The sequence below is a fragment of the Theropithecus gelada genome, chromosome 8 (genome assembly GCF_003255815.1).
Source record: "Theropithecus gelada isolate Dixy chromosome 8, Tgel_1.0, whole genome shotgun sequence".
NCBI lineage: Eukaryota > Metazoa > Chordata > Mammalia > Primates > Cercopithecidae > Theropithecus > Theropithecus gelada.
In genome coordinates this window covers 4,062,019-4,206,197 of record NC_037676.1, presented here as the reverse complement: position 1 = coordinate 4,206,197, position 144,179 = coordinate 4,062,019, and the positions used below count along the sequence as shown (strand labels likewise).

At 43.5% G+C, this 144,179-nt stretch overlaps 1 protein-coding gene across 1 annotated transcript; it reads right to left on the bottom strand.

Moving 5' to 3' along the window:
- Window positions 1-25,643: 25,643 nt before the first annotated feature.
- PRAG1 (PEAK1 related, kinase-activating pseudokinase 1) lies at window positions 25,644-91,198 on the bottom strand. Its single transcript, XM_025394269.1, has 6 exons — window positions 91,021-91,198; window positions 85,789-86,205; window positions 81,081-82,912; window positions 48,327-48,484; window positions 35,629-36,380; window positions 25,644-27,189 (listed from the first exon to the last, which is right to left on the bottom strand). The coding sequence occupies exons 2-6, from the start codon at window positions 86,116-86,118 to the stop codon at window positions 26,065-26,067; spliced, it is 4,197 nt and encodes a 1,398-aa protein (XP_025250054.1). The 5' UTR covers window positions 86,119-86,205; window positions 91,021-91,198; the 3' UTR covers window positions 25,644-26,064.
- Window positions 91,199-144,179: the final 52,981 nt, after the last annotated feature.

The window sequence follows — 144,179 nt, the reverse complement described above, 5'->3', positions numbered from 1 at the left end:
TATAATTATTTATGAACACATTTTTTTTTTGTTAAAACACAGATTTAGCCTAAAGTCTAAGTCAAAAGAAAAACAGCTTAAATATTCCTCCATAAGGCTAGTAGTTGGTAATTTTTTTTTGAAATGGGATCTCACTCTGTCACCCAGGCTGGAGTGCAGTAGTGAAATCTCAGCTCACTGCAAACTCTGCCGCCCGGATTCAGGCGATTTTCCTGTCTCAGCCTCCTGAGTAGCTGGGATTACAGATGTACACCAGCACACCTGGCTAACTTTTGTATTTTTAGTAGAGATGGGGGTTTCACCATGTTGACCAGGCTGGTCTCGAACTCCTGACCTCAAATGATCCGCTCACCTCAGCCTCCCAAAGTCCTTGGATTACAGGCATGGGCCACCATGCTTGGCTAATTGATAATCTTTTAAGGTGAGGTTGCATTTATAGTAATCAGTTGCGTTTACTGCCCTTGACCCACATTTTGTTTTCAGGGATTTGGTGGAATTTGTTCTTATATTTATTTGTGAATAAGATTAGATATTTCACTGTTTTCCCTTTCTTCTCTTTGGCTGTTGCTGTGCTGCATGCTTTAGTAATTATTACCAAGCCCCACCCTCGCTTCTAGATACCCAGGTGGCTTGTATTTGGTTCCGCAGCTCTGGTAGGGATGCGCTGTCTCTCCCAGATGCTACACAGGGTGCATTGGCTATGCGCGGGCTGAGCACCGACTGACTGCTGGTGCTGCAGCCCCTGCCACCCTCTCTGGCCTTGCTGGACATCACTGCCTTCAACTAGCTGCTTTCACTGCAGACACGCTAGAGCCCATATAGCAGATGCTGAGATACTGGAACCTCAGGGTTGGGGAGGAGATGCTGAGCTGCATAATATTCCTTGGAAAAGTGGGAGAGAATTCTTGCCTCCCTTTGAGGGCTGTGCTCCATTAAACTGGTCTAGAAGTTTGGGTATAAAGTTTATACTCAGGTGATCCGCCCGCCTCGGCCTCCCAAAGTGCTGGAATTACAGGTATGAGCCACTGTGCCCAGCTTTTTAAAATTATTTTTTGTGTAGATAGGGTCCACCTGTGTTACCCAGGCTGGTCTCGAACTCCTGGGCTCAGGTGATCCTCTGGCCTTCACCTCCCAAAGTGCTGGGATTACAGGCATAAGCCACCACATCTGGCCAGATTACTGATTCTAATCCATTGCATATAGCTATAGGTTCTCTCCTCTGTGCCTCAGTCTCCCCATCTGGAAAGCAGGGATAATAATAGTATTCAACCCATAGGACTTTTGTGAGGTGTAAATGAGTTAACAAATGTTTTATGCTTAGAAATATATTTATAAAGCGACTATGTAATTATTAGCTATTATTATTTTCCCAGCTTTTTCTAATTCATGCTGTCATATCCTGGATTTCATTAGACAACTTAGTAGTTTCCACAGGTGACCTAAATTTGTTTTTATCTTTCTAATTTTTGCCTCCCTACTTCCTGTGTGAGGATTTTTTTTTTTTTTCATCCTTCCTGCTTTTGTTGAGCACTTTTGCAAGGATTCCTGACATGGTTGGTTTCTCCATTCACATAGCTGCTGATCTCATTCAGTTTTTCCTCCCTGCTCTGGGCAAATGGGAGGGTAGGTGGTGCTTCAGGGTCAAATCAAGGACGAGCAGGAGTGAGTCAGGATCCAGGTGAGAGGATGTAGAAATAAATGATCCTGGAAGAGAAGAAGAGGAGGCGGCTGAAAAGAGAGTTCTCGATGCTCTCCACAGCCTCCTCCAGATTCACGGATGGCATGAGGCTTTCAGGACCCCTTGGAGAGCCCGGAAAGGGAAGTCCAGCACTGCGCCCAGCTCACGCAGATTCGGCTTCAGTGCGCTCTGGGCACCCTCAGCTGCTGTTGCTCTCCAAACGCCGCATGCTTCTCAAATTCTGGGCCTTTGTGCAATTGTTTCTTCTTCCTGGATTGAGCCTCACTTGTCTCTTTGGGAAAACCATACTCCACCTTTCAAGACTCAGCTCAAAGCTTGGGCTTAATCATCCCCTAAGAAGTACCCCCTCCTTCCCGGTGTCCCCCTCTGGTCCCTGTTTCTTGGCCCTCTGTGCTCCCCTCTCATCAGGACCACAGAACTTACCTTGGGCTCTTGTGATGATGCGGGGATATTTCCCTAATGCCACTGGGAACGCATGCAGGCTGGGACTTGGCACCCCTGTCCTAATAAAGGGTTTGGGACATGGTACTTGCTCAGCGGTAATTACATGCTGGATTCAATGAAAGAAGAAGAAAGATAAAGAGATACTGGACAAGAGGAGAGATTGCCAATGTGAAAAGAAAGGGCAATGGGACGCTGGTGAATTCCAGCGTAGTGAGTGGCTCGATGTTGTAAGAGGTGAGAGTGGGAGGAGGCAATGGGAATGCGGAATTCAGTGGCTTTCCTCCTGTGAATGAGAGGAAAGGGCCTTTCACTGAGAACTGGGCCATTCGACTGGGCCTTACACTGAGAACCTATTTCTGCCTGGCTGGCGCCGTCCTCCATCTAACCCCCCATGGCTTGACCACGGTTGCGGCCAAGTCCACCACTCTCCATTCACCCCTCCTGACTGACCCTGCCTCTCCCAGTAGAATGAGGGGTGCTGAGAATGGTGTGGACCCAAGTATGTAAAAGCATGCCTGGCACAGTAGATCATGCCTGTTATCCTAGCACTTTGGGAGGCCAAGGCAGGAGAATCGATTAAACCCAGGAGTTTCAGACCAGCCTGGGCAACATAACGAGACCGTAACTCTACTAAAAATAAAAAATAAAAACTTAACCACATACGGTGGCACACAACTGTAGTTGCAGCCACTTGGGAGGCCGAGATGGAGGGATCTCTCGAGCTTAGGAGTTCGAGGCTGCAGTGAACTAAGATTGTGCCACTACACTCCAGCCTGGGCAACAAAGACATATCCTGTCCCTAAAAAAATAAAAATAAAAATAAAATAACATTTGAACAAAAAGCAGTACTGTGAGAATCAAAGGCCAGCAAGCCCAGCTGATGTCCGCGCCTGCTGCAGGCCTGTTTCCCCACCTTTGGGCACTCTGCTGGATGATCTGTCCTGCTCATAGCAGTGGCTTTAGAACCCTGGGCACCGTGCCAGGGCTCCAGGTAGCCTCACTGTTCAGCCGCAGTGTGGGACCCCCACAGCCTCACCCTGGCCTGCGGCCTCAGGTCCATGGCCGTGGAGCCCACTTAGGAAGGGCTGTGCCACCTCTGTGGAAACTACTCTTTTTTGGGTCACAAACCATATTCCACCATCAGGGTCACCATCATCTTCTCTCAGCTGCCAGAGTCTTCTTTTTGGAAGTACCTCAAAGGAAAGATGAGGTCAAAGAAAAAAAAAAAAAAAAAAAAAAAAAAAAAAAAAAAGGAGTTGTGAGGTAGGGGTGGCATTTCTGCGCCAGCCTTTTTTTTTTTTTTTTTTTTTTTTATTTCTAACCTATTCTGTTGAGAAAATGTGACTTTGCAAAGACTGGAGAGCGAGATCTCTGGAAAGTGCTTCCAGTGCAAAGCTCCCATTTTTCATGTCCCTGAATCAATATTTGTAGATTGACCCCATGTGCCAGGGGCAGGACGCTGCCTCCCATTGTCCACCTCTGATCGGATGCTCCCTTCCTTATGGAGGCTGCCGGTGCAGGTAAGGGTTTCCTCTCACTTGCTCCCAAGGAGCCCAGAAAGAGTGAACCCATCACAGAGCAGCAGAAAGTTTCCATTTGTTTGCAGAGGAGAATGTTGGACTCGCTGGATGAAGCCTTGCGCCAAGAGGCCTGCCCTATGCCCTAGAGTGGAGCTGAGTGACTCACCCCCTGTTCTCTGCTGGGAGCGGAGGACCCATGAGGCTTTCCTCCCTTTCTTTCACCTGGTGTGCAGTTTTGCTCACGGCTTCTCTCCTATCCTCTGACTCATCGACCTTGACAGGGAGGGAGGGTTACCCGGAGGCATTCCATGAGGCTGACTTCAGTAGTCACCTCCGCCCTGGGCCACAGGGGCACTGGGGACACCAGTGCATGACCACTCCCGGCTTGCTGCTTTCCTTCTCACACCTACTTTCTAAGGGTAGGCTGTTTTCCCAGGAACTCAGCAAGTCATACCTTTCTCAGAGACTTCTGCAGAGCAGTAAGACAAAGCTTACTCAGAGGCACCCACAGACCAGGAAGGGTGGGTCCCTGGAGCAAGGCTATGGGGATCCTGCTGCACTGTTTGTGTCGTCTGTAGAGCAACAGGACATTTTCTCGCTCCCAGGCCCCTATGTGGTGAAAACAGGCTGCCGAGGGAGCCTCTGCCTTCAGCCAGGCTTGGAAGAACACCAGGAAAGCAAAAGGTGGTGGTGGGGACCTTCTCCATGTTCATGAGTCCACGCTGAAAATCCCAGTATAGATATGAAAAAAGAGCCTTCTTACGGGCAACGGAAAGGTTAGATTGATTCAAAGAACACAGTGAAGCCTACTGATTTAAGATGATGCTTTGAATAGAACACTTAAAACTTAGGTCTTTCCTTAGCCTCTGAGTTGTGTAAACCAGATGATGTGGGGACTTTGATGTCCTCCAGTTTCTTTCTGATTTGAAATGGAGCTAATGGTGTCTCCTGCCACCTCCCAGAAGGAAACAGGAAATATAAACACTGAAGTGGTGGTGGCATCATAGTAAAAAAAAGTCACGAGGGTTCAGTTTGCTAAAGCAAGACTTGGAGTGACCTGATAAATGGCCAGGAAAGACCAGCTGTGGGAAATAAATTCCTCTCCAGACTTTAGCTGTTGGAGTTAGGATTTCCGGTTCGAAGCTTTACTTAGGAAGGTGAGTAGGCTCAGAAAATGCACAGCCACCTTTGAGAGCTGGCCACCCAAACAGGGCGGCGGGCTCAGCTAGATAAAATTCCTCTGGATTAGGGGAACTCTGGGGGAGGGATTTGAATAGTGGAAATGTCTCCCCACTCATGGAATAATGGATTCAAACAAAGAGCAGGTGGAAATCAAGAGAAGGCCAAAGAGGGTGAGAGAGAAAGATAATGTGAGAAGAGGAAAGATGAAAGGACCACTATCTACAGCAGAGGGCTCATTGTCAGGGAAAACTCATGCTAAAATTCAAGAAAACCTCCTAAAGTAAGCTGTTTGGCCATCTTGAGAAAGGCTTAGCCTCTGGAAGCAAAGTATTAGCTAAATACAAAGACTTGGTATAGTCTAGATGTGTGTCCAAGCCTCAAGTTGAAATTTGAACTCCAATGTTGGGCATGGGGCCCAACGGGAGGTGCTGAGTGCCGGGGGCAGATCCCTCATGAAGAGATTGATAACCTCCCTGCAGGGGGTTGTGAGTGAGTTCTCTATTAGTTCCTGCAAGAACTGGTTGTTAAAAAGAGCCTGGCACTTCCTCTCTCTCTCTCTCTCCTTCCCTTTCCGCATGATTTCTGCGCCCGCTGGCTCCCCTCTAACTTCCACCAGGAGTGGAAGCAGCCTGAGACCCTGACCGATGCAGGTGCCCAGACTTGGACTTTTTCAGACACCAGCATTGTGAGCCAAATAAACAATTTTTCTCTATAAATTACCCAGCCTTAGGCCTTCCTTCATAGCTACACTAAATAGACTAAGATAACCCTGTAGATATTTCAGAAGGATGGTGGTAAGGAGAACATGACAGAGACTCTTCAGGAATCTTGATTGCTAGTGGTGACTATTGAAGATCTTACTCATTCATCTATTTGGTCATAGGATCTCTTGAGGCCAGAAGTTCAAGACCAGTCCAGGCAACATAGTGAGATCCTATCCCTACAAAAAATTTTAAAAATTAGCCGGGTGCAGCGGCAGATGCCTGTAGTCCCAGCTACTCAGGAGGCTGAGGTGGGAGGATCACTTGAGCACAGGGGTCTGAGGCTGCAGTTAGCCATGATTGAACCACTGCATTCCAGCCTGGGCAATAGAGGGAGACCAACATTTCTATAAATAAATACATAAATAAATAAATAACTTTAATCGTAAGTTAAAAGAACAGTTGCATCCAGTCATTAATAGTTCATCCTGTATCTTCCCATATTTCCCCAAGTCAAGGCCCTCACATCTCCTACAAAGCACAGAAAAAGCCAACTTAGATGCCACCCTGTAACCATCAAAACAAGGGGGCATGTCAGACTCCACCTGCCTAGATCCCAGTGTGAGCTAGCCAGGCTGGGAAGGGATCAACCTTGGTGCAGGCCCTTGGCTAGGTCTGGCTGGGGTTTGAAAAGAGTCATCCCATCCAGTCCCTTAGAGGTTGGGCTGAGCCAGTTGTCCAAGCAGATAAACTTCCACATTCTGCCAAACTGCTCATATGAAGAATGCTAATGGGCTAAAACTTGACAGGAAAAATAAATCTGTGGATCCCCAAGCTCAGTGCTCAGGTAAGATGATGGGGCTGCAGCCATGATAAAGTTCTCTAACATCTGTGCAAGGGCAGAAACCTTCACTGCTAAAGAGACAGATGCAGTAGTCATTGATTTTTTTTTAAGGGAAAATAGCCTTAGGAGAATCATAAAACTGGAAATGACATGAAAGATGACCTTCTAATGTAACCCCTGGGCTGAATTTTTCCAAAAAGATATTATAGTAGAGCAATTATTTTTAAAAAGTGTATTCATAAGTGATTACAAATACTGAAGTGGTGCTCGAGAAACAAAAAACTAAAAGCTGCAGTTTTAATCAGGCTTTTAGGAACTCCAATTAAATCCTACTCTTGGGCAAAAGCCAGCTCATGGTCTGGAAATCAGCCTTGGATGCTCATAACAATACGTTCCCATTCCCACCACAGTCTGCGTTTCCTCGATCTCTACCTCATCAACTCCATCCTACCTTATGCTTTGAAATCTTTACCCCTGAAAAGATTCGAGGAAGAGCTGGGGACCACAGTGGAGGCCAACCATAATATCAAGAAACCCCCAAAACCTTTCTTCTCCACACACGCTACCCCAACTGAAGGATGGTACATGGGGCCTTGCAGTATAGGAATTTAGAGGGAAATGAAGGGGATTTTAGATGCGAAGGCCAATAAGATGAAATATTTGGTGGGAAGGTAAACAGAAAGCAGAATTTTGTAAAAAAACAATTTATGACATGAAACAAAATATTTAAAATATTTCATATCACCTCAGTGACTCTCTCCCAAAGGAATTACAAGAAATCCTTCCCCCAAACCCACAGACAAAATACACACAAATGTGTAAAATTAAAATGATAAAGACTGGTCATGCCGAGTCACATGGAAGAACTGGAACTCTCATAGGCAGCAAGCAAGTATATATAATGGCACAACCACTTCGGAAAACTATTTGGCAGGTTCTAAAAAGTTAAGCTCACACCTACTTTATGACCCAGTCATTCTACTCCTATGTGTTTACCCAAGAGAAAAGAAAGCATGTCTACACAGAGATACCACAGAAATATTGTGGGTTCAGTTCCAGACCACTTCAATAAAGCAAATACCTCAATAAAGCAAGTCAAAAGTTTTTTTGGTTTCCCAGTGCATATAAAAGTTATGTTCACACTATGCTGTACTCTCTTAAGGGTGTAATAGCATTATGTCTGAAAAAAATATGCACACCTTAATTTTAAAATATTTTATTGCTAAAAAGTGCTAACGATCATCTGAGTCTTCAGGGAGTTGTAATCTTTTTCTGGTGGGGGGTCTTGCTTTGATGTTGGTGGCTGCTGACTGATCAGGATGGTGGTTGCTGAAGGTGAGTGTGGCTATGGCAATTTCTTTAAATAAGACAACACCGCAGTTTGTACCATTGATTGACTCTTCTTTTTATGAAATATTTATCTGTAGCCTGTAAGAATGTTGTGTAGCATTTTGTCTACAGTAGCACTTTCAAAATTGTAGTCAGCTCTCTCAAATCCTGCCCCTGCTTTATCAACCAAGTTTATGTAATATTTGAAATATTTTGTTGACATTTCAACAATGTTCACAGCGTCTTCACTAGCAGTAGATTCCACCTCAAGAAACCACTTTCTTTGGTCATCTATAAGAAGCAACTTTTCATCTGTTCAAGTTTTATTTTGAGATTGCAGCAATTCAGTCACATCTTCAGGCTCATTTCTAATTCTGGTTCTCTTATTGCTTCTACCACCTCTGCAGCTACTTCCCCACTGTAGACTTAAGCCCCTCAAAGTCATCTATGAGGGTTGGAATCAACTTCTTCAAAAACCCCTGTTAATGTTGATATTTTGACCTGTTCCCATGAATAAGAATGTTCTTAATGGCATCTAGAATGGTAAATCCTTTTCATAAGGTTTTCAACTGACTTTGCCTAGGTCCATCAGAGGAATCACTATCCATGGCAGTTACAGTCTTTTGAAATGTATTTCTTAAATAATAAAACTTTAAAGTCAAAATTACTTCTTGATCCATGGGCTACAGATGGATGTTGGGTTAGAAGGCATGAAAACAACATTTATCTCCTTGGATATCTCCATCAGAGCTCTTGGGTAACCAGCTGCATTGTCAATGAACAGTAATATTTTGAAAGGAATCTTTTTCTGAGCAGTAGATATCAACAGTGAACTTAAAATACTCAATACACCATGCTGTAAACAGATGTGTTGTTACCAGGCTTTGCTGTTCCATTTGTAGAGCACAGGCAGAGAAGATTTAGCATAATTTCTCAGGATCCTAGGATTTTTGCAATGGTAAATAAGCATTAGTTTCAACTTGAAGACTCCAGCTGCATTAGCCCCTAACAAGAGAGCCAGCCTGTCCTTTGAAGCTTTAAAGCCAGGCATCAGCTTTTTCTCTCTAGCTATAGAAGTCCTACATGACATCTTCTTCCAAGAGAAGGTTGTTTCATCTACATTAAAAATCTGTTGTTAGTGAAGCCACCTTCATCAATGATCTTAGCTAGATTGTCTGGATAACTTGTTGTAGCTTCTATATCAGCCCTTGCTGCTTTCATTTTGGACTTAGATGTTATGGAGATGTTTTCGTTCCTTAAACCTTATGAAGCAGCCTCTGCTTTCAACTTTTCTTCTGCAGATTGCTCATCTGTTTCAGCCTCCATAGAACTGAAGAGAGGGAGGGCCTTCCTTTGAATTAGGCTTTGGCTTAAGGAAATGTTGTGGCCAGTTAGATCTTCCACCCAGACCACTAAACTTTCTCCATCTCAGCAATAAGGTTGTTTCACTTCTTATCATTTGTGTGTTCACAGGAATAGCACTTTTAATTTTCTTCAGGAACATTTTCTTTGCATTCACAGCTTGGATGTTTGGTACAAGAGGCACAGTTTTGGCCTATCTTGGCTTTCAGCATACCTTCTTCTACCTATGGCAGTATAGCCTTATTAAATGTATTTCTTTTTTTTTTTTTTTTGAGACGGAGTCTCGCTCTGTCGCCCAGGCTGGAGTGCAGTGGCCGGATCTCAGCTCACTGCAAGCTCCGCCTCCCGGGTTTACGCCATTCTCCTGCCTCAGCCTCCCGAGTAGCTGGGACTACAGGCGCCGGCCACCGCGCCCGGCTAGTTTTTTGTATTTTTTAGTAGAGACGGGGTTTCACCGCGTTAGCCAGGATGGTCTCGATCTCCTGACCTCGTGATCCGCCCATCTCGGCCTCCCAAAGTGCTGGGATTACAGGCTTGAGCCACCGCGCCCGGCCTAAATGTATTTCTTAAATAAAAAGGCTTGAAAGTTCTTATTATGAAACTAAGCTTCATCATTTCTAGCGTCTGATTTAAAGTGAGAGACATGTGACTGTTCCTTTCACTTGAACACTTAGAGGTCATTGTAGGATTATTAATTGGCTTAATTTTAATATTGTTGCATCCTTGAGAATAGGGAGGCCTGAGGATAGGGAGAGAGATGGGGGAACAGCTGGTCAGTGGCGCTCTCAGAACACACACAGCATTTATCCACTAATAATATAATATGAGCATGATTTGTTATGCTGCAAAACGATTACAACTGAAAGCATCAAAGATCACAGTGATTACATATCAGTGTAACAGATGTGAAAGTTGATCGTAAGAATTGGGTCATTCTTGTCATACCCAACTAAAACAGAGCCCAGAAGCCAGGGAGGAAAAGGCACTCAGGGTACAAAAGATTGTTCCAAGAATGCAGTTCTCTGCAAGCCTGACTGCTGTAACTGTTTGTGGTAACCTGAAACCAGTATTATCTATACCTCTGGCGATAACTTGCTGCAACTCTAGGACTAATTTCACCCACTGCCATTGCTCACAAATCAGAGTTTGCAATCTCCCCAAACACATACTAGCACCAATAAACTTTGTGAAAAAGCAATATGCAGCATTTCTTCTTTTTAATAAAACTTCTAACCTTCTCTTTGTTTTGTGGACATCCTGGAGACCACCTAGTCTGTGTGTGTGCCCTAAACTGTAATATTTTTCTTCCCCAATACAACTTTAAATTTAGAGAGTTGTCTCTACATTTTTATTGTGACCTCAATGCAGACGTAATAATAATGAAAAAGTTTGCAATATTGTGAGAACTACCAAAACGTGACACCAAGACGCGAGGGTAGCATGTGCTGTTGGAAGAATGGCATCAACAGGCTTGCTCAATGCAAGGTCGCCACAAATCTTAAATATGTGAAGAGCAATAAAGCAGAAGGCAATAAAACAAGGCATGCCTATACAGAGACTTGTACGGAAGTGTCCCTAGTGGTTTTATTTATAGTAGCCCCAAACTGACAGCATTCAAATATACACCAAGAAATGATAAATACAGTAAACTATGGTATATTCATACAGTGGAATACCATTCAACAATAAAAAGGAATAAACTTCAGATATACATGACAACACAGGTCAGTTTCAAAATGTTTAATGCCAAATGAAAGAAGTCAGACAAAAAGGATATATATTATATGATTCTAATGATATCAAATTCTAGAGAAATACAAATTAATGTATAGGGAAAGTAAACATATCAGTGGATTTCTGAGGATGGGTTGGCAACAAGGCAAGAGGGAGGAATTATAGAGAACTACAGGAAACCTTTGTGGATGATGAAAATTAGCCAGGCATGGTGGCAGGCGCCTGTAATCCCAGCTACTTGGGAGGCTGAGGCAGGAGAATCGCTTGAATTGGGAGGTAGGGAGGTGGAGGTTGCAGTGAGCTGAGATCACGCCACAGCACTCCAGTCTGGGTGTCAAGAATGAGACTCCATCTCGAAGAAAGAAGAAGAAGAAGAGGAAGAGGAGGAGGAGGAAGAGGAAGAAGAGGAGGAAGAAGAAGAAGAAGAAAATGAAAATGTTCATCATCTTGATTATGGCAAAGATTTTATGGGTGTATATGTATGTCCAAACTTATCAACTTTTTATGTATCAAGTTTATTTACACTTATACATATGCTCTTTATTATGCAAAATAGCTGTTAAAAATAAAAAGTCCCTCCCAATCTTGTCCATCTTGTAGACTTCGAATTATCCTTCAAAATTCACCTTCAAGGCTGGGTGCGGTAGCTCATGGCTATAATTCAGCACTCTGGGAGGCCAAGGTGGGTGGATTGCTTGAGCTCACGAGTTTGAGACCAGCTTGGGCAATATGACAAAACTCTGTCTCTACAAAAAAAGAAAAAAAAAAATTAGCCAGGCATGATGGTGAGTGCCTGCAGTCCCAGTTACTCATGAGGGAGGCTGAGGTGTGAGGATGGCTTGAGCCCAGGAGGTGGAGGTTACAGTGAGCAGAGATTGTGTCACTGCATTCCAGCCTGGGCAATAGAGCCAGACCTTGTCTCAAAAACACCACCACCAACAAACAACAAAATTCACCTTCAATACAACTCCCTCTGTGACCTTTCCAGTTCCTCTTCTTATCTACCTCATGAGCCAAAATTTGCTTTTTCTTCCTGTGTACTCTCCTTGCACCTTAGATCGCATTTCCATCATAGCACATATTTAAGTCACTAATACTTTTTGTGTTGCCTTTTCTTTTTAGTTACACTGGAACCATTCCTGTTGATGTTCCCATCAGCATTAAGATGCTTAGAAAAGTTTATGATAAAAATAACATCCTAAAGATTATATGACAAGCACCTTAAGCTTTTAAGCAGAAAGGTACAATAGAAATCTCATAAATAAGTCCTAAAGAAATGCTTAAAGCTAATGTTTCACTAAAGATAAGGCAACCGTCAAGACATCCTTGTAATGCCTGGCAGAAAGCAGAGGGAATCATGCAGTTTAATTAGCAAAACAGCAAAAGGAATAAAGAGACTTTGTCTTGTTCTTGTTTTTTTTTTTTTTTGTGATTATCTTTAAAAGTGGCTCCCCTTCAGACTGTCTTGTACACTTCAAACATTGATTAGAAATTGAAAGCTATGAAATACTTCATTTTCTGACTTATGTTCAGTCTAAAAGCCAAAGAACTCTATGAGGCTTCCACTTATACTCTAGGACTGGGAGAAAGAATATTGTAAATCCGAGATCATTTTTTTCTTCATTAATCTAAATCTTTGAGGTGATCTTGGAAAGACCAACTAACTTATTCTATTTCAATTTTTCCATCTACCAGTCTAATGAATTAAAAGTCAAAAGACAGGACTAGACCATCACCCCTTATACAGGTAAATCAACCCCTTGAACTTCAGTTTCCTCATCTTTTAAATGTGGACAGCAGAACTTGCTGCCTGGATTACAAGGTGAAAATACTTTAAAAACCTAAGGCATGCCCCAGTAATTCCTCTCCTAGGTATATACCAAAAAGAGATGAAAATAGATGTTTTTTTGTTGTGTTTTTGAGACAGAGTTTCACTCTGTCACTCAGGCTGGAGCACAGTGGTGTGATCTCAGCTCACTGCAAACTCTGCCTCCCGGGTTCAAGCGATTCTTGTGCCTCAGCCTCCTGAGTAGCTGGGACTATAGGCACCTACCACCAAGCCCAGCTAATTTTTGTATTTTTTGTAGCGATGGGGTTTCACCATTTTGGGCAGGCGGGTCTCAAATTCCTAGCCTTAAGCAATCTGCCCACCTTGGCCTCCCAAAGTGCTGGAATTACAGGTATAGCCACCATGCCCGGCCGAAAATAGATGTTCATACAAACACTTGTATGTAAATGTTCAAAGCAATTTTATTCATGACAGCCAAAGAGTGGACAACCCAGATGTCCATCAACTGATGAATGGACTAACAGGCTACCCTGTTCCTTTTTAAGGAGACTGGACAGGTGGTACACAAACTGAGACTGAGAGTCTTACCTGGCTGTAAAAAGTGATTTGGGAAATCTTTCTGAGGTTATCATAGCTCTTAATAGCTGCACAAGGTTACAAATTTCTATCAACGAAAAAAGCAATGACTGAGGACGTTGTTTATAGTTGGGGACATTAAACAGTGATCACATTATAGCTCAGTAATTGACAAAGAGAAAGCATGACTTCTCACTCCAGGATTCTGACTTGTCGTGTTTCACTTACTTTTGAATGCAGACCAATTTCCTGAGGAGGATTATGGATATGAGAACAAGTCAAATAGTAAGACTTACATATTTCTACCTCTTATGTGCTACTTTTAAAAAATCGAATTTTAGCCGACCTCAAGATCCCAGATTTTACACAGAACTAGATATTACCAACTTAGCCAGAGGCCTAATAAGAGGTTCTATGGCCTTTTGCCATACCCAGTAGCCTCAGCCCATTCTCAGAGATTTTCAGTTCTTGTTGATGGCCCTTGGAGAGATGGTTGGATTTCTTGTCTTAACTCCCTCTGATCTTTCTGGATAATGGGAGCCAGGGAAAAGGCATGGCAACCACAAATCTGCCCTGTTGCTGCCAGAAAGAGTCCATTGCAGGCAGCCCCCAGCTCTGGACATAGAAAATATTGTCAGTCACAGCCAAAATAAACAGTTCTCCATCTGGGAGCCCCACTGAACGACAAGTAGCTTTTGATGTCGACATCACTCCCCCAGAGAGCTATTTGTTTGGAGGCTGAGGAGACAGGGAAAAGCTTCTCTGCCAAGATGCTGTGCTATCATGTTTTTACTTCCTGCAATGCAAGCTTCATGAGTCTGGGCAGAAGCGATTACCCTGGCACTTTAACAGGAAAGTTGCTTCAGAAACCAGATTCTTCCTGGCAGAACTCAGACATGCCTTTATTGGAGCTGATGAAATAATCAGCCCAGGGTTTAGTTCACTCTGATAGACCCTTCCGACCAGAATTAAGAAAGAAACTAGGTTAAAGTCTGGGCCCTGCCAACTGTAGCTGTCAGGAATACTGGAGTAGGTTCCATAAGTTCTCAAGAATTATTTTGGAAAACCGAATTCCTGCTATAAAAACATAACATTAGGAAACATCTCAAAAAGAAGGCATCCATGATCCGTGGCCAAGAAATAGAAGTGTGTCTTTTAAAGCCGATCCAAATTTGGGGAAACCTAGAGAGTGTTTAACCCTACATACATGGAATATTTTGCCCATGGACTTGTGTCACTATTCCCTAAGAATCACTGACAAACTTTTAAGTTATCTGTGTGTGTCTAGCATGCCTGTGTTCATTTTCACACTGTTGTAAAGATACTTCTTGAAACTGGATAATTGATAATGGAAAGACGTTTAATTGACTCACAGTTCCACATGGCTGGGGAGGCCTCAGGAAACTTACAATCATGGCAGAAGGCGAAGGGGAAGTAAGGACTTTCTTCACATGGCAGCAAGAGAGAGAAGTGTAAGTAGGGGAAATGCCTGATGCTTATAAAACCGTCAGATCTCATGAGCATTCACTCACTATCATGAGAACAGTATGGGGGGAACCGCCCCCATGATCCAATCTCCTCCCACCAGGTCTCTCCCTCAACACCTGGAGATTACAAGTCAAGATGAGATTTGGGCGGGGGGACACAAAGCCTAACCATATCAATGCCTTTCAGCACCAAATCTTGCTAACCTGAGACCCCTGTAAGAGGTTCAGTTCCTAGTAGTGTAGGGACAGCCTCAGCATAAACCTGAGGTGGCTCACCAGGCTGGCGTTTCATTAACACTCAGCATCAGTTTTTGTTTTTTTTGAGATGGAGTCTCACTCTGTTGCCCAGGCTAGTGTGCAATGGTGCAATCTCAGCTCACTGCAACCTCTGCCTCCTGGGTTCAAGCAATTGCCCTGCCTCAGTCTCTTGAGTAGCTGGGGCTACAGGCACATGCCACCATGCCTGGCTAATTTTTGTATTTTTAGTAGAGATAGGTTTTCGCCATGTTGGCCAGGCTGGTCTCCAACTCCTGACTCAGGTGATCTGTCCACCTCGGCCTCCCAAAGTGCTGGGATTACAGGTGTGAGCCACTGCACTCGGCCCAGCCTCAGTTTTAAGGAGAAAAATCTTTTAATACAGATGGAAAAATAAGCAGCTTGGGAGGTTTGAGGACTCGCTCCCTTTCTGTCCTGGTAGTTTAGTGTAGAAAATGGAATGTGATGTTTTGTAGCAGTCTGGCAGCGGAATGGTACTATGCCTTTTGTCCACATGTCCTGCTAGAAATTGGACACCATACTGACAAGCCTGAGGTGGGGGTCACTTGGGAAGGTGACTGTGGAGGCACAGCCACCTGCCTGCAGGTTTGCTGCCTGGGAGGATTGGGGGTGCAGCAGGTGGGCAGAAGCAGAGACTGCGGCAGGGCCTGGCAGGGGCTAAACTGGGTAAGCACCTCGGAATCCCCCACATGCCCACCTGACTAGCCCCACAAGACCTCTAAGCAGTGGGGCAGCTTGGCATAGTCCAGGCTTGGATGGAGCAGATCATCCATATTCTCCCTCCAGGATACTGGAAGGGCTTCATCACGCTGGGACTGCCTTTAAGGTATTGCAACTGAAAATGGTTTTAACAAAGTTTGTGTGCATCTGTGACACACCTCATTGCTACATATTGCAGAGAGGTAGATAGTGTTTGGATGACATGCCCAAGAAAATAGAAAATGTCTCCGTGAACCTAAGTTTTAATGTCACCAGTAGAGCACTCACTACATAGTCACTCTTGCAGTGGAAGCCACTCAATATAGGAAAACTAAATACCAACTTTAGTGCAAAAGACAGAGGCTGTGTGGATCCTGGGGTGATGACCAGGGCACCATTCATCAGAAACAGAGGTGAGGCTGTGCTGGGGTGGACAGGACATTGGGTTTGAATACAAAAGACCTTGGTTGCAGTCTGAGTCCTGTCGCTAGCCAGTCATAAGGACTCTCTGGCAAGATGCTTTGTCTCTCAGAAGCTCCCTGTCATGCTGTACAGGTGAGGATGTTGTATGACTTTAGAGGGTTGTTGGGCAATAAGGAACATGAAAGCGTTTTGCCAACTGTAAAGTTCTGTATCATTTGTGGAACATCGTTCTTCTTAAGCGGTTGACACAGTCATTAACTAAAAACCAGGCATCATCATAAATGTCCTCAACACACTTATTAAGCACCTACTGCATACAATGCAGGGGACTAGGGAATGAGGAAGCAAGTGGTGTAGGACATTGTCACTGCTCTCGATCGTCCTACAGTCTACTCAGTGAGAAAGAATATACTTACGTTCAGATGTTTAAAAATCCGCCTGCCTCCCAGGTTCAGAGGCATGCAGTAGTGGACGATGGCAGAGGAGAAAGGGACACTAGCTTTCTTAAGCAGGGGAGGACTTTTTTATTTTTATTTTTAGTAGTTTTTCTTTTTTATTATTTTTAATTTGGGGGACCACATAGCGTATATATTTATGGCGTACATGAGATAAATATTATGTGCAGCGTGAAATAAGCATGAGCACATCATGGGAAATGAGGTGTCCATCCCCTCAAGCATTTATCTTTAAAGTTACAAACAATCCAGTGACACTCCCTATTTAAAAATGTACAATTAAGTTATTATTGACTATAGTCACCTGTTGTACTATCAAATAGTAGATTTTATTCTTTCTGACTTTTTTTTTTTGTCCCCTTTAACCATCTTCACCTCCCTGCTGCATTAAGCCCCCTGTGACCCTTCCCAGCCTCTGGTAACCATCCTTCTACTCTCTATATTCTTGAGTTAGGTGTGGCTTGAGTCAAACATTGAAGGACTGGCTGGGTGTGATGAGTCATGCCTGTAATCTCAGCACTTTGGGAAGCCAAGGTGGGCGGATCACCTAAGGTCAGGAGTTCGAGACCAGCCTGGCCAACATGGCAAAACCCCATCTCTACTAAAAATACAAAATTAACCAGCCGTGGTGGTGGGCACCTATAATTCCAGCTACTTGGGAGGCTGAAGCAGGAGAATTGCTTGAAGCTGGGAGGTGGAGGTTGCAGCAAGTCGAGATCATGACACTGCACTCCAGCCTGGGTGGCAGAGTGAGACTCCATCTCAAAAAAAAATAAAAATAAAAATAAAAATTGGAGGGCAGGCAAGATGCTGATGGGTACCCGGTAAACACTGGGGTATACACATAGAGGTACAGTGTACTTAGTAGAGAATGGAAGACATACAGCCTAGACTCTAGTCCTGAATTTACACTTCACTTATCAATTCACTTTTCTACACCTTAATTTCTCTTAAAATAGAGATTATCTGTTTAGATTTCTCCATATATCAGAGGAATGTTTTAAGAAGGTAAAATAATATTTCAAACAACAAGAGTTTGAATCTTGGAGCAGAGAAGTCAGGTAAACAAAGACACTCTTATTCTGTCATTCATAGTTTTCCAACATTGTCATCAGACACCAAACTAAAATCTTCTGTTCAAGCAACCCAGGGAGTCTTTGAATGACAGGTCAGTGGCATTAATGAATTCCTTTCTCAGTGTTCAGACCACAAGGATCTGTGAATGAAAATGAGACAGAGGACCCAGATGTAATGCCAGTCTCTGTTTGCTAAACTGAGTAGTGTCCATTTACAGAAACACAGATAACACACAGAGCCAAGCTGTGGCCATTATCAGGGCTTGTATTATGCTCTTAACATCACTGCAGGAATATTCACTGTCTGTCTCCTGCATTATTTCTTTCCCTTCCAGATAACCTTAGAGTTACCACAAAGGAAACACTCCAGACCTCACTGGGCCTGTCCTACTGAAGGTCATGATTCCAACCCTCCATCAAACTGCTACCAGAAGCCTGTGCCCCAGTGAAAAGCCATTTTATGGGAGCACCTGTGACAGGTGTTATTTAGAAATGGTTATCTTGGGCTGGATGCTCACACCTCCAATCCCAGCACTTTGGGAGATGGAGGTGGGAGGATGACTTGAAACCAGGAGTTCGAGACCAGCCTGGGCAACATAGTGAGACCCCCCAGCTCTACAAAAAATTAGTCTGGTATGGTGGCATGAACCTGTAGCCCCAGCTACTTGGGAGGCTGAAGTCGGAGGATCACTTGAACCCAGGAAGTCGAGGCTGCAGTGAGCTATGATCATATCATTGCACTCCATCTGGGCAGTGGAGCAAGGCTTTATCTCTGAATTAAAAAAAAAAAATGATTATCCTACCAAAAGAATAAATGGCTGCCATTGCCATTTCACGTTGCCCTTGGTTTTCTTCATTTTGACTTTTTCTCCAATGAACTGTTGACTTTTCAGAGATAAAACAAAGCGTTGCTGGGTAATAAGGCAGGGCCCAGCAGCTGGCTCCAGCGAGGCCTGTCTGCAGGATGAAGGCTGCGATCAAATGTGTGACTCATAGTTGGGAGGCGGCTGCCAATCCCGGCTGCAGGGCACAGTCGGCACTGGCCGGGAAGGCACGCTGATCTGCACCCTTGTCTGCTTCCTGTGCTAGGATCACAGCCCCCACCCCACCTCATTCCCCCAACCCTATCTCCACATGGGATTGTTCCACTGGCTGTCACCCAGGGAGCCCCTTCTTTCTACCCGTGTTCAGATGGGTACTCGAAACAGCACATGACTCATGTTGTACTCAGCCAAGACTAACAGCATCAGGCTTTTATTGTTCAAGAGCTGACTCCAAGTTCCATGAACAATTTCAATGAGTGGAGTCCTTGTTGCTTACATTGCCGCTCTCTAAAGTCATGGAAAGAAATGACCACACTGGAGCCACAGAAAAGCCAAGGCACAGAGTAGCACAACCTTGCTCTTCCTTAAACACTATCTCTGGAAGCTCATTCTGAAGCCTTTTCCTTGGAGAACCGGCCATAGCCACCAGGTTGGGTTTGCTGCAAGGGACCAATACAGAGCTTGTCAAAGAAGTGTTGAGTTGCAAACACCAAGACTAGCAGAGTCACTCCAGGGACTAGTAAGGGCCTAAGGGTGAATTTTATCATTAACTCAGGGCTCTGCTGCGAATGCTAACTGCATTTTAGAGCAAGCCTCAGGATTTCCACCTGGGAAGAAAAACAGTCTGTATCTCTCAACGAAAATTAAATGAGTTGTCCTAAGACCAATAAACAAGGACCAAAAATAAGGGATCATTAAAATGTTGATGAATTAATGCTCTCCAAGCAGTGTAAATGATATTTTAACACCTGGGTAAAAGGTGATGAAACCTGTCAATTCTCTGACTTGGGGGAGAAATCAAGTCACTTCTTCTCTTTAAGAAAGTTCCAGCTAGGTGCCATGGCTCACACCTGTAATCCCAGCACTTTGGGAGGCTGAGGCAGACGGATTAGCTGAGGTTGGGAGTTCGAGACCAGCCTGATCAAAATGGAGAAACCCATTTCTGCTAAAAATACAAAATAAGCCGGGTGTGGTGGCACATGCCTGTAATCCCAGCTACTCGGGAGGCTGAGGCAGGACAATTCCTTGAACCCTGGAGATGGAGGTTGCGGTGAACCGAGATTGCACCATTGCACTCCAGTCTGGGCAACAAGAGTAAAACTCCATAAAAAGAAAGAGAGAAAGAGAGAAAGAAGAAAAGAAAGAAAAGAAAGAAAGAAAATTCCTCTTGACATACTGCTAAGTGAGGAAAGCAAACTGCTCTCCCATCTCAGGCATGGTAACTTCTGTGTAAGAAAGAAGGATACACTTGTATCTGCTCATCTGTGCACAAACACAGGAAGGATCAAGCAGAAATTGGTGAGTCCGATGACCATGGTGGGTGGCTGCTCATGGGGGAAAGGAAGGGAGAATGGCATGGAGTAGAAAGCATGGAGGATTGATACCTGCTCTGAGTATCCTTTTTTTCTTTTTCTTTTTCTTTTTTTTTTTGAGACAGGCTCTCTCTGTCTCTCTGTTGCCCAAGCTGGAGTGCAGTAGCATCACTGCAGCTTTGATCATTCAGGATCCAGTGATCCTCTCACCTCAGCCTCCTGAGTAGCTAGGACTATAGGTTTGTGCCACCATGCCTGGCTAATTTTTTTGTAGAGACAGAGCCTCTCAATGTTGCCCCAGGCTGGTCTCCAACTCCTGGCCTCAAGCAATTCTTGGCCACCCAAAGTGTTGGGATTATAGCTTTGGCCTTCAAAAATGCTGTTACAGGCATGAGCCACTGTGCCCAGCCCAGAGTATACCTGTTGGAGAGTTTTATCTCTGAGTGCCATGTTAGGGTTTGCCTACTCAAATAAATAAAACCAACAAAGCTGAGGGGTAGGAAAAAGAAAATCTGTTTCTCTTTTAGGAAAACCAGAACTTGCTTATGTCATCGTGGTGATGGGAATGGCCAGTAAATAAAGGATTTAAATAAAAGCCTCAATTGTTAAAGTCTTTCTGACTTTTTTAAGGAATCTGCTATAAGTTCTGAAATTGAACTCTACACAATCTAGAAAAGAGGAAATGGTTATAGCTTCCTCATTCCTGGAAATCTTTGAGAAGAGAGTAGACATACACATGTCTTTGTAATCCTAGTAAAGGAAGGAAGGCAAGATTATCCTTTAAGGATTGTGGGAAGTCATCAGGGCTGAATCCATGCATATGATATTAAATTGGTGCAAAAGCTATTGCTGTTTTTGCCATTAAAATTAATTAAAAAGTAATGGCAAAAGCCACAGTAACTTTTGCACGAACCTAATAGAGCAGGTGGTTTGTCTCCGAATCTTGTGTTCTCAATTCCTGCCTTGTCTTCTCTCCTTAGACCTCCACATTCAATTCTCTCAACCTGTCTCCAGGTCTGCTCTGCCCTGATAAGGTAGCAAAGCAGAAGTCTGCAGACTAAGCTTGAAGTTCATTACAGTGCACGAACATCTTAACAATCTAAGCCCATCTGGTGTCTAGGGCAGTATTTTTTTAGGGAATAGCTGTAATCACCTCTGGTATAGGAGCTGGAAATATTCGAATCTAACATTTAGAATATGTGACCAATGTCTATGTTCAAACCCCACTGGGATAATCCAATACAAAGTCAGCCTGTTGACACGCAGAAAAATCTCGAGTAAACGTGACTTTCCTTCCCCAGTTCCATAAGCTTGGCATGGATATAGTCAAGTTCTGGGAGAAAAGATCCAGATCAGACAAGACTGAGTATCCTGGATCTGGTAAGGATCCAGATTGGTCACAGATGTTCTGGCCCAACCCCAGAGTCCCCTAAACCAACAATATCACTTTTGAGTGAATTTGGACTCTTTTTCTGAAACCCAAGAATCCATCGGGCTACCTCCTGACCATTTCCCGGGGTGCAATTCCTCCCCCAAGGACGTCTTTTATAGGGAAGTTGCCCCATTGCCTGCATCAATCAGCATTGGAAAAAAGAAAGGGTAATTTGTCAAGACAATCATCCCACGGTACTTGTTCCAACCATTTTATTCTTGCCTTTAATTTTTTTTTTTTTTTTAAATTTTCAGCAATGATACCAGCTGGGTTAAACTTTGATTTCTAATAAATAAATTCCATTCACATCGCCCTCTCTTAAAAATGGCAAGTTGGTTTTATGTTACAAATCTACTACTTTTAGTGAGATTTGGTAAGCTAATCTTTAGATCTCCAAAGATTTTCAGATATTCAACAGAGCAGAAAAGGGCTGCCTCATTTATTGGCTGTGTATTTTAAGAGCAAATTTAGAACCCACTAAAGTAACATGTCTTCTCTTTAAAAAATCTTTATAATTATTTTGTGTACATGCGTACATCTCAAAAGAGTTTTTTCAGCCCTAAGCTCTTGGAAACCATGAAGTGTTATATAAAGTGGTAACTACAGCTCCCCAGAACCAGTCTTTTCAGATCTGAGCCATATGTTATGATAAATAAATAATCCCTAAAGCGCTTATCTGGCTTCTGGCAAGGATGTAACTATTTAGATATGAGGCTTTATAATGCCTACATTTAAAAAAATTAGAAGAAAAATGATTCCACATCTTGGCATGAAAATGAGAATGGCTTACAAACAACAAAAATTACATATGTGGAAAGCATAATGGGGGCGACTTCACTCAGAGTGGGAGAGAAGAAAAACTGGAGATTTAAATACCAGTAGTTGGGTTTAGAGCCAAGAAAAATGGGAGATGAACTCACTGATAACAGGAGTATTAAATTGCCAGATGCCCTGCAACTGCCCTTGTACAAAAGTCCCTGATTATTTCTGAACCTCAGTCCTGCAGAACAAGCTATTGTTTCTGGGCATAATGGATTTCATGCTAGAGCCTTCTGTGAGATAAAGCCATGCAGCCTAGGTGTATTTTGAAGTAACAAAAAACCAGTTATATTGAACCTCTGAATTTAGTGTGACTGAAGTTGTTTGCTAAACCTAGTATTTATAGCCACATGACTAATCGTTTATGGAAAAGGCCAATCCATGGAGAGGAATGGGTGGCAATCATTTCCAGAGAATTTGAGGAAACTAGGTTTTAACACTCCATATTTAAATTTCACCAATGGTAGAGATTTAAAAATGCCCTATTGTATAGAGTACCCTTGACATAACTAACTCCATCTTTGAATAAGTCTCCATTTTATGTTTCACAGGGCACTCTGCCAACAAGGATGTTTTGTTTAATAAAAAGATAAAGACTGCATCCAATCAGACAAAGACACAAACAAGCACACTCGTCCACGATCAGTTCTCACCAGAGGACTCTGTGACTTTAAAATGTCAGACTTTCAGCAGCTCAAAACGCAGCTGTCTTAACTGACACTGTCTTGCAGTCACTCACGATACGAACTTAGCATCTGCTTCTGCCACCTCAAACACTCTTCCTTGCAAGACCGACCTGCTTCCGCTGGACTGGTTCCTTAACACTTTCTCCTATCTCCTTCTCCTCTTGATGTTCAATGCTACTTTGTTTATTGTGGAATGTTTAATCTGTAACATGTGTATATTGATTAAGCATACTATTATGTGTAATTTGCCATATTGACTGGCTTGTGGAGTGGCTCAAGCCTGTGTGCCTGCGGCTCTGACTACCAAGAGAACAGGAGGTACTAAAGAGAATTGCCTCCTTGGGAATTCCATGTAACTCCTGGCTTTTGTGACTGAATTAGCATCAACAAAAGTCTGACATTGTGGAAAGACACAAGCATGTGTGGACCTCGTTATTTTTAACCTGGCATCGCTCATGACACCTATCTTCAAAAAACGCTTTTTTTTTTTTTCTTTTTAAAACTGCTATTGGGGCATTATTCAATGTCTTCAAACAAAAAATCCTTGACAAATTTCCTTCAGAACCAAGCACTGGGCAAAAATTTCTTCCTCCTGACGAACTCTTTCCTAAAATTACACACAAAAAAGAATTCTGCAGCCAGTTTTCTTTTTCTAGGTTGGTGGGCAGCTCAGAAGTAAGTTTCATATTTAATTGCTCTTATTCCTCTCATTCAGAATTTATTGCTAATGTTTCTTCTTTATCCTTTACTTTTCGGTTCATGTTGGTTCTTAAAACTGTTTTTAAAACCTCGTTTTTTTTTTTTTCTCCAGTGGGTGGCATAAAAAAAAGTTGCAATTAATTCAGGAATTAAAAATGTGGCTCCTAAGACTTTCTTTCTTTCTTCTCCTTCTTTCTTTCTTTCTTCTCCTTCTTTCTTTCTTTCTTCCTCTTTCTTTCTTTCCTTCTTCCTTCCTTCCTTCTTCCTTCTTTCTTTCTCTCTCCTTCCTTCCTTCCTTCCTTCATCTTTCTTTTTTTTTTTGATAGCATCTCACTCTGTCACCCAGACTGGAGTGCAGTGGTATGATCTTGGCTCACTGCAACCTCCACCTCCTGGGTTCAAGCAATTCTCCTGCCTCATCCTCCCGAGTAGCTGGGATTACAGGCATGTACCACGACACCCGGCTAATTTTTGCATTTTTAGTAGAGACAGAGGTTTCTCCATGTTGGCCAGGCTGGTCTCGAGCTCCTGACCTTAGGTGATCCACCTGTCTTAGCCTCCCAAAGTACTGGGATTACAGGTGTGAGCCACCACACCGGGCCTTATTTTCTAGTGGCACTGCATTCCCCTGGCAGAATATTTGCTCCTCCCTCTCCATTGTTTATTTACTTGAAGTGAAAAAGGACAAAAAAGCAAAAGACAGCAAATTGAGGGCAGAAGGTTTGCCTGGAAATTTACGAGGAACAAAGAAAGACCTGGCAAATAATGCCCCCTGAAACAGGTCCTAGGGAGAAATATGATTTCCACGTTTGCAGACTCTCTTTCTCTTGTACAAATGGGTTGGGAGCTGGTTTTGGTTCAGTTCTTTCCTCAATACTCAGGAAACAATTGAAATTACAAATGTGCCCCAGGTGCTGTCTTCACCACCGATGCATGGCAATATGAATGTGTTTACATGTAGTCAGGGGCTGGAAGGTGGAACTCACAAAAGGATTGAAATTAATATGCAGAAGAGGACCTGGGAGAGTTCCCTATCCTTCCTGCTAAGTGCATCCCCAGGTTTCTAAAACATCCATTCAGATCTTTCTATTTGTTTTAATTTGTCCAGAGTTATTAACAAGATTTTAGAAATTAATTAGTTATCTAGTTGGAAGATTACCCATTAGGTAGAAATACAAGAGTCTTGGGGCTATTTCTCTTCAAATAGGTAATTTTTGGCTTTTGTGCATGTGTCTAGTTCTGAGGAGGAAAGATCTGATGTCTCCTAATTTTCTTTGTGTGTTTTTAAAGGCATAGTAACAAATATTAACTATAGTAAGTAGTAGGTGCCAATAGATGTGTTAAATGAGGTTTTAGAAAAGGAGACTTGAAGGAGGCCTGAACAGCAGAGGGAGTACTGGCCTGGGAGTTGAAACACCTGAATTCTATTCTTGCCCTGCCAGTATCCAGTACAGTAGGAACAGTGGGCTGTTTGCCACCTGGCATCCCATGCATTCTCTACTTCCTCCCTGCCCCTGGAGGCTGATCCTTCAGACTGCATCACCCAAGGTCCCTTGCTGTCTGGCATCCTATTAGGTTGGAGATGACAGATGGGAAACAGAGACTCCATCTCTGGCTGTAGAGATCTCAGTGCAAATACCTCCTGTATGTTTCCCTGTCCCGCTGTTCTGGCTCTTGCTTTTGTCCTTGTCACTCTTTGTTCTCATAACCCTGATCACACCTAGCTAAGTGGTCCCTTTAAGGTCTTTTCATCTGAGCCATCTGGGGTGGACTCTGTTTTCAGGCACGTCTCTGAATGATACAAACGGCAACCAGCTTTAGCAAACTGGAAATGGGTTTGAATTCCAAACCACTGGGATCACAGCGACTGTGTCTGGATTCTTTCCAGGAGGCTTTCAGGTGGGAAGAGAAACAGGGAAGATTAATTGGTACCCACTTGCCTGGTCCTTTGTAGACTGCTGCCCTATCTCCTGAAAAGCATAAGACCAAAGACAGGTCTGTTTTACCCACCAAGCATATTAATGCACTCAGGCACTTAAGGATAAAGGGCTTTGCTCATGACTCAACCAAAAAATTTTTTAATGGAGTTTTCTTCTTTTTTCTTTTTTTTCTTTAAATAACAATTTGACAAAAGGGTGAAGAAATCCTAAACAAGGTGTCGAGGCCAGTGTCCAGGCTGCACTCTGTTCACAGAACTGTCCCCAGGACGTTGCATGGAGCTAGAAATGTACATAATTACGGAAGAAAACAGGGAGGACTTGGTGCAGAGAGGAGACCAGTGTGGACGGGCAACAGCATCCTTAGTCTTTCATGTTTATATATGGTATATGTATTTTCTATATATATATTTATATATTTTACATCCAGGTATACCAGTCATCTGTACCATTTCCCAGGGAGACATGGGCGCTTCCAAGGCAAGACAGGAAAGGGTTAGGCAGGGAAGGGGCAGCGACAGTGCAGGCTGGGGCTTGGGTCACAAAAGCTGCAGGAGCTTCAGCGACTGTAAAAGGGCGCCGGGCTCCGCGGACGCCAGGTACTGGCAGCAAAGCCAGTCCTCCAGCTCCACGCCCCGCCTGCGATCCACCGCCTTCTCCGCAAACTTCATCATCATCAGGGCCCGCTTCATGTCGATCCAGTTGTGCAGCGTGCCGCACAGCGCCTCCTCCGAGGTGCCCGGCTGCTGCACCAGCTCGCGCCGGGGCCCCCACAGCAGGCACTGCAACACACGCTTGGCCTCGCCGATGCGGATACGCTTGATGGGGTCGGCCTCCAGCAGCAGATGTGCCAGCTGCTGCAGACCGGGTGAGTAGAGGGACAGCGCAGGCAGCGGCGGCAGGTCCTCCTGCCGGTAGTCCCGCTCCCGCAGCTGGGCGCGCACCTCGAACGGGTTGGGCTGGTGCAGCAGCTCGTAGATGAGGATGCCTGTCTGGAACTCATCGAACTTGCGGTACTGGGAGGCAGACACGATCTCGGGGGCCAGCCGGGCCTGGCTCTTCTTCTGCTGCAGGTTTGGAGTGCCGCCTGGCTTCTGCTTGGCCTTCAAAAAGTTGCTGATGATGAGTCTGGGCAGCTGCTTCTCCCGGGGCCCTTCTGGGGAGGCGGGGCCGGCTGCAGGGCTGAGAGTGCCACCAGCGGGCAGGGCGGCAGAGGAGCAGGGAGGCGCGGCGGTGGCGGGGGTGGGCCCAGGGGCGGCCTGGGGGGTGCAGTGCACCAGCAGCAGGTTCTCCAGGCACAGGTCCCGGTGGATGATGCCGTGCTCCTTCAGGTGCTCCAGCCCGTTGCAGAGTTGCAGAAGCAGGAAGCACACGCGCCGCTCGTACGCCTCGGGTTCCGCCTGGTGGCTGGCCGCCGAATCCCGCACGAAGTCGGAGGCGGTCTGATGCGGCACCTCTCGGGTGATGACGACCACGCAATCCTGCTCCTGGGCAGGGGGCTGTGCGGGCAGGGTAGGCACGGGGTCCTTGGGCGCGTCGGGGGAGGTGAGCATGCTGGAGGGCACCGAGGCGACGAAGTGGCCGCAGTCCTGCTGGATGTTAAAGTGCACGGGCACGGACGGGCTGCAGTAGGAGACTGTTTTGGGCTCAGGGGTTTTGCAGATCTGTGGGGAGAAGGAGAAGTGAAATCAAGAGTGGGGCCCATGGTTCTGCCCAACAAAGAGTGTGGAACATTTGAGTATCTATGTGCAATAAACCTATCCACATATGCTAGCAATCCATACACATGCTAGAAGAAAACATGGGACAGAAATTTTGGGGCCTTGGGTTGGGCAAATATTTCTTAAATACCACACCAATAGCGTCGTTCACAAAAGAAAAAAAATCACAAACTTAACCTCAAAGTTCTAAACTTTTGTGCTTCAAAAGGCACCATTAAGAAAGTGGAAAGACAAGTAACCAGACTGGGAGAAAATATCTGCCAAAATGTATCTGATAAAGGACTTGTTTCCGGAATTTGTATATAAAAAAACCACTCTTTTACAACTCAATAATACAAACAAAAAAGGATACAGAATCATGGCATAGAGAAAAAAGAAAAAAAAATGGGCAAGAGACATGAATAGGCAATTCACCAAAAAAATTTGTAAATGGCCACAAGCATGTGAAAAGATATTGGACATCATTAGTCATCAGGGAACTGCAAATCAAAACCACAATGAGATATCAGTCCATGCCCACTAGAATGAGTTCTAATAAAAGACAGTTCCTAGCGTCTATGAGGATGAGCAGAAATGGGAATCCTCACACATTGCTGGTGGGAATGTAAAATGGTGCAGACCCTTTGGAGCAGTTTGTCAATTTCTTAAAAAGTTAAACATAAAATGACCATACGACCCAGTGAGTGGGGTCCCTGCTGAGCAACACACAGTGTGGTAGGGAGCTATTGGTAGGAAACATCCCTTTGTGCACAGTGTGGACAAATTCTCACAAAGCCGAATAACGTTTATAAGAAAGCAGCCTCACTTCCCACACACTTTTCCTCCAAGGTGAGTCACAGCAGCTGAAAGAAACCAGAAAGTTCTCCAGGGAAGAGGGGACCAGAAGGAACCCTCAGAGGAACCTCAGGGCACCCTCTGAGATGAAGGTAGGAAAAACAAGATGGAAGATCTCAAGCTCCTCTGTGGAAAGGGCAGCTGGGGATCCACACCACTGTGTCTTTCTCGCCTCCTCCATCTCTTCTTACACAAATGACAGTGCCAGCCGCCTGGGGACCTCTAGCAATCCTAGTCCACATCTGGCTGCCACTCAACTAGAGAGTCTTGAACCAGCCATAATGGCCCTCTGTCAGGCCTCAATCTCCCTGTCATTACCCTGAAAGGGATTCAAGTCTCCCCTCTCAAATGAATATTATGATGCAACCTCACCCAGGCTTTGTAGAAAAACAAAGATCAGATGTGAGAAGAAAGGCATCTCACATCTACCCATAAAATATTATCCTGCAAACACTCCCAAAATAACCCTGCCTTCAGCCTGCAGTGTTGGAATGATGATGAAGCAGTGTTTTTGAAGTGCCTCAGTGCTTACAGGCGATACTTTTAGAAGTTCTATTGCAAGCACCTTTTTCACGGAGATTTATTTATATTGCAGCTGTACAAACCTTCTCAGCATGAAACCTGGCATACAAGAGCTCAGCCTCCAAGAGATGTTTTTAAAGCTAATTGTGGGGAATGGTGGGTAACACATTAATTTAGTAATCTATTATAAAAGCAGAATGGTAATAAAAGGGAAAGACATTTACCCCAGACATTGCTTCCTATTACACTAACAAAAACGATTTTGAAATACATGTCTAAAAGGCATTGTTCAGGCTCTTTCTTATTCTGGCCTACTCAACAGTACTCGGTTTTTATTTATTTTTTACTTTTTGAGACCGGCGGGAGTTCAGTGGTGCAATCACAGCTCACTGCAGTTTTGACCTCCCAGTTTTAAGCAATTCTCCTGCCTCAGCCTCCTGAGTAGCTGGGATTAGAGGTGTGCACCACCATGTCCAACTAATTTTTGGAATTTTTGTACAGACAAGGTTATCCCGTGTTGCCCAGGCTTGTCTTGAACTCCTGGGCTCAAGTGATCTTCCCACCTTGGCCTCCCAAAGTGCTGGGATTACAAGCGTGAGCCACGGTGCCTGGCGTGCACTTGGTTTTTAAATGGCAGGCTTCTGGAGCACTATTAAACTAAAGGAAATTTGCGGCAGTGGAGGGGGTCCTCAAAGAAAGCGTCTTGCATGTATTCAGCTGTGTTGTCAATGGAGATGTGGGAAGGACATCACTGTTATTGTCTCACCCCTAACACATACAGATCGGGCTCTTGCATGTGCAAGGACTGTGCCAATGGTGAGGGCTCCATGCAGCATCCCATTCAATCTTATTAAATCCAAGGAGGAAGATGCTATTACAGAGGAGGAAACTGGGGCTTCCAGCGGTTAAATTATTTGCTCCAGACTATACAACGTAGAAGTGTTCCAGAGGTCAAAAGCACGGGCTCTGCAGTGAAAAAAGGCCTAGGTTGAAGTATTAGCTCTGTAACTGTTGGCAAGTTACAGGGAATTTTCATTATTTGCAGAAGTTATGTTCTATGAAGAAGCCATAAACACTGAATTAGTGAATAGAGAACCATTGCTTAGGGGAAATACAAGGTAAGTTTCCTGGGAACTTCTGGTCACAATATTTTCATTAACTCACCAGTGTTCAACCTTGTTTCACATGTGCTTCTGTTTAGAGATACCTTGTTTAATATACATTACATGTTTAAAATACATTAACACGTTACATGTACATTAACATACATTAACATGTTAATATTCATTAACATGAATTCACAGGCAACAGCACTAGAGCTCATCCCCGAACAAAGCTTATTTAACACACATGTTTTTATCTGTGAGGCACATCCCAGCCTTGTGGTGGCTGGGTACACTAGACAGCACTTCAGCCCTATGCTGGGATCATTTTATTTTATTTTATTTTATTTTTTATATATATATTTTTGGAGATGGAGTCTCTCTGTCACCCAGGCTGGAGTGCAGTGGCACGATCTTGGCTCACTGCAACCTCTGCCTCCCGGGTTCAAGCGATTCTCCTGCCTCAGCCTCCTGAGTAGCTGGGAGTACAGGTGCCTGCCACCACACTCGACTAATTTTTTGTATTTTTAGTTGAGACAGGGTTTCACCATGTTGGCCAGGCTGGTCTCGAACTCCTGACCTCAGATGATCCAGCTTCAGCCATTTTAAACAGCAAAATCAACAACATGTAAACCCAAAAATAAAATTCTGAGGCCTTCCAACGATCTGAAATGGACCCTTCCTCTCAGCCAAGGGCATTCCAAAGTTAATCTAAAAAAATGAGTTCAGGCCATGATGGGAAGGGGGAGCTGGGCATGCCTCATGCTACCCTCCTCCCTGTTAGAACTACTGATAGAGCAGACTCTTCAAGTCTGATAAAAATATTTACAATTTGTTCTCACTGAAGCCTGCTACCTGGAGGCTTCATCTGTATGATAAAGCCTTGATCTCCATAACCCCTTCTCATAACCCAGACATTCCTTTCTAAGGATAATAACTCAACCAAGTGCCAATCAGAAAATCTTTGAATCCACCTATGACTTGAAAGCTTCCCCTGGCCCCCTCAACTTCCATGTACATCACACATGTATTGATTGATACCTATGTCTCCCTAAAATGTACAAAACCAAGTTGTGGCCCGACCACTTTGGGCACATAGTCTCAGGATCTCCTGAGGGCTGTGTCATGGGCCACAGGTGACTTATATTTGGCTCAGAATAAATCTCTTCAAATGTTTTACAGAGTTGGACTCTTTTCATTGACAAACGAAAAGCACATAAATGTGAAAAACAAGACGCTAAATAGACTGCAAAAAATCACCGTTGCTTCCAGGATGAGGGCTGAAACAAGATGGGAGACTGTCGCCTCATTCCCCTTCAGCTGGAAACATGCACGTTGGGTGATACAATTTGGCCATGTCCCCACACGAATCTCATCTTGAATTGTAGTTCTCATAATCCCCACGTGTGGTGGGAGGAACCTGGTGCTGTTCTCATGACAGTGAGTGAGTTCTCATGAGATCTAATGGCTTTATAAGGTGCTTTCTCCGCTACACCCCCACTTTTTTTTTTTTTTTTTTTTGGAGACGGAGTCTTGCTCTCTTGCCCAGGCTGGAGTGCAGTGGCACATCTTGGCTCACTGCAACCTCCTCCTCCTGGTTTCATGTGATTCTCCTGCCTCAGCTTCCCAAGTAGCTGGGATTACAGGTGCCTGCCACCACACCTGGCTAATTTTTGTATGTTAGTTTTTAGTAGAGATGGGGTTTCACCATGTTGGTCAAGCTGGTCTTGAACTCCTGACCTCATGATCCACTTGCCTCAGCCTCCCAAAGTGCTGGGATTACAGGTATGAGCCACCACACCTGGCTGCTTCTCCGCCTTTTGCTTGGCTCTCCTTGCTGTCACCATGTGAAGAAGGACGTGTTTGCTTCCCCTTCCACCATGATTGTAAGTTTCCTGAGGCTTCCCCAGCCATGCTGAACTGTGAGTCAATTAAACCTCTTTCCTTTGTAAATTACCCAGTCTCAGGTATGTCTTTATTAGCAGCGTGAGAACAAACTAAAACATCAGGTGACTCACATTTTTCTTTGCCTTACACATATCCAGAAATCACTGGAAAGTGCTTCGAGTATTGATTTTGGAATTACAAATAAATTTGAGCGGGTAGATGATTTTGCAAACACAGAATCCATAAATAATGAAGATGGACGGTATTTATCTCAAAGCATGTTTTCTCCTCTGAATGACAGGGGCAGGGATAGTACTTCCTCGTGGGGCCATTGTGAGGATCAGATGAAATGATGCAGGCATGGCTCTCAGTGCCAGGCCCGGCCCAGGGCCAGGCCCAGCCCAGGGCCAGCACAATGGGAAGGGTTGCTATGGTGACTGCTCTTGCCATCTCGGCTGTAGCCCTCTGGTGGTGTGGAGGCATCCAGAGCTGGCTTGCAGGTATTGTGCAAACCCGAAGAGCACAGCTGCCCAGGGGCCTGGGAAGAGTTTCCATGGCCCCTTTTTCTCAGGGGTATGAAAGGCCCGGGCCCAGCAAACACTTGAGACCTGGAGCTCCAGTCAAGCTGCTGACATTTTGCACAGAGATGTAAATGAAGGAGCAGAGTAAATGGCAACTGGGTTGGATGCATTTCAAAATCAGTGCAGTGGGCCTTTGGCAAGACCCGCAGCTTCCTCAAAGCCCAGCAACGGAGAGGGCTGCGTAGGGCGCATGCTAACCAGCCCTGTGAGTGAGCTCTGGGCCCTCGCCGGAGATCATTCTACAGTACTGGATGGGGGAAAAGGCGGTGGCGGGGGAGTGGCTTCTTCTCCATCTCCGTCTCCCCACTCCCCGCCCCCACCCTCATTTCATTTTCAGGGGGCCCTGCACTCGGATTCTTAGCTCTAGAACTCTACATAGACCCTTGGTTCAGCTCAAGTTTCAAACGTTTTGCTGAGCCAGGACTCATTTAAACTTTGGAGTCAGGGCCTTATTCACAGGCGAAAGTCTGGGCTAAATCATGTCTGTGAAATAAAAAAGGCCCAGCAGCTTAAAACGGGTCCCTAATCACCAAACTAGAATTACTGTCTAGATGGCTGAGAAATGAAACTGCTTCGAAAACGCACACACAGCTAATGGTTTTTTTTTTTGTTTTTTTTTTTTTCCCTGTCACTTATTCATGCGGTGGAGCTACAAGAACCAGTTTTATCTCCTCACTGCTGCAGGGCGCTGAGCCCAAGGTAGTAGGTTCCAGCATCAGCAAGGAGCAGGTGTGAGCCTGCTATTGTTAACTGGAACTCCGCAATCGCAAATGAGGCTCCGTCTGCCTTCAGTGCCGGCTCCCTGCTTAACATGCGCAGATGAAATGCGCTCAGTCTCAGACAGGCAGCAGCTCGCTGGCTGGGAAGGGAGACCCACTCCCCCTCTTGCGGATCCCCAGATGACTGTATTTCGTCTAGACTGGAGAGCTAATGAAGTGGAACAGCTGCCCGTGCGAGATGATGCTCCAGGGCCCCCACGGCCCACCCCCCAGTGACCAGGCCAGGCACATTTGCAAATTGATACTGTTCCTGGTAACCTCGTTCCAAGAATTACCATCCTCTGCATATTGGATGCTAGTCTCCAAATTTCCTTTTTCACGTGGCACAGAGATGGTCCTTGAGCTACCAGTCTCCAGCAAATTCAAATAGGAAACCCCTGCAGCTCTTGCTTAGAGGGCTAAGGCTTATCTTTTGGTTTCTGTGTGGCTTCTATTGCTAATGAAATAAGGAGCAACACTGGTTTTTAACATTCTTAACGAAAATTAAATTTCTTTTGTGTTGTTTATTAGAGAATGCGGCTAATTCTGCACGAATATATGGGGCCCTAGAATCCAAGCTGCACGGCACAATTATTTACGGATGTGAAAAACAAAACTGTGGCGGGGCACGGTGGCTCACACCTGTAATCCCAGCACTTTGGGAGGCCGAGGCAGGCAGATCACAAGGTCAGGAGTTCAAGACCAATCAGGCCAATATGGTGAAACCCCCATCTCTACTGAAAGTGCAAAAATTAGCCAGACGTGGTGGGGGGCGCGTGTAGTCCCAGTTACTCAGGAGTCTGAGGCAGGAAAATCGCTTGAACCCGAGTGGTGGAGGTTGCAGTGAGCCAAGATCACACCACACACTCCAGCCTGGGCACAGAGCGAGACTCTGTCTCTAAATAAATAAATAAATAATAAAAAAGTAAAAACAAAACCGTTTGTCCCAAGGGCTCCTTCTTGCAGAAGGATCACCTCATTTTCTATCCCATGAGCAAGAGAGATTCAATCCCTTCCACCAGGCTTTTTCCTCTTCCAAATAGAAAGGCCAGCTGTCTCTTGATACTGAATAATATTATTCAGTACATATTATTTATAATAATACTATTACTACTACTATTGATAATATTCAGTACATATAAATAATAATTATAAATAATATATAATGAACATTAGTATTATTACTACTATTATAATTACTATATATTATTTATATATACTGAATAATATTATTAATAGTAGCAATATTATTACTTAAATATTATTGAATGTTATTTTTTAAATGTTAGCAATATTATTTTAGAAAATTGTTGGTAAGCAAGCTGCCCCACCAAGGCCATTTCAAATTAGCTTATTCTTTGCACTTTTCTAACTGGAAGAAAAAGGATGTCTTAGGACAGGGGATGAGAGAAGACAGCTCAGGGTCTCCTTCCTGACTCCCAATAAAAGCCTACATTTATAGAAGGGCCAGGGTCTCAATAGGTAATCAAGGAACAGCAAAAGAAGATGAGAAATAAGGCCACAGGAAGGACTGGAGTTCATGGTAGAGACCCCAGTGGCCCACATGGGTGCAAATGGCTCAACTAGCTCACACAGAGCTGCACTCTGACAGGGCAATGCGGTGCGGGTAGCAAGAGGCCTGAACCAGCATCAAAGGTTAAAGAGCTGTGCTGCCCTCAGCTAGTCACTTAATGTCTCTGAGCTTCATTTATCTTCACTGGTAGGGACATAACTTAGGCTTTGGAGACAGACACACCAGAGCTCAAATCCTTTCAATCACCAACTAGCTATGGGCAAATTACGTAACCACTTTGAGCCTCAGATCCCCCGTCTGTAAAACCTACCTAACCTGTAGGATTACTGTTAGGATTAGAGGTAAGAGTCTAGTTGTAGAGTGAAGGCTCACACAAATGATATTATTACTATTATTGTTCAGGATGATTCCTAGGTCGAATGCTCCTTCTGGATCTAACATTAGAAGAATGACCTCATTATTCATCTCCCTCACTACATCATAGCTCTATAAGGAAGCTTATATTCACCCCTACATACTCAGATTATGGCAAAGTACCTGGCATATAGTAGACACTCAATAAAAACCTGGTCAATACATGAATAAACTCTCTGTTGCACTAAAAGGCAACTGTTTTCTTAATTCAGCTAAAGGACAGAATGTGTCTTATATTGATACTACACATCTCATTGCACCATGTCCTGGGGCAGAGAGAGAGTGACATTGTTGAGCACTAAGTGTTAAAAGAATGCTTAGGGGTCAGGGGCGGTGGCTCACACCTGGAATCCCAGCATTTTGGGAGGCCGAGATGGGTGGATCATCTGAGGTCAGGAGTTCGAGACCAGCCTGGCCAACATGACGAAACCCCATTTCTACTAAATATACAAAAATTAGCTGGGCATGGTGGTGCACACAGATAATCCCAGCTACTCGGGAGGCTGAGGCAGGAGAATCGCTTTAACGTGGGAGGCGGAGGCTGCAGTCAGCCAAGATTGTGCCACTGCACTCCAGCCTGGGCAACAAAGTGAGACTCCATCTTAAAAAAAAAAAAGAAAAAAGAATGCTTAGGAATCAACTCCCCTCCTAATGCCCAGACAGGAGAAATGACTTGCTCAAGCCACAGTTCTGCCCAAGCCAGCACCAGCCAGTGGCACAGCAGAATGGAAAGAGCGAGTGGTACCTACTTTCACAGCATAGGTGCTGCCGGGGTCCTCAGAGCAGGTGGCACAGTAATAAATGGCATCCCCCGAGTCACAGCAGGGTTTGTTACAAGTCAGCTTGAAGAGTGACCAGTTATTCTCATTGAAGTGGAGCTCCTTTTTCTGGCCGCCCATGAAGAGGTCCTCACATTTGGCTACAAGGCGGGCCAGGGACTGGGTGTAGAGTCCCCCCAGCTTGGCGTAGGTGCCCTCCTTGCTGCTGATGTTGCTTAGGAGACCGTGCAGCTGAAACTGGGTGCTCCCGGTGGAGGCTTGACTGGACACACTCAGCTGGGAGGACGAGGCGGATGGGGTCCCTTTGCACTGGAGGCCAGGGCTCCCACAGCCACCTCTGTTGCCCGCCAGCCCTGCTGCTGGAACCCAGTGGCCACTGCCTTTGAAAGCTTTCTCCAGAGGATCAGAAGAGGAGAAGACAGCATGGTGGCGGTTCCCGGGGCTCAACGAAGAGCTAAAGTGAGACTCGTCGTGGACGTTGGTTTCTGAGTGGCTTAGATTCAGTTTGGGGCTTGCTGTTTGGGGCTTGGGGGAGCCTTGGGTCCAGAAGAAGCCATCCGGCGAAGAGGCTGCCCGGCTCACTATCTTTTTCTGGGGGAGTGGAGGGGGTTGCCGGGGTCCACTGGGGGACACATCCTCAGTGGAGCCTGAAGGAAATGGAACGGGAGCAAAGAGCTTCTTCCCGCTGTTGGTGGGCGAGTGAGCCAGCTCAGACGAGGGACCTGAAGAGGAGAGACAGAAACCATCAGGCCAAGCAATGCCACTCAATTCCAGGATCCTGCAGACTTTTTTTCCTGTATTCATTTATTTGGTCAAAGCAATTGATTTTATTTTGCTTCTTTTCTATTTCTCGAATAGACAATAGATGCACAGTGGAAAAAGCGAAAATGCAAAAAAGGTATAGATTGACAATTAAGTCTTCCTCCTAGCATGTCCCTCAGCACCCAGCCTCTCTTATCAGAGGAAACCACTGCCAGTAGTGTTTCATGCATCCCTCCAACAACCCAAACAAATGTGCACAGGCACACACACACACACACACACACACACAAAATTACATAGAAAAGAGCAAACAGCGGCTACTGTTTGGAATAATGCTTTTCTTTCACATCTTGGAGAGACTTTTTAATCAAATATGCAGATCTATTTAATTATTTTAAACAGTCTTACCATAATATATCATCATATGTAAGTATCATAATTTATTTAACCATCCCTTTTTGATGGACACTTAAATTGTTTCCAATATTTTGCAAACAATGCTGCAACAGCAATAACAAACTTGAACATGTGTGGTTTCAGTGGAATTTTTTAACAGTCAGGTTTATAGAGGGTGTAATTGACCAATGGTAAAATTCTCCCTTTTGGCTGGGCATGGTGGCTCATGCTTGCAATCCCAGGAGGCCGAGGTGGGCAGATCACCTGAGGTCAGGAGTTCGAGACCAGCCTGGGCAACATGGCGAAACCCCCATCTCTATTAAAAATACAAAAACTAGCCAGGCGTGGTGGCAGATGCCTGTAATCCCAGCTACTCAGGAGGCTGAGGCAGGAGAATCACTTGAACCCGGGAGGAGGAAGTTGCTGTGAGCTGAGATCGCATCACTGCAATCTAGCCTGGGAAACAAGAGCGAGACTCCATCTCAAAAAAAAAAAATAAATAAAAAATAAAAAAATAAAAAAAAAATTCTCCCTTTTTAGTATGCAGTCGCTGGAGATTTCACGCATACCCTGCTGGCTTAGTGAGTAAGGCAGGCCCACAGAGATTTTAGAAAGCAGGAAGGTCATGATTTTAGAAAAAGGAAATGGATCTTAAAGAAAAGTGAGTCTTTTCAAGGCCCCACAGTTTCCGGAGTGGTGCATATGGATAAAGAGTCTGCCTGGGCAAAGGCTCACTCAGGGCCACAGGTGTCTGCAGGGCATGGGGACAATCAGAAAACCTTTCTAGGTAGCGCACAGAATGGTGAGATGAAGGTCCAGTCTCTACAAAGGTGAGGGCTGACCTCACTCTTGGCATCAAGATATAAAATAGTGGCTTCACAATGAAAGAAGAGTTTAAGTTTATATATATATATATATATAAGATATACACTATTTTATATATATATGTGTGTGTATATATATATGAGATATACACTATTAGAGCCAAGGGCAAACTGAAATAATACTCATTTCCTATATTCTCAGGACAGCTCTAAGGTGTTATCTGCTATTTTAATAACAGCTTTTAGGGGGATAAAAGAAATAATAAATCATATTCATAGTCTGTAAAATGCATCCTATTATCTTGAGGGTTAAAATATGAAAGAAATATGGCTTGCAGACTGGGTGTGGTGGCTCACACCTGTAATCCCAGCACTTTGGGAGGCTGAGGTGGATGGATCACTTGAGGTCAGGAGTTTGAGACCAGCCTGGCCAACATGGTGAAATCCCATATCTACTAAAAATACAAAAATTAGCTGGGCGTGGTGGTGCGTGCCTGTAATCCCAGCTACTAAGAAGTCTGAGGCAGGAGAATCGCTTGAGCCTGGGAGACGGAGGTTGCAGTGAGCCAAGATTGCGCCACTACACTTCAGCCTGGGTGACAGAGTGAAACTTCATCTAAAAATAATAATGATAATAATGGGTTGCAGCCCTAAGAAAATACGTACTTAGGATGTGTACCCCTCATTGAGTTCTCCGTGCCACATCACCCTAATGGCAGAGCATGGAGTGTCTGTATGCCTTTCCACACCTTGGCAGTGGGGCCAGAAAACAAACAAAAAGGCAGAACAAATGTATAGGAGCAGACAAGGGGTAGGAGGCCCCAAAGGAAGCAAATTATGAGTCTTGTGTCACCGCACTCAGGTGCACAGGACATTTCCAGGGCTTCTCCTGAACAGTTAATAACCTTCTAGCTCACACTGAGCCCTTCTCTGCTTTCTCCAACCCAAGAGGGAGCAGAATAGACCCCTGAGGCTCAAACACCAGTTGCAAGCCGCTCAGATGAAGATTGGGTCTCCCTATTTCTGCTGCTGCACAGGGAGGAGGGTCTCTCTAGGGAGCAAGATGGATGGCCATGGGCTGACATTCATGCCCCGGCCTCAGTGACCAAGGCTGCATTAGTGAGCGACGGCAGGGCAAAACCTTGAATGCAACGCTCACAGGAGGACAAACTCAGCACATGCAACCTATTGAACACAGGAGCTGAGAACCAATGGGTTCAGGCAAAGAAAAGCGCTGGGCAGCTGAACAAGACTGTGGGGTCTCTGCACCAATATCCTCCTGGGCTCTATCATCTATCATAAACTCAAGAGGAACTGGGCACGGTGGCTTATGCCTGTAATCTCAGCACTTTGGGAGGCCAAGGCGGGAGGACCACTTAAGCTCAGGAGTTCCAGACCAGCCTGGGCAACATGGCGAACCCCCAACTCTACAAAAGATACAAAAATTAGCTGGGCGTGGTGGTGCACACCTATAATCCCAGCTACTCAGGAGGCTGAGGGGAGAGGATCGCTTGAACCCAGGAGGCAGAAATTGCAGTGAGCCGAGATTGTGCCACCACACTCCCACCTGGGCTACAAAGTGAGACTGTCGCAAGTGAAAAAGAAATTCAAGAGGGGAGCGCCGTGTTTCTTAAGCTCCTCTTGCCCACTTTCCCATCTGCAGTAAGCAATCTTTGTTTCCCTGTGGTTCATCAAGATCATAGGGAGTTGTCCTTCCCATTTGCTAATGACAGGCGGGGCCCCTGGCAGCAAGGCTGAGTGAATGATTTACACCTCTTCCAGGAGGGCTAAAGTTAATAATAAATCAAGCAGTGATGGTGCAGTCTGGACCAGTCACTTTTATATGCCCACGAATTTTCCCCTCAATAGTCAGGATGGAGGATGCACAAGAAATAGCAAGCCAGAGGAAGGAAGATCCAGATGGCAGTGATTTCAGCAGGTGCTGAAACCCTGCAGTCCACAGGTCTCCCCATCCCACGCTCCCCAGGAAAGCAACGGGGACAAACGGAGGCTAGGGCAGATGATTCACTTCCTCTCCCTCCTCCCTCTAGCAGAAGAGGCTGAGAGGAGGAGGAGGATCACTTGCCATCTCCTAGATAAAAAAGGGAGGGCAAGACCACCTACTTATGGGGCTCTCAAAGGACTGTAAGCCTCAACCACCAAACTCCCAGCCTGATGAGCAGGAGAAAAGGGAGTCGTGAGCACACATCCACTTCCTGACCTTTCTGCATTCTGGGCAGCAGAAACCGTCACCAGCGAGGCGTTTGATTCTCAATTTATCATCAACACGACAGAAACTGAGGCTGGGGGATGGGAGGGGGGTGTGATCAGAGCCCTGGTCAATGCTTTCATCAGTACCCTCAGAGGCAAGGACAACCTGCCTACGTTCAGGATTCCTTCCCATCCCCAGTCCAGTTGGTCAGGGAGGTTCATAACAGACTGGTTTCCTGGCTGGTCTCTTCTTTAAACCTTAGGCTTATCTCCCCATGTCTATTGGTTTTGTCTTCCTCGTCTTTACTACAAGGCTCTCCTGATACCACCAGTATGCCCCTTTTTGCTTCTGCCCCAATTTGAGGATGAGCAGTGGAGTGAACACTTCCCCAGCTGTCAGCCTGCCCCGCCTGAGTTTCCTCCTTTAGAAAATGGCCAATGACATCATTGTGAAGGCCCCTTGCAGCGCTAATAGTCTATAATTTCAGCTACTCTCTCCATTTTCAACCTCTCTAAACATGCATTTTATCTCAAAGCTGCCCCTGAAATCAAATAGCTCTAGGCAGATCGTTATCTTGCTTCAATTGTTCTTCCTTCTATCTCTAGTTCCCACAAATTGCCACTGGTATATTTTTCTAATCTGTGAGGAGACCAGGGATCTTTTAGCAACATAATCAGTAACACTTCTAATTCCCTAGATGACCAAAGAGAATCAAGAGGTTCTGCTTTAGACTGTATGGTAGGTCTCAGCACAAAAAACACTTCGTGTGTTCAGGCAGCTGGAAGGAAGCGATTTTCTCCTTCCTTCTGTTTTCTCTTGCTTTCCTGTGGGAGCTGTTAGTCAGTGACTTTGATCAGATCTATACCCTTTCACTACTTACCTATCATTTACTGGGTAAATCTGACAAGGGATACTATGTATTAGGAGGGAAGCTTGACTTCAAGGATTAGCACACGCGCTGATTAATTTTTCTTTATTTCTTAGATGGCTATGAGTTTGGGGCACCAAACTCAGTACTTGCTGCATTATGCACATACTCATCAGGGGCTAGCACTGCATACCCAAACATTCCCTACCCACGCCCTTGCCCAGCAGAAGTAAAGGCATGTAGCTACACAAACCTCATCAGGTGAAATACAGCTCCCTGAAATGTAGACTTTACAGGGATAACTGGGCATTATCTACACATATTACGATTTTTTTTTTTTTTTTTTTTTTGACGAAGTGTTGCTCTTGTTGCCCAGGCTGGAGTGCAATGGTGGGATCTTAGCTCACTGCAAACTCCACCTCCCGGGTTCAAGTGATTCTCCTACATCAGCCTCCCAAGTAGCTGGGATTACAAGCACCCACCATCATGCCCAGCTAATTTTTTATATTTTTAGTGGAAACAGGGTTTCAATATGTTGGCCAGGCTGGTCTTGAGCTCCTGAACTTCAGGTGATCCACCCACCTTGGCCTCCTGAAGTGCCGGGATTCCAGGCGTGAGCCACTGTGCCCGGCCTACTATGATTTTTGTATTCAGAAAAGATGGGCCTGGTTCTATGACAAGCATACTACATTCCAACCTAATGCATCCTTCCTCTGAGCTTACAGATCCTTAAAGCTCTCCAGGTGTGGAATTACAGCTGATGAGAGGTCAGAATTCACTCTTGGAACCCCCACCCCTGCCTCACCACCTCCAGGCCACTCCAGGCCTCTGAGGATCCTATAGCTTCTCAGGTATTAATATTCTTGGGGATCCTTTGAAATAGATGCCAACATGCAGCCCTTGCAGATGAAACTGATTTCTCCACTACATGGCAAATGGTAGCTGTCTTCTGTGGAATCTGAAGGCACTCCTAAAGACCTCCTCTGGCTAATTATCTTGACTCGTACCTGGGGAACTATCTCTCCATAAACACGGCCTTAGGCAACACAGCAGCTATGTTCTTACTGTCTGCAGCAGCTGCCATATTCTGGATTAGGAAAGCCGGAAAGAACACGGAACAAATACACCCTGACACCTAAAGTAGTTCCAAATTCACAGGCAAACCACTGGTTCAGAAAAGTCTGCCTAAAACATCCATCCACAACTTTAGCCAACAGCGCATATTCTTGGATGTCCCATGGGACATGAGACTAATTCAAACACATCCTGGTTTGATGCTGGTGTTGGACTGCTGTTTCCAAATTCTGCCTTACAATTAAGAGTGTAAAATGGGTAAGAGGGGAGAACATTTTTCTGGGAACTTGGCCTATGTCTCAGTTGCCTCGTTTGTAGGTTTTTACTAATTTTGCATGCTAATTGGGCCAGAGGGCTCCGAACCCCAGGTCCTAAGTTTTCCTTCCAATTTCCAATTCTACATATAAAGGAAGTTCCTGGCTATACAGTACAGCACGCTCCATGCCTTTAGTGAATGTGCTTCAGGGAAGAGAAAGCGTTTCTAGTGGGAAACTACATATCACGTATGCTGCACTGGATGGGATCTTAAAAAGACCAAGGGAAGGTACACTAGTTTGGTGTCATTATATTTAGAAAGCAGGGACAAGAAATCAGGATTTCAGTGGTTGAGAAGGACAGCTTAACCTCTCTGCAGAAATGCAGGCCAGAAGTTCAAACATGGTACTCTGAGGTTTTCCTTATTATAGAGTCCTCTCTTCTCGCTGGGTTTTAATAGGCACTTTCATTATTCTCTGCAGCCAAAATGAGAGCTGAGTTGACAGAGGAAGTGGTCAGTCCTGTTTTGGCTCTTTCTGTGCACAGCTCTGCTGTCTGATAGCAGCTGCGTCAGAACAAATGCAGAGGCAAAGAGCAGTGTCCCAACTAAGTTTCCCCAAACCTTTAGCTTTTGTGTTTGACCATTCTCCAACTTTAAGTAAGGTAAAGCAAGTGGAATATGGATGGAGAAAACCTCACCCATACCCTGTGCCCTGTGGCCCTAGTGCAATTCCCTCACGTGAGAGGTGAGAAAACTAAAGCCATCTGCACGGGCACCTTCCAATATCACCCAGGAAGTGGCTGTCATGCAGGTTTCTGCCAACCCCAGTTAACTATTCCCGCATCAGAGAGTATGAAGGGTGGGGCCGAGGGATGCTTTGACTTTACATGGACTTGTTCCTCTGAAGGCAAGTGTTGCAACCTCTTATTTGGTTCCACAATCAGAGCAGGCTCAACATTAAATATAGAAAAAAACAAACAAAAAGCAAAGCAGGCCAGGCTCGGTGACTCATGCCTGCAATCCCGGTATTTTGGGGAGCTGAGGCAGGCAGATCACCTGAGGTCAGGAGTTTGAGAACAGCCTGGCCAACATGGTGAAACCCCATCTCTACTAAAAATACAAAAATTAGCTGGGTATAGTGGTGTGTGCGCCTGTAATCCCAGCTACTCAGGAGGCTGAGGCAAAGAATCACTTGAGCTTGGAAGTGGAGGTTGCAGTGAGCTGAGATTGCACCACTGCACTCCAGCCTTGGTGACTGAGTGAGACTCTATCTCACACACACACACACACACAAGCATTTCTTTAAAAGAAACCTTTGCTTTTTTCAAGAAACTAAACGTGTTCTGAAACTGGAAGCAGGTTATTAGCATTTTACAACTGGATGGAAAATGTGGCATTTGTGAGGAGTCTCTCCAGACCACTTAATCATCCCAGGAAACAATAATCAAGATGTGAATGTGATTTACATGCGAAAGAAGAGAAAGCTCTGCCTCACTTTGGAAAACAGGCTCTAGGTACCTCGAATGCCCTGCCTACAGCTCACATGTGGTCCTGGAATTGTGATCTTTCAATCTCCTGTTATAACATAATTATTAAGGGTTTTCTTCCGAGTTAGTAAAATTAAAAGTTAATTCAAAGCACTTTCCATGCCGGGCGCAGTGGCTCATGCCTGTAATCCCAGCACTTTGGGAGGCCGAGGTGAGCGGATCACTTGAGGTCAGGAGTTTGAGACCAACCTGGCCAACATGACGAAATTCCGTCTCTACTAAAAATACAAAAATTAGCCAGGCATGCTGGCATGCCTGCAGTCCTAGCTGCTGAGGCAGGAGAATTGTTTGAACCCTGAAGGTGGGGCTTGCAGTGAGCAGAGATTGTGCCACTCCAGCCTGGGCAACACAGCAAGATTCTGTCAGAAAAAAAAAAAAAAAAAAAGCACTTTTCAGATGCTGTGATGGAAAGTAAATTGACATTTTTAGAGGATACTTTGGTAATATCTATTTAAAATACACATACAGTTTGATATGCCAGTTCCATTTCTTCTAAGGATTTATCTTATAGATTTGCTCACCAAATCATGCGAATGTATGACACAGAGTCTTACTGTAAGTCTTGCAAAAATCAGCCTAGACATGCATCAGCAAGAGAGGGATTTATAGCCAATTCATACAATGAAAAAATAAGCAGCAATTTTGAAAAACGAGGCAGTTCTAGGGGTTCTGATTTGAAAGGCCTCAAGATATGTGAAGTGCAAACATGTGTAGAACTGAATTTTATATTTGACATATGGATACACATTTTTGGGATGATACAGAAAACAATCTTAAAAGTGATGGTAGGAGCTGGGATGGGGTGTCAGAAAACTGACTTTTCATTTTAACCTTTCTCCATTGTTTGAATTTTTATAAGAAATGTATTAACTTTATTGGAGCAATAATATATGATTTAAAATTCAGTTTAATGAGGAAGGTTTAAGTTAGGTTGAAGCTTCACTTCAGTGATATTATGGCTTAGGCCACAGAAAATTTTTTTAAAAATAAATGTTTTTTTCCTTTGGGGCACTCCTATCCCTCCCCACCCTGTTCCTGGCTTGATTTTTCTCCCAGCACTGCCCCTCTGACCAGCAGCTACTTTACATCTTATCTTTCTTATTGTCTATCTCTCCCTACCAGAATGTAAGCCCCTTGAAGGGACTGGGAATTATTTCCATTACTGAAACTTCAGCATCTAAAATTGTACCCAGCACAGAGTTTACACTCAACAGTATCTGTCAAATGAATGACTGAATTAATATACATTTTTAAAAATTTTGCCAGTAGTAGTCAGCTTATTGAGAAAAACCAGCTGACTACCGTCAATATATTTAATTAGTGTTCTGTATCTCTGGTTTGCCAGCTATAAAAATAAGAATGATGTCACTGCCCTGGTTCATGTATTCATGCAAGTGAGAATATCTATATGAACTGTATTTTCAGACCTCTTATCTATTGCTGGTGCCAATGGTTTCAGTTCAACAGAGAACTCTCTAATCTCCTCTAATCTCCTGGCATTCAGAAATGTTTGCTGAACTGTTGAACTGAATTTTAATGTTATCCTACATCAAAGAGGGAAATTATCTCAATGAGACATTAGGTTTGCATATTTACAAGTAACCACTTAAAGCAGAAGGGTCTCCTGATGACCATTTCTGATCATCATTTCCCTCACACATCCAACCATCTATTCCCTACAAAAACCTTCCCCTTGGCAGCCTTCATGGATCTGTCCTGACACATGCAGTCTGTCCCTCCTAAACCAAGCATAAACCAAACAACTGCTTCGACAAATTTTCCTTGCACTGAGTTGACTGGCTGTTCAATTGACTTGGACAAATGGGATAACAGATGCACTGGAGGAATATGAAATCTGATACAAGTATAAAGAGGTGAAATTAACATTGATACAAAAGTGGCATTTTGCCACTGTAACATTTAGAACGAACACCTGTTTTAAAAATGTAACAAAGTTAGAGATTTTGATTAGGTTTTCCTTACACAACTAAAACCATCCCCCCCATAAAACTTGAATCACTAACTTTAGCCATTAACCCTGATACAAGTATAAAGAGGCAAAATTAACATTGATACAAAAGTGGCATTTTGCCACTGAAACATTTAGAATAAACACCTGTTTTAAAAATGTAACAAAGATAGAGATTTTGATTAGGTTTTCCTTATACAACTAAAACCTTCCCCACCCTGCCACCACCCCCAGCCTCCACTCCTTTGCCCCTCCCGCCATAAAACCTGAATCACTAACTTTAGCCATTAACGCTATTACATTTCCAAGAAGTTTACACAAACCACTATCATGATATGCCCTGGAATGACTTTTTCCTCCACTCATTCAGGCCAGCCTATACTGTGGATGGAAAAAGTCAATGAAATGCAAAGTTTTCACTAGTGGATTCTTACTGACAAAATAAATGTAGAGTCTAATGGTATCTTTTGGCTTAATGTATAATATTAGAAAGGCAGACACTACATGCAAGTTTCAAAGAACTTCAGTGTGAACTGCTTCTGCTTCTATTTGGATCTAATCTCTTAGCTTAGGTGCTACATGCCAAATAGTAACTAAAGTTGCAATGGATAAATATTTCAGTTACAAGATAAAAGTGAGTTAAGGACCCATGGGACTGGAAGATAATTGTGCAATAACAGATCTAAGCTGCCTTGGTAAGCGGTGAGAAGTGAATGAAGGATTTCTCATATTACATGACCAGTAGTTCTGTATATTCTCCAGATTAATGATTAATGTTTAAAAGACATCAAAAAGAAAAGAGAGAGAGAGAGAGAATGTCATGCCTTTGGTCTTTTGCCATTTCAAAACATGGTTCCGGGTACAGAGCCATGCCCAGGGGCAGAAGATAGAAAAGTTGGCTCTCAGGGGCCGGAGTTCAGTGACAAGGTACATATCTTCTTGTTGACCTGGGAGTCCAAGTTTTGAAGTGCATTTCCACTGAACAACTAGCTTGTGATAAAGGAATACCATGGCAATGCATTCATTTTAATTCATGTTATTCAGAAATGAACATGAGAAAATGTCTGAAGAGGTTTCCCCATTGAACTCACAAACCTCCAGCATTGAAGTCACAAACCTCCAGCAGCTCTCTGTCTCCCATCTGCACAGATTGCTGTGAGAGTCATGTACAATTCAGCCCCTGCTTCCCACCAAGCTCATGTCCCATTTCCCCTTGCCGGTGTCTATTGAAGCGCATCAGGCTGGTCTCATCCTTCTCCCACGTGCACTGCCATCCCTGCGGCTTTGTTTCTCTTTTATTGTTTTCTGAACCTGGAAAGCCCTCTCCTCCTCACCCGCTATCTCCCCAGTTCTGGCCACATTTCAGATATGATCTCTAAGTCCCATGTTCTCATAAAGTCTTCCCTAAACCCTCCATCAGCCTTCATCGATTTCTCTCTCTTCTGGAAGCCTTTACAAGAAGCACTCATGTTCTGGGCTGCCCAATTTCCTACCGCATCCCATCCACCCATGTGCCATGTGTTTTAACCTTATCTTTCCTAGTTAGTTCTTAGGAACCCTGCGAGCAGACATCATGATTTACTGGTTCTGAGAAACAAAGTGGTGAAGCCATGAAGACCAGTTCGCCTGACACCCGTTGGCTGGTGGCTGATGGTTCATTGTAGATCACGCCCCAGAAGTGGTTACAATCCCCGAGAGAGTGGATCAGAGCTGACCAGCACATGGGCTCATGGTCGAGATGCCGTGCGCTCTATGGAATAATCTGCCTGTTGAATTTGTTGGACAATGGGCTGGGAAAAGGAAGAAGATAAGAGCCTAGAAAAATCTACAGAAAAAGAATATCTGTTGTTGCTACATTCCTCCCAAATCAAGACTAAGATATTTCCTGTTTTTAAGTAAGAACTGTCAGAGGTTTCTCCTCAGAACACACCACAGACTGCTTATAACACACACTTTTGTCTCAGGCAGTACCTATCGTTTAGGCGGAAAAATGTTGCTGACAGTAAATTTGCAATAGAACCCTCCACTGTGTCACTGCCTACTGAGAAGAAATACTTTCATAGAAGTGAAAAAGGAAGCCATGTGAGTACAAGTCTAAATCCAACATGCTAACGCATGCCTGAGAGAAACACAGGAGAGGACACATACACAAAGAATGCTGAAAGGGTGAGAGGGTTTAAATATGACCCATCCAGGCCACAACTATGGAATAGCAAGAGTTCTTTTTTAGGGATATGCCTGATGGAGGACAGACCTACCCATAGGCTTTAGAGCTTAATCCAAAAAGCAGGCTAGATGGTAGCCTAATGAAGTCTTCATGCTTAATTCAGCAAACATTATGCAAACATCTGCGTGCATGCACATGTAGATGCAAAAGAGAGAGAGAGAGAGAGAGAGAGAGAGAGAAATGTGTGGTTTAGGACTAATCCTGAGGACAGAAGTAGAAAGCAGGCCTGTACATAGATGGCTCATTATGGCTCATTACCCAAGCGAACAGGAGCCTTTCAACCTCATCTTCCTCCCGCCATGTTGCCATGTCCACACACTTATAATTTGGAGAGGGCAATATGGATGGGTTGGCTTGCCATATATTCAGTAGATAATTTACTTCAACAGCTCCCTGGAAGAGTCTGCTTCATTGAGAAAGCAGGACCAAGACAGTAGTCCTTGCTCAGTCCTTCCAAATCCTGCAAGTAACCCACGACTGGTCTGGAAGGTCCAGGAGAATCTAAGCCTCTCCGTCAAGGTCAAGTTTGTTACCTCCATCGCTGCAGGTCCTGGAGTCTGAGGCCAGGCTGTCCGTGGAGCCGGTGGTGAAGCTGACGTGGACACCCCTGAAGGATGGACTGAGGCTCTCTGCAGAGCCCTGGCTCACTTTTTCCAAATCAGAGCTGCTGTTGTTCATTTTTAAAAGGTGCCTGGAAAAGGTAGGAACAAACAATACAAGTAACTCATTCGGTTTCCATTCAGAAACCAGGCTGATGGATCATGAATCTACCATGCTCTTGAAACTGGCCAATGTCAGCAAGTTTATTAAAAAAAAAAAAAAAAGGTTTTGGGGAGACAGTAGAGGTTCTCTTCTGAGTCCTTATGTGCATGAATGGCAGGAGACTTCCTGAGACTCCTGAGAGGTTAGGAGAAGCAAGTCTATTAAATTTAAACAAGCACCAAAATTCTTATATGGACGGAATTGCCTTCACATTCTGACCCCATCTGCCAAAACATTTCTGTCACCTATTATATCCTGTGTAAAATCTCTACAAATAAAAATAAAGATATTATCATACACACCAATGTATAGAGATATACAGAGATTGGGTTGTTTTTGCAAGATGCCAGGACAAATGAATTGCAAACTAGGCCTTTACAAGTGGGATTTCCTTTTTTACCTGGTACTCTTTTGCTAAAGCTTCAAAGGGTCTAGATTGTTTCTTGGAATTAAGGAAAACTTTAAATGTGAACCAGACTTCCAGTGACATGCTTAGATAGAACCAAGTTGACATAACCCTTGTTCCAGAACAATGGAACCAACCTTTGCTTTTCTATGAAATCTTTTGTTGCATCTCTAAATAGCATCACCGACAGATCAAGGACAGAAATACCAACTTCAAGAGAAAAACACTCGCATTGGAGAAAACAGTTCTATTATTAGGTTGGACGTTTAGCTTATTGATTTCTCCCTCTCACTTTCCAAGGGCCACATGAATATTAATTTCTGATCTGACACTTTCATCAAGAAGGGAGACAGATCACACCAGGTCCAGCTCTTTCCCTGTTGGTGGAAACCCACATTTGTCTGAACTGATATTTCCTGATGACATTCCTGTTCCTACTACAGCAGATCCATATCTCAACATCTGCTATGGGAAATACACAATACAGTATTGATTTGACACCAGAATGGCCTTATTTCATGCACATGACCTTACAGTCAAGAATTGATTGGCTGTTCTTTGTGTTCAACATTGCCAGGCCTTGTTTTAATTTTCATAGGCACAGGAATCCCTTGTTTACTAACAGGAGGGTCTAAAGTTTGTTTGTTACCACAAAAAGTGCTCCTTAGAAAACACGTCCTTCTCCCCACTCCCAATCCTTAGAATTGCATTTTAAAAATGTGTTAAAGCTGTCAAATAAAGTGTGACAGTGACGGCAACGTTACGATGGCAACGTTACAACTAATCTTCACCTTTGTATCTCAGTGTCACTGTGGGAATCTTGGAAATACCAGTTCCTTAGGAAATGCTATGGCAGTAGCTGATCTTTATCTAACCTGCTGGCAAAATAAAATCAAAGACAGTTTCATACAATATTCTTATATCCACATCAGATCCACCACTAATAGTTTTCTCCAAGGGAAGCCAGGATATGAAGTCATGCATAACAACTCCTCAGTCTAGGAGAGAAGTCAGCTCTGTGGTTATCCCACTACGTTGCCCCCTCCAAAGTGGTCTCTAGAGTTTCTTGGTCTTCAGGCCCAGAAAATCACTAAGGGAGAAACTCCAGCACCATGGCTACGGAGCTGGCCCAGCTTCCCACTCCACAAACTTCATGAAATGGATGTAAATAGACAAAACGAAAAAATACATAGATATGTGTATGTATGAGCATATATATTCATATACATATGCACACACACAAACACACATACACACACACACACTTATTTAAAGTAACAGCCAAGATTAAAAGAAAGAACACTTCTCGGGTGCCAGATACAGAGGGAACGCCACACACAGGCAGTACAAGGGATACTTCAATACTAAGTGTATGTTTACTGTAGGTTTCAGTAGACGCTCTTTATCAGGCTAAGGATGTTTATGTCTATTTCAAGTTTTCTAAGGTTTTGTATTTCAAAATCATTTTTGGCTATTAGGGTTTATGAAATGCCTTTTCTACATCTATGGGAAAAAATTGTATCATGTTTCTCCTTTACTCTGTGAATGTGATGAGTTATGTTAATAGCTTTTCTTAATTAAGCCATGCTTGCACATGTTGTATGAACTTATTTTACTACACATTGCTGGATTCAGTTTTATTAATATTTAGTTTAGGATTTTTACATTTACATTCAAATAGAGGCTAGCCCATAATTTTTCTTTCTTGTCCTGTCCTTGTCCAATTTGGATATAAAGGTTAAATTAGAATTATAAAATGACGGCTGGGTGCGGGGGCTTCCTCCTGTAATCGCAGCACTTTGGGAGGCCAAGGCGGGCAGATCATTTGAGGTCAGGAATTCAAGACCAGCCTGGTCAACAGGCCAACCCCATCTCTACTAAAAATACAAAAACTTAGCTGGGCATAGTGGCGTGTGCCTGTAATCCCAGCTACTCAGGAGACTGAGGCAGTAGAATCGCTTGAACCCAGGAGGCGGAGGTTGCAGTGAGCCAAGATGGAGCCACTGCACTCCAGCCTGGGCGACAGAGTGAAACTGTGTCTAAAAAAAAAAAACGAATTATAAAATGAATTGAGTAACTTTCACTTTTTCAATTACCTCATGTAGTTTTTTGTTTTTTTTTGTTTTGTTTTTGAGACGGAGTCTCACTCTGTTGCCCAGGCTGGAGTGCAGTGGCCCGATCTCAGCTCACTGCAAGCTCCGCCTCCTGGGTTCACACCATTCTCCTGCCTCAGCCTCCCGAGTAGCTGGGACTACAGGCGACCGCTACCACGCCTGGCTAATTTTTTGTATTTTCAGTAGAGATGGGGTTTCACTATGTTAGGCAGGATGGTCTTGATCTCCTGACCTTGTGATCTGCCAGCTTACGCCTCCTAAAGCGCTGGGATTACAGGCGTGAGCCACCGCACCCGGCCTTATCTCACGTAATTTTTATAAGATAAGCATTATGTGTTCTCTGGAAGATTGCGAAAACTTGCCTATAAAACCATCAAGGACCAGTTGCTGTATAAGTGAGATCAGTAAAGATCTGGTTCTGATAAACCTAGGACCAACATTTTCAAGACAGAGACCCAAGAAACAGACTGGAGGATTAACAAGTCAATTCATGGTACTCACACCAGCTATTTATGATGTGAAGAAAGGAAGAAAGTAGAGCCATATCTCATACCATAGAGAAACATGAATTTTCAACAGAAAAGAAACACCCATTAAATTTTAAATTCATCAGAAAAAATAACAGAGAAAACTTTATGAACTTGGGGTAGGAAATAACTTTTAAAATAAGGGCCAAAAACAGCAATATAAAGAAAAAGATAAATCTGATTACTTTAAAACTTAAAACTTCTGCCTGATAACATAAAAGGCACCATTAAAAAGTGAAAAAACAAACAAACAAACAAACAAACAAGAAAAACAAACCTTGGAGTGGCCAACTCACATCTTTGCAACCCACATAACTAATAAAGTATTGGTATGCAGAATAGAAAGAGTGCCTATAAATCTAAGAAACAGACAAATGACCCCATTTTTAAAGTGGAAATGAACAGGCAACTCACAAATGAAACATGAAAGGCCACTCAACACATGAAAAGATGATTAAATTTATGAATGATCAGATTATAAATAAAACAGGATTTCATTTCATACCCATCAGATCGGACTGGCAACATCAGATTTTGTTAAAGATCTAGGGAACTAGGAACTCTCTCACACTGTTTGTGAGACGGTAGATTGGTAAGCTCCCACACAGGATGACAATGTGATGAATCTTGTGAAGTTAAATACACACATTCCCATAATCCAATCACTCCATTTTTGGGTATATATATTCTTGAGCAATGTCACTTAAATAACTAGGAATGAATGAATGGCTAAGTCACTTGAGTGGGTCACTAGCAGTTTATTGACCAGCAGTTTATTTTAACAAAATAGAACAGAACAGAAAATATGAAAATATATAGAAAGGATTTGTGAAACTTCATTTTGTAAAACTTTTGTTTCAGATGTGTGTGTTTGTTGGGTCATGATATTAAATATATTTCTTACTGTTGGTCACGGTTTTTAAAAAAAGTTAAAAATTACTGCTCTAGAATATGAGTCAACAACCTTTTCCTTAAAGGGCCAGATGGTAAATATTTTAGGCTCGTGAATCATAAGGACTCTGTTGCAACTACAGAACTCTGCTGTTGTAGCTGGAAAGCCATCATAGAAATTAGTGGCATGTTTTCTAATAAAGCTTTATTTACAAAAACAGATGGCTGGCATGTGGGCAATCAGTTACTGGTTGGTCTTGACCAGCCTTGTCCAGTAGAATTATAATGCAAGCCATATATGTAATTTAAGATTTTCTAGTAGCCACATTTAAAAAATATAAAATAAATGGGAAAAAATAGTTTTAGTAATATATTTTAACATAATGTATTCAAAATATTGTCATTTTAACCTATAATCAGTATAACCTACATCAATTATTAATGAGATATTCCATATTTTTTTTTCATTCTAAGTCTTTAAAATGTGGCATGCATTTTATATTTACACACATTGCAATTCTGACTAATCACATTTTAAACTAGTGGCTACCACACTGTGCAGTACAGAGCAAGAGAAACTCTTATAAGTGGAGAAAGGTGTTCACAACGTTACAAATAGCAAATAACCTTGTAAACTGTTAAACTGTGCTTCAACAAAAGAATGAAAACATTGTGGTATAGTCTTTTAGTGGGATGCTTTATAGCAGTCAAAAAAAATGAACTAGATTTTAGGGTAGCAATATGAAAGAATATCTTAAAATGCTGAGTGTTAAAAGTAATTTACTTTTAAAAGGCTCAAGTAAAGTGTGATGCCATTTGTATACAGATTAAAAACATGTAAGGATATATACAGATTTTATGGAGCATGTAATAAAATGTAAATAGTACTCATCAACTTCAAGACAGTGATTGCTCTGGGTAGCAATGGGAGGTTGAAATGGGAATTGGATAGGGAGCGGTCTTCCACAGTAGCAGTAATAGTTTATTTTTAAAAATTCTGAAGCAAATGGCAAAATGTTAATATTTGAAAAATCTCAGGGAACACCTGCAGGTCAGTTAAATTATTATCTGAACTTCATTGCATGCTTGGAATATTTGATACACTAAAAATGAAAATTTCTAGTGAGAAAGCAAATCACAGGGCCTGAATGAGGGCAGGGGGTGACTGCTCCTGTTGATCTGTTGTTGTGCCTCTGGGAGGCAAGGAACACACAAAATAACACAGTGGGATTTCCATCAGACCCCTGAGTGGGAACAGGTAGTCTCAACGAGGGTTGGTTTCACTACAGAGCACCGCTGTGGCTGGAAACAGTTGCATCATAGACCTAACTACTCTTTTAAGACTTGGGAGTTAACGCTTCTGTCTATAGTTACCATGAGGCAGAAGTCACCGCTGTCAAAACTCTCATCAAGTGAATGCAGACAAAATTAGTCTATCCCTGTAATTACAGGATAAATTATCCGCAGGGTGTGTGTGTGTGTGTGTGTGTGTGTGTGTGTGTGTGTGTATTAGGGAGGAAGGGAGCCTCCCAAAGTGGACTTTGGGAAATCTTATTTTCTAAGCCACAAGTGGAATTTTCATGACTTTTGGGATCTAACCGCTGCTTCTTTACTGGAAAAGCTCGAGAAATCCAGGTATCCTGCCAGGCCACTAAAACCCAATAGGTGACCAGGCATGGTGGCCCAAGCCTGTAATCCCAGCACGTTAGGAGGCTGAGGTGGGAGGATCACTTGAGCCTGGAAGTTTGAGACCAGCCTAAGTAACATAGTGAGACCCTGTCTCTATAAAAAAAAGGAAAAAAAGAAAGAAAGAAAGAGAAAGAAAATCAGATATCAGTAGGCATTTGGAATGTTCTGTTGTAAATGGGGACATAACATGTCTTCTAATACACATGTAGGTGACCCTTTTGCTTAATAGCAAAATCTTAAGGCTGGACACAATGGCTCACACCTGTAATCCCAGCATTTTGGGAGGCAGAGGCAGGTGGATCACTTGAGGCCAGGAGTTCGAGACCACCCTGGCCAACATGGTAAAACCCCATCTCCACTAAAAACAAACCAAAAACTTAGCTGGGCATGGTGGTGCATGTCTGTAGTCCCAGCTACTCAGGAGACTAAGGCAGGAGAATCACTCGAATCCAGGAGGTGGAGGTTGCAGTGAGCTGAGATGATGCCACTGCACTCCAGCCTGGGTGACAGAGTGAGACGCTGTCTCAAAAATAAAATAAAATAAAACCTTACAACGGATGACTCTTTCCTATGAACTGCATTAAAAAGCATCTGCCCTGGAAACCTGTACAATCTGTACTTTTTGAGAACTGCCACTTTAATGAGGGCATGAGCAAAACCACATCAAATTTAAAAATGAAAAGGAAGCTTGCCATCAAAGCACAGACTTACAATCAAGTTGTTTTTGTGTCTTTACACTGTGTGTAAAATAGACTTCTTAAGAATCCCTGGAAAAGGCTTACTATTGCAAAGGTGACTTCTCTGAACCCTAATGGATTGTTCTATCAGATGTGAAGCCAAATGACAATGAGTGTAGTCAACACGGTATAGCAAGGCTACTTCGTTTTTTTAAAGGCACTTTTCCCTCATTAATAATACTTTGATCTGTCTTTCACAAAACTGGTGCAAACCATCTGCAAAATACTTCCACGGACAAAAACCTCATACTCCAGTCTTTTGTCTCTGGTTGGTGAATAACATTCTTATCAGCTACAGTGAGAGTACAGTCTCCACAGATGTCTTCACTCACGTAGTGTGATAAAAGACGTTTTGTGCTTAACCTCAAACTTCCTTTCTGCCTCCCACTGTTGATTACATACAGTCCAGGCGGGCAGGGTGAAATGTACAGGCCAGTGGCACAGCGTCCTCGGAGCCCCAGCCCTGCAGCTGCTGCCCAGTATTTTGAGAATAGCTTTTCCCTCCATTGTCCTTAGAGAGAGAGGTCTTGCCAGAGTGGTCTCCATACTATGTTGGTAGAAAGCTGGAAAAAAAAGACTCCAGCCGGAAGAGCCATCTGCTAGACTTCCTCATTTGTAGGAACAAGCCTCATCTAAAAATACCCCTGAAGCTTTCAGAATGAGAGCTTTCAGAATGCCCACAATCCTTAACGGATGCCGGGCCCCAGTGTGCAGCAGAGAGTGAATCTCAGACTTTCCATGGCTGCTAGAATCCTCACATGACAGCAATATTCAAAGTGTGATTGAGGCCAATTTTCATTCTCACTGCCCCTGACTTTTGTTCGGTGCACATACATTTGGCCGAGAGCTTTCTGCCACTGGAGCGGAACCTTTGAAAACCCACATAGTGCCAGCGTGCAGTTTCAGACGGGCTCTCTAAATCCCAGCATGCATTCACACCACTGGCTCTTGGGATTGGTCAAATGTACTAGTAAGTTTAGCCAAAGGATCTGGAGAAGATCTAAAGGAAAGTTTTAGAGAATCAAATGAATGCTCTGAAAGCACGAACAAGCTTTTAAAAAGTCTATACATGCTTTTTCAATTAAGAAGAAGAAAGGAAAAGACTGGTTTTAAACTCAAACAACCAATAATTGTCTTAATCAAAGACTTGAGAACCTCTTACCATTCTAGACTCGGGCCCGTGGTGCCGTCCTCATCAGTGAGGCCTCCCCGGCCTTGTGACCAGCTGGGACAGTGACTTCAGGGTCCCAAGGGGCAGCCCTTGGGTGTGAAGAGCCAGCTTCAGAGGCAGCTGGAATGCTTCTCCAGGCTGCTGTGAATTCACCAGCTCAGAGCTCTCTGTTTCCCTTCAGTTCCTCTCTGACTTTTCTATAAAATGCACTTCCTGCAAAAGCACAGGAAAACAGGGACGGCTCTGCCTCTCTGACCTGCAGCTTTCAATCTCCAATTGTCTTATTTGGCTCCATGATTCAAAGCAATTCAAATATGCTCTAGAATACGTTAAGTTTCTCTCCATTTATTCTCTACTATTTAGCCACTCACTAAAGTCAAAATCATTAAGCAAATAAAGTTTTCTTGGTGGATAAGAACACCCTGTTTTTAACTTATCGTATGCCTGTATTACCTGCGGTGGATCTTCCTCCTTGTCTATCCTCAATACCTTTCCCAGGCTTTTCAGCATTAAGTCTACTTTGTGCCAAGTACTGTTAGGTGTTGGGGATACAATGGTTAACAGAACTGACAAGATCCCTGTGCTTGAACAAACCTACAGACCTAGAAGAGAAATATTTATCAAGCTCCTCTAGTGACAGACCAATTAACATCTTCTTTTTAAATTTTTTTTTTTTTATTTTTTGAGGCAGTCTCACTCTGTCACCCAGGGTGGAGTGCAGTGGCATGATCTCAGCTCACTACAACCTCTGTCACCCAGGCTGGAGTGCAGTGGCATGATCTTGGCTCACTACAACTTCTGCCTCCCAGGTTCAAGAGATTCTCATGCTTCAGCCTCCCGTGTGGCTGGGACTACAGGTGCACGCCACCACACCCGGCTAAGTTTTGTATTTTTAATAGAGACAGGGTTTCTTCATGTTGGCTAGGCTGGTCTCGAACTCCTGAGCCGAAGTAATCTACCTGCCTCGGGTTTTCAAAGTGCTGGGATTACAGGCATGAGCCACCGCGCCCGGCAAGCCACATCTTCAGAGAATATTTGCAACCTTGGTAAAAGCACCCTGACTTAAAATCTTTGTAAAATACTGTTCTCATAATGATGGACGATCCTGTAAGAGTCATAGCTGGCACTCCTATAAGGATTCTCTCTAGCTTGGCCACCATGTTGGATTGACTCAGGTCCTCTGTAGTGGCAGAAACACACATCTCCGATTTTCTTTGACAATCTCAATTTCAAATATTCCCCCTATAGTCTATTCATTCACTTGTATGCATTCCAACACATTCCTAGATTTCTGGTTTAGAAAACAAAGTATCACCATTTTGGTTAACATACTGCTACTTCCCCTCCTAAATCCTCTGTTCCAAGCAGCCTCATCTTTGTCTTCTGATTGTCTCCAAAGCACCAAAGTGCGCCTTCTTTTTTAGAGAATCCTAAACGTGGCTCAGAGGAAATGCTCCTCTCTCCCTTTCAAACCATCTCCATCCTCAAGAGCCAGCATCAGTTTCACTTACCTACAAATTCCTTCTCAACTATTTCAGTCTTCTCTGACCCTTCTCATCCTTCTGGAACTCACACTGCACTGAGTCTGAATCACATCACTGAGCATTTGGTTATAATCCTGGTTAAATTATTCTAATTGCTTGATGTGAAATAGACTTGTAACCATCCCAAAATTATAAATGGTTTGAGGAGCTGTGTCACAGTCGAGACGTGCTGGAACACAGAGTCATTATTAAATAGTTCTCGATTAAGTTTATCTGCCTCTGTTTTGAGGCCGCGGTTACATCTGGGAGAATAAATGTTTCCTTTAAGAAAGAATTACACTTGCCCAGCAAAACTTGCAAAAGGCAGGAACACAGAGCAACTGATAACCATCAAGAATACTGGATTCAACAGCTGAAACTTTCTCATATCTACTTGGTTGGTGCAAAAGTAATTGTGTTTTTTGCCATTACTACAAAAACACCCGTTCTAACATATTCTGAATTTTCACAAAGCTTGTAGTTTTTAAATGCTTTTTTATCCAGAAGAGAGGATGAGAAAGGCAGATAATTAAGCTGGGGAGGTTGCTATTATTATTATTATATTTTTTTTTTTTTTGAGACGGAGTCTTGCTCTGTCACCCAGGCTGGAGTGCAGTGGCGCGATCTCGGCTCCACCTCCCGGGTTCACACCATTCTCATCCTCAGCCTCATGAGTAGCTGGTACTACAGGCACCTGTCACCACGCCCGGCTATATTTTTGTATTTTTAGTAGAGACGGGGTTTCACCGTGTTAGCCAGGATGGTCTCGATCTCCTGACCTCGTGATCCACCTACCTCAGCCTCCCAAAGTGCTGAGATTACAGATGTCAGCCACTGCGCCTGGCCAGTTTCTATTATTTTTACCATTGGAGATTTTTGATGAAGATGCTAAGGGAGCTATTTTGCAAATGCCTAAACGCCACCTGCAAAAACTGATAGGGCCAATCTGCTCTGGGGGGATGTTTTCTCCCCGCTGATTTATTAGCATGCATAAACATAGGAAATCAGTTTCATCTTTGGTCAGATGACCTCTGTGGTCCCCATGGTGCAGGCCTGTTCATTTGTATTTTCAGTTAACGCACTAGTGACTCTTCTGGAGCTCTGCAAGTTTAAAAGCCCTTTGTTTCAACTTCACATTCAGTAGAAACCATTTAACACAGGAATAAAGTCATAGTTACATTAAAAGATAGGAAAATACACACACACAAACACATACCACACAAACACACATACATGCACACACACACATTTGGGTTACTAGTTGGTTTCAGTCAAGGATAAAAATTCTTAAATTGGTCAGATGGAAGTCTGCCCTGACTATATACAGATATACTTTAGGATGAGAGACAAACATTTGTTAAAGATGACCATTCAGATTTCAGAAAAGCAAGTCTTTTATTTGTGACCCCAGCCTACACAGTTGTGGACTTTTCCAGAGAAGCGCTGGGCTGCCTGGTGCAGGAGTGAGGATGGCAGACGTTTAGGGGTATACAGGTGCGGAGGTTTCAGCTGAGGCTGCAGACAGGGAGATGGAGCTGCTGACGAGCAGGTAAGAGAGTGATGAAGAACTCATAGCTTGGCTCCATCACCCTTGTGCAGTACACTTTCATCTCTAAAATGATCACCTAAGAACAACGTGTTCCAACTCATGGCCTGGAAAGTCAAGGAGGAAACTCACATCTGTTCACACAAGAGGAGCAGATGGGAAGAGAAGGAGATGAAAAGAGAAAAAGTGGGAACTAAAGACAGAGTAACTGCAATCCACAAAAGGGCCTCTCCTACCAGCTGCCTTGCCTATAGGCAAGCACAGTGTCCCAGGGCCCTCAGGAGCTACTGGGAAGAACAATGATGCTAGCGGTTGAATAACTTCCTAGACGGATTTCAAAGTCACCAAGGATGGCCAGTGGTGTGCTGGTTAAGAGCACGAACACTGCTGCTTCACTGCCTGGGTTCGGGTCCTGACTCACTACTTACTGGCTGTATGTTTTGGAAAAGGCCCTTAATCTCTCTCTGTTTCAGCTTCCCATCTATAAAATGTGGATAATGACAATACATACCTCATGCAGTTATGAGAAAGATTCAATGAGTTAATATTTATAAACTGCTAAAAACAGCACCATGTATATAGAAAGTGCTGGTTAAATGGATGGATGGATGGATGGATGGATGGATGGATGGATGGATGGATGAATAGATCAATGGATGGATAAATAGGCAGACAGAGGACTTCTGCAGTCTCCAGTAAACTGAGTGTATTAGTGTGTTCTCATATTGCTATAAAAAAATACCTGGGACCGGGTAATGTATAAAGAAAATAGGTTAATTGGCTCATGGTTCCACAGGCTGTACAGGAAGCATGATGCTGGCATATGGTGGGCTTCTGGGGAGGCCTCATGAAACTTACAAACATGGCAGAAGGCAAATGGGGAGTGAGCACTTCACATGGCAAGAGTAGGAGGAAGAGAGTAAGGGAGGTGTCACACACTCTTTTGAACAACTGGATCTCATGAGAACCCTACCATGAGAACAGCACTAAAGGGGGAAATCTGCTCACATGATCAAATCACCTCCCGCCAGACCCCCACCTCCAATACTGGGGATGATAATTCAACATGAGATTTAGGTGGGGACACAGATATAAACCATATGACTGAATAATCTTTTTGCTATCGACAGAAGCAGAAATCTTCAGATAGTCTAGAGGTTCACCCTACCTTGATGTCTCTACTTTTACTACAACATTTAAAAGATCTGCAAGGAAAGATAAATAGAGTGATGCTTTGAGGACATGTATTATTCTAAAATCACAAGAAAGAGTTGATTTGTCCATTGACCAGACCTCATTTTGAATTTGTGTGTTCAAGAACTAGATAATTTATAGTATAGCTCTAGATCCAGGAGTTGACATATTCCTCAGCTAATCAGGTTGTTTAGCTCTATCACTTCCCTTTCAGTACATGAAAATCTAGAAAGAGAACAACCTATTTAATTACATCAGCTTGCCTTCCCCTTGCAAAAAAGAATCTCCCATGAGTATCCTTAGCCTCCTAGAATTTTCCTTTCTCCCTTCACACCATCTCCTCATCCCCCAGCACACACCTACCTCTGGTGTTTAGTTAAACAAAAACACTAGTGAGTTGTTACCCACTTGTGAGTCATTGCAGTCCTGGGCCTGATCGATTCCTATTGAAATCCCACAAAGATCTGCTGTGCTTGACCAGAATCTTTGTGTTTCTAGACTAATGGTTTTGGTGACCTTGCTTTCAGAATTCTCAGACCCCACTTTTCTTGATTTGGTGAATATTTCAAATTCACTTTGTTGACCCAGCTTCAGTGTATTTTATAATAGACTTCATTTCTACCCATCTAACTTGGGAGGTTATTTGGACCAAAGCTCTTAGGATGAGCTACTTTGCCATTCTTCATGCTGGGGCAGACTTTTGCCCAATAAGGACCAGACACCATCACAGGTTCTCTCCACACTCCCTGATCAATTCTTCACTCTCTTATCTGTATCTCAACAGGTCCAGCTCCCAGACTCAGTTGACCTCCCCATTCTGGATATCCCCAAGCATTTTCCATCCTCATTCCTGTACCAGGAAGCCCAGTGCTTCTTCAGGAAAGTCCACAACTATGCAGATTGGGGCCACAATTAATTCATACTAGCTCTCAGGGCTCCCTGGTAATGCTTGTACTTGACCCAAATCAGCTGTTCCAAGCATTCGTCACTTTTATTCATCTTCTTAGTCACCATACTCACCTCTCAGGTAAGTCCTCTCTCTATCTCTCCATGACTCATAGTTTCTTTTCCTGTTAGTTCTTAAGTGCAGAGAAGTGAGATGATCATATGTCTAATTAATGATACATTTTTACATTGGTCTGCATTATTTTAGTTTTTCCCTTCATCTCTAGCCCTACTCTAATTACCCACTTTCCCAATATCTCACTTTTAGGTAGACACACTATATTTGGTATATCTGTTTATTTGTTGTATATCTTGAGTTTTTCTTTGAATAAAGATTTTATACCTGCTTACAAAAAATCCATTTTAGCTTTAAGGGCATGCATAAGCTGAAGGTGAAGGAATGGAAGAAGATATTCCATGTAAATAATAACCAAAAGAGAGCAGAGATGGCAATATTTGTATGAGATAAAATAGACTCCAAGTCAAAAATGGTTACAAGAGACAAAGAAGGGGATCATTTAATAATAAAGGGGGTAATTTATCAAGAGGACATAACACTTGTAAATACATATTTACAAACATTATAGTATCTAAATATAAAAGGCAAATATTAATGAACATAAAAGAAGAAATAGATAGAAATACAATTATAGGAGACTTCAACACCTCATTTTCAACAATGTGATTGATCAACCAGACAGAAAATTAATAAAGAAATACTGAACTGGAATTAAACTTTAGACCACATGGAACTAAAAGGCATATATTGAACTTTGCATATAACAGCAGCATTCTTCTCTAACACACAGGGAACATTTTCTAGGATAGACCATATGTTGGGCCATAAAACAAGTCTTATCAAATTCAGGAAAATTGAAATCATATCTAGTATTGTTTCCAACCACAACAGTGTGAAATTAGAACACAATAACATGAGGAATTTTGCAAAAATCACAGATATGTGAGAATAAAACAACATGCTCCCACAATAACCAGTAGTTAAAGAAAAAAATCACAGAAATTAAAAAATTATCTTGAGAAAAATTACAATAGAAACACAATATATCAAAATGTGTAAGATGCAGAAAAAGTAGTTCTAAGAGGAAATTTTATAGCAATAAATGCCTTTGTTAAAAAAGAGAGAAAAAGCTGGGCGCTGTGGCTCACATCTGTAATCCCAGCACTTTGGGAGGCTGAGGCAGGTGGATCACGAGGTCAGAAGATCGAGACCATCCTGGCTAACATGGTCAAACCCCGTCTCTACTAAAAATACAACAAATTAGCCAGGCGTGGTGACAGGCGCCTGTAGTCCCAGCTACTCGGGAGGCTGAGGCAGGAGAATGGCATGAACCCGGGAGGTGGAGCTTACAGTGAGCCGAGATTGCACCACTGTACTCCAGCCTGGGCGACAGAGCAAGATTCTTTCTCAAAAAAAAAAAAAAAAAAAAAGGAGAGAGAAAGATCCCAAATAAATAGTGTAACATTATATAACTCAAGGAAGTAGAAAAGGACAGAACCAGTGTTGTGGCTTATGCCCGTAATTCCAGAACTTTGGGAGGCCAAAGCTGAAAGACTGTTTGAGCCTAGGAGTTTGAGTCTGCAGTAAGCTATGATCGATCCACTGCAGTCTAGCCTGAGTGACAGAGTGAGGCCCTGTTTCAAAAGAGAAGAAGGGGAAGAAGAGAAGGAGGAGGAGGAGGAGGAGGAGGAGAAGAAGAAGAACAACAACAACAACAATAACTACTAGTAGTGGAAGAGGAAGAAGACCATCATTAGAACAAAAATAAATAAAATAACAGAAAAGCCACATAAGGAAGAAAAAGTCAATAGAACTGAGAATTGCTTCTTTGAAAAAAACAGGCAAAATCAACAAACCCCTAGATAGACTAAGAAAATAAGGAGCGAAGACTCAAATAAATAAAATCAGAAAAGAAAGTGGGGACATTGTAACAGATGTCTCAGAAATAAAAAAGATCATAAGGGACTATTATGAACAATTATATGCCAACAAATTGGATGACAGAGAGAAAATGGATAAATTCCTAGATTCAATATTGAATCAGGAAGAAATAAAAAGGTTGAACAGACCAATAACAAATAAAGAGATTGAAGAAGTAATTAAAAACCTTCCAACAAAGAAAACCCCAGGACCAGATGGCTTCACAGTTGAATTCTGCCAAACATTCAAAGAACAATTATTACCAATACTTCTTAAATTCTTCCAAAAAAGTAAAATAAATAAAGCTAGAGGGAATACTTCTAAATACATTTTATGAGGCCAGCATCACCTTGATACTGAAGCTTGACAAGGATACCACAAGAAAAGAAATAAGTACAGGCCAATATTGCTGATGAATAGTAATTCAATTCTCAATAAAGTATTGCAGACTGAATTCAACAATACATTCAAAAGATTATGCAATGTGACCAAGTAGGATTTATCCCTGGCATCCAAGGCTGGTTTGGCATATACAAATAAATCATTGTGATATGTCACATTAACAGAATGAAGGATAAAAACCACATCTAAATTGACACAGAAAAAGCATTTGACAAAGTCCAGCATCTTTTCTTGAAAAAAACTCTTAACAGCTTGTGTATAAAAGAAAAGTTCCTCAACATAATAAAGGCCATTTATGAAAAACTCACAGCTAATATAATAAGCAATGGGGAACAACTAAACGTTTTTCCATTAAGATCCAGTAGTAGGCAAATACACCCACTTCTACCACTTCATATTCATCATTGTATTGGAGGTACTAGCAAGAGTAATCAGACAAGGAAAAGAAATAAAAGGCATCCAAATAAAAAAGGAAGAAGTAAAATTATCTCTATTTACAGATGACATAATCTTGTTTGTAGAAAATCCCAAGCATTCCACCAAAAAAAAGAACTAAAATGAATTCAGTAAAATTGCAGGATAGAAGATCTACATACAAAAACCAGTAGCATTTCTACACACAAATAACAATCTAGGTGAAAATAAAAAATCAAGAAAACAATCCAACTTACAATGGCATAAAAAATTAGGAATAAACTTAACCAATGAGGTGAAAGATTTGTACACTGAAAACTATAAAACATTAAATGCAAGAAATTGAAGAGGACATAATTAAATGCAAAGATATACCATGTTCATGGATCAGAAGAATTAATATTGTTGAAATGTCCACACTACCAAAAGTGATATACAGATTTAATGCAATCTCTATCAAAATTCCAATGGCATTATTCACAGAAATAGAAAAAACAATCCTAAAATTCATATGGAACCACAAAAAAACCCTTCAAATAGTCAAAGCAGTACTGAAAAAGAAAAAAGAAAAGATGAATTTGGAGCCTTCATACTTCCTGATTTTAAATTATATTACAAGGCTATAGTAATCAAAAAGAGTATGGTAGTGGCATAAAACCAGAATCACAGAGCAATGAAACAGAATAGAGAGATCAGAAATTGATCCAGACATATATGGTCAACTAGTTTTTGACAAGAATATCAAAGGGGCACAATGGAAAAAGGATAGTCTCTTTAATAAATGGGTCTGAGAAAACTGTATTTCCACATGAAAAAGAATGAAACTGAACCCTTACCTTATATCATACACAAAAATGAACTCAAAATGGATAAAAGGCCTAAATTTAGGACTTGAAATCATAAAACTATGAGAAAAAAATAGGGGAAAATCTCTTTGACATTGGCCTTGACAATGATTTTTTGAATATCACACCAAAAGCTCAGACTACAAAAGCAAAAATAAATAAATGGGACTACATCAAACTGAAAACCTTCTGCACAGCAAAGGAAACAGTCAACAAAGTGAAAAGGCAACTTAGGAACTGGGAAAAAACGTTTGAAAACCACATATCTGATAAGGGGTTAATGTCCAAAACTTATGAAGAATTCTTACAACTCAATAGCAGAGCAATAAGTAGTCACAAGTGGGAGAGCTTCCTCTGCTTTTTCCAATTCAGGACATTCCCTCTTAAAATGACTTGGTCTCCCACATCTGTAACATCTGTCTTGCCACTCCTCTCTTCCAAGCCCAGGGCACTTTTTCTTCTCCTCTTTATTTTCACATCCACAGCCCCTATGGCACTTACCTTTACCTTCTCCTCTAAAATACTGACCTTGCCTTCTTTCTCTCTGCATTCCTGAATTACCAAACTTTCTCCTCTTGCCTCCTCTAGAAAATCTTACAGGCGCAGGTCTAGACTTAGCCCCCTACATCATCTGTCCTGGTGAATTCTGTCAAAAGATTTTCGCTTTCTGCCTTTGCCTTTCCTCATCTCTCCTCACATATACCTTCTGAGCTTCTCCTAACAGTTCCTCTATTGACTTATTCTTCCCATTCTCTAATTTTTGTAACTTCTTAGCAATGTCTGGCCAACTCTTAGTAACAAAGTGCAGTTTTAACATTCCTTGCCCAAAGGGGCTTTCTGGGTCTAAATCTGCATATTTTCTCATTTGTTCTCTTAGTCTATCTAAGAATCTCATAGGTCCTTCATCCTTTTCTTGTTGTATGTTAAATGCCTTGGAAAGATTTTGGGTTCGGGGTGCTGATTCCCAAATCTCCCTAATTATTATTTCCCTTAAATCTTTCATATTATCTCAGTGGGCGGCATTGTTGTTATCCCACTGCGCATCCTAAGCGGGGAATTTGTAATCTGCTGCCAGAATATTTTGGCCTGGAGGATGTTCACATTCCCAAATTGCCACAGCAGCTCTGTGGATTATATTTCTTTCTTCCCCTGAAAAGAGGATACCCAGAATGGACATTGAGCATTTACAAAGTCAATGTCCCCCTCACTGAGGAACTTTCCTCAAAGGAAAGAACGCTGAAGTTGACTCCTTAGTGGGGGAGGAAAGTGAAGATTCTGAATATCCTTTTTACATTGCTCTATCTCCCACTGAAGTCCTTTCTTTAAAGAAGGATATTTAGAATGCCCAGATTCCTGGAATTCCCAAGAATCTGGGTTATATGGTAGGGGGGAAATAACATGGAAGGGCCTGGAGTGGCAGTCAGGTCTGGGATCAGGTCCGGAAGGGAGTCCAGGGCAGCAGCAGCTGCCTGGGGAGGTGGCGGTGGGTTACTAAGAAACGGGGTAAGGTAGTCTAGAGGGTCCTATTTCTTATCGGATGAAGCAATCTCTGACTCTTTCTTGCTCTCCTGTCCCCCTTCACCTGTTTTCAGAGGGTAAAGAACAGGTTCTTGTCACCAGCATAGAGCATAATCAATTTCTTCTTGTGATACAGGACTCTTGTCATTAACATACATTATTAAAAGTTGACAGACCCAATCTTCATCTGACCCAAATTTTGGCCAAAAAACTGCTGGCTTGAGGATTGGCTCTTTAGTCCAAATGAAGCAACAATACGTAATCATCTACTGCTTCTTTTTGAATTTAGTTATTTCATTATCTTTCCAATCTTTAACGTAAGCCCTCAAGAACAACCGGGGGGAATCTGATCACTTGCATCTTTCTTCACTCCCGATTTACTAGAAACATTTCCCATATTGAATGCTGGGTAGACTCAACTTCTTAATTCTGGAGACTTCTTGTCTATCCTGTTTTTCCCTGGCTTGTTTAAATTCTTAACCTCACACACTAGAGGTTTCATTTTCCCTGGGAAGGATCTTAACTCCTCTTCCCCCACCCCCGGAGGTTTCTTACACTCTTCACTCACTTTGTCCTACGTGACTGCTTCCCTCACGGGAATTTAGGCTCCTCTTAGCATTGGCATGCCAATATAAACCCCACGGTGGGATCCACCCTAAACTTATGAGGCGGCCATGGAACCACAGGTAGGACCCACCCACTCCATCCAGCAGGACTTGCCACCATCCACACAAGCAACACCACATGGCTTGCAACAATTCACACACACTTTCAACTTCCAGAATATCTGGACCACCAAGGAAGTACTTTATCATGCCCTTGTGACATTTCTTACCTTGTTCTGTGCACAGAGTTTACCTGGTTGCCACAGCAGTGCAAGCCTGTCCATCCTTTCCTGGGTTGCTGAGAGTCTAGGTTTATTCATTACAACAGATGAGTTCTGATTCCCAACCCCTGAGGCCACCTCAGCAAGGCACTGGGGCACCTCCCCTGGGGGAAAGATCAGAGACCCTGCCCCAGAGGAGAATGGGTGACCCTGGATGAGCCCCCAAACTGTTGGAAATAAATGCTTACTCCTCAGTGCCACAAAGAAGAATCGGCATTCAGACAAAAAGTTTTCTCAGTACTTTCTGCAGAAAGGGTGCTGCCCATCAGCAATCCTGCCACGAGAGCACACTGAACAAAGAGACACAAGAATATTTACCTCTTACATGTAAAGTCCCTATTGCTGTGTCCTATCTCCATTGGCTGGAGTTGGACCTCACAGTCTAAGCTTAGTCTGACTGACTAACAATCTAAAACTTTCCTAAATAGGTAAAGACAATGTGGAACAAAGGAAAAGAGGAAGTTGCTTATGTAAAGGCTTATAGAAGCAATAACATTTCCAAATAAGGAAGGGACATAAGCTGTGAGCTGGGACATGCCTGAGCAAGCCAAAACTAATATTGTAGTTAAAGTATAAAGATATATATGTGCTTATATATATATATATATACACACACACATATAATATGCTTATCCTTTTATACCTAATGACTATATAAGGTTTAACGAAGAGTTATTGCAAAAAGCTAGTCTTTAAGAGAAACTATTAGTTCTAACACTTAGGATTTATTCCTTAATAAAAAGGAAACTTTGAAGAGGAACTTTTTACTTTTCACAACTTTGGAGATTCCAAAAATTTTAGGAGTCGTTTGCCAGGACAGTGGAAGAAGACAAAATATGTATTTCAGAGTAATACAATGGTATATACACACAATGGAATAACACTCAACTTTTAAAAGCAAGGAAATTCTGACACATGCTACAAGATGGATGAACCTTGAGAACATTATGCTAAGTGAAACAAGCAAGGACAAAAAGACAAGTACTGCATGATTCCATTTATATGAGGTACCTAGAGTAGTCAAATTTAGAGACAGAAAGTAATGGTGGTTCCCAGAGGCAAAGGGAAGGAAGAAATAGGAAGTTGTTTAAAGGTGGAGAGTTTCAGTTTTGCAAAATGAAAAGATATATGGAGACTGATTTAATATACAACAAATGGAAAATACTACTAAACTTTATACTTTAAAATGGTTGTGATGGTGAATTTTATGTTATATGTAACATACATACATATTTTATGTGTATGTTTACTTTTAAAAACTACATAAAAGGTTAAGAATGCAGCTTTCCTTAAAAAGAGACATAGCGTTATTTTATGAATCTGTTTATATTTAATTTATATTAACTATATTGTGCTATAGATTTCATTCTCGCAGTTATTTCAGTCAATACCAGTATGAGGTTCACCCATGTTTCTGGACATATTTCTAGTTCATTGCTTCTGACTGCTATTAAATAGTTTATTTCATAATCATAACATTTTACTTACCTATTTCTCTAGAGATGAATACCTGGACTTGCTCTAACTCCCCGCTACTATAATGTTGTGACGAACTTCCTTGTTTGTGTCCCCTTACTGACCTGTGTGAATATATACTCAGGAATGAAGGTTGTGGGGACATGATGTAGTCTCATACTTAATTTAATAGCTGTTTAATAGCCATTTTCCTGTATTTTTGCTGATATTTGGTATTATCCCACTTCGTAATTTTCATCAATCTGATTAACATAATGTGCTATTTTACTGTTAACTTTATGCTTCTTTGATTATTAATGAAGTTAAGTAGCTCTTCAAATTCTTGCCCTGCATTTAGCTTTTCTCTCCTGTTAACCGCCTATCCATGTTTTTTGCCTGTTTTGCTACTGGTTTCCGCATATTGTTCTGCTTGAATTACGAGAGCACCTTACATGTTAATCCCGTCTCAGTATTTGATACACTGCTTTAATTTCTCACCCATCTATTAGCTGCCGATGGCATCCTCCGTTTAACAGAAATCCTTAATTTGATGAAGTCAAAGCCATCATTTTATGGCTTACTCTTCTAGGGTCTTAAAAATGCTGTGAATGTTTTTGTTTTGTTTTTGTTTTTGAGATGGAGTCTCGCTCTGTCGCCCAGGCTGGAGTGCAGTGGCCGGATCTCAGCTCACTGCAAGCTCCACCTCCCGGGTTCCCGCCATTCTCCTGCCTCAGCCTCCCAAGTAGCTGGGACTACAGGCGCCCGCCACGTCGCCCGGCTAGTTTTTTGTATTTTTTAGTAGAGACGGGGTTTCACCGTGTTAGCCAGGATGGTCTCGATCTCCTGACCTCGTGATCCGCCCGTCTCGGCCTCCCAGAGTGCTGGGATTACAGGCTTGAGCCACCGCGCCCAGCACTGTGAATGTTTTTAAATTTGCTCTTTGGTCTTATTTTTCTCATTTGGATCATTATTCCATCTGCAGTCCACTTTTACTACACTATATGACAATGTATGGTAGGATTTCAATTTTGTTTTTTTTTTGTTTTGTTTCGTTTTCCCCATATGGTCAACCAGTGTTTCAAAATCATCTCATAAGCAGTCTGTACTTTTCCTACCAATATATGGTCACGGCTCCACCTGCAACAAGTCTTCAATATTTAGCGATCAAATGAATGTCAAGATGGAATCTCAGACCCTGAACTGTAAGGATCTTGTCTATTCTGCATGCAAAGTCCTCCTTATCTTTCTCAGGTTTCTGCTTTTTGTAGGAAACACAGACAAGCATCGAGAGTGTTTGAGATCTTCACGTCTTGAAGATGACATGAATATAGAGAAGATATTTTGAAAGATTTGAAGAAAGGATACCAAGGAAATATGATAGATCAACAAATATCTCTGTCCTGGTTTTCTTCTATTTTCTCCTAGGGAGACATGATCTGTTTTCAATCAAGCATCTCTATAAAAACGATGGTCTATCTTTTCACCAGTGGAGAAGATTCAGAAAAACTATAAGTAGCATATGTTATGAAAACAATAGTTTTGTTTTCATTTTCCCAATTTAAATTTATGTTACATCACTGAATTTTTATTGTTAAACTATCCCTCCCAAAGATTCTGACACAGCTCCCGCATCTGCCACCTCACTCCCCAATCCTGGACACTGAAAATCAATACAAATCAATGAAAATCAATACACTGGGCACGGTGGCTCACACCTGTAATCCCAACACTTTCGGAGGCCGAAGCAGATGGATCACCTGAGGTCAGGAGTTCGAGACCGCCTGACCAACATGGAGAAACCCGGTCTCTACTGAAAATACAAAAAATTAGCCCGGCATGGTGGCAGGTGCCTGTAATCCCAGCTACTCAGGAGGCTGAGGCAGAAGAATCACTTGAACCCAGGAGTTTGAGGTTGTGGTGAGCTGAGATCATGCCATTGCACTCCAGCCTGGGCAACAACAGTGAAACTCCATCTCAAAAATAAATAAATAAATAAATAAATAAATAAATAAAGCAACAAGCCAAAGAGAATAAGGCTAAGCAGGCCGGGTGCAGTGGCTCACAGCTGTAATCCCAGCACTTTGGGAGGCCAAGGAGGGCGGATCACCTGAGGTCAGGAGTTTGAGACCAGCCTGGTCAATGTGGTGAAACCATACATATATATACAAAAATTAGCTGGACATGGCATGCCCCTGTAATCCCAGTTACCTGGGAGGCTGAGGCAGGAGAATCTCTTGAACCCAAGAGGCAGAGGTTGCAGTGAGCTGAGATCATGCCACTGCACTCCAGCCTGGGGACAGAGTGAGACCCTGTCTCAAAATAAACAAACAAACAAACAAAATAAGGCTAAGTGAAAACACATTGCTTAATAAGATTTAAGGATAGAAACAGCAAATTGAAAGTCTATAAAGGAAAATAATCCTTTAAATAACTGGTAATAAACTTAATAGTAACTGTTACTAACTAAAATGCAGAGTTCCAAAAATGGTTAAAATTCATGGGACGATCATAATCACTCACTAAGAGGAAACAAGACATTTTGGCATTTCAGTCTAAAATCAGAGTCTGTATTCAAAGAGAATGGCCATCATCTGCCAAACAGGAGTGGCACAGTGTCCCCCCACCACCCAAAGGTATGGGAATTCTTTTTTTTTTTTGAGACGGAGTTTTGCTCTTGTTGCCCAGGCTGGAGTGCAACTGGCATGATCTCGGCTCACTGCAACCTCCGACTCCCGGGTTCAAGTGATTCTCCTGCCTCAGCCTCCTGAGTAGCTGAGATTACAGGCGCCTGGCACAATGTCCAGCTAATTTTTGTATTTTTAGTAGAGACAGGGTTTCACCATGTTGGCCAGGCTGGTCTTGAACTCCTGACCTCAGATGATCCTCCTGCCTTGGTCTTCTAAAGTGCTGGGATTACAGACGAAAGCCACTGAGCCCGGCCGGGAATTCTTAAACTCTTGAATTACTAACGAAAATGGCTATCAACCACTGGAGATTTTGCATTTTATTTTTATCTTTTTTTTTTTTCTTGAGACAAGATCTGATCTTGTCACCCAGGATGGAGTGCAGTGGTGTGATCATGGCTGACTGCAGCCTTGACCTCCTGACTCAAGCAATCCTCCCACCTCAGCCTTCTAAGTAGCTGTGACCACAGGTATGTGCCACCGTGCCCTACTCATTTTTGTATTTTGTTTTAGAGGTAGTGTCTCACTATGTTGCCCAGGATGGTCTTGATCTCCTGGGTGCAAGTGATTCTCCTGCTTCCCTAAACGGCTAGGATTATAGGTATGAGCCACCGTGCCTAGCCACATTATGCATTTTAGAAGATAAATTTTAAGTTTTATGGCGGAATCAGCAAATACCCAGCACATGACATGTATCTGTAGCCCCACCTCCCTACAACCTGCAGACACCACGAATAGATCATGGCCAGCTTTCCCGATGCATGGGCTCTAAATGATCAGAATTGGCATGGAGGATGCAATCAAGTGTCCTCATGGTTCAAGAATATGCAGTCGTAAAATCTTACCATCCTTTTGATCTGTACGTATTACAAGAATTACAGGTGGATCACCTGAGGTCAGGAGTTCAAGACCAGTCTGGCCAACACGGTGAACCCCATCTCTACTAATAATACAAAAATCAACCAGGCGTGGTGGCAGGCCCCTGTAACCCCAGCTACTCGGGAGGCCGAGGCAGGGGAATTACTCGAACGTGGGAGGCAGAGGTTGCAGTGAGCTGAGGTTGTGCCACTGCGCTCCAGCCTAGGTGAAAGGAGCAAGATTCATCTCAAAAAAAAAAAAAAAAAGAATTATGTTAAGTGATGCCACCACTCTGACTGCTTTTAAAATTGGACTCTGCCTCCTTTTCTTCTTGACCTTCAAGGTCATAAGGTCATATTACTTACTACTATGTCAATTTATCTCAACTGTTCTTGTATGTATCTAGTGGGGTTTTTTTGTTTGTTTGTTTTGAGACGGAGTCTCGCTCTGTCGCCCAGGCTGGAGTGCAGTGGCGCCATCTCAGCTCACTGCAACCTCCGCCTCCTGAGTTCAACCGATTCTCCTGCCTCAGCCTCCCGAGTAGCTGGGACTACAAGTACCCGCCACCATGCCCAGCTAATTTTTTGTATTTTTAGTAGAGACGGGGTCTCACCATGTTAGCCAGGATGGTCTCGATCTGACCTCGTGATCCACCTGCCTCAGCCTCCCAAAATGCTGGGATTACAGGCTTGCGCCATCGCGCCTGGCTATATCTAGTGTTTTTTAATTTCATTAATTTTGACTGCCATGTGGAGCTCACAAAGAGCAGAAGCTATTCTGAAGAGCTTTCTACAACTCAGGAACATCAAGTAATATCACCACCAGCTATGTGTTTAGGTTTTAGACTTTAGAAAACTTTTCACAGCACATGTATAAATTGCTATGAAATGGCTAAAAGCCAAACTACTGGGAAGTCGGGGGGAACATTTAACCGTGATAGGACTACTGGAGAGAAAATATCTGAGAATAAAAATTTTTAAAGTAGCCTTTGGCCTGGAAGCTCCCCTCTTCATCCAACAAAGAACAGCTGTTTATATAAGTCTGCCTGTCACAGAAGCGCAGACAAGAAGCCGTCCAGTGCATCGGACTGAAGCTAATTAAAGCAGGGAATTTTACAGAGTTGTATGGGAACAGTATAAACACTCCTAACGCCCAACATTTTCAGGGCTCTGCCCAAAAGTCAATAGAAAGAAATAATGAGCAATGCAAGCACACAGGATGCAGACCCTGATCTTTAAACTCTGAAACTTATTACTGCAGAAAGGCACACAGGGTATTCTTTGTAGTTGGTCTATCAACCCTGATAGAAGGAAATGTAAGATCTTCAATGAGGACATTAACAATCCCAAAACAACAACAAAAAGTTCCTTGTGCCACTAACAGAGTAAATTTCCTACCAATTGGTGAGTTTCACAACCAATTATGCAGATCAAATGTAGGCTGGCCATTCTGGGAACAAAGTCCCTCTGACAACGTGAGGGACAGAGGGGGACGGACCACACTGCCTAAGCTTGTATTTTGCAATGCACCTGAGAAAGCACGGAAAATCTATTCTCAGAGAAGCAAAACCACACCCTAAAATTCCTTGTAACTCTCTGGTGGAAAAAAAGGTGTTTAGATGATTACTACCTGAGAATATTATTTTGGCAAGAGAATGCTGGCTCTACACACCTGCTCAGGTTGGAAAAAAAAAAAAGCAGGGTAACAGAGACCAGTAGCAAGAGTGAAAGGTATAATCATTGGAGAGTAATTAATCCATGAAAGGATGCATTGTGCCCACATGGTGTTTGCCCACCTTGAATCATTAATAATGATTAACCTTAGCCTCTTAGCTTCTTTAACTCAAGGTGGTAATGTTCTATTGAGTGAGAATAGTTGCAGAATTACGATAGGTCCCCAGTGAAATATCAGGCCAGGAACTATTACATTTGTAGTTCACTCTGGCTTGCTTTTTTTTTTTTAGAAAAATCAGTAATTCGCCATTGAATATCTACTACATATCCAACTCTGTGCTAAGGTATGCTATGGAGAAGTCAAGGAAGAATGTATGAGACACATCCCTGCACTCCCACGAGTTTGTAATTTCTTGAGGAGATGCAAACGTGGACCCACTTTAAAGTAATAAAAGATACACTGTGTTAACAGCCAAACTAGAGGCCTGAACAGAGTACACGGGCAACCTGGAAATCTGGTTTTAGGATACACTGCATTCAAAGCAATTTGCTTTTTTCTTCAACATTTCTTGAGCACCTGTTATGTGCAAAGCAAGGAGTCAGGTGCCTTTCTGGAAAATGAAATAAACATGGCATTGTCTCTGTCTACAACTGTCCATTTAACAAACATTTCTTGAGCATCTACTGCATGTGATGCTTTGAGTTCCACCTTAGGAGTTGCAGATGGTTAAGCAAGCTCTTTACCTTCAAAGTGTATCTGGCCTATTTTGTAAAAAATAAAAGTGTTTTTTTTTTTTTTTTTTTGGTTTGTTTGTTTGTTTTTTACAAGCTTGTACTAATCCTGATCTTGGATCAAGTTGAAACAAACACAGTTAAGGGAGAGGTCTATAAGGCACTCCTGGACACAGAGCTGAGCTTACCTTTGTGTTCCCTAAACAGAACAGAGGATGTGGTGAGAATCCAGGTCCTATAGGAACCTGTCTCAACAAAGGGAATCAAAGCAGGGGTTGAGCTTTGACAGTCATATTGCACAGCTGCTGATTTAATTCTTACCAACTCAATCCTGAGGATCGTTAAGGAACAGAACCCCAGTAACTGGCTTTTTAGCGCCTTGCACAGAGCCTAATCAAAAGTAGACAATTAATAGATAGCTAATAAATTAAATAAAGAATCGCTCCTTGCCAGCCTTAGTCAAGAATGTATGCTCAAAATTAGAAAGTCTTATATGTTGAAAACATATCGCTGTCAAATCAGTAATTTTTAAAGAAATTGTAGAACAAGACTCTAGGAATCAATTTCAATGGTCCCTGCTAACAGTATCATTAGATGCCCTGTGTTTCAAAGTTCCATCCCCATACTTATGGGAACCGATCAACTATGAATTTGCCCCTGGCATGGGACAAAATATAAACATGCATTGTTGGTACATATGCTTTGTTCTGTTTGCCATACTCTGTGTATCTGTGGGGGCTACTGAAATACGGCCAGTATTTATTCTCCCCTGACCAACTTGACCTCCAGCCTACTTATTTAAGTTTTGTCAAAAAGGCTAAACACAGTCCATGATGATTCTCTAAATATAGTGCTTCCTAATACAAACTGTGATTTTCAAAATGCCACCCAGAAAAGGCAGTTATGCCTCAAGAGTATGGGATTTCCTAGTAAAACATTGCCACCCAACTATCATCCATTATAGTAGAAAGGGTCTGTAGAAGAAAACATTGGAAGCTCTAATCAGATTGGATGTGGAGACTGGAGACAAACACCCGTCTCACTCATGCTACGCCCATCCTCCTGGTTCATGCCCAGAGACCATGTTTCAAGAGACCACACAGTGAAGTCATGTCAGTTCCTCTGGTTAGTGATGTGGCCATCTCTGTGGATAGAAACAAACTCCACTCATGACACTGTCACTACCTGTCTACTGAGAAGCAGCTCAGGAGGAGAATTAAGAGTGAGCACAAGACCAGGCGCACAAGACCAGGCACAGTGGCTCACACCTGTAATGCCAGCACTTTGGGAGGCCAAGGCAGGTGGATCACTTGAAGTCAGGAGTTCGAGATCAGCCTGGGCAACATGGCGAAACCCCATATCTACTAAAATACAAAAATTAGCCATGAGTGGTGGCGTGCCTATAATCCCAGCTACTTGGGAGGCTGAGGCAGGCAAATAACTTGAACCCAGGAGGTGGAGGTTGCACTAAGGCAAGGTACCACCACTGCCCTCTAGCCTGAGCAACAGAGATTCTGTCTTAAAAAAAAAATAAAAAAGAGGGAAGTGAGCAAAAGCCCAAGAATAGATTTAACCTCTGCTCCCCAGCAGCCCCACAGAAGAAGGGGTGAATTTAGCAAGTAGTGGGTTAAAATTCAAATTGGCATGAGTGATAACTTTAAAACAAAGACATCAGCTGGGCGTGGTCGCTTATGCCTGTAATCCTAACACTTTGGGAGGCTGAGGCAGGTGGATTATTTGAGCCCAGGAGTTTAAGACCGGCCTGGGAAACATGGTGAAAACCCGTCTCTACAAAAATATAAAAATTAGCAGGGCATGGTGGCATGCACCGGTAGTCCCAGCTACTCAGGAGGCTCTGGTGAGAGGATCACCTGAGTCTGGCAAGAGGAGTCTGCAGTGAGATGGCACCACTGCACTCCAGCCTTGGCAGCAGAGTGAGACTCTGTCTCAAAACAAAACAACACACAAAAAACAAAGACATGGCCCACTTTCTTGGGAAAACTTTTCTTTTGATTAGTCTCACCTGGGGCCAGACCATTTAGACACTGAAACCACATAAATCTGTCTTATTTCTTAGTCGCCTGTCACGCTCAATTCCACCTAGGCTCAGGCCTCTTCTCCTAATTTGAGGTTTCTTTGTGAAACGCTTGTCTGCACTAACCAGATGATTCTCTTTCAACTGACCTGGTCACCCAAAAGTCGTTAAGTCATTTAAAACTGGGTTTGCATCTATGAAAAAGCAAAAGGCAGAAAGCAAGTTGGTTCTTTCTCATCTTAATTGTTTCCCCAGCTCTGCTGTTCTTGTTAATGTTGGCCAGGCTGGTCTCGAACTCCTTACCCCAAGTGATCCACCTGCCTTGGCCTCCCTAAGTGCTGGGATTATAGGCGTGAGCCACCGTGCCTGACCAAATAGCCATTAAGTCTTAAGTATGACATTTAAACTAAAAGTCCACCTTTCTTTCCTGAAGTATTTTGGTTTCCTAAACAGCAGTACTTGTTGATCCTCATCTTATAATTCTGCCTTATACTGGGACAGGGGTGACCCAGAGACTCTGTGAGATCCATCATTCTCAGTAAGTGTGACTTTGCGGGTATAAAATCTTGCCTTGACAACAACAGGAAGGAAGTATCCAGGCCTTGCCATACCTGCCTGGGGAGGAGGGTTGGGCATCCACTTAAACTCCTCCAAAGAAGAACTATTCTGTGCATAAAATGAGCATGGAGAGCCTTCCTGCAGGACACTCCAGCAAGAGGTTTCTCAGGAACACGAATGGGAGTTTACAGAGGTCAGTATCTCAAAAGGACAGATGAGCTACTGCCAAACATTCAGCACAGGACTCCAGGAAGCCAAGTCATTCTTAACATCTATTTTTTTTCCTCCAGGTCAGAATCAGTTTTGCAAAATAGGGCGATAAACAGAACAACAGGCAAAAGAGAAAATCATTCCCTGTTCTTCCATAATGGCCTAAGGAAGCCGACAATCTGTCTCTCTCACACCACGTAAGTGGAAAGGAACAGAGTCCCATATGAAGCAACCCCTTTTTCTAGAGGTTTAAGCATAGGTAACGCACAGAATGAAGCTGATCATTAGAAATAGGATCTATTTCACAAAGGGACCCATGTGAAGAAATCAAGTTGACCTTGTATGTTGCCTGAAGACCTTCCACGTTTTTCTATTTTGGAAAACTGACATCAGCCTGCCATAATTACCAGTGTGTACTGGAATTGGTGCCGGATCAACTGTTGGCTGCGTTCTCACTGACACTCTGATTTGCCAACACCCTGACCTACTAGGTTGGAAGACTCTGGGGTTCCTGGCACTATCCCCAGGGGAGGTACGGAGTTCCAGAAGTAAAAGTCAGCATATGTTCTCCAGCCTGCCCTCTTATCTTCTCACAGGGAGATTCCAAAGATAATGTCAGTAATGCTTGAGAAATGAAAATGCTTCCCCAAATGAAAATATATTCTAGCTTATTTTAAATAATATAAGATGCTGTTCTTTTTCTGTGTTCTCTTAAGATAATTTTATTTTCTAGATTTTTTTTTTTTTTTTTTTTTTTTGAGACAGGGCCTTTCTCTGCTGCTCAGGCTGGAGTACAGTGGCACAGTCACAGCTCACTGCAAGCTCCGCTTCCTGGGCTCAAGCCATCCTCCCACCTCAGCCCCCAGAGAAGCTGGGATGACAGGTGTGTGCCACCATGCCTGGCTAATTTTCGTATTTTTTTTGGTGGAGACTGGGTTTCACCATGTTGCCCAGGTTGGTCTCGAACTCCTGGGCTCAAGCGGTCCGCCCGCCTTGGCCTCCCAAAGTGCTATGATTACAGGCAAGAGCCACTAACTCCAGCCCTTCTTTTTAATTCTTGTTTCTCCTCTAACTTGTTTATTTTTTAAGAGCTGAAATCTTGAACCTCCGATTCCCGCCAAGCTTGAGTTATATGTAATCTAAGGGTTTTATCATAACAAACTGGGCCGAAAAAACTCTGATCTCAACCCAGATGCTAATTAAAACCCTACCTGAGTCATGTTGCTACGGTTACTGGGATTTCTCCAAGCCCTGAGATTCTTAAAGGAGTACATTTTAGTTACTTCTCCAAGGCTTAGGGTGGAGTTCCTGGGATTGAGCCATGCTAGTTCCTATAGGGTGTGGGTGTCATTGTGCAATCAACAGCCCGGGTGGCTTTTGCCTACATCATAACTAACCTTTGCATTGGATTCCATTGTTTGTCTCATTAGAGGCTTTCAATAGCAGGGTGTTATCGAAGTACTATTATCATCTCATTTTAGAGAAGAGACTCCAGACTCTCAGTTTAAAGACGGACTGACTCTTCTAGAGTAGAGACTGGAGACTCAGTCACAGTGAGTAGCTTATGCAAGGTCACTCTATTTGTAAGTGAGAGAGAGGGAATAGGAACTTGGTCTAGTGCCAATATCTGTGCTTTCCACTAATTTACCCAGGACTGAGGCAGGCAGATACAATTTAGATGTTTTACTCTCATGCTCTGCTCAATTTCCATGCTCCTTGATGTCCTATAGGTTCAAGAGGAGCATAGACTTAGGATTCTTGCGGGTATGGCAGGAACCTTAGGCTGGTTACTCTAGCTCTCCATCTCTGCTTTGTCATCTGTAAATTGGGGCTGGCAATTCCTACCTCTTAGGGCTGTTCTGAGGATGAAATGAGTTGTTATGTCTAACTCTTTTAAATCCATGCCTGGCCCATAGTGAGTGCCGTATAAACGGAAGCTCATCTTAGCTGCGGAATCCCTCATTCATTCGGGGAGTTCACGCGGCTGCCAAAGAGTCTGCAATCACCTCAGGATCTGGAAGACGTCTGTTCTGCATGGTGGGCGGCCAATGCAATTCCAGAACAAAGTAGTGGTCATGAGAAAAAAAACCCACGTTAGATCACATCAGTGCCTGAGACGCCTTGATGTTCAAAGTCAAGTGTCCTAACTGCTTCTCTCTGTGGTCAATTTCCTTGTTTCTGACATCAGCCCAGAGGCACATCAGCTGAAACAGAACCACTGGAAATGACATGACTCAAGCGAGTCTGTTCAGAAAGGCTGTAATTTTTTGAAAAACAGTAGGTTTCTCCTTTTCCTAACAGGAATCAGTTTTGTTCTAATCGAAAGAAATTTTTTTTCCCCAGCATTTAAGTCCCATCCACAGCTCAATAGCTTAAAAAAAAAAAAGACCATTGATTTTTCTTGAGCCTTTAAAAGGCACTTTAAACTGGTAGGAGATAGCAGGGAAGCAATAGAGAAAACTGAGTTTCAGCATGCTAACACGAAACTACATTTTTTTTCTTTAAAAACCCATGTCTGAGGGTTCCTAACCATGTGTAAAGCTTCCTATTTTCTGCTTTTGGCCCCAAGACCTAATCACCATTGTGGTAACAGTTTATTGGACACACATTTATTTGGCATTAACTGTTTGCTTCCCCAAATCTTTTTTTTTTTTTTTTTTGAGAAGGAGTCTCGCTCTGTCTCCCAGGCTGGAGTGTAGTGGTGGGATCTCTGCTCACTGCAAGCTCTGCCTCCCAGGTTCACACCATTCTCCTGCCTCAGCCTCCTGAGTAGCTGGGACTATAGGCACCTGCCACCGCGCAAGGCTAATTTTCTTTGTATTTTAAGTAGAGACAGGGTTTCACCGTATTAGCCAGGATGGTCTCGATCTCCTGACCTTGTGATTCGCCCGCCTTGGCCTCCCAAAGTGCTGGGATTACAGGCGTGAGCCACTGTGCCCGGCCTTCCCTCCCCAAATCTTTAAAAAATATTTTTTTTAACTTTAACTTTAAAATATTTATTATTTAAAGAAAATAGAGACGGGATCTCACTATGTTACCTAGGCTGGTCTCAAACTCCTGGGCTCAAGTAATCCTCCCACTTCGGCCTCCCAAAGTGTTAGGATTACAGACGTGAGCCATCATACCCAGCCCTCCCTAAATCTTATAGCATAACCTCCTTTTGCCCTCTTTTGCATGTTTAAATTAAATGAAAATATTCAGGACTTCCTGGAAAAAAAGCCTACTGAAGACACTTCAGAGAACTGGGCAATAAAAAGAGGACCAGACTATAAAAATGCAGGCACCAAACAAATGGCAACAGCTTGGTGGCGCTTCTTGGAAAGATTGATTTCAAATCACCAATCCCAAGCAGGGCCCCACATGTAGGTTTGTTTGCTGGATACAAAGAGGCCACAACTCCTGCTCTCCTGCTCTCCGAGGGCTGCATTGGGACCCTGGGGGAAATTTACATAAAGGCACAAGGGCCTTTGGGCAGATTCTGGGGCCCGGGTCTGAAAGCTTTCATGAGGGCAAAGGTTTCTGGAAGAGCCCTTTGCCCTGCAGAGAGAGTCCCAGGCAGACAATGGTACTCACCTCGACTTTGGAGGCGGAGGAGGAGGTGAGAATGTCTCAATCCCACTTCTGTCCTTGGGGAACTCAAAAGCAAAAGAGGCCGATTTGCTCATCCCAGTCCCAACTTTGCTGTTCTGCCCAGAGGAGCCATCTGTGGGGTGGAGACGGTGCCAGGTCGTGGAGTTTGAATGGTCCGTGGGGCCATTTTTGGTCTCTCTTCCCCAGCTGTGACTCAGCAATTCCTGCTCCACCTCCTCTTCTTCCTCTATCCGGCACTGACGACTCCAGGTGCCTGCCTGGAACCTGGGCCGCCTCTGGTCCAAGGCTGATGTCACAGGCTGGGGACACCTGGATGGGTCACTGAGAGTGACACCGTTGGTCCGGCAGGGAGGAACGGGGTCAGCAGGGCCTCGGGATGGAGGCTGGGGCCCAATGCCGCTGCTGCCAGAGCTCCCGTCACTGAGGTCAGCCAGCGGTGACACCGGGGGCCCTCCGGCAGATGGTGACACCGGGGACCCTCCAGGGCTACTCTTGGACAACTTGGGGGGAATGGCAGGCCTCTCCTTGGGCTTGCTCTCCTTGGCACTGTGAGCATGGCTTTCCCTGGAGCTCAGCCCCTGCCTAGCCAAAGTCTCCTCTTCACCCACCTCGGAGTTCTGGCTCACAGGCCCTCGAGGCCACTGCACCCCCACGGCAGAGTCAGGGCTGCTCAGGTAGATCGTCCGATGGTCCTCTTCCGGGTGGGCCGCCATGACGGTGATGGTGGCTGCCACCTGGGGAGTTGGGTCTGGGCTGTCCTGGCCCCAGCCAGATGCTGTTTTCTGGGCCCAGGCATTACCTGTCCATACCTGGCCCTGGCCTTGACCCTGGCCTTGGCCCTGCGCAGCTGCTGCGTGTTCTGTCTTGGCCTGTGGCTTGGAAGGCACCGGAGCTGCCTTCTTCCTCTTGGTACTCTCAGCATAGATGGGTTCAGGCTGTGTAGCCTCCCTGGGGTGGGCCGGGGGCTGGGGCTCCCCCGTCAGCCCAAGGCTTCTGCTAGAGGCCACCCCTGGGCAGCCAAGGTCCTGCTGCTTCTCTGGGGCAGGTTCCTTCATGAGGGAGCAGTAATCACTCTCGAGATGGGGGACGAAGGGGTTGCTGGCGCCGCTGCCACAGGCGAGGCCGTCAGAAGAAGTGGCAGCCTCTGAGGTGAAGGACGCTTTCTTGGGGCCCAGGCAGGATGGGTGGGCAGTGGGGCCCTGGCTACAGCACTCCTTGGGGAAGCTCGGGCCCCGCTTCTCCTGCTCTGTGGGCCCTGCACACTTCCCCTGCTCCCAGCACGTGGGTGAGCCGTCCCTGCCACTATGCCTGCCCCGGGAGCCTGCAGCCTGGGAGGCAGCCTTGGCAACAGGGCTCCCAGGGCAGCAATCCAGGATGGAGCAGTACTCTCCGCCCTCGCTGTCCCCGGAGGGCGAGCACCTTTGATCACCGTCATCCTCCGAGGGCAGGGATTCCCGCAGGGGCCCAGGACCCTGGTGACAGCCAGATGTGGTCCCAGCAAAGGCAGCCAGTTTCTGGCGGAAGCTCCCCTGGGTGGAGGGCCGGTCTTGGTAAGGAAATGAGGGTTTTTCTTTGTGCCCAGCCTTCTCGTCAGGGAAGCTCACTGGGTGGAAAGCAATGTTCCTCTCGCCACGGGGCTCAAGGTTGTGCAGGCCAACCATGGTGTAAGCTGGGGGACAGCGAGGGGAGTTGCCGTCGGGGGAGGTAGAGGGACCAGCAGGCTTCTGTACACCTCGGAAGCTGCCCAGGTAGACAACGGGGGCATCCTCCTGCTTCGGGAGGGGAAGCTTGCCGGGCGCTCGTCTCCAGATGACCTACACACAAGCCCAATGCAAAAAGACTTATATTAGAACTTGTCATAGAAAAAAGAGAGAGAGGAAAAGTGAGAGGGAAGGGCAATGATACTGTAGATTGTCTTCTGTAGTGCAGTGCAGAGGCGCTGGGGCCGGGGACTCAGTGCACGCCCACCTTCTGATCTCCCCACAGCCCTGTGATCATTGCTGGGGCACCCGCTGAGCCATTTGTCTTCCCAGACACTGAGCTGTGCTTCCCACCCATGGATTGTAATGCTTTTGGCTTAAGTCTGTGAAGTAGGAAAAGAAAAATATAACTCTGAAAAAGAACACTTTGCCTTCTTCCTCCCTTGCAACTTCTCTCACTGGGTGACAGAAGTTGTTCCACAGGACTGGAAAATGGACCTTGGGGTTTTGTTTAATTTTTGCTTTGAGTTTGTGAGTTTTTTGATAACCCAATCACAGCGCATGCCTGAAGAAATCGAAGTCGTTAAGTGTTTTGAAAACACACGGGACACACTGGAGCCAGGCGCCGTGGCTCACACCTGTAATCCCAGCACTATGGGAGGCTGAGGAGGGCAGATTGCTTGAGCCCAGGAGTTCAAGACGAGCCTGGGCAACATGGCAAAATCCCATCTCTACAAAAAAAATACAAAACCTTGCTGGGCGTGGTGGTGTGTGCCTGTAATCCCAGCTACTTTGGAGGCTGAGGCGGAAGGATGGCTTGAGCCCAGGAGGCGGAGGTTGCAGTGACCCAAATCACCCCACCACATTCCAGCCTGGGCGACTGAGCCAGACTCTGTCTCAAAAAAAAAAAAAAGAAAAAGAAACACATTGGGTGGGTGGGTGTGGGCAGAACAGGAGAGTGATGGGTGGTTTCTGAACCGGATCAGGGTGAGGGGTGGCTTCTGAATTGGATCTGGGCTTCCTCGCTTCTTTCTGTGCTTTGCTTCCAACTATGCCAGAGGTCCTCTTTCTCCCACCTATAGCAGTGACCTCAGTCTGAGCCTGTGCGAGTGGTTGGACTTGTTGGGCTATGAGACAAAGATGTGGACTGGTCAATACCACTCCTGAAGTCACCGTTTCCTCCTCCTTCTGATCTAAACTCCTCCCTTACCCCCACTTTTAGAAGCAGCCTCAAAGCAGGGCCTGCCTCTGGCTTCTTTCCCAGGTGGTTCTGAGCTTAAAGAGTCCCTGGCTCAGGTTGGTGAAGGCTGAAGGTATTGAGAATGGCCTGGAGAATGGGTGTAATCAGTTTAGGAAAAAACAGAGCAGCCCGGAAGGGGACATCAAGTTCATCGCAACCAAAGGAAATGCCTTTCCTTAATGAAGCCTCCCCTGATTTAGAATTGACGTTAGCTTTCATATATACTCACAACCTGCCTGACCTACTCACCATATTGGTCAAGAAAACTAGAACAGGCAGAGAGGTCAAACAGGTAGCAAGCAGTTCCTAGAACATGTCTTAGCCACATAGCTTCCTAAATGTGTCTAAAGACAGCAGATGCCAGCAGCCCTGGGTTATGTGCCCTCTGACTTTGTAAAGGTTACCTGTGGAATGAGCAGAATGGTCTGGCCTCTAGGGTGTAACTGTTTTTAGTGACCCTAGAAAAAAAACTGGTAAAATCCAAGCTTCAAAATTGGAAACAGGAGTACTGGCTGGGTATTAGATAATATTAAGGAATTACTGCTAATATTTCGAAGTGTGGGGCCAGGTATGGTGGCTTACGCCTATAATCCCAGCACTATGGGAGGCTGAGGCAGATGGATTACTTGAGCCTAGGAGTTCGAGACCAGGAATTTAAGACCAGCCTGGGCAACATAGTAAGATCCGATCTCCACCAAAAAAAAAAAAAAAAAAAAGTAACCAAGCACGGTGGCATGCACCTCTAGTCTCAGCTTCCTAGGAGGCTGAGGCAGGAGAATCACTTGAGCCTGGGAGGCGGAGGTTGCAGTGAGCCAAGATCTCAATGCTGCACTTCAGCCTGAGCAACAGTGAGACTGTCTCAACAAAATAATAATAATAAAATAAAAATTAAAAACTAAAAAAACAGGCCAGGTGTGGCAGCTCACACCTGTAATCTCAACACTTTGGGAGTCCAAGGTGGGTGGATCACTTGAGGTCAGGAGTTAGACATCAGTCTAACCAACTAAGCAACATGGTGAAACCTTGTCTCTACTAAAAATACAAAAATTAGTTGGGCATGGAGGTATGCGCCTATAGCCCCAGTTGCTTGGGAGGGTGAGGCAGGAGAATCGCTTGAACTAGGGAGTCGGAAGTTGCAGTGAGCAGAGATCGTGCCACTACACTCCAGCCTGGGTGACAGAGCAAGACTCCATCTCAAAAAAAAAAAAAAAAAAAAAAATTAAGTGTGATGATGGTATTGTGGTTCTGTTTTTCATAAAGACTTTATCTTTGAAAGGTATGTATTGAAATGATGTGATATCTGGGGTTTGCTTTAAAATCATAAGGAAGAGGGATCAGTGCGAGGGGGAGGTGAAATGAGATTGGTCATGAGTTGATGGTTGCTGAAGTTCATATTGAAGGGTATTGGGCGCATGCGATTCACTTTGCAATCACTGCTACTTGTGTATATATTTAAAAGGATCAATTAAGAAAATTTAAAACTTTTTTTAAAAAGCTTCATTTTTTGTCTGCTCTACACAGTCTGCAAATCACAGGAGGAAATTCTGGGGGACTAGATTAGCCTAAAGGGACAGAGAGAAAGGAGAGCAGCTACAGCGAATCCCAGGCAAAAGCCATCTCAGGGCAAGCTGACAGGAAGCCATCCTGCAGGTTTCTTGCTGGAACAGCCCTCCCTGGCTGCCAGCCAGTCACCAAGCGTTCAAACAGGAGCAGCCCCTGTAAAAATACCACGAGTGTTAGTCAGCCTCACCTGCGAGACTTCGGCACTCAGGCTGGCCTCTGTCCACACATCAGAGGCCTCGGAGCTCATCATGGTGGGCTTCACGGCAATTGTGGGCTTGGAGTAAGGTGAGCTGTTCACACCTTCATCTTCCAGGCGGCAGTTCTCAGGCCTGGGAGGCAGGCGCGGTGGAGGGGGCAGGCTGCCCACTCTGGGCTGGGGAGGGCCGGCCACCAGCTGGTGGTCGCTCCGCAGGCAGAAGCAGTTCTTGCAGGACCCGGGCTTCCAGATGTGCTCCACAAAGTCACTGCACGCAGACATTTTCAGGCTCTCGGGTTTCAGGCGGAGGGTCTGGTGCATCTTGAGCCGACAGGGTGCTGGTTCATCTTGCGTCCGGCTCTCTGGTGTGGTCTTGCGGGATTCAGAGGTGGGTCACAGAGTGGCTTCCTAGAAAGGCAGGACACTTTCCTGATTAGAGATTTGCCATGCCAGACAATGGGTGCACTATCGATTACAATCTCATTATTTGATCAGGGAGGAGAAGGAGGAGAAAAAGGTAAAGATTAGGATCCCGTTTATTTTGTGGCCCTTACCCATCTGTCACAAGGCTCTTAGACATTCTCTGGTGGTGTGGCCTTATCAGAAACTAAAAACTAAACACAGCCTTGTTGCTTTAAAAGAGTACATAAAAGACATTTCAGTCCCCTAAAATCCTGGGTGAGGAGTCCCCTAACATCCTTGGAGGTTTGGGGCAGTTATGGGAAGAAATCACATAGGGTTTAAGATGAGAAGCCGGTACCTCATCCATGTATTCCCTGCCACCGGGGGCCTAGAGTCTGGGACGCTGACCCAGAGAAACAAGAACTATCAAGTAGTACAACAAATTAAAAAAAATGGCTTTTGGAAAATAACCCACAATTTTTGAACAAGAACTGTGTGAGAGGGGAGGCAGGTCTAGGCCCTGAAATGTGCATTGTATTCCAGACTTCCAACCAGGTGGAGATAGGAAAGGTTGGGAAAGGGGAGAAGTGGGGTGCTGCCCTGTCCTCCAGACCTTGTGGAGAGGTCTGGCATCTTGAGAAATATCCCTTGCTTAATATATATTACTTGACCCTGTGCTGCTGAGGTCCACAATGCTGGGTGCTATAGGCCAAAGGAGCAAACCAATAGCAAGACAAACTAATGGTCAAAGGTGACTGGATAGATGATAAGAGAGAGAAGAGATTAACGAAGAGCTATTTCCCAGTGATGGCTCTGGAGAGAAGGCAATTGGCTTGCTCAAACAGTTCATTGCTTCTGAGAGTAAAACTGCAAGTGACAGTTTACACCATGGTCCCTTGTAAATCCACCATTGAGAAGGAGCTCAAAGGGTTGCAGTCATTAACCGATTACCTTGAAATCATTCCATCAGGTAGCTGTTGTCCCCATTTTACAGGTGGGGAAACTATGACAAAAACAAGAACTTGCACCAGCCCATAGACACAGAGTTTGCCTGTTCTGGAAACAGAAGCCAACTTTGCAGGCGACTCCTCACTGCAGTGGTGATCTGCGCGTTGCTCCTGGCTCTTCTTAGCCTATTTAAAATGAACTGACTTCCCATAAGGAGAATGTTCAAGAGAAAAATCTTCCTTAAGAACATAAGTTAAACAGGTTCTCATTATATAGGGAGCATTTTGCCTTAGGGTTTGCTCTCCACTTTCCTCCCATAAGGATCTGCCTGAAGTTTGATAATCTCTAAACTGTCAACAGGACTAACCAAGTGGAATGAGCCTGGTAACCCCAAAATCATTCCAGAGTGTTTGCGGGAAGTGCTCTCTCTTATCTCCACGCTCACAGACAGGGGAGTTCATTCAACAAGTGCTGAAGCTATATGTGCCTCTTTCCCCTCCAAAGTGAAAAATGGGTTGGGGCCGGGCGTGGCGGCTCACGCCTGTAATCCCAGCACTTTGGGAGGCCAAGGTGGGTGGATCACCTGAGGTCAGGGGTTCGAGACCAGCCTGACCTACATGGAGAAACCCCATCTCTACTAAAAATGCTGGGCATGGTTGTGCATGCCTGTAATCTCAGCTACTCGGGAGGTTGAGGCAGGAGAGTCGAGGCAGGAGAATCGCTTGAACTCAGGAGGCAGAGGTCGCGGTGAGCCAAGATTGCGCCACTGCACTCCAACCTGGACAACAAGAGTGAAATCTCTTTCTCAAAAAAAAAAAAAAAAATGGGTTGGACGTGGTGGCTCACACCTATAATCCCACCACTTTGGGAGGCCGAGGCAGGAGGATAGGAGGATCGCTTGAGCCCAGGAGTTTGAGACCAGCCTGGGCAACACAGAGATACCCTGTCTTTACAAAAATAATAATTATTAAAAAAATTATCCAGGTGTTGGAGTGCATGCCTATGGTCCCAGTTACTTGGGAGACTGAAGTAGGAGGATTGCCTGAGCCCAGAAGGTCAAGGCTGCAGTGAGCCCTGATCACAGCACTGTACTCTGGCCTGGGTGACAAGAGTGAGACCCTGTCTAAAAAACAAAACAAAACAAAAGTTAACAATAAAGCCCATTGCATCTTTACACTAAATAAATCATCTGAAATAAAAGAAAAGTATCTTTTAGCAATCATTGTTAGGGTCTCACAGGTCCTTTTCTTTAAGAAGACTGTTAGCTAGGTTCTTCTCCTCCTCCAAGTACGCCCAAGTAGCAGGTTCCTTCTTTGCCAAGTTCTCCAGAAGAGGTCACTGGGCTTCAACACGCTGAGGAAACAGCCAGGTTTTATAATCTCAGGCCACAGAGAACTATAGGCTGGTTGCTAAGTTTTGGGAGGGGGAAAAAGCAGAGGAAATATTCTGGCCTTCAGGAACAGGCAGTAGGTTCCTTCCTGGGAAGCTGATGGGTGAAGACTGCCTACACCTTCTAGGCCACAGAAAGGACACTGTCCAGCCCACCTCCACTGCAGGCAGAGGCTCCCATGCCTGCTCCATGAGATGGAGGAAGACAGCTTGGAAACCAGCCCTGTGTGGGCTCTGCAAGTTCCCACAGCTCTTCCTGACACGGGGCTATCTGAGGAGGTGGGGGCCCAACCACTTCCTCAGGGGCTACCACAGATTCACAAAGCAGCAGTTTTGCTTGGCGACATGTTGCCTTCTCAACAGGCAAGTAAGAACACAAACTTGTTATTGGGGAAGGGGCGACATTGGTACCACAGGCCCTACTTTCTAAGATTCCCCAACCTTTGCACAGCCCTGGGAGTGTGGAAGGATCTGGATTGCTAGCATGGGGGAAGTTTCCTTGAGAATGTCTCACCAGTTTACGAGCACTCTTCGCTCTGAAATTTCAGAGCATCCTCAGCTCTGAAATTCTTGGATGTTTAGACACGCAACTTTCATCACACGACTGCCGGGGATGGACGCAAAGATTTTTAAAGGGAAGTCATTGAATAAGAAGAGAACAAACGAAGCCCTGGGCTTCTCACTGTCTTTGACTCACTGCATCCTGTTAAAACTGGTTTCTCAGTCACAGCAAACAGAATTTACCACTGCATGCAGCCAAAAAAAAAAAAAAAAAAAAAAAAAAAAAGGCTGTTTTCCCGTTGCACTTCTGTGCTTGCTTGGAATTATCTCCTATTTGTTTTAAGTAAAAGATGGTGAGAAACACAAGTGGCACGAAGCCTTGTCTCGCCTTGCCTGGTGCAGCAGTGCCAGCTCTCCACAGCATGGGGAAGGCACTTCCCAGCCCACATTCCTTACCTCTGAGGGGAGGCGGCCCCCAGAATTATGCAAATCCCCCCATTTCAGTAGGAGGCTGCAGTGTCAGATTAGAAAAAAGAGCTCAGCATTCTTTCTGATCCAAGTCATGAAAAAAATGTCTTTGCCTCTGCAAACTTCTGCACTAGATTTGTGGCTACAGTTTGCAAGACTGAAGCTGTCAGATACACTCCCACCCCATTTCAAAAAAGAATCTGAAGAATCAAGGTGGCCAGATCTGTAAGATTAAATATTTTGGCCCAAAATACCCCTTCAGACTTACATCAGAAGTTGCTTATGCCTTATCCTGAAGTGACAGAATTCCAGAAAACATTCACCTAAATTTTTTTTTCTACATTTACAGTGAAATGAACGCAACACCAGAAACAGGAAAGAAATGTGTGTGGAAAGTGTCTGAACTTCAGCACACTCCACTGGCCAGGGTTGACCAGGCAGAAAGGAGAAAGTGACAACTTTACCACCCTCTAGCTCCCTGCCTCCCCACTCACACAGAGTGTAAATGATGATATTCACCCAACTTTTCCTTTTCTTTTTTCTTCCTCCAGTGCTGTGGAATCTAATCTCAGAGGGAGGAATGCGGTTTTGCACCCACTACAGTCGAAACCAACCAGACCTCAGGAGAGCAAAATAACTGCGGAATTCCCTAGGGCTTCCTGTCAAATTTCCTTCTCAGAAAGGGAAAGGGGAGAGAAGTTGTTCAGGATAGTTCAGGCCAGTGATCAGGAAAGCCTTCTGAACCTGACTCCGGACTGAATGCACGGCAAAACTCCTCGTCCCTAGACCATTGGGTTTTGCTGTCGGCTCTGCAAAACCATGTGCAGGGTGAGCTTACTTGAGAAAAACGCACACACCGTGAGCTGGCGCTCTCCGCTGCGAATGCCCGGCCGCCTCCATGCCCAGCAGAGGATTCTGCGTTCTAAGTGTGTGTGTCCCCGGATACCAGCAAAGGTTAAGAACGTGCTCACAGCATGCGTTTCAGAGGGCTCAGCCAGGGTTTGGGGGAAAGGGCATCATCTCGTTGCCTCTGGAGCCCCGCTGCTGCATACCTGGGAGCTACCCTGGACCCCCAAACCATCCCCCCGGGTCCTGGTCCCAGCAGCCAGGCGGCCTTCCGTCTCCGCCCCTTGACAATACTCTATCGGTGGAAAGCAGTCCTCAAAGCGCTTCAGTCTCCCGCCGCAAACAGAGCAGCGAGACCAGAGAAACCATCCTAACAGTCGGTCCTCCCTCCTGGAACTCGTAGGAAAGTTTCCCCGTTTTAAAGAGCGCGATTCTCGAATGGATCGAAAACACCCTCCAGCTCCTCGGTCCTCCCGGCCGGGCGCCTCCCTGCACCTCGGGCACCACCCCGGGCTCACGCGGCCCCGGCGCTACCCACTCCCCGAGCGGCCGCCTGTCACCCCAGGGGTCGCCTGCTCGGCGATCGCAGCGCCCCTCCAAAGCTCCCCTCTGCGACCACGCTCGCCAGACAAAAAGAGGCCGAATTTGGAGAGCGCGTCGCGGGCTCACCTCGGGGCGGCGCTTCCTCTGCCCCTCCGTCGGTCTCCAAGCCGCCCGCCGCCCGGCCGGAGCATTGTTCGCTGAAGGTCTGCGCGCGGTGCGTGCCCGGCCGCTGGCGGGTGGCGTCTGCCTGGGCCCGGCGGCCGGGTGGCAGCTGCGAGCTCGGCTCCGCCCCCTCCGCCTCCGGTGACGCCGCCCGCCCCGGCTCTCGCCGCACCTCCGCAGTCCCTGCCGCCGCCCGGCCCCGCCTGGACCGCGCGCCCCGCTGCCCGGCTCGCGCCTGCCGCTTCCACCCGGCGGGCTCCTACCCCCAGGGCCCCGACTCCTTCAAAGTCTCCACGCCCGGGGCCTCCCTCTCTTGCCCACCCTCCCGCCCCCGACCGCCAGGCTCCGCCCCGAGCCCGAGACTTGGTGCTGGCTGACCCCCGAGCTCAGCACCCGTTTGCACCCGCTCCTCAGTGGGGACCCTGCACAGCCCTGCAGAGGCGAGCTCTAGCGTTCCAATCCTCCTTTGGCCACCATGCATGTATAGGTGCCCGGCATCGCTTCATTCAGCCGGCCCTGCGGGACCCTGGGAAGAGAGGGAGAAGGAAGGGGAAACGAGGAAGTGAGGGGTCGGGAGTGGAATACCAGGTCAGGGTCCGAGGCGGGCTCTGAAAGCCACGTGAGCACAGCGAGCCTCAGCTCCCCCTACCCCTGGGAAGAGGGTGGCGCTGGAGGGAGCAGGGCTGGGAGGCCTGGTGGCGGGTTCCAGGTTCCGCTCAGTCCCTGGACTGCAGGCCTCTGCCAAATTGTTTGACCTCTTTGAACTTTAGTTTTCTGGATGTAGAATGCAAGCGTTGCACTGCAGGGAGCTGGCCTTCTACCATGCCGGGACATCCAAGTCTTCCGCAGCCCAGTAATACACCTGTGTTTACACCGTTTCAGTAAGTGAGTCATTCACTGAGATAGAACGAGTTCGAGATAGTCCTTGAGCTAAAAAATCTTTTAACTGGGAGTATAATAGCTTAAGACCCAGTCAGTCCTGTAGCTTGACCTGGATGTTTACTCGGGGAGCCAGGGCTACGGTCACCTCCTAGGGCCATGCCAGGTGGGTAGAATTCAGTGAAATGGAACAGGAAGAGGACCCTACCTCCCCCAAAAAATGCAACACCAGCGGCTTCTCTCGCCCTTTCCCCCCTCCCCAGAAAGGCAGTTTATTGTGACTCTAATGAAGGTCCTCTGCCGGTCAGCCCGCGAGCCCCTACCTGCTGAGAGGAGGAAGATGGGCCCCCACCCCCACCCCTAGATCCCTGGCTCTCCTCTTTGCTGCTGTGGGTGTGGACAGAGAGGGAAGATGTGTATTTGAGGTTTGGCTTCTGCGTGAGGAAAGGGAAAAAAGGATCCAGGGAATGCTTCCTCATGTTCCAGTGACACCCATTCCTCCTAAGAGGATAGAATCTGGGGGAAGCTGTAGAGGGATGGAAATGCAATAGACATTCCTTAAGGACCTACCCAGCGCTAAGCAACCCTATGAGGAGAGCATCATTATCCCCATTCTACAGATAGGAAAACTGAGGCTCAGGAGGCCGCACAATTTGCCAGGGTTCCTCAGTTGAAAAGTAGTAGTACTAAGATAGGAACCAAAGGCTGTCTGGCTTTGCTGGTAGGCAAGTCTACTCTGCCACTCCGCCCTCGCCAAGTGCAGGTAGTCCAGCCCTATTCTTCTCTCTTCCTAAGTGAAGAGAAATCATTTGAACAAATACTGGCCGGGCGCGGTGGCTCACACTTGTAATCCCAGCACTTTGGGAGGCCAAGGCGGGCAGATCACCTGAGGTCAGGAGTTCAAGACTAGCCTGGGCAACATGGTGAAACCCCATCTCTACTAAAAATACAAAAATTAGTCTAGTGTGGTGATGGGTGCCTGTAATCCTGGCTATTCGGGAGGCTGAGCCAGGAGACTCGCTTGAACCCAGGAGGTGGAGGTTGCAATGAGCCGAGATCACGCCACTACACTCCAGCTTGGGTGACAGAACAAGATCCTGTCTTTGGTTACACTTCATCAGCATCCGATAGAGCTGAAGGATCCAGACCCTACCAAGACTCAAGAGGGGAAGGTGTTGATAAACAGGTAGGTACAAAGTGGTCTGCACTGGAGAAATACAAAAGTGGCTTCAGAAAGTGTGCAATTCATTTACACTGGGAGAGGGTAAGTGAATATTTGAGATGTTTGAGAAGTTCCTGGTTCTCGGGATTCAGGCTAAATGTTTCACTTCTTTCTCTGTAAGAGAGACACTGACCTCACAGAATAAAGGCCATGCTGAATACGTAAAAGAGGCACTTACTTTTGCACTTTATTTTCTTCTCTTTACCCAATTTATTCTTTTTTTTTTTTTTTTTTTTTTGAGATGGAGTTTCACTCTTTCGATCATGCTGGAGTGAAGTGGCAAGATCTTGGCTCACTGCAGCCTCCACTCCCCGGGTTCAAGCCATTCTCCCGCCTCAACCTCCTGAGTAGCTGGGATTACAGGCGCTCACCACCATGCCTTGCTAATTTTTCTGTTTTTAGTACAGACAGGGTTTCACCATGTTGGTCGGGCTGGTCTTGAACTCCTGACCTCAAGTGATCTGCCTGCCTCAGCCTCCCAAAGTGCTAGGATTACAAGTGTGAGCCACCGTGCCCGGCCTCGGATTTATTCTTAATATGTGAACAGGCTAGAGAGGATAATTATAAGAAGAGAAAGCCATACTGTGGCAAGACTTGTAGTTCTGTGGAATGGGGCAGTACTTGAAGGGTTAATTCACTGTGTCTACAAAATAAACTCTGTTCTCAAGTGGTTTGCTGTGCTCACACAAAACAAATGCATTATACTGTAGTTGCTGACATATAATGTGCATCTTCTTAAAAGCCAGCAACATGGCCATAGAGACGGCTTCATCTTGCCTAATGAAAAGAATCAAAAAACACTTCAAAGGAGCCACTAAGATGTACATAAAATACCCATACTCTTACGCAGTGCTCTACCAGTGAGTGTTAAGTATATGATATCCTCAGTCAAGCTACGGTAAGCTCATGCATTTTCATAAACAATTCTTGCTTGAACTTCCAAACTGTAGCCTGCAATGCCGTGTAATTTGTGTAGACACAGCATTCTGCTTCTAGCTACTTATCAGCCCATTTTTATGACACTTTTAACTGCATGGCGTGGGCTCCTTGATACAGACCAGACCTTGAAGAAGAGCAATTCCCTGTCAGCATTTTAGTCCAGCAGCACCATTCTGTACAAGAGCAGTTGTATTTTAGGAAATTGGGACAAGAGGTTAAGGGTGGGAGTGCTTTGGGGCAAGTACAGTAAGGTAGTTTGGAATTAGGCAAAATGGCAGGATTAGGAAGGGCATGCCATTACATTATACTGCAAAAATACAAGCTGGGGTTTTCGAGAGGGGTCAGGGAGTATGAAGATCGAGCCGAAGAAATCCCACACATGTTATCTCCCCAGCCAGAGAATACGTCTCAAATAATAGAGACGTGCATCTTACCTAAAAGTGAGAAAGATGTTCGGTTTTCTAAATGAATATGTATTGAGTACCTTCTACTTATAAGCACTGCATGAGGTCCTATTGGGAAAAGAAAGACAAGTAAGAGCCAAAAAAAAATAAGCTCTATGAGAGGAAGATAAGCCGGGGCAGTGGGGGTTCAAGGGAGAAACAGACAGAAGAAACACAGAAACTGACTTTACAGAGGAGGGGAGCTTTAGAAGATGAGAACGATTTCAATCTGTGGACGATGGGGACTTTCCAGACTGAGACAATGGTATCTGCAAAGGAATGGACGTGGGAGAGGCGGAAGACTTTTCAGAGGTTTTGCATTCTAGCCTGGCTGGATCATGGTTATTGGAGACAGGCCTGGAAACGGAGTGTGGCACTAGAAGAGAAGAACTTGGTTTCCAGGTGAGCCATCAAGAAAGTGTTGACATTTCCGAGCAGGAGAATGACATCACGGAGGCAGTTTTTCATTAGCTTTCTCTGGATCTTGTATCCCAGATGGATTAGGAAGTGGGAGAAGAGATTGGAGACAAGGAGTCTGGCTTAGCATTCCTATCCCTGGTCCAGATGGCAGTTGATGTGTTTTGATAAGGAACATGGCAAGGGAAACAGAAAGAATGGATCGTGTATGTGCTTTTGAGAGACATGAAGAGGGAGAAATGGGGATTGGTTACTTCACAGATTCACTATGAGCAATAATCTATTAACGAACAATGGCTTACATTATGGAGCACTTACTCAGCATCAGGCCCTGTGTGCTCAATGATGTACCTGGCTTTTCTCATGTAAGCCTCGCAGAAACACTGGGGTAGGTGCTATTACTGAGGGAGAGGAAGGAATCAAAGGTGACCAGTAGAATTTTAACCCCTAGAGACCAGTGGCACAATGGTATCATTCTTACAAACAGGAAAGTCACAGAATTCAGTTTGTGGTCTCTCGGGTTGGAAGTGTGTAGCCACCATTTGGTGAATGAAGTCGTCCTGCCAGAGTGGTGTTTGGAGCCCCCAGAACAAATGAAGGAGTTGGAGGAGTATTGTGAAGAAGGAGCAAAAGCGATAGGAAGAGGCGAAGAATTGGGGGACCCAGGAATGTAGAAGAATATAGAATATAGGAATATAAAAGAGGCCATGAGAAAAAAAACAAAAAGAAGCATGGCCCCTTCGCTTCCAGACTTTTAAAATGCAGAGCAGTCTAAAGAGAGATCTCTTGGGGAGGACAAAAAGGAAAGAGATGCTATTGCAGGAATTCCACCTTCCAGTTAATTGCATGAGCCAGGGAGTGTCTGAGACAAGCTTAAGCTCTTAGTGACTTTGTTTATAGCAGCAGGAGGTTCCAAAGGACCCCACGGAAGAAAAGAATTAGATGGGAGGACAAATAGAATGGATAAGGTAAGCTTGATAGGGATGCCGATACAAAAAAGTATTTTGGCCAGGTGCCGTGGTTCATGTCTGGAATCCCAGCACTTTGGGAGGCCAAGGTGGGAGGGTTGCTTGAGCTCAGGAGTTCAAGACCAGCCTGGCCAACAAGGTGAGACCCTGTCTCTATTAAATTAAAAAATTAGCCAGGCATGGTGGCGTGTGCCTGTAGTCCCAGCTATTCAGGAGGCTGAGGCAGGAGAGTTGCTTAAGCCTGGGAGGTTGAGGCTGCAGTGAGCTATGATTGCGCCTCTGCACTGCAACCTGGGCAAGGGTGAGACCGTGACTCCAAAAAACAAAGCAAAACAAAAGGGAGTATTTCACAAGGGGAGGAGGGCAACTGCAGATGGGAGAGGTTGGTGCCCTGGAAGTCCTGGGCATCTGCTCCCTGAAAACCAGGCTTGAAGCTGAACCTGCCGTCGTGTGGGTCCCAAAACCACCATGGAGAGGACTGGGTAGGAAAGGAAGGAAAAAGATCTTTCAAAAACTTGCTATGATGAGTCCTTCTGGCTTCCTTCTGTCCTGCTAGAAGATAACATTCTCAGAAAGCCAGTTAGAGCTTGGTCTAGCAAACGCGCACAGCCCCACTCCTCTCTTTCCTCTCAGAGTGATAATTGGCTCTTTCATTTGCCACCCCAAAGCTATCTCTTTCTTCTCTGAGGTGTGGAAATTCACATATCTTATCAGTTAATCCCTGTTCTGTGATTACGGGATCACATCCTCGTGTCCCACCTTTTCTAAGAAAAACATATCCAACATCCCATTCTTCTCAGACGTTCATTCTAGGCAGCACTACACAAGATAAAACATTCTAAATAATTTAGAGTATCATCTTCTAAGCACTGAATAGATTATTTTTTTGCCCAAACTGAAAGCTATTCTTTAAATAATAACTGCAGATGTCAGAATCTCAAACCACACAGGACTGAGAGCGAAAGGTTCAAGGTTGTTATGATCTTTCTTTTGTGCTCAAGCACAACAGAGCACAGATGTCAGTGCTGAAGAAGGAAAACACTTCTTTCCCCTTTGATATATGTATCAGTCTGTTCTCACACTGCTAATAAAGACATGCCTGAGACTGGGTGATTTATAAAGGAGAGGTTTCATGGACTCACAGTTCCGCATGGGGCTGGGGAGCCCTCACAATCATGGCAGAAGGCAAATGAGGAGGAAAGTCATGTCTTACATGGCAGCAGACAAAGAGAGCTCATGTAGGAAGCTCCCCTTTATAAAACCATCAGGGCCAGGCCCGGTGGCTCACGCCTGTAATTCCAGCACTTTGGGAGGCCGAGGCGGTGGATCACCTGAGGCCGGGAGTTCGAGACTAGCCGGGCCAACGTGATGAAACTTTGTCTCTACTAAAACACCAGGCATTGTGGTGGGCGCCTATAATCCCAGCTACTCAGGAGGCTGAGACAGGAGAATCGCTTGAACCTGGGAGGCAGAGGTTGCAGTGAGCTGAGATCGCGCCACTGCATTCCAGCCTGGGTGACAGAGCAAGACTCCTCCGTCTGAAAAAAAAAAAAAAAAAAAGTCATCGGATCTCATAAGACTTATTCACTATCAGGAGAACAGCATGAGAAAGACCCACCCCCATGATTCGATTACCTCCCACTAGGTCCCTCCCACGACATGTGGGAATTATGGGAGAAACAATTCAGGATGAGATTTGGATGGGAACACAGCCAAGTCATATCGATATATAGCTATAGGTAGGTGTGCATTCAGTGACAGATACATTGTTAAATTTTTGCAAACCTCATTTTTTCAAAATGTTACTGTTATGGGCTAAATTGTGTGGCTCCCCCTGTGTAATCCCCCAGAAAATATATCTTGAAGTCCTAACCCCTAATGCTACAGAACGTGACCTCTTAGAAGTAGGATCTTTACAGATGTAATCAAGTTGAAATCAGGTCATTAGGATGGGCCCTAATCCAATGACTGGTGTCCATCTGTAGAGAGAGATGAAGACAGACATGTGAGGGGAGTGATGCAGCTACAAGCCAAGGAGCACCAAGGACTGCCAGCAAACACCAAAAGCTAGGAGAGGCAAGGAAGGCTTCTCCTCTAGGGTCGGCAAAGGGAGCCTGGCCCTGCTGACACGTTGATCTGGGACTTCTAATCCGCAGAACTCTAAGACAATTTATCTTGTTTTAAGCCACGCAGTTTTTGGTACATTGTTATGGTAGCCCTAAAAAACTAATAAAGAGGTCTGGGCATAGTGGCTCATGCCTATAATTTCAGTGCTTTGGGAGGCTGAAGCAGGTGGATTGCTTGAGTCCAGGAGTTTGAGACTAGCCTGGGCAACATGGTGGAACCCCATCTCTACCAAAAATCCAAAAAAAGCCAGCCAGGCGTGGTGGCACTGCCTGTGGTCCCAGCTACTTGGTAGGCTGAGGTAGGAGGATCACTTGAGCCAGGGAGGTGGAGGTTGCAGGGAGTTGAGAAGGTGGAGGTTGCAGGGAGCTGAGATCACACCACTACACTCCAGCCTGGACAATAGAGTGAGACCTTGTTTAAGAAAAAACAAAAAAAAACCTAGTAAAGCAGTAAAGGTACCAAAACTAAAGTATGCCAGCCAGGCGCGGTGGCTCACACCTGTAATCCCAGCACTTTGGGAGGCTGAGGCGGGCAGATCACGAGGTCAGGAGATCGAGACCATCCTGCCTAACACGGCAAACTCTGTCCCTACTAAAAAATACAAAAAAATTAGCCAGGCATGGTGGCGGGTACCTGTAGTCCCAGCTACTCTGGAGGCTGAGGCAGGAGAATGGTGTGAACCTGGGAGGCAGAGTTTGCAGTGAGCCTAGATTGCACCACTGCACTCCACCCTAGGTGACAGAGCGAGACTCCGTCTAAAAAAAAAAAAATTAAAGTATGCCAATGATTGATATACACTAATGCTCTTAGTTAGAAAGTTAGTATTTTTCCAAAAATCAACTCATAAGAAAGTACATACAGGAGACATGTTAGTGACTGCTATGGATGCAATGCCAGGCAGTTCACTACAGTAGGAAGGTGGGATGTCCCTTCATTCTCTCTGTGGGGGCTTTGATCTGGCCTACAATGAGAAAGGTCATCCTTTTATCTACAACTCCTTCCTACTCAAATTTTAGGGTCTATGGTCAGGAGAAAGGGCAGGTTCCTTAGTTGAATGGACATGTGCATGATTAGAAACTCTACCTCTACATTCAGAGAGTATGGAGTGAGACACAGCTCAAAGCCCATCAAGACACTACTCTCGGTTCACAAACACTTCTAGAGACACTACTAGAGATGCATTAATGGATGGTGGGAACATTAGGGATCATCCAGGTCTGATCCTTCACTTTTTTATTTTTTAATTTAAATTTAAATGTGTTTTTGAGATGGAGTCTCGCTCTGTCACCCAGGCTGGAGTGCAGTGGCGTGATCTTGGCTCACTGCAACCTTTGCCTCCTAGGTTCAAGTGATTCTCCTGCCTCAGCCTCCTGAATAGCTGGGATTACAGGTTCCCACCACCACTCCCAGCTAATTTTTGTATTTTCTTTTTAGTGGAGACAGGGATTTCGCCATGCTGGCCAGGCTGGTCTTGAACTCCTGACCTCAGGTGATCTCCCTGCCTTGGCCTCCCAAAGTGCTGGGATTACAGGCATAAGCCACGGTGCCCGGCCCTGATCCTCCACCTTCACAACACTGTTCTTCAGACTTTTCAAGGTTGTTTGGTTTTAATATGAACTCAGCAATGAGTTAAGAACATGAAAATAAGAAATATTTGAGGAATTAATTCATGACTCCCACTGCTTGGCTTTCTGACTGAGCTGAGGTCAGAATCTAAAAGAAGCAAAGTATTTCACCTTAGGAAGGGTCCCAAAGGGAAAAACTAATCCATCTGAAGAATCTGTTCAGTTACCCCAAAGAAAACCTGTCCATGGTACAGCCATTTTGGAAAGGCAGTTGGCCAGTTTCGTAAAGGTTAAACAGAAATTTGTGGTCTGACCCAGCAACCCCACTCCTGGGTATCTACCTAAGAGAAATGAAAACATGTCCACACTGAGACTTGCACACAAATATTCATGCCACATTATTTATAACAGCCAAAGAATGGAAGCAACCCAAATGTCCATCGATTGGTGTGAATGAATAAACAATTTGTGATGTACCCACACAATGGAATGCTATTCAGCAATAGCAAATAATGAAATACTGATCCATGCTACAGCATAGATAAACCTCAAAAGCCTTATGCTAAGTGAAAGAAGCCAGACACAGCCAGGCACGGTGGCTCACGCCTGTAATCCCAGCACTTTGGGAGGCTGAGGCGGGCAGACCTCCCAAAGACTACTTATGGTATTATTCCATTATATGAAATATCCAGAAAAGACAAATCTAGAAAGTAGAGTAGTGGTTTCCTAGGGCTGGCAGTGGTAAAGGGATATGGGGCTGGAGATGAACACAAGGAATCCTACTAGAGAATAAAAATGTCCTAAAACTGGATTGTGACAATGATTACAGAACTTGGCAAACTTACTAAAAAGTATTGAAGTATACACTTAAAATGGTTGGACTTAGTTTATATGTAAATTATATTTCAATAACACTGTTTATAAAAAGAGAGAGAATGGGGCCAGGCACAGTGGCTCATGCCTGTAATCCCAGCACTTTGGGAATCCAAGGTGGGAGGATCGCTTGCACCCATCCTGGGCAACGTGACGAAACGCCGTCTCTACAAAAAATGCAAAAGTTAGCCTAGAGTGATGGTGCTCACCTATAGTCTCAGCTACTTAGGAGGCTGAGGTGGGAGGATCGCTTGAGCCCAGCTGCAGTGAGCCCTGATCATAACACTGTACTCCAGCCTGTAAACAGGGGCATGGAGAGGAGAGGAGAGGAGAGGGGAGGGGAGGGGAGGGGAGGGGAGGGGAGGGGAGAAGGGAGGGGAGGGGAGAAGCGAGGAAGGAAAGAAGGAAAGAAGGAAGGAAGGAAGGAAGGAAAAGGAATATTATTCATGCTTAATATGCTACAACATGGATGAACCTTAAGAATATGCCAAGTGAAATAAGTCAGTCACAAAAGAACACATACTGTATAATTCCACCTAAAGGAAGGACCTAGAGTTGACAAATGTATAGAAATAGAATGTTGGTAGCCAGAGGCTGGAGGAGAGGTGAATGGTGAGTGGGGAGTTCATGTTTAGTGGGTACAGAATTGCAGTTTGGGAAAATGATAAGTGTTCTGGTGATGGTTGCATGTACTAATGAATGCACCAATGTACTGTGCACTTAAATGGTTAAAATGATGAATTTTATTATATTATATACACATGCATGCACACATAATTACAATTAGTTGTAATTGTAGTTAATACAATTAAACTATAATTGTAGAGAGAGAGGCCACATATGTTTCTGTCAGTGAACTTTTTAAAGTTCAGACCTATGGCTGCTTGATAAACTATGGATGAAAAATTGTCACATGTTTTCTTGTGGCTCAATAGTCCCATCCCTGCATGTTGCTTTTCCCTCTGTCCCTCCGGAGGCAGCTGTGTATTTTTGGTTTTACTAGGTCAGTAGGCTTCAGTCCGTCCTGACCTCTGGGTGGTTTTTGTTGACTTCTACCGGAAGGCTTCTGTGTGATGTTACCTCTGAGACCTACATGTGCCAAAATCCAGCTGTGAAAATGTCATGACATGGGCCATCTCTTAGGGCGTTTTACTTGCAAAGGTAAACCGATGCTCTAAATCAAGTTTTCCTGAGGCCTGTTCAGTGGCAGGAAAAGGAAAGTTTCTATTTATCTAAAAAGAATGTGTCATTTGCCATTTTTAATAGTTTTATAAACCTGTTGAAAAATGGTGTTTCTTTGACCTATTCATCCTTGAAATGGAGTGGCCTTCTCTCTTTCCCTTTTTTTCCCCCTTATGGTTCTTGTAAAAAATAGAGCCATAAAACAAGTTTTTTTTTTTTTTTATTTTTATTTTTTTATTTTTTTTTTAGATAGAGTCTCACTCTGTAGCCCAAGCTGGAGTGCAGTGGTGCAATCTCAGCTCACTGCAACCTCCACCTCCGGGACTCAAGCGATTCTTGTGCCTCAGCCTCCTGAGTAGCGGGAACTACAGGCACACGCCACCACACCCAGCTAATTTTTTGTATTTTAGTTGAGACAGGGTTTCACTGTGTTGCCCAGGGTGGTCTCAAACTCCTGAGCTCAGATGATCCACCCACTTCACCTCCCAAAGTGCTGGGATTACAGGCCATGAAAGGATTTTAAGACAATCTTTTGGACTCTTGGAGCATTTTGCTAATAAAAAGCATTGAGGAAATCCCATTTTGATACAGCACAAGTAACTCTGGGAAAACTTATTTCTCTGCATAGTACACCACACGGTAAAACCCCCCAAAAGACATAATTTGCTTCCTCTTTTTGAGTTTCTGAGAGCACTAATTCGGTCATGAGATAGATGTCTGATCCACATGGGGTGGAGTGGGATGAGGTGATAGAGGTGAAAAAATAAACCTCCCCTTTAGGGCTTGTGGATATATTCAGTCTTCCTTCAATTTCAGATCCATAGTACCTAATTGACATAGATTAGTTATGACCTACCTATGCCAACGCCAGAGCCTTCTACAAACACTGGCTCTTGTTAGCAAATTACTTCTTCCCCAGTCACGGTGCATAGAACTAACATTCTCATTTTGCATCTCAGGAAATTGAGGCGGGAGGACTAATAGAGTCAAACCAGTCAGTGATCAAACATAGAAGATTGGAAGAAAGTGACTTATTTGTCTTCCAGATCTCCTATTGAAACTCTAAAGGCACTGCAAAGTGTCACCACTGTTGGGCTTTGTTTAGTCAAAGGATGATCTTATGGATTTACATTCCTAACTGGTTCTGCTGGGGAAGCCATACAATAATGGCCATGCATGATCGTATGGCCACACCATACAATAATGGTGGCTGAGAGGCTTCCGGAAGGAGACTTGGTAGCATGTCCAGTGGTCACAGAACGTAGCAGGGTCAACAAGTTTTGCAGCCACCAATGAATGGGAGTAGGGAGCACTGTGTCGAGGAAGGAGGAGGGGAGCAAAACTTGGACTAATTTACTGGAAAGCCACAGGCCTTGTTAAGGAGTCTTTAGGATAATAGCCCTTTTGACGGGCTGTTTGGTTTTTTTTCTCTTTTAGAAGTAGTAGTCGTGGTTGGCTGGGAGAGAGAGATGGAGAAAGCTGGGTAGGAAGGCGGTCAAAAGACACGTGATGGGACTGATTGACAAACAGGCTTTGTAAGCTGGGCTGCAGGGACACCTGCAGCTCGAGGACAGGCTTGCCCAGCAGGGGTTGTCTGAATGAGAAAACAGCTTCCAAAAAGATGTAGCACAAGAGCATAAAAGGAAAAGAAAAATGCGCATTTGGTTTTATCTCGGGATTCTCCTTTAAATGACTCTTTCATTATCTAATATTCTCAACCCTAGGTCAGCATCACAAGATGCATGAAAGAGGGCTCATTGCCAGGACGTGGAGCTGGTGTTTTGATCAAAATGGAATTTGCTTTCAAACAGACATGTATTCACTAATCTCCTTTCTTTTTAAAATAAATAAATAAATAAATAAATAAAACAAACACAAAATCTCTTCCAGCTCAGCTGATTAGGCCCTAGTGGGGATGACAGCAACATTCACTTGCCAGATCCCACAGAGCTAGTGTCCGAAAATGAAAATAAATGTGACTTTTCATATCAACGCATAGTGTTGCTTTGTTTGCAATTCAGTTAAAGAACAGGCATTACAATGCTATTGTACTACAAGAGATGCACATCTCTGGGGCTCTAACACGGTGAAATCTGTGCTCAACAGATTGGCATCAGTATCTTAAGAGAGCCAGAAGGGCACAGTTCTTGGTTCCAAGGAGCTATGTTTGGGTGGGGTGGAAGTGAGGGAGCAAAGAAAATAAATCTCCATACCTCCCATGGTCAATCAGCTTAGACCAGATCCATTCCAGATGGCTATGTCTCATATTCATTGATATTTCCCACAGTGAACAGAGCCTTGGTAAATAGCAGTTGTGTGATCAATTTGTATATATTAAATTCCCACTGAGATAGCTTCGTTACCAGATAAGGTGAACACTTGAATTTTATTTCAGCAGGACTTGGAAGGAATTAGGCAAGGGTGTCATCACTGTCACCTCCTTTGAAACGCCTTCCTGACTCTGGAAACTGAGTTGGATGTTTTTCCTTTTCTTTTCTTTTTTCTTTTCTTTTCTTTTCTTTCTTTCTTTCTCCTTCCTTCCTTCCTTCCTTCCTTCCTTCCTTCCTTCCTTCCTTCCTTCCTTCCTTTCTCTTTCTTTCTTTCTTTCTTTCTTTCTTTCTTTCTTTCTTTCTTTCTTTCTTTCTTTCTTTCTTTCTTTCTTTCTTTCTTTTCTTTCTTTTCTTTCTTTCCTTTCTCTCTCTCCTTCTCCCCTTCTCCCTTTCTCTCTCTCTCTCATCTTTCTCTGTTGCCCAGGTTGAAGTGCAGTGGTACAATCATGGATCACTGTAACCCCAACCTCCTGGGCTCCGTGAACCTCCCACCTCAGCCTCCCAAGGAGCTAGGACTACAGGCATGGAACGCCACATTTGGATAATTTTAAAAAAATTTTGGAAGAGACGAGATTTCATTATGTTGCAGAGGCTGGCCTTGAACTCCTGGGCTCAAGTGATCTGCTAGCCTTGGCCTCCCAAAGTGCTGGGATTACAGGTGCAAGTCATCGCACCTGGCCACCCATGCATATCTGATGACACACTGTGACAGGTGCTCTGAAAGGCCAGTGCACTATAAGGTCATAGACCAGGGGGCTTTGTAATTCTAGGAAGTCAAGGCAGTTTTCCCTATCAATGGACATTGGAGCTGAGATTCCAAAAATCAGGGTTGACCCCTTGGAGGATGAGACATGGGAAAGAGGCAGAAAATGGGCAAAGGTGTCTGGTCTGTTAATTTCACACTCTTAGAGGATCAAAATATTGATACCTGTGAACTTGGAAGAACTGAATTCCAGTGCTTTTTCTAGTATGTGAGGAGTAGATATCCTCTGGCATCACAGGGATGGGTTTGGAGAGGACACAGACAGTGCCAGGGAGAACGTTAGGGGTCTGCGGGGAGGACACGTGGCTGGAGGACTATGGAGGTAAGTAGGAAGATGCCAGTGGAATACTGGAGCAAAGTGGCCAAGGAGCACTGGGCTGAGAGTCAGGAGAACAGAATTCTGTCCCTGGTTAGCATTCCTATTTTACAGACGAAACAAACAAACAAACAAAAATGGGTTCACAAAGGTTGTGTATTTACCCAAGATATACACCTAGTAGGCGGTGACACTTAGACTAAAATCTAGGCCTGTTTATTCTAGGTCTCTTGACTATACCACACGGCTGGTCTGTAAAACGGAAAGCTTTAAGAAAACAACTGCTGGCCGGGCACAGTGGCTCACGCCTGTAATCCCAGCACTTTGGGAGGCCGAGGTGGGTGGATCACCTGAGGTCGGGAGTTCAAGACCAGCCTGACCAACATAGAGAAACCCCATCTCTAGCTAAAATACAAAATTCACCGGGTGTGGTGGCGCATGCCTGTAATCCCACCTACTCAGGAGGCTGAGGCAGGAGAATCGCTTGAACCCGGGAGGCGGAGGTTGAGGTGAGCTGAGATCGGGCCACTGCACTCCAGCCTGGGTAACAAGAGTGAAACTCTGTCTCAGGTCTAAATAAAGTATAACGTTATGGAATAGTACCTCCTCAACAGAAGAAAAGAAAAAAGAAGAGAAAGAGAGAAAGAAAGATAAGGTAAGAGAGGAAGGAAAGAAAGAAACATAAAGGATAAAATAAGAGAAAAAATTCTTAATTTTCTCCATAGTCTTTTGCCTTTGGAATATGTCCAATTTAATCATTTCTAGAACATTAAAATCCATGTCGGAGTCACCACCAGTAGAGCATGCTGTCACCATCCTGCTGTAAGGGCAATCGCTAGGAGAGACATGGGACTTCTCCGCCCTATCATTATAATGCTTATTTCAGCCAATGTTTCATTATCTGTGCCAAGCGCAGGCCAAGCCATGGAGACAGGAACCCCTCCGAGAGTTCAGAACCGTTCTGAGTCATTAGCTCTAATATCCTTGCAGCTCCAAAAGCAGCCGCGATGAAGGTGCCCTGCTCAGCGCCATTCCCTTAAGCATTTCCATGTTACTGTTTTGAGCCTATAGGTAAGAGCTTAGAAAAAACACAAAGCAAATAAACCATTCGCTTTGCACCAAGGCCATACAGCAAGTTCAGTCACCTGGCTGAAATTAGGGTCTCCAGGATACCGGACAATGTCTTGCCCTTTTCTGACTTGTGCCAAATCTTCTTCTGGCTGCTCCAGACACAAAACAAATATACTTTTCCCAAAGGCCTTTTTGGCATTTCCTTAATCCCTAAGCCATAGCGACCAAAGACACCGTTCTTCATGCCAGCGTGTGCTTTCCTGCCAGCCTCTGCCACCCGCACACAAGTTTTCTGTGAACGCTTTCGTAAAGAGTTTAAATGTGTTGCCAGTTAAATGAGGTATTAAGGGCCCCGGGGTTTTTAATCTCCGGTTTTCTATTAAAAGAAAGGAATCATGGTAAAAATTGTGCTTTGAAGTTCTATTGGAATTTAAATATTTTCTGCATAAATGTTGGTATCCTCAACATCAAAAAGTCCAAACATCAACATCAACATAAAACCCCTCATTTTATAAAACAAAAGTTTTAAAAAGTGGAATCCACTTTTTCAGTGGAATAGAGGCTCAGGAGTCACATTGAATCCTCTTATTAGTGATAAATAGTGACAGCCCTTGGGCTCTTTTTTTTTTTTTTTTTTTTTTTTGAGACAGAGTCTTGCTCTGTCGCCCAGGCTGGAGTGCAGTGGCCGGATCTCAGCTCACTGCAAGCTCCGCCTCCCGGGTTCACGCCATTCTCCTGCCTCAGCCTCCCGAGTAGCTGGGACTACAGGCGTCCGCCACATCGCCCGGCTAGGTTTTTTTTTGTTATTTTTTAGTAGAGACGGGGTTTCACCATGTTAGCCAGGATGGTCTCGATCTCCTGACCTCATGATCCACCCGTCTCGGCCTCCCAAAGTGCTGGGATTACAGGCTTGAGCCACCGCGCCCGGCCAGCCCTTGGGCTCTTGTTGTTGAAAGCGAAAGTTAGTGGAGAAGAAATGGAAAGCAAGTAACCAAAATTAAGATACTCTGATGTGCTACTACATAGAAGAATAAATCATCTAAAAGGACAGCATATTAATAGTACACTTATTTTTAGCCAAATCTACAGTAAAACAATCTTTTCAACACTTATTCCAAATTCTATTGTTTAAGACTTTTCTAAGCCTGGCACGGTGGCTCACACCTGTAATCCCAGCACTTTGGGAGGCCGAAGCTTCACGATTACCTGAGGTCAGGAGTTCGAGACCAGCCTGGCTAACATTGTGAAACCCTGTCTCTACTAAAAATACAAAATTAGCCGAGTATGGTGATTCACACCTGTAATCCCAGCTACTCGGGAGGCTGAGGCAGGAGAATTGCTTGAACCTGAGAGGCAGAGGTTGCAGTGAGCTAAGATCGTGCCACTGCACTCCAGCCTGGGCGACAGAGCGAGGTTCTGTCTCACTATTGTAGAAATGTACAGATTAGAAAGTGAGATTTACAAGGCAATCAAGAGAGACAACAAGGGGGCTTGGTGCGGTGGCTCATTCCTGTAATCCCAGCACTTTGGGATGCTGAAGCGGACAGATCACGAGGTCAGGAGATCCAGACCATCCTGGCTAACACAGTGAAACCCCATCTCTACTAAAAATACAAAAAATTAGCCAGGCATGGTGGCGTGCGCCTGTAGTCCCAGCTACTCGGGAGGCTGAGGCAGGAGAATGGCATGAACCCAGGAGGCGGAGCTTGCAGTGGGCGACAGAGTGAGATGCCGTATCAAAAAAATATATATATATGTGTGTGTGTGTGTGTGTATATATATATATATATAAAAAGATAGACGATACGGTCAGTTTGCATTGGTACACAAATTACTTCAAAGAAAACTGGACACTTCTGAAGGATCAAGTGACCCTTTTTGGGTACTAGGCCATTAGAAAACCTTTCTTTTCAGAAATGCAATCTATGTTCCTTGGAATCTCTAGTTTAAGACGTAACTCAAGAATGACTCCATGGGGTCTTCTCAATGGGGTTAGTAACCTCCAGGGGTAATTTAAGAAAAGGCGTTGCTAATCTTTGTGATGCTTACATGAGTCAGGGTATAGACATATTCCTGGTTTCTCTTAATAACCTACCAGGTGTGTATGAACCATGAGTTTAAATTTATACTTTTTGGAAAAATAAATATATAGTCTGTATCTTTTAAGGTTAAGAAGGTTTTAGAATTTACAGCCTAATAAAAAAGACAGAAAGGCCATAAACGGTGGCTCACACCTGCAATCCCAGCACTTTAGGAGGCCGAGGCGGGTGGATCACGAGGTCAGGAGCTTGAGACCAGTCTTACCAACATGGAGAAACCCCGTCTCTACTAAAAATACAAAAATTTGCTGGGCGTGGTGGTGTGTGCCTGTAGTCACAGCTACTCGGGAGGCTGAGACAGGAGAACTGCTTGAACCCGGGAGGTGGAGGTTGCAGTGAGCCAAGATTGTGCCACTGCACTCCAGCCTGGGCGATGGAGGAAAAAAACAAAAAACAAAAACAAAAAGAAAAGAAAAGAAAAAGAAAAAGAATCATAGTAATAAAAAGAAAATAAATAGGTTAAGAAGTACTATAAGGTTTCCACCTACTTTGCAAAGTATTACTGAATTTTATTTAATCCAAATGCTGTCTTTTTCAACCTTCAAAGGGTAATCCTGCTTCCCCTTTGGGGTCCAGGGAAGCAACTCATATTCTCTAATCGCTTCTGTAAGATTTCCTCAAATCTCTCTTGTTCTTCTCTAAGCTTCAGTACATTCTAGATAACACCCCCTTAAACCTGTCACCATTGATGGAATACATTTACCCTTACCAATGGGTATTTCTTCCACATTTTCTATTTTAGTCAGTTCTACCTTTAGAGTTATTTTCACAGACACACACACACACACACACACACACACACACACACACCATCCCACTTAATTTTATTCATCCTTCAAAGTTCATCTTAGGTCCTTTCTTCCCCTTCTTTCCCCCTTGGTCAATGCATTCTGAACGTTTATACCATTTACATTAATTTTTTTTTTTTTTTTTTTTTTTTTTGAGATGGAGTGTCACTCTTGATGCCCAGGCTGGAGTGCAGTGGCCTGATCTTGGCTCACTGCAACCTCCTCCTCCAGGGTTCAAACCATTCTTCTACCTCAGCCTCCTGAGTAGCTGGGATTACAAGTGTGTGCCACCACGCCTGGCTAATTTTCTATTTTTAGTAGAGATGGGGTTTCTCCATGTTGGCCAGGCTGGTCTCGAACTCCCGACCTCAGGTGATCCGCCCGCCCTGAACTCCCAAAGTGGTGGGATTACAGGCATGAGCCACCACACCCAGCCTACATTGATTCTTTAATGTTTACTTCTCTACCTTCTTTTATTGTTCATAACCATTTTACAGGTTTCTCTCTCGCTCTTGTCTCAACAATAAGAGCCTAGAGGTCAGAAATCCTGATTTACAACTCATTTTGTGTCCCTTTTAACCTGTAGAGGTGAGCTGCACGATGTGCCATGTGTTAGTCTTTGACGTTTCCCTGTCAATCTTTGTCAAGACATTGAGTTCAAGTTGATCCTCTTGTCAAGTTCAGTTCCTACTCGGATCACTTGTATTGCTGTCTGTGCACACGAGGACATTTGAGATAACTATGGAAGCTGGTTATTTCAGTATGAAGTTGCAGGAAAGGAGTTCAATGGATGATCATGTTGGTGGGTGAAAATGATGCGGTATATAGAACATTGACAGATTTCACGGAGGCATAGACTAAGAATTTCATTTTAACTTTGTGTGATAGAAGGGAAAATAAATATTTGTGTTGAACTGGAGCCATTTCTGGCTGAAGCAGCTGGTTATTACTCATTGCTAATTGATCCACTAGCTCTCTGGACTTTGTAGACTGTATGACTCTCACAGGCTCATCCTCCCACCAACAGCATTCCTGACCTTCAGGGTGCCAATGCAGTCTGGGTCCTCTGTCTTAGTCAGACTCACCACACACACCAGGCTCTCATCACCACTTTTCTGAGTCACGGGACCTTTTTTTTTTTTGATGCAATTTCTATCATTACAGGCTCAGTGGTAAGCCAACAACAAGGTGATGGGTACCTAAAATAAGTGAATACAATCTTAGCCTCATTATAATGTTGGGTGTCGAGCTGATGGATGAGGTAATGGATATAGCCAGGAGACTGGACACTGTTGGTAGGAAGCAGTAAGGAACTGGAAGCTGTTTCACCCAGAAAAGATGGCTGGAGATGGAGATGGACCTTGTATTTTCTTTTCTTTTTTTTTTTTTTTTTTTTTTTTGAGACGGAGTCTCGCTCTGTCGCCCAGGCTGGAGTGCAGTGGTGCGATCTTGGCTCACTGCAAGCTCCGCCTCCCGGGTTCATGCCATTCTCCTGCCTCAGCCTCCAGAGTAGCTGGGGCTACAGGCGCCCACCACCACGCCTGGCTACTTTCTTTGTATTTTTTAGTAGAGACGGGGTTTCACCATGTTAGCCAGGATGGTCTCGATCTCCTGACCTCGTGATCTGCCTGCCTCAGCCTCCTAAAGTGCTGGGATTACAGCCGTGAGCCACTGCGCCCGGCCGGACCTTGTATTTTCATCCACACATGTGGAAGTGAGACTTAGTTTATATGAAAGCTAGAACTCGTAAGTGTAGGTTACAGAAAGGCTCAATGTGTTTAAAAATTGAAGGAGCTGTTCCTTATTACTGAAGGAACGCAGCGAGTGAGCTCCAACTCTTCTAAGATATAAAGATTTGAGTTCAGATAATTAATTGAGATATAATGGAAGAGATTCCTACATTGCATGTAACTAAAACTTAAACGCTCCCTAATGACACATACAAATTAATCTGACTCCAAGGTTCTTTAAACCTGTGATGATTTCCAATTCATTTATGTCTTTCATGAGATGGAGCAGCTGTAAACAAATAGAATTCCAGCTTCAGATGAATCAAGATTTTATACAAGGGCAGGATTTGCGGGTCTGTGTATGGGAAGGGGAAAGTCTTGCCCCCAATCAGTCTTGATGTCTTCATTCTAGGAATTCTTTCTGAAAAGATGGTAGCCATGCAGAAGACAATACAATACTAATTTTGTTCCTTCCTTCACATCCAGTGCACAACTCAATACATACACCAGGGTTTTAGGCATTCTGCAACCTTTAAAAGTTTGAAAAACATGCGTTGCTTTACACATGTCCAGGCATGTCTATGTACAATGACTGGGAGTAGAAAATAATTTGACTTTTAGGGAATGGTATTATTCTTGGGAGAAAAAGTACCATTTGTTGAGTTAATTTCACACACACTACCACAATCAAACTCTTAAATGATTCTATGAGATAAGCATTGTTATTCTAATTTTACAGTTGATACAGCTGGAAGAACAAGCAACTCACTTGTGTTTACACAACCATTAAGTTGTTGAGCCAGGATTTGAATCTAGGCCAAAGTGATGCTATATCCCTTTCTCGCAGGATCTTATAGCCCCTAATCATAAATCCTTCATATTTTGAAAGATAAAAGGCCATGTTTAGAGATGCCCATGACTTCAGAGAGAAAAAAAAAAACCAGCTTGACTTTACAAGGGTGGAGTAGTCTTTGCTGAATGGATGAGAACTCTAGTCTTGTCAATGCACAGGCTAAACATCAGCTCTGCCCTCTAAGCAGCTGAATGCCTTTCAATAAATACCTTCTCTTCTCTAGGTCTCTGTGTTCTTACTGGGAAAACGGAAGTGCTAATAGCACCTTCCTTACAGGACTGTTTTTATTTTTTATTTTTTTATATTTTGAGACAGAGTCTCTCTCCATTGCCCAGGCTGGAGTGCAGTGGTGCAATTTTGGCTCACTGCAACCACCACCTCCCAGGTTGAAGTGATTCTCCTGACTCAGCCTACGAAGTAGCCGGGACTACAGGCGCGTGCCACCATGCCCAGCTAATTTTTATGTCTTTAGGAGAGACAGGGTTTCTCCATGTTGGCCAGGCTGGTCTCAAACTCCTGACCTCAGGTGATCTGCCCACCTCGGCCTCCCAAAGTGCTAGGATTATAGGTGTGAACCACTGCACCAGGCCAGGACTGTTTTTAAGAGTAAATAAAATAATATGTGGAAAGCACCTAGCACCATATGAACACAGGAAGTAAGTTTTAGCTATTATGAAGAGTATATATTCTTTTTTATCTCTCTACACCGAAGGTTGCTGGTGGGCTCAAAAGAAATTCCTGAAGAGTCAAGTTATGGGGAAGCATCCTAGGAAAGGAGAGGCAGGACAAGCAGACTATTCCTGGGAAGCTAGACTTACTGATAACAGTAGAACTCTCCATGGCTCCAACTGATGTCTTCGCCTGGGGTTATTCTCTATAGGTGACTCTGATAATCTCTCCATCTCTCCCGCAGCATCTAGCACAGGGCTCGAATGCTCGCTGTCTGATTAACACAGGTGTGCACAATGAGTGGTCTCAGGTGAGGGAAGAGAAAAAGCACAGAGCTTGCAAAAGGCAGAGATCTGCAGCTTATTCCCAATGCAAGATGGAGCTGATAAGCAAGCTGGCAGGAATGATGCGGTGCATTTTTCAGAGGATCTTGAGGTAAGGTACAGACAGCAATTCCAGGGCAAGTCAGCAGTATGTCTGGGCGGCACAAATGGCTTTCCAACATTCCCCTGTGGGGAGAATGCAGAGCATGCATTAATGACCGTATTTTGCAGAGAAGAAAACAGATTTAAGGCCCTAGGAAATCAGGGCATATGGCACTAGGAAAGGAGATGTTTAAATGATACAGTATACTTTGGAGATAGCTCACTAGTTCAAGTCACTGGTGGATGCAATTTGAGATGCCTACTTCAATCTATTAAGACCTACATTCTCTTCTCTCTCTCTCTCTTTTTTTTTTTTTCTGATAGAGTCGGCTCTGTCACCCAGGCTGGAGTGCGGTGGCATGATCTCTGCTCACTGCAACCTCTGCCTCCCTGGCTCAAGCAATTCTCCTGCTTCAGCCTCCCGAGTAGCTGGGATTACAGGCGTGCACCACCACACCTGGTTAATTTTTGGATTTTTAGTAGAGACGGGGTCCTCACCATGTTAGCTAGGCTGTTCTCGAACTCCTGACCTCAGGTGATCTGCCTGCCTCGGCCTTCCAAAGTGCTGGAATTACAGGTGTGAGCCACCGTTCCTGGCCCTCTTTTTCTTTTAACTCTCTCTTCTCACCCGTCAAGGCTTTTATTTCACTACTCCTCCCCTTCTGATGACAGTTAGGATTCAGTCATGCTGTTTCTGCTACCTGTCACTGGCTTTGAGTCCACATGAAACACGAGCTGGCACTTTTAGTGGCACAGCACTGCTCCAAAACTCCTGTGCTGACTTATTCTGGTACCCTCCCCCTATTTTTGGTTGGCTCTTCAAGGCAAATAAAAGACTCCTTTAAAATATATACATATATATATATATTTTCTTTTTCTTTTTTCTTATATGCCACCAAAAGGCACAGTCCAGAAACAGAAAGAAGGAAACACAACTAACTCCACTTAATACACCCATGAAGAAAGTGCACCAACTGGAACAGAACACGGCTTCTCTTCTCGGGTGATCACCTCTCCATCACCTTCATGCACCAAGAGGCTTTAAATTGTTGTATATGTTTTCAACCTTCAAATAGGGCAAGTGAGGCCAGGCGTGGTGGCTCACGTCTGTAATCTCAACACTTTGGGAGGCTAAGGCGGGTGAATCACTTGAGCTCAGGGGTTCAAGACAAGCCTGGCTAACACGGCAAAACCATGTCTCTACTAAAAATACAAAAATTAGCCAGGTGTACTGGCGCATGCCTGTAATCCCAGCTACTAGGGACGCTGAGGCCAGAGAATCGCTTGAACCCAGGAGGCAGAGATTACAGTGAGCGGAGATCACACCATTGCACTCCAGCCTGGGTGACAGAGCAAAAAAAAAAAAAAAAAAAAGAGTAAGTGTTTGATGAAGAAACAGCAGCACAAGCAAATCTTAGCAGAAGGGTCTAGAACTGCACAGAGAACAGGATTGTGCTCTGTTACTTCCAGTTGCTCAGTGCCCTTCCTTGTTGAATGGAGCTGCAGGAGAGCATGAGGGGTTGGTAATTCATAATTGCCATCTTTTCCCTGCTGAAACCATTTGCTAGAAATCATTGTCTCTCTTTGCAGACATTTGCATCATCCTACATCATGTTTTCAGAGGTCACCTTTATTGAGGTATAATTCATATTCAGTAAATTTACCCTTTCAGGTGTTACTGTTTTATAAATTTTGACAAACAAGCAGTCATGTAACCACTACCACAATCAAAATACAGAATATTCTCATAACCCCTAAAAAATCCCTCACACCCCTTATAGACAACCCCATCCTGCCATCACAAGTACCTAGCAATTGCTGTTCTGATTTCTCTTCCTATAGTTTTGCTTTTTCCAAAAAGTTATATAAGTAGAGTCATGTAGTGCATAGTATTTTAAGTCTGGCTTCTTTGACCTAGCATAATGCTTTTGAAATTTATCCAGTTGTTACAAGTAGTCATGCTTTGTTTCTTTTTATTGTTTTAATTTTAATTTTAATTTTTTTGAGACAGAGTTTTGCTCTTGTCGCCCAGGCTGGAGTGCAATGGTGCGATCTCGGCTCACTGCAACCTCCGCCTCCCAAGTTCAAGTGATTCTCCTGCCTCAGCCTCTTCATTAGCTGGGATTACAGGCGCGTGCCACCACACCTGGCTAATTTTTGTATTTTTAGTAAAGACAGGGTTCACCGAGTTGGCCACGCTGGTCTTGAACTCCTGACCTCGAGTGATCCACCTGCCTTGGCCTCCCAAAGTGCTGGGATTACAGGCATGAACCACCGCACCTGGCTCCTTTTCATTGTTACATGGTATTTTCTTCATGTGGATGAACCAAATTTGTTTATCCGTTTGCCAACTGGTGGACAGTTGAGTTGTTCATGGGGTTTGGCAATTTAAAACAAAAATTTACTTTGAAAGGTTTTTTTTGTTAAATTAAATCAACCTTGTTTTATCAAGCAACATATCAAAACTTACTCATGTAAGAGTTAGCAATTGTGCTTTTAGTTTGATTTGAAATTAAAGAATTTTCTTCTGCCCTTTCAGCTAATGCATTCATTCTAAAATATAATCATTACGAGGGCAGCCTTGTCCTAGATGTTCCAAAAGGTATCCCTCTTTCTGCACTTGTCATTCCAGGCCTGTGACTTTCCATGTGGAGAAGAGAACCCTGGTTCTTGTCCACATCTGAACCAGCAAAGCTGCTCTTAGCTGGAGGGCTCAGAAGAAAGCAGGACGATTGTCTGAGATCCAGTAGTCCCTTTTGCAATAAAGCTATGATGTAAGTAATCATATGTAAAAGGTTTTTAAACTTTACCTGTAGGAAATTGGGAGCCAAACTTTAATACATCAAACTTGACTTCATTTTAAAAATTGCCTACCTGAGAAGGGAGAAATCTCTATAAAGACATCAAAGTTCTAAGATCCATAAGTGCTGATTTATTATATAGTTAACATGCATCTAAAAATAAAGCTTGTCTTTTAGATACACTTGCCTCAGGCATAATAGTGTTGCAACATGCTACCGTATCACTGCTGCAAAACTATTGCTGTTGAAACTTATCTTTCTTTCTCTAACCTCTTTCTCTGCCCAGCAAAAAGGGAGGTGGAGGGAAAAAAAGAAGGAAAGAAAATGGGAGTGGGGAGAGTGGAGAAGAAGGAAGCAGAAAGCCTGGGTAATGATACAGCACCTTTTATCTCAGAATCTCAAAAGCTGTTTTCTGGATCAGACTCATTGAACATTACTCGGTGGATAGGACATGGAAAACTAAGTAGGAACTGGAATGAGTTATGGTGGAGAGCCACAGGGTGATGGTTAATTTTATATGTCAGTTTGGCTGGACTGTGGGGCACGCAGGTATTTGGTCAAACGTCATCCTGGATGTTTCTTCTGTGAAGGTGTTTTTTGGATAAGATCAACATTTTTTTTTTTTTCTTTTGAGACAGTCTCCTTCTGTTGCCCAGGCTGAAGTGAGTGGCATGACCTCTGCTCACTGCAACCTCCACCTCCCGGGTTCAAGCAATTCTCCTACCTCAGCCTCCTAAGTAGCTGGGATTACAGGCGCTCGCCACCACGCCTGGCTGATTTGTATTTTTAGTAGAGATGGGGTTTCACCATATTGGCCAAGCTGGTCTCAAACTCCTGACCTCAAGGGCTCCACCCACCTTGGCCTCACAAAGTGCCAGGATTACAGGCGTGAGCCACCGCGCCTGGCCTAGATCAACATTTAAATTGGCAGACTTTGAGTATAGCAGATTACCCTCTGTAATGTGGGTAGGGCTCATCCAGTCAGTGAAAAGCCAGAATGGAATAAGAGACTGACCTCTCCCAAGGCAAGATGGGAGTTCTGCCTTTGAACTTCAGCAGCAATTCTTCCCTCTGTCTCCAGCCTGCTAGCCTTCTCTGAAGATTTTGAGTTTACTAAGCCTCCATGATTGCATGAGTCAATTCGTCTCTCTTTCTCTTTCTCTCAGTATACACACACACACCCTTCCTAAGAAATCGCAGAACTTCTATATTTGAGAAAGTATTAAAGACAATTTATTCCAACCCTTAGCCATAAATTTCTTCTCTAGCATCTGCCTAAGCAAGCACTGAACTGCAGCTAAATATTTTCTGCCCAGTAAACCACTAGCTAAAGAGGCAGCTACTTTTATTTCTGGACAACTTTAATTGCTTCAAGTTCTTTTGCTTTATTTGTTTGTTTGTTTGTTTGTTTGTTTTATCTGGCAAGCCCAATCTATTTCCCAATGTCTTCTATCCTTTGGCCCAAAATTGTCTGGGAGTCACATAGGCTGTTTGTACACAGGTATACATTCCCCTTGTCCAGTTAATCTTAATTAACTAATTATGTTAATTTTTTGAGATGGAGTTTCACTCTGTCACCCAGGCTGGAATGTGGTGGCGTGATCTCAGTTTACTGCAACTTCTGCCTCCTGCATTCAAGCTATTCTCCTGCCTCAGCCTCATGAGTATTTGGGATTCCAGGCATGCACCACCACACCCAGCTGATTTTTGTATTTTTGGTAGAGAAGGGGTTTTGTCATTTTGCCCAGGCTTGTCTTGAACTCCTGACCTCAAGTGATCCACGCGCCTCAGCCTCCCAAAGTGCTGGGATTACAGGAGTGAGTCACAGCACCTGGCCAGTTAATCTGAATTTGAATAATCTATGTAGCAGAATAATTCTGGAATATTAACTAGTTTCGTTCACACGTTTAGGATGTCATAAAGCACCTAGGACAGTCATGCCTACTGCTCCACGGAAGGGAAGATGGCGGAACATAGAGAATGGAGTCGATTCTGGGTGCCTGGAGGGAGGAGGGACAGAGCAGAAAGAGCACTGCTTCAGAGGGAATTGCCCAGATGGCAATGGAGCACGGCACACATGGACTGTGCACCTGGTGACCAAGGCTAGGCAAGATGATGGGTCTCTCAGGGATGTGGCTTGGAAATGTGATATCTAAGGACTAGATGAACCCCAGCTCCCACAATGCTGTAGACAAAATGACAGAGCAAGAAAGAAAGAAGAAAACTGGAATTGACTGAGTTTAAATCTCTTCCACTGAATAGGGGGAAGAGAGAAAATTTTAGTTGAGTTTATAGAAAAATCTAGCCAGTTACATGTCTTACATTTCTAGTGACATTTCTTCACTACTGAGAGTATAGAATGAGTTCTACAGTGGCTTTTATCCATCACTGAAAAGAAGCTAGAGAAAAACGACTCTTTGCTTTGAGAATAGTCCTGTCCCTGGAAGGGCCTGGATATAGAATGAGAAACCATGGTCTTGGGAAACATGCTGGGAATCACAAAAAGACAGGTACTTTTATTTTAAATTGGTTCCTCGTCTCCATTCCATCCTGTTATGAGTATTCCTTCAAAAGACGTTTATTAAGTGCTTGCTGTATTGGGGTTGCTCTTCTCAAGGAGTATCTTTGTGGTGTTCTCTGTATTTCCTGAATTTGAATGTTGGCCTGTCTTGCTAGGTTGGGAAAGTTCTCCTGGATAATATCCTGAAGAGTGTTTTCCAACTTGGTTCCATTCTCTGTGTCACTTTCAGGTATACCAATCAAACGTAGGTTTGGTCTTTTCATATAGTTCCATATTTCTTGGAGGCTTTGTTTATTCCTTTTCGTTCTTTTTTCTCTAATCTTGTATTCATGCTTTATTCCATTAAGTTGATCTTCAATCTTTGATATCCTTTCTTCTGCTTGATCGATTTGGCTATCGATACTTGTGTCCTCCTCACCAGCTCTTGTGCTGTGTTTTTCAGCTCCATCAGGTCATTTATGTTCTTCTCTAAACTGGTTATTCTAGTTAGCAATTTCTCTAACCTTTTGCCAAGGTTCTTAGCTTCCTTGCATTAGGTTAGAGTATGCTCCTTTAGTTCGAAGTAGTTTGTTATTACCCACCTTCTGAAGCCTACTTCTGTCAATTCGTTAAATTCGTTCTCTGTCCAGTTTTTCTCCTTTGCTGGCAAGGAGTTGTGATCCTTTGGAGGAGAAGCGGCATTCTGGTTTGGAACGCAAACATTCTTGTTTGATTGGAAAATCAAAGACAAAGGAGCCTTGTTCCCTGGAAGAGAACATGAAATTGTGAGCAAATGCAATTAAATGACAACATTACATTAATTATAAAAATGTAAAAAGGTCTCATGGCTTTTTGCTATGCAGGCCTGCTTAAAGGCATTTATGATAATTTTTTTTTTTTTTTTTTTTTTTTTTTTTTTTGAGATGAAGTCTCACTCTGTTGCCCAGGCTGGAGTGCAATGGCACGATCTTGGCTCACTGCTACCTCCACCTCCCGGGTTCAAGTGATTCTTCTGCCTCAGCCTTCCAAGTAACTGGGATTACAGCCACTAATTTTCGTATTTTTAGTAGAGAAGGGGTTTCACCATGTTGGCCAGGCTGGTCTCAAACTCCTGACCTCAAATCATCCACCCACCTTGGCCTCCCAAAGTACTGGGATTACAAGCGTGAGCCACCACGCCTGGCCTGGTTACCTTAATTTTTATCCTTAAAGGTAATCATTAGGTGAGACCCGAAGGAGCTAGTCATGGTATGGAACTTACAGGGAGCTAAAATTTGTAATGGTTGGGAATCACCCTGTAGAATTTAAAATCACTGAGTTCACAGGCAGGCTTGGCTTTCTTGGTGATGAATGTGGCATTTTTTGAGGACATTGTAAATGCATGTCACAGATAACATTTATTTATCTATCTGTCTATTTATTTGTTTATTTATTTATTTTTTAGATGGAGTCTTACTCTGTCACCCAGGCTGGAGTACAGTGGTGCGATCTTGGCTCAGTGCAACCTCCGCCTCCTGGGTTCAAGCAATTCTCATGCCTCAGCCTCTCGAGCAGCTGGAATTACAGGCACATGCCACGACAGCCAGCTAATTTTTGTGTTTTTAGTAGAGACGGGGTTTTACCATATTGCCCAGGTTGGTCTCGAACTCCTGGCCTCAAGTAATCCGCTCGCCTCGGACTCCCAAAGTACTGGGATTACAGGCATAAGCCACCATGCCTGGCTATTTAATTATTTTTATAGGACTTTATTCTGTTACTCAGGCTAGAGTGCAGTGGTGCAATCATAGCTCACCACAGCCTCGAACTCCTGGGCTCAAGCAGTCCTCCCACCTGAGCCTACTAAGTAGCTGGGACCACAGTTGCGTGCAACCAAGCCTGGCTATGTATTTTTTACTTTTCATAGATACAGTGTCTTGCCCAGGCTGATTTGGAACTCCTGGCCTCTCGCAATTCTCTCTCCTTAGCCTCCCACAGTGCTGGGATTACAACTGTCAGCGACCATGCCTGCCCGCAGATGACATTATTAAGCAGTTATCCTGCTCTGTGCTTGACACCTATTGTATTTAATCCCCACAACAACCCAATGACATAACTACAAGTGTTAATCTATATTATTGATAAGGAAATCAAGGCATAGAAAGTTAAATGACATTACCCAGTGTCACAAAGCTAATTAGGGACAGAGCAAGCATTCAAATCCTGATACTACCCAGATCAAAATCCTTTACCCACTATATGTTATTGCAGCCTGAAATGCAGAGAGGGTATTAAAAAAACCCCAAAGAGCAAGAAACCCTTTCTTATACTCCTACAATTTTATTGAAACACAGCCATACAAATTTGTTTGCATATTACCTGTGGCTGCTTTCACACGACAATGGCACAGTTAAGTCATGGTGACAGAGACAGTGTGATGTGCAAAGATGAAAATATTTGCCATCTGGCCCGTTCTAGAATAAGTTTGCTGACTTCTGACCTATCATAGGGAAAATGGTGACAGTAATAACTCACAAGTAATTTGACTAGGTAATGTTATTTTTAATCAGGAGCCACATTCTTACATAGCTATCTTTATGTTGGTTTCCCTAATATCAGATTTAAAAGATTTTATTTTTTATTCTTTTTATTTTTTTAACAGAGGCAGAGTCTCACTACATTGTACAGGCTGGTCTTGAACTCCTGGGCTCAAGCACTCCTCCCACCTCAGACTCCCAAAGTGCTGGGATTACAGGCATGATCCACCATGCTCAGCCCCAGTTAGAGACACCAGGCAGTCTTGCTAGACCTCTGTGACCCAGTTTATTATATGTGAACAAAAATTAGTCATCCTTACGTCTTCTTGAGTAGGGTCCTTCTGAATCTATTAACAGTGCCAATACCATGAGTAACAGCCTTCTCATGGATCTCTTTTTTGATAAGGCTGGGAATTAGTAGTGTGGCCTAATCACCTCTGAGAGAGGGACAGAAATAATTACCTTAAAACTTGGAATGTTATCTGGGTTTTGGAGTGACGAGGTAAGTGATTCTGCTGGGATTATCTCATTTGAATTAACGCCAGCCATGGCATGCCCAGAAAATTCCTCTCAAAAGCAAAGGGAAACATGCCAAGAATGGCTGGCACAAGTGTTTACACTTTCAGTGTAATATATATTCTGTCTATATACACATGTATCCACACATATGTACACACGCACACATATTTCAGGCACTCCAGCCTTCTCCCTGTTGAGATTTATTTTGTCATAACTCCTTTTTTGCTTCCAAGAGGAAGAGAGTTAGTCCTGTCCTCACTCTGTTCCTCTTCTCTTCCAGTCTGGGAGTGACTACACTTGCCTTGGTCTTTTTCCTCTTGTGCTGAAATCCACACTGGTGATTTCAGAGTAGGCTGCAATCTGTCTTGCAAATCATTCTCCTCCCGAGCAATTCCCCATCACCCTTCATTATCACATTCTCGCTTCTCTTTAAAGTTTTTGTCTGGACAAATGTTCAAGTAGTGACTGGAATTGCCATGTACTGCTGGAGTAGTGACATCATAAAGAGAATTCAAGGGGCGCCCACCCACCCTGCAGGTGGTAACTGCTACAAGGTATGGTGGGACCATAGGGGCAACTAAGTTATCCTGGCACACAATATGTCCCCTTCCCCTTCCCCCCTCTCCTTCCTTCCTTCCTTCCTTCCTTCCTTCCTTCCTTCCTTCCTTCCTTCCTTCCTTCCTTCCTTCCTTCCTTCCTTCCTTCCTTTCTTTCTTTTTCTTTCTTTCTTTCTTTCTTTCTTTCTTTCTTTCTTTCTTTCTTTCTTTCTTTCTTTCTTTCTTTCTTTCTTTCTTTTTCTCTCTCTCTCTCTTTCTCTCTCCCTCCCTCCCTCCCTCCCTCCCTCCTTCCTTCCTTCCTTCCTTCCTTCCTTCCTTCCTTCTCTCTCTCTCTCTCTCTCTTTCGACGGACTCTTGCTCTGTCACCCAGGCTGGAGTACAGTGGCGCAATCTCAGCTCCCTGCAGCCTCAACCTCCAGCGTTCAAGTGATTTTCCTGCCTCAGCCTCACAAATAGCTGGGATTACAGGCATGTCTCATCACACTCGGCTTTTTTTTTTTTTTTGGTGACTGAGTCTTGCTGTGTCACCCAGGCTGGAGTGCAATGGCACAATCTCAGCTCACTGCAACCTCCGCCTCCCGGGTTCAAGCGATTCTTCTGCCTCAGTCTCCCAAGTAGCTGGGATTACAGGTGCCTGGCAGCACACCCAGCTAATTTTTGTATTTTTAATAGAGACGAGGTTTCACCATGTTGGCCACGATGGTCTTGAACTCCTGACCTCAAGTGATCCGCCAGCCTCAGCCTCCCGAAGTGCTGAGATTACAGGCATGAGCCACCGCGCCTGGCAATATTTGTATTTTTTAGTAGAGACAGGGTTTTGCCGTGTTGGCCAGGCTGGTCACAAGAAATATTTCCTGGCACAGGTGGTGTCTGGTTAGAATCATAAAGGATGAGTAATGGTTATTCCCAAGAAAGTGAAGGGGAGAAAAGAGAAAAGGAGGAAGGTTAAGGAAGAAGAATAGCAAATGCTCTGGAGACTTAGGCAGCCACTTGGCCATGATGTCTGGATAGCCTTTCCCGGGAGTTAATTCCTGCCTCAGTCTACTACCCACCACAGTTCTGCAGGACAATGTCCTGGGAGATGAATGAAGCCCAGTAACTGAGAAAGTGTCTTCTATTGAATCACGGACCTCAGTGAAGCCCCAACTCCTGTCTGTTTCTTCTTCTGGTCACAGAACCTTACTCAGTATGAAACACTGTCAGGTTTTTCCTCCGCATGCCGGGAAGGGTGCGCTCACCCTGGGTGGTGCCAGTTGCAGCTCCTCCGCAGAGTTCTCCTTACCTACATTTGATTTGAGGCATGATCTGCCAGTGTGCTGTTGAATCAAAGAACTGCCTTCAGGACTGTCCTTATTTAGTGCAACTGTTGTTGACAAACCAAAACTGCACCCAGACTTTCACCCACAGTTTATTCAAGTCAGGTAATAGACTAAGTGCTTTGTGTAAGCCGTAGTCTCTTTTCAGAAATGGTTGGCTCTCACAAAAGGAGAGTTCAGATGTCGGCCTGGCACTTGCATAAATATCTTCCACTGAGATTCAGCATTAGCAAACTCTCTGCCGGATACAATTTAAACACTCAATAAAGCATGGTGGGGGTATTTCTAATTTACACATAAATAACATTTTTTTATTCTAATGTTCACAAATTAAAACTGTATCTTTCCTGAATTAAGTAATAAATAAGAATTTTAATAAAACATTTTCTACATAAAATCCTTAGAAAGTCTACTGCAAGGTTTGATGGCTGGGAGACTGAGCTGAGAGAGTTTAACAGCTCATATGTCAGCATTAGGATTTGTTGGTAGTGCTTATCTATTCTACATAATAAGGTTTTGTGTATTGATGCAGGCACTGCCTTACACAGTAACATAACACGAGACCATGATATTCAGCACATTTTGAAGTAAGTGTGACACTAAGACCCTCTGAAATGTGTCCACTTTGCCCCTTACAACATTACAATGGGGACATTCTTTTTCTGAGACAGTCATTGAGAACAGCACTAACAGATTATGGCTTGATAACTATTTATCACTTTGGATTGCTGTGGAAACCAGGCATCCCTAATCACCAACAACTTTAAAAAGCCAAAATATTATCAGAGAAGACAGTTTTATAGAAATATTCAAAATCATTTCATTAGCTTTCTAAACCTTTAAAAAAAATCTGGCTCTCTATTCAAATATTTAGCTAAATAGTACATGATGCAGTCAAAACCGATCAGTTTTCTAAACCACTTTGCTTTGTGCATTTAATGTGGAAAGGACCTGGAGAACAGAAAGAATTTCATTACCCTCACAAAGATTTGTCAAAAACCTCTTAGTTTTTACTCATAGAAGATGTTGCAAAGAGAAGCTAAAACATAGTAAGAAAGAAGGTTGATTCCGTTACATGTGATGCATTTGGAAATTGATTGAAGTGATCACATTTCAGATGCACCTCACGACAGAAGAGGCAATCTCTTGAAAGTGACAGCCAAATTTTGTGTGAGGGGAGGGGACTGGGCAGAAAGGATTCCTCGTCTGAGTAACAGCTTTCTGTCTTGTGTTTCATCATGCCTATCTTGGCACTTCTGTAGCCTAAACCTCATCATAATGTGAGGTATAATTATCTGCCCATTCATCTGCTTCTTGTGCTAGACTGTGAGCTCCTTGATACCAACCATATGTTATTTATATTGATTTTCCTAAATCCTAACCAAAGCAGATGCTCAATAAGCATTTTAATACGAAGGAAGAGAGGGAGTATGGGAGAAGGGAGCGGGGGAAGAAGGAAGGAGAGAAAAAAGTTCACTTATAATGTCTATAATGGTATTAAACAAAATAGAACATGTATTTAGTTTGATGAGACTTTTTTTCAAAACTAAGTATGATTTACTTAGGATTAAAACACAAGTTATAATAGCTATGATGGGCCTTATATAAAGAAAAGTAAGTATAACACGTTTTTAAAGGCTTTTAAGTATCTGTATTAAATATAAACTAAATGGACAAGATTTTTCATCCCCAAGAATTACCTGGGATATTAGCTTTGCAAAGAAAAGCAAAAAGAGGGAAATGAGGTTGAGTGAATTATTTGAATAAACATATGCAGTCACTATAAACTTCCAAAGGACTTTAAAATGAGCGAGGAAATACTGCTAGAAGAAAGCTTTACTTATCACTTTTATGAATTATAAAAACAAAATATTTTAGTAAGTCTTACTGTTAAGTGATTGATTTAATTATTTATACATGAAGTTCTTTCTAAACCTGGATAGTGTAAACATGTTGGTTAATCATTACAGAACTCCAAGTCTTTCTCTTTGTTCCACGCCTTAAACAACAAAAGGATCGTAAATCCTTCAAGTTTCCTTGGAGTTAGCTCAGGCAAAGTCCAAAGTTTAAGAAGGTGTTCCATGAACCATAAACGTTGCCAGCATTGAAGAGTCAAAGCATATCCCAACATTCTGGGGCAGTTCTCACCCAGCTTGCCTTCATCCTATTATCTTTAAAGATTCATATATATTTAGCATTTACTCATGCCCTATCTAGAGATTTAAATACTTTTTTTTAAGAATAGAGATGGGGTTCTGCCACATTGCCCAGGGTGGTCTCAAATTCCTGGGCTCAAGCAATCCTCCTGCCTTGGCCTCCCATAGTGCTGGGATTACAAGTGTGAGGCACTGTGCCCAGCTTTAAACAATTTTTATTTTAGAATAGTTTTAGATTTAGAGAAAAATCACAAGGATAGTATAGAAAGTTGCCATATACCTTGTACTCAGGTCCCCCTATTATTAGCATCTTACATTAGTATAATATGCTTGTTATAATTAGTGTATCAATATTAATATAATATTATTAACTAAAGTTTATAGTTTATTCAGATTTCCTTTATTTTTACCTAATATTCCTCTTCTGGTTCAGGATACCACATCACACATACATATAGTGTATATATATAATATATGTATAGTAATACTAAATATAGCATATAATATACGTACACCATATACATATATAATTTTATATAATATATAAGTATATGAACATTATATACATATAATATATTGTTATATTTTTAAATAATATATTATACGTGTGTGTGTGTGTGTGTGTGTGTATATATATATATATATATATATAGAGAGAGAGAGAGAGAGAGAGAGAGAGAGAGAGACGGGAGTCTCACTATGTTGCCCAGGCAGGTCTTGAACTCCTGGGCTCGAGTGACCCTCCTACCTCAGCTTCCCAAAGTGCTAGGATTACAGGCATGAGCCACTGCACCTGGCAAGGATATCACATTATATTTAACGGTCAAGTTTTCATAGGCTCCTCCTTGTGGCTGTAACAGTTACTCAGACTTTCCTTATTTTGGATAACTTTGATGGATGGTCAGGTATTTTGTACAGTGTCTCTCAGTTGGGATTTGACTGCTGTTTTTCTCATGGTTAGACTGGGGTTGTGGGCTTTTAGGAGGAAGAGGTCAGATAAATTACATCTCTCAGCACATCATATCAAGAGTATGCCAGCCTGAGAAATATGGTGAGACCTTGTCTCTACAAACAATTTTTAAATAAATTACCTGGGAGTGGTGGCACACCTGTGGTCCCAGCTACTGGGGAGGCTGAGGTGGGAGGATTGCTTGAGCCCAGGAGGTTGAGACCACAGTGAGCTATGACTATGCCACTGCACTCCAGCCTGGGCAACAGAGTGAGACCCTGTCTCTTACCAAAAACAAAGAAAGAAATAAATGTACGTCCCATCAATATGACTTATCACTGTTGATGTTGAACTTGATCTCCTGGCTGAGGTAGCATTTGTCAGATTTTTCCAGGTAAAGTTACTTTTTCCTTCCCTTTCCATACTGTATAGTTTTGAAAGAAGTCACTAAGTACAACCAACACTTAAGAGGTGAGGTGTTATACGCCACCTTGAGAGAAGAGTACATAAATTAGTTGGAATTTTTCTGCACAGGAAATTTGTCCCTTTTCCTCATTTATTTATTTATTCAATCATTTCTATTGGCATAGACTTATGAATACTTATTTTATACTTCAGTTTATAATCGAATTCTGCTTTACTTTATTTCGTTGCTCCAATTATTCCAGTTTTGGCCATTAAGAGCTCTTTCTGTAGGTTCCTTCGTGTCTTTGACGTATTCCTATAGTCCCACTCCTATTATTGTGGGATTCTGTGGTTCTTTTTTTAAAGCACTTTCTTACTTTCTGGCACTATAAGAAACTCCAGGCTGATCTTGGGGATTTCTGGCCCCAGTCCTAGAGTCAGTCAATTTCTCCAAGTAGTCCTGGTTTTTTTAATTGGTGAATGGTATTAGAAACCAATATCCACATGCTAGATATGTGTGATAATTGTTTCTTCTAGTCCTTCTTAGCTGATGGAGCAATGAAACACATCTAAAAATATTTCCATACATACATATCCATTTGTATCTATATTAAATTAACATTCATACAATGTTTCCAATTGAAATCCATTAAAACAGCTATCCCCAACCTTTTTGGCACCAGGGATCGGTTTCATGGAAGACAATTTTTCCACGAACAGGGTGGGGGGATGCAGAGATGCTTTCAGGATGATTCAAACACATTACATCTATTGAGCACTTTATTCTATTATTATTACATTATAATATATAATGAAATAATCATACAACTCACTGTAATGTAGAATCAGTGGAAGCCCTGAGCTTGTTTTCTTGCAACTAGATGGTCCCATCTAGGGGTGACGGGAAACAGTGACAGATCATCAGGCTTTTTTTTTTTTTTTCTTTTGAGGCAGAGTCTTACTCTGTTACCCAGGCTGGAGTACAGTGGTGTGTCCGTGGCTCACTGCAACCTCCGCCTCCCAGGTTCAAGTGATTCTTCTGCCTTAGCCTCCCGAGTAGCCAAGATTACAGGCACCCGCCACCATGCCTGGCTAATTGCCTATTTTTATTAAAGACAGGGTTTCACCATGTTGGCCAGGCTGGTCTCAAACTCCTGACCTCAGGAGATCCACCCGCCCTGGCCTCTCACAGTGCTGGGATTACAGGTGTGAGCCGCCGCACCTGGCCCAGGCATTAGAGTCTCATAAGGAGTGTGCAACCTAGATCCCTTGCATGTACAGTTCACAATAGGCTTTGTGCTCCTATGAGAATCTAATGCTATCGCTGATCTGAAAGGAGGTGGAGCTCAGGCGGTAATGCGAGAGATGGGGTGTGGCTGTTAAGTACAGATCAAGCCTCGCTCGCTTACCTACTGCTGGCCTCCTGATGTGCAGCCTGGTTCCTAATAAGCCACAGGACTTCGTGACCCAGGAGCTGGGAACCCCTGCATTAACACATGGATGCTTCTAGCCTTCTCTCTTTGCTAAACTCTCATTCAGCAATGATAAATCTAACTCCCACCATCTGTCATCCATTTACTTAAATTGTTCATTTCCAGAATGAACAATTTCTGTTGTTCTGGAAATGACATGTACAGAACATGTACAGCAGTATCTGAATTATTAGCCCACACCCCACAGGAAACTACTTTATCAACCAGAGTGCAAGGCTTAGGTGCAGCTTCTTTTGCCTTTAGTCTTACAGACGCTACTCATTTCCAAAGTTACTAAGGTCAGCACCTTTTCCCCCAACCTCCTTCAGTGAGGTTGTTTCATACAGTAGAGTTAGATCATAATCTGGTTAAATCACAATACAGTGAGACTGCAATACAGTGAGTTTTGTTTTGTCACTTTCTGCATTCCATCTTGGAATTCCTCAACCTCCTGATTTTTAAAAATCTGTATACATTAAGGCTCGCTCTTTGTGCAGATTTGTTTTAATAGAAAAAATATTTTAAATTACTTAACATCCAGTAAAACTGATTAGCTAGGGGGATTCATTAATTCAACAAATATTTCCCAAGGGCCTACCTTGTGTTAGGTCCTGTACCAGTGTCACGCTGGGGAACCTTATCTTATAGTTTCTTGTCCCCAGTACATCTTTGCATAATCAGAGCATGGATATGCCAGTTTAAAAAGCACCAACTAAGGAAACTAGATTGTTATATTTATGGCCACATCTCCGGAATTCTAGAATTCCTTAGATCTGTGACTATGCCTCCCTCAGTGGTTCCAGAATCTGGGAAAATAATCTATTTGTAGAAATGCGTTTACATAAGGTTAGAATTGTTTTTCTCCTACTGCTCTTTTGCGCCTAGTAAAAAAACAATTTAAACTGCGAGGGAGAATAATAACTACTAAAGTCAACAGTAGGTTTTGTCTAATACAAAAGCCATCGGCCCAACTTAAATTATAACTCCCTTTGTTAATCTGGGATTGCTGAAAACAACAATTAAGCCACTCTACACTTCCAAGTGATCTACGATATTGTTTTTTTCATTGGCTTTATTTGTTATGCCAACCACATTATCTAAACAGCTAATACAATTGCTCATGTAAAATTATGCCAATAAAGGAAGGAAAGATAGTTGTTTGTTGCTGTTATCATGGGGAGGTGAGGGAGGAGGAATGGGCTTGCTGGCATTAGCAAATCAACCAATAGATTATCTTCCTTAAGAATATTAATGCTTTGTAAATCTTTCCTCCTTCCCCTTGCCTAACTCCCAGGATGGCCACGCACCCTGTAGTGCTGTAAGATAATCTTTTTTTTTCTTCCCCTTCAGACGGAGTTTCACTCTTGTTGCCCAAGCTGGAGTGCAATGGTGCAATCTCAGCTCACTGCAACCTCCGACTACTGAGTTCAAGCAATTTTCCTGCCTCAGCCTTCCAAGTAGCTGGGATTACAGGCATGCACAACCACACCCAGCTAATTTTGTATCTTTAGTAGAGATGGGGTTTCACCATGTTGTCCAGGATGGTTGAACTCCTGACCTCAGGTGATCCACCTGCCTCAGGCTCCCAAGGAGTTGGAATTACAGGCGTGAGCCACTGCGCCTAGCTGTAAGGCAGTCTTAAATGGGGGAATATCCGTTACTACAACTGCCACAGCAGGTGTATATGATCGAGACAAGGTAGGAGCTGTACTGTGGAATCGTATGTTTGAGTTGAAAAGTTGAACAAAGATTTACTTAAAATCTTAACATTTATGTAATATAATAGGGTGCTCAACTGACACTGGACTGTATCTTTTGATGTGTAAAACACTGCCACACTAGGGGATGTAAACAGTATTTTGGGGGTTGAGCCTCCCCCTGTGATAGGAGGGACTGTTTGGCAAGACCTTTTGGAAGATAAATCACAAGGCAAACAACTGCCCCTTATTCTAGGGGAACTTGGAACACGGGAAAGGAAACCAAGGGCAGATGCTTCACTCTGAGTCTGCAGCGATAGAAAAGGGTTTTCCCCAAATCTTTGCAGATTATTATTTTTCTTCATGAGAGGTATGTGTACTTTGTTATCCAAACAGTTGTTTTTAAAAAGTTGGGAGCAATCAGCAGCTTAGTTGGGAAGACGAGCTTCCCCGAACATCTGTTCCCTCCAGGCTGGAGGAAGGAATGTGAGAGCAAATGGCTGGACCAAGCTCACGCAGCTTGCAAGGCTGCCATTTCCCATATGAGTGGGTGTCAAAGGTGAAATATACCAGGCATTGGGCCGTTCTCATGAATGCTGTGATTGTCATGCTTGAGCTCTGAGCGTCAGATTATACCTGGTTGGGAGAAGGGCATCAAAAGAGAATGAACAATGATCAATTAATCCAGGAGAAGAGAGGAGTCGATCTAGGGGTTTTGGAGCGGGAAGAGCAGGCTCTTTTTTCTTTTTTGGAGACTGAACAGGGCTTGGGCTCTGAAGTCCTGGAGATACACTGGGGAGGCCCTTGCATTGGGGGACACCTATGGAAACTCGGCCAGAGTGCAGAGTTGGATCTGAGCCTGAAAATCTAAGAGCATCCAATTCTAAATGCAGTTGGGAATTACATTAGTTTATGACTAAGTCTTTTGTAAAATCCTCCTGCGAGCCTGAGCAAAGATGTACTATATAGTACATACCGATGTACTAAGGGAAGGTGAAGAGACTGTATCCCTCCTGGAGGCTGGGAAGGGATGCTTGTGATGACCGAGATGCTTGGCCTCAAAGAGCAGCACTGTTATAAGGGGCAGCAAAGGCTGCAGGCCAAGAAGTAAAAAATAAGCAAACCCCAAAACTTGTCCTTGATAACGTATATTGTAGCAACTTGAGAAACCTCAGAATAGCTGGAAGGCAATGGATGGGGGTGCGCTGTGGGTCACATTCTAGTAACTACACCAGGAAAGGCTCATGCATTAATGTCTTTGGAGTGCAAAGACGGTATGATTTCAGTTGTAAGCCACAGTTCAGAAATGCCAGGGACACAGAGGTTACACTTAGGTTTTACCTTCTCCGTAACACATTTTTATAAATTTTCTACTATAAAAGGTGTGATTACTCATCAGAAACAAATTCAGTACCTACTTTGAAAAAAATAGCATTTAAACATAGAATACTAGGCTGAGCATGGTGGCTCACGCCTGTAATCCCAGCACTTTGAGAGGCTAAGGCAGGTGGATCACCTGAGGTCAGGAATTCGAGACCAGGCTGGCCAACATGGTGAAATCCCATCTCTACTAAAAATACAAAAATGAGCCAGGCATGGTGGTGGGCACCTACAGTCCCAGCTACTCGGGAGGCTGAGGCATGAGAATCACTTAAAGCCGGGAGGTGGAGGTTGCAGTGAGAAAAAGTCACACCACTGCATTTCAGCATGGGCAACAGAATGAATCTCCATCTCAAACAAACAAACAACAACAACAACAACAACAAAAACTATTTCAAACATTTTAAGCTAATGGCAGCCCATAAGTGCCACATCTCCCTTTTGTCCTCTTCCCATAGGCCCTGGAGTCTGTGCACTCCCAGGCACACATACCCTGTTCTCTCTCAAGCATCCTCAGTGCAGGTGGAGGACTTATGTTCTGACAATCCTAAAACCTTTGATTATAACCCACACTAAAATAACAAAGGTAATCAAATGTGTGGGTGGAAGCTTGCCAGATATTTGTAGAGTTCCATACCATTCATAAAGTGCTTAAAAATGTTTAATTTCATTTGAATAACACTTGCCATTGTAGCTATATAGATTTTTCTCTTTTTTCTTTTTTTAAAAAGCAAAGGTATATAAACAGCTTATTTAAAAAGACTGGACAGACCCTAGCTCCAACTAGTTCTCTAGATTGAGCACGTGGGAGAACTATGTTCCATTCCCTTTTTTGGTATCGCAGGCCTTGATCTCCAAACAAACACATGAAGTAAGTCTCTAAACTCTGGGTGGACGTAAGCTAATCATTGACATTCAAAACACTTTGCTACTTGACACACTTAAACAATAAATGCCCAGCTGCTCTGCAGACTAAAATTCTACTGCTACAAAGAATTATCTCTTTAAGGAGTCCACACAAATCTATGCAGGTGTTTGAAAGACTATAACCTGTCTGAGACTTTTTTCTGCATCTCTGGGAGTGTTCGGCTCAGAGACTGGCACAAAGGAATGATGACTGTGCCTTTGTGGGTGGAGGAGAGATAAGGTAATTGCCACCGAGGGATTTGCTCTGACCCAGGTGGCTGTCAACAAGCAATAGATTGAATCCCTTTAACTCATGGAGCAAATAGATTATTCTCATTTCACAGGTGAAGAAACAGAGGCTCAGAGAGGTTAACTTGTTTAATTTCATACAGCATGAGAGTGGGAGAGGTGAGATTTGAACCCAAGTTCCTCAGATTTAAATTGTATAATATCTTGCTGTTTACTCTTTCTTTTTTCTCTCTCTCTCTCTCTCTCTCTCTGTTGTTGTTGTTGTTGAGACAGGGTCTCGCTCCATCACTCAAGCTGGAATGCAGCAACACGATCATGGCTCACTGCAACCTCCACCTCCCGGGCTCAAGAGATCCTCCTACCTCAGTCTCCTGAGTAGCTGGGACTACAGGCACACACCATCGTACCTGGCTAATATTTGTATTTTTTGTAGAGATGGAGTTTTGCCATGTTGCCCAAGCTGGTCTCAAACTCCTGGACTGAAGCAATTCACCCACCTGTGCCTTCCAAAGTGCTGCAGTTACAGGCATGAGCCATCATGCTTGGCCTACTTTTTTTTTTTTTTTTTTTTTTAAAACAATCAGTTTAACTTCTGAAATGTTCATATTAATCCTGATGCTGCTAAAAATTGTATTTCTAGAGAAACTCACATTGGCACTTCAGAATGGATATTTGTGTAACCTTTACCAAAATACAACAAAGCTTCAGAACACCACTCAATGTCACAGTGATTTGTTTGGCTGGAGAGCTGCCTGGGAATTAAGGCTCAGGTCCCAGGTTCACTATGGAATAAAAATACTATTTCTGATAAGATAGATGGTCTCTCACTTTGGTTCATTTTCTTCCACTCTTTTAAAACAAAAATGACTCTTTTTCTGTGTTTTTGTTTCTGAGATAATATGAAACTTCAGGAAGTCCTGTTTGCTTCAGTGGAGCCAACTGGGACAAAGTTGCTACAGAAATCTGAAGAATCAGCCCTTGTAAGGAACAATTTCACAACCACGACCGCAGCCAGCAGAAACATCATTAACACCATCACCATCAATACTACCACAGCCATCACTGCCATGACCACTGTCATCAATATCACCAACACCATCATTGCTTTCGTCATCGTCATCACCATCATCGACTTTTCTAGGATAGGACAGAAGTGGTAGTTTTCTCTTCCTCATGCGAATTTATGATTTTCCGATCATAAATTATCCCCCGCAAGTTATCCCCCCACAATTACCCACGCCTGTTCAAACTTCAAATATTTTAACCATGACTTTGACAGGATACAGACTTTGTGTAAGTGAAAACAAATATTCAAGCTGCAGGCATGGCAGAGGTCATTTACAAACTTCTCTCTTTGATCAGTCAAATTCTTTTCATTGTTTATATAATAGTGGTCAGCCTTCAAAAGTGTCTTTGAAGTAAGTTTGAATATATGCTTTGCCTTACTAACCCACAAACCCAAAACACATACGCACACGCACACACACGCACGCGTGCATGCGAGCACATACACACACACTTACTTGCATAACAACTTGCTTATATACTGACGTTCTGTAAGTACTAATGTCCTCCCATGGCCTGTCTCTCAAGGCCCAGATTTACACACTGTGTCACTACTAAACTTGGGATCAGATGTTGCTCTCAAAGTACAGGCGATTCTTTTTTACTTTTTCGATACAGAGTGGAGTGCCGCCCAGGCTGGAGTGCAGTGGCGAGATCTTGGCTCACTGAAACCTCTGCCCCCCGGGGTTCAAGCGATTCTCCTGCCTCAGCCTCCGGAGTAGCTGGGACTACAGGCACCTGCCACCATGCCCAGCTAATTTTTGTATTTTTAGTAGAGATGAGGTTTCACCATGTTGGTCAGGTTGGTCTCGAATGCCTGACCTCAGGTGATCTGCCCACCTCAGACTCCCAAAGTGCTGGGATTACAGACATGAGCCACCATGCCTGGCCAAGTACATGTGATTCTAATCTACAATGACATAACACAAGAACAATATTTATTTATTTATTTTATTATTATTATTATTTTGAGATGGAGTCTCACTCTGTCGCCTGCGCTGGAGTGCAGTGGCACAATCTTGGCTCACTGCGAGTTCCACCTCCTGGGTTCACGCCATTCTCCTGCCTCAGCCTCCCAAGTGGCTGGGACTATAGGTGCCCGCCACCACTCCCAGCTAATTTTTTTGTATTTTTAGTAGAGACGGGGTTTCACCGTGTTAGCCAGGTTGGTTTCGATCTCCTGACCTCGTGATCTGCCCGCCTCAGCCTCCCAAAGTGCTGAGATTACAGGCGTGAGCCACTGCGCCTGGCCTGAACAATCTTTATGTTTAAAAACTGTACCTCATAGATATGAGTATTAAGATTAATTTTTTAAATTAATCTATTGGATTTTGAACACACAAACAGCTATTGTCCTTTTCAGAATATCAATATAAAAAGTCCTTGAGAATCTGTCTGAAATCACCCCTCAAAGTCTGTGACATCTCTTATTTCATGGTGGCAAATCCCTATTCAGATTTTTGAAAACGGCTTTATTCAGAGGCAGGGTATTGAGTAAAGTGAAAACTCAGGCTGAGAGTTAAACTTTTTTGGATCAAGAACATGCTTTGGCTAAAAGGTAATGCTGTGATTCCTAGTGGGTAAGTAAAAATCCTGGTGATAGTATACTGGTGGTGTATTTTAAAAATGTTTTTGCAATTGAAAAATAGAAAAAAGTCTTGCCTTTATTACATACACAACAGATATGATTTTCAACTTTAAATCTAAGCCTTCGCACTTTGGAAGGCCGAGGTGCGAGGATCACGAGGTCAGGAGTTAGAGACCATTCTGGCCAATATGGTGAAACCCCGTCTCTACTAAAAAATATGAAAATTAGCTGGGCATGCTGGCATGCCCTGTAGTCCCGGCTACTCAGGAGGCTGAGGCAGGAGAATGCCCTGAACCGGGGAGGGGAAGGTTGCAGTGAGCCAAGATTGCACCGTTGAACTCTAGCCTGGGCGACAGAGTGATTCTCTCTCAAAAAAAACAAAAAACAAAAAACAAAAAAAGGAAACCCTAAGCCTTCTTAGATGATATAAGTCAGATGAGGTTTGGGATAGGGAGTAGCTGAGGGTCCTTTTTTTTTTTTTTTTTAAACATTTCAAAAAATATATGAGCTTTAAAAAGGTTAAAGTATATTGTAATAAGACTACTTTTCTGGGGTGGCTCCTAACTCAATTTTAAATGCAATTCAAAAATAATTCTCTGAAATATCTTGAGAACTAGCAGTTGCATTGAGCTATAGGCATAACCTTCTAGGTTCTGAAAATTAATGCTCACTTTAATCTTAATATTCTACTATATTCACTTAAAAATTAGGTTAATACTTGATAATCACATCTTTCCCATCCAGCTATTTCCCACAAAGTTGGAGGGCTTTGCAAATTTCAGACGGAAATTTTCCACAATCCTTATGAAAAAATAGCAAGTTATATACGATGGTTAATACTGAGTGTCAACTTGATTAGATTGAAGGATACAAAGTATCGATCCTGGGTGTGTCCCTGAGGGTGTTACCAGAGGAGATAAACATTTAAATCAGTGGGCTGGCAAAGGCTGACCCACGCTTAATCTGGGTGGGCACAATCTAATCTAGCTACTAACTCGGCTAGAATATAAGCAGGCAGCAAAATGTGAAAAGAGAGACGTGCCTAGTCTCCCAGCCTACATCTTTCTCCCATGCTGGATGCTTCCCGCCCTGGAATATCAGACTCCAGGTTCTTCAGTTTTGGGACTCGGACTGGCTCACCTTGCTCCTCAGCCTGCAGACGGCCTATTGTGGGACCTTGTGATCGTGTGATTAATACTTAATAAACTCCTATATATATATATATATATTCCATTAGTTCTGTCCCTCTAGAGAACCCTGACTAATACATTATATAATGTCTTTTTAGTGGGTTCTCAGGTTCTCCGAAATTTCAGATTCTAGAGAAATACAATACCAATATTACAGTTTGATTGTTGCTGTTTAAGCCAATGCATAGTTCTAGATGTTATATTCATAAAACCACCATACTGCGACTTCTGTCAACGTATCTAAGTATCCTCATGATGTCTTCTGAAGGAAAATGGATCTTGGAACCATCTCCCCAGGTTTTTCCTGCCCTAAGGGAATCACCTGTCTTTACCAACCACCATAAAAACAAAACAAAACAAAACACAATGTGATAGAATCTGGACAAACAAAACCATATACATTGGTTCCTGCTCTGTGGTATCTCCAGCATCTAATCGTAGAGACGGGGTGGCCGCTCGAGTGTGATGCGTTCCTACACCCAAGGCGCCAGCAAATGCATTCCTCCCCTGCACAACTTCCCTATTCGAGACCTAGAGGTTTTGCCAATGTTCAGCTTCTTGGACGAGAAAATAGCAAGTCAAATGTTGGGGCACTCGTGACCAGCGTCTCTGAAATGTGAGAGTCTTTGTTTCATCACTGTGGGGCAGTTTTGCATGGCCCCGGGCAGCTGTGCATTCATGGAAATCCACTGAAGACAAATGTCTAGAAGGAATTCTCTGATTGGGCCTCAGACATGGTTCAGCTATTTTTAGGGTTTCAGCTGGTGCCCTGACCAGTGCCATATGACCTAGAAGGTGCCTGATTCCTTCGGTTGATATAATTTGGGAAATCAGTGTCAGATGGAATTTTAGTCTCTGCGCATATCACTAATGCTGCTTTAAAATAAACAAGTTCTTAGAATTCTTTATCCCAGCCTGATAAAATCGACTTGTCTCCTCTGATACAGGAGCATAGGAAATTACTGGAAAATCAAGTAAAATGGGTTGAGACTGTTGGGCCTCCATCGCTTTATTGCTAACTCAAAGAGTGAGCCTAACTTTGGATGCCCTTGCATGGCAGTTTTCACTTTGGGCTCTACTGAGACCATCACAGAGATGGCAATACAGGCCTTGGGACTCACAGCCCTTTTAATTTTTTCTGAGATGGAGTCTTGCTCTGTCGCCCAGGCTGGGTACAGTGGCATGATCTAGGCTCACTGCAACCTCTATCTCCCAGGTTCAAGCAATTCTCCTGTCTCAGCCTCCTAAGAAGCTGGCAGTACAGGTGCACTCCACCACACCCAGCTAATTTTTGTATTTTCAGTAGAGACAGGGTTTCACCATATTGGTCAGGCTGGTCTTGAACTCCTGACCTCAGCCGATCCACCTGCCTTGGCCTCCCAAAGTGCTGGGATTACAGGCACGAATGCCTGGCCAGCCTCACAGTCTCCACAACCCCTGGGGTACATGTTAAAATGTAGACTCTCAAGCTCCACTCAGACCTTCTAATCAGATTATCCAGGGGTTAGACCCACTAACCTGCATTTATGGAATCCCAGCTGATTCTTGATATGCTAAAGTTTGGGAACCACTGCTGATTAAGAGCTCATAGAGCTAGAAATTGGAAATTGGGGTTCTCAGATGCCCCACCCCCATTCCACATTTATCTATTTTATATTTCAGATTCCTCCCTATGCTTTCATTTGCAGAAATGCTTTTGTGGCAAGAAAAACAAAAGTAAGAAACAATTATTCCAACATGCATATTTAGACGGGGACCGCTTCAAGCTTATCTTCATTGGCTATTTCTTTCTGTTTAGAATACAAATGAATGCATGAGAAAGTGATTTTGTCCAAATAACTTCAGTACATAGAAAGCTACTTACTTCATCTACCACTAAGATTCAGTTTAGCACCTCCAGCTGCAACTGATCTGTACAACTCAGGGGTCCCTGAAAACTCCATTAAGTGTTGGTTTGGGTATCTAGGATTACTGCTTTACCCCCAGTTCCACACCCAAGACCCTACCCTCAGCTAATACTCAAATCTGGCCTTTAGCCCAACAGATCCCGATTTCAGATAAAATTTAAGAAGGTAACATCTACAAACATGATCATGCAGAACATTCCCCATGCAGACTTTTAGGTCACACAAAATGAAGGCATTAAGAACATGTCAATATGGTGGCTTATAATATAATTTTACATCGTTTTTTTGCTTTTCTAAATGCCTGAAGTAAGGCTTCCCTGTTGTGCCAAATTTAGCAAGCAATCTAGAAGATGCAAGAAACCTGTAAACTTTCAAATTTAAAGCCAAAAAAACTCATCTTGCATTCCATTGCATATCGTGTTATAAAAATCTCAATATGATTCAGATAAAATTAATAGCTTAAACAATTTCAAACCCATAAAATACGGCACATAGTAACTTCTATATGTTAATTATTTATTTAGCAACTACTATATATTATACAAAGTTTTTTTTTGTATTGATACTAGAAATCCTTCCAATATTCAAAGCTCTATACTGTATGTTTTATGAGCATGAGAAAGGAAATAATATAATTGAGTCAGGCTTTCAAGAAATGTACAATCAAACAGGGTGCAGAGGAGAGAAGGAGTAATGCTTATACTAGACATCCCAACAAATGCAAGAATTAGAGCTTGGTAATCATATGTGAGAGGAGGGAAAGTGCGAGTGCTTCTTTTAGCTGCTTTTCTCCCACAAAGGTACACTGTTTAAAGATGGAATGTTTTGTCACGGGTTCCTTTATGAATTTATATTTGTGTCTGTATATGTGTGCATGTGTATCTTTCTCTGAGTATTGGTTTCTGTGTGTTTATCTCCTGCATTTTGCTGTTGTTGTTTATTTGATTAGTTTTTAAAAGAAATCTTTCTTTTGAATACATATGCATTAGGAAATTCAAAAGTCAACCCACAGACAGTTAGTGTTGTCAGTTTCCTATGTATTTTTAAGGATATCTTATGAAAATACAGGCATCTAAGTATGTGCATACTTTTTTTGTCCCTTCTACTAATTTTTTTTCCACTAAAATTAGTTGCACCTGATATGCACCATTCTGAACTTTGCTTTTACTGTGGAGACTCTTTCAAAGAAATATGTGTGTCTATTGCATTTTTTTTTTTTTCATTTTTTTGAGACAGAGTCTCATTCTTGTTGCCCAGGCTGGAGTGCAGTGGCACAATCTTGGCTCACTGAAACCTCTGCCTCCCAGGTTCAAGTGATTCTTCTGCCTCAGCCTCCAAAGTAGCTGGGATTACAGGTTCCTGCCACCATGCCCAGCTAATTTTTTGTATTTTTAGAAGATACAGGGTTTTGCCATGTTGGGCAGGCTGATCTCAAACTCCTGACTTCAGGTGATCCGCCTGGCTCAGCCTCTCAGAGTACTGGGATTACAGGCATGAGCCACCGCACCTGGCCTCTACTGCAACTTTAATGGCTGTTTACCATTCTACTGTCATAACATAAATATGTTAACTAATTTTCTATTAATAGTCATTTATAATGTTTCAGGTTTGTTGCTATTCTTGCAAGTTCTTAGAAGTAGAATTGTTGAATATGTGCATTGTATTCCTTTACTGGTTACCCTGGCAATTTTTAATATGAATGCAAGTGATGTCTAAAACTAACCAATATATTTAGCATTCTCACAAACAACTCCATCTATAAACATTTAACTCCAATCACCTCTTTATTACTTCCATGCCATTGTGTAGTTTATATTTTTTGTTTATCCCTGAAAGAAGATACTATTATTGTCTTCCACATTAAAATGTGCTTATGTATACCCACAATTTTAAGAATTTCTTTACTCATCATTTTTTATTTCATCCCAGATCTTATATCTGGGATTTGTTTCTTTCTGTATAAAACACTTATTTAGAAATTCTTATAGCAAAGGTCTGTTTGATGAAAACATTATAAACATTATTAGTTTTTATGTATCTTAAAATGTCTTTATTCTACCCTCAAATAATAGATTTGTTGTATAAAATTCTAGGTTTTGAGCATTTTTTCCCTCTCAGCTTAGTGAAAGTATTGTTCCACCGTCTTCTGACTTCCATTGTTGCTGTAAAGAAGTCAGTTGCCAGTCTAATTGTTACCCCTTTTGTAGCTGATACTTCTTTCTGGCTGCTTTTAGATAAATCTTCTCTTCTCATTATTTTCCTTCTGCAATTTGATTATGATGTGTACAGCTGTAGATTCTTAAAGATTTAATCTTCTTTGAATGTGTTTTAAATATAAGAATTGGAATCTTTCAACAGTAACAGAAAATTCTTAATTTTTTTTTTTTTTTTTTTTTTTTTGAGACAGGGTCTCAACTCACTGCAACCTCCACTTCCCAGGGTGAAGGGATTCTCCCTCCTCAGCCTCCTGAGTAGCTGGGACTACAGACGTGTACTACCTCACCTGGCTAATTTTTGTATTTTTTGTAGAGACAGGATTTTGCCATGTTGCCCAGGCTGGCCTCAAACTCCTGGGCTCAAAGTAATCCACCCACTTCAGCCTTCCAAAATGCTGGAATTAAAGATATGGGCCACCATGCCCAGCTGAAAATTCTTAGCCATTTTCAGTTTGAATATTTCTACTTCCCCATTCTTCCTATTATGTTCTGTAATTCTGATTGTGATTCCGTGATTCTTAAACTCACTTCATACTACAAAATTCTTAATATCTTCTTAAAATTTTTAATTTAATTTTCTCTTTGTGCTGCATTCTGGTTAATTCCTGAAGAGCTATTTTTTTTTTTTTTTTTTTTTTTTTGAGACCGAGTCTTGCTCTGTCACCCAGGCTGGAATACAGTGGCAAAATCTTGGCTCACTGCTAGCTCTGCCTCCCAGGTTCATGCCATTCTCCTGCCTCAGCCTCTGGAGCAGCTGGGACGACAGGCACCCACCACAATGCCCAGCTAATTTTTTGTATTTTTAGTAGAGATGGGATTTCACCGTGTTAGCCAGGATGATCTTGATCTCCTGACCTCGTGATCCACCCACCTTGGCCTTCCAAAGTGCTGGGATTACAGGCATGAGCCATCTCGCCCGGCCCTGAAGAGCTATTTTCCATTTCACTAACCTAGTCTTAAACTGTATTTGTTATGTAATTTGAATATTGGGTTTTAAATTGAATTTACTGTATTTTTGTTTTCAAACATTCTTTTTAGATCTTTTAGATTGATTTTATAATCTTTCACTCATGATGCCTTGCGTTTATATATTTGCTATAATTTTGACTGTAGATGCATGTTCCTTGGTGCTTTACCTTTAGTAATTTTTGAAGTCATGTTTGAAGATACGTTCCTTCAGAGAGAATATGCATTTATTTCTACCTGGCACCAGGAGGGCACTCCCTTCAAAGGGAAACTTTAAAATCAATTCTAGGTTTGAAGTATTTGTGCTAAAAAATTCTCATGAAAATTGGATTATGGTTGTGAGTTCTCAGTAAAGGAAACTAGCTCCAAGATTGAAAAAAGATGTACTTCTTAACAGTTCCTTTGGTGGGTTCTTAGCTTTGTCACATGTTCCTAGATTGCTCATGGGTTTTTCCTTACAGACTCTCCTCTTTGGTTGGACTCAAGGATTTGTTTTATGTCTCTCACACTTTGCACAGTTGTCAAAACTGGAACTCAAATAAATGACATTTTAAAAGATTTTCCCAGTATAAAAGGTGGATTCAGTGCTCAGTTGCCTATAAGTATTTATTCTTTTAACTAACTCATACTCTGGCCAGGCACAGTGGCTCATGCCTGCAGTCCTAGCACTTTGGGAGGCAGATGTGGGCAGATTACTTGAGGTCAAGAGTTCAAGACCAGTTTGGCCAACATGGTGAAACTCCATCTCTACCAAAAATACAAAAATTAGCCAGGCATGGTGGCGTACACCTAGAGTCCCAGTTACTCAGGAGGCTGAGGTGGGAGAATCACTTCAACTCAGGAGGCAGAGGTTGCAGTGAGCTGAGATACCACCACTGCACTCCAGCCTGGGTGACAGAGCAAGACTCTGTCTCAAAACAAACCAACCAACCAACACCCAACTAACTCATACTCTCCAACGATTTTTCTTCTTTTGTATGTTCATAAATGCATTTAAAAAGAGGTTTATTTACTTAAAAATAAGTAAATGAAACTAGTATCTACTTTTGTTGTTTTCAGCGGAACAGCAGATGTGGCTGTCTCTTCAGAATTATGTCAAGAAACAGCAGCCCAGAAAATTCTCAAGAGCTGACCTTCAGTTTCTAATTACTTCTCACAGCCACTTTAATTTTTGCCTCTCTGAGGCATATGCTGAAATCAATTAGGACATGGGAGTGGTTACAGCATGGCACAGTGAGGAAGCTGGTACATTTCTGAAACTCCATAAACTCATCAGATTATTTTTACTTTAAATGCTATAAACCTGAAGTATTCCTTTACTCAACACACACACACACACACACACACACACACACACACACACACACACTCGTATACATTTCATACTTTTGCATCAAAGTTGGTCATAAAGTTGGTACCAGAAAACAAACTTGGTAGAGTTCACAGAGTTTTGAGTAAAGGAATAATCTGTGTTTATAAAGTTGACACTAAAGATATAATAAGGTAAATTTTTTTTTTGAAGTCTTTTACAAATTCACCTATATACATGTCAGGTGTTAAGGGACATGCCATGATTAAGGCAGTGACAGTCAGTTTTAAGTATTTTTGGAGGATTTTGCTGTGATGTTTATTTTCTTGATGAAGCACTAGCCCTATGTTCCCAAGCAGGATTCTGAAACCCCAAGGTGGAGTGGACAGTCTATTAAGGGAGAGAACAAAATATTTGAGCTCTATTTGTAATGATTTCATCTTATCATTTTACAATTTATTTCAGTGGAATTTTATAACATACGAAATGTGCTTGTTCAATTTTATATGCATGTACTTTATGTAGTTATAAATATGCTCATAACAGGGAACATGTACAAAATAGTTACTGATGGATGTGTAAACACAAAGGCTCAGAGATCAATGTAAGAAACCAGGTGGCCTTTTCCATGGGTGTAATATAGGAATTAATAAGCACAGTTAAGATACTAAAACTTGATAGCAAGAATAGACCACAAGAAAAAAAATCATCGAAGAAACTGATGAAGAGAATGCTGACAGGAAGGAGCAAAAAAGATAATCCATGCCACCCAACACTAGAGGAGAGGAAAAAAAGAAACAAAAGAAGAAGATATTGCCTTTATCTGCTTTGTTTGGCCTGTGCATTCTTAATAATCAGCTTGGTGGCATGAATCCAACCAACCGCAAATGATAATCATGCAAGTGTTTGCACTTGCTGCTACAATGATTTCTTGCAAAGCACTCTGAATTGCTTACGGGGTTTATCCTGAACCATCTCTGTGCTTCCTTCAAAGGAGAATAATGGTTGGCCTTGGCCAAACGTCTCTCTGCTGCCTGATTAGAGAACTGAGAAGCTGAGTTAATTTCACTTCCATGATTCTCTTCAGTTGCAGGAAAACCCATTAATTGTTTTCTTTAAGAAGGTATTTTAAAACTTGAGCTGTTAAATCATTTCCTCCTGAAAGGGGAAAACCCAGTTATGGGATTGTCTACCTTGCAGACATAAAAGGGCTTAGAAAAGGATAAGAGCGTCTGTGCTTTCCTACCTGGCTCCTACGAGGCATGCAGAGTTATGGGGGCAATCCCCAAATCATCTAGAACCAGAGTGGCCACTTCTAATCAGTTCCTGCAAAAAGTCAGTGCTTGGCTCTCAGAGACAAGTACACAGACACGCAACACACAAAGAGCAGAGTCTTCTGTTAGTACCAGGCATGCACAGAGAGTCTGAGGTGGACAAAGAAGTGCGGGAAGATTTGCTGTCTCTTGTGGTACTATAGAAAGACATTATCCATGGGCTGGAGGCTGGAGTGGGAGGAGAATGGGTCTACCTCATTGAGTTTATTCTCCGCTAGGTGTTGAAGGTTCAGGAACCAGTAAAGCAACTTTCTCTCTGAGAAGAATTCAAACACAGCAGAGAGCTCAGTAATTTGCCTAAAATTTTACGACAAATTATAATTATATATGCATTTGGATCTATGCATCTTTTTTTTTTTTTTTTTTCTGGGAAGGTGCTTAGAGATTGCAAAAAGGCCTTTGACCTAGAAAATGTTATGATTGCTTTAAAGGAATTAGAAGCACACAATTGTTTCTTGGGCATCTTTTC

Bases quoted from the DNA above. Each gene is read 5' to 3' on its own strand.
- PRAG1 (XM_025394269.1), bottom strand. From the start codon at position 86,118: ATGCACCAGACCCTCCGCCTGAAACCCGAGAGCCTGAAAATGTCTGCG. The intron at 82,913-85,788 runs GTGAGGCTGACT...GCTTGTGTGTAG, and splicing joins TGAGTGCCGAAGTCTCGCAG to GTCATCTGGAGACGAGCGCC. The intron at 27,190-35,628 runs GTAGGTACCACT...TTCTCCCCACAG, and splicing joins GCAGCACCTATGCTGTGAAA to ATCTGCAAAACCCCTGAGCC.